The sequence below is a fragment of the Magnolia sinica genome, chromosome 13 (genome assembly GCF_029962835.1).
Source record: "Magnolia sinica isolate HGM2019 chromosome 13, MsV1, whole genome shotgun sequence".
Classification (NCBI taxonomy): Eukaryota; Viridiplantae; Streptophyta; class Magnoliopsida; order Magnoliales; family Magnoliaceae; genus Magnolia; species Magnolia sinica.
In genome coordinates this window covers 35,538,268-35,682,446 of record NC_080585.1, presented here as the reverse complement: position 1 = coordinate 35,682,446, position 144,179 = coordinate 35,538,268, and the positions used below count along the sequence as shown (strand labels likewise).

Genomic DNA, 144,179 nt, shown 5'->3' with positions numbered 1-144,179 from the left:
ATAGTAAGAATTAATACATAAGCCACCTGAGTGGAATTTCTTAAACCTTGTTGGTACCATCAGGTGTCTTATCATCAGGTCGAGTGGATACACTTCTATGATTGATTTAAGACATGTTACCAGGGTCGGGTGAGAAGAGGTCTGACCATTCTGGCATGGGTGAATGTGTGAAATAGGTTCAAGTTGACCCCCTAGTAAGATTAAGGGTAATCGAATATATTACTATTGGGCCGAGTGGAGTTGACCTAAGGATCATGATTGATTTGAGCCCCCATCGTCGAATTTAGGCATGCGAGGCCTACACCATGGTTGATTTGGATATTGGCCTCAGTGATTCTATATGGTAATTATAATTATGTGTTGGATAGTTAACTTTAAAGACGTGACATATATGATTGCATTGTCATTTATTGCATTGCATCATGTTTATTAGCATCATGTGTTATTGCATGTGTATTATTACACTCCGATATTAATAAATTACATGGTATAGCATAGAAACACTGCACACACGAGAGATGTACTTATTGAGTTTTTTAGCTTATATCTTCTTTATTTTAATTTTTTTCATGGTAAAACAGGCAACAAGAATAGCTTCGCATGGATTTTATATTATACACTTTCATACTCTTGAATTATGTAATGTATTTATGTATTCTGAACTTATATATCCCATGTAATTGTAAATGATATATAATGAAATAAAAGTTTTTGAATTGCTTTCTTATCTAATTGAATCATGTTTGAGGGAAATACTATCAACCATCGAAAAAAATTTACCTAAATTTTCTTGGTCATATTCCAAGAACGGAGTCAGGGGTCTGGGCTCTCTTTTTTTAACGTGACACTTTAGCACACTTCACTTTTGTGGATAAGGAATTAAATGACTAATGCTCCATATATTTAAGGTTTTTTTTTTTAATTATCATAAGTATAACCCATTATTAGGTGATACCAAAATATTGCTCCATTAAGATTCATTGTATACGAAACATAAAAAATAAAAAAAAACTCATTGGAAGATCGCATCAACTTTTTATCTGAAATATTTTAGTTGAATGTTGACCTTTGTATTTTTCTTCCTAACTGATAATCTTCAGTAGATAAATTAAAAGGTTAAGATTGTCCTTATTGGGCTTCAATTCAACTATATGACCACACGTGTAGTGGTTGGTCAAGATTTGATCATACGTGTGCATGCGTGTATGTGTCAGGTATGCTAAAGTCGTATGTGACTCAAAACAAATTGAACACCTTGTAACCTTAGGTGTTAAAATAGATTGATTAAGACTGAATCTAAAAAATCGACCATCTACTCAATCATCGATTAATAAGAAATCAGATGATATGCAGGGGGGTTAATTCTTTAGATAAGTTCTTTCTACCTTTGATGCAATGACTTTTTAATCACTACGGTAATAACTTGTTCCATTTATTAACAAAGTAAATATTTAATGAAAAATAAAAAATATAAGGCAAATATTATTTTTTTATTAAACTAGATATAAGTATAGTATAATTGACAAATAAATAAATAAGTAGAAGAGATTACCTAAGATGATTTGTGCGAGCAAAGTGACAATAAATGTCTGATGGTTGAAGTTTGACCAATTGGTAATGGCTTGGAGAAATTGTTAAGGATATAGTGTTGAGATTTTTCTTTTTTTCGTTAAAATAAATAAATGCTTTGAATTTTGAAATTTTCGATTTCCCTCCAAAATATTTTGAAATTTATCTTTGTTCTACGTCACTTAAAATGTAAAATTTTGGGGTTTATAAGCTTCCTTATGTTTACCTTATTTACTTAGAGAAGAGAAGAGAGAGAGGGAGGGGGGGTTAGATTGCATATTCTAGTAAGTATTAGAATACATGCACGCATGCACGGGTATGCATGAGGGCATGGGCATTGAGGCGGTGTGGTTCGAAAGGCATTAGTGGCGTACTTTGTACTTTACATGACCTAATGTGAACTATCGTGAGACAGTGCGAGAGGTGCGAAATGTGAGAGAAATTAACTTACATTAGTTCTTAAAAACAGTTTGTTCTGTCCGTTACGAAAAACGATTAGAAACTGATGTTGGTTAATGTTAACGATCCAAAAATGGCTAGCCATTCAATGATCTAAATGGTCAGATCTTTAATTCAACGGTCAAATTAATGATACACTGGTCTGAAACATCCGGATTAATGAGCCAACATTCGAAAACATTTTCACAATATTCTAATATTTTATGGCTTTAGGTGCAATAGTTTATTCCCTCCATCTATATAAATTGGACCCCTCCAAGTCCAAAGTATAAAAAATCCAATCGACATCCTTTGCCAAAACACAAAATCTTTTTCTTTTTCTTTTAACTAAAACAAGTTAGTAACACATTAAGTACCTAAAATTATTAAGTTTTGAGTTCAAATACTCACTTAGTATGTCAGAAACAGTGATCGTGTTAGCCAAGTTCCTAAGGTGGTCCTTTCATGATTATTGCACACATGACCAAACAAGGCTTTTGTATATTGGAAGCGATTCGTCAACAACTTGCCAATAATCTTTAATATCAGAGGAGATTGGGCGAATCACAATTTAGGGACACATATCTAATACGTTATTCAGCTTGATTTTAATTATTTTTCGGTATTAAAAATCTTAATTTTAGAATTTTTTTCTAATAATTAGGGATTTGAAATCCAACTATGAGATCTTGAACAATAATCTAAATTAATTGACGTGCTGTATTGATACACTAGATAAAAGTGAATGAATTAAACTAAATCTACGCTAAATGATCATGACTTCCTACAACATTACACTGAACAAAAGTGGAGAAACTAAACATAACTAAGCTAAGTTAAAATAATCATTCATATGAAATAAAAAGCTAAGATAGAAAATGTTAAGCTGAATAAGAGATATTGTGTATTTAGACTTGTAACAACTTAGAGTTTTTTATTCTTTGTTATTTTTATCAACTTAATTAGATAGTCAATACATTTGCGTGTGACTTCTTAGATTTCGATATCGTTTGGCTAATATATAAGCGACCTTGGATGAATACATTTCTAATTCAATATGAGGTTAATTAACCATTGAATTACGTATTTATTTATATTTATATTTTTTAATGGCTTATTCTTCCTGCAACACCATTGATAAGTTTTTGTATACTTACTACAACCAAGCGTATCTAGTTATGTGTTACTATGCATCATCGCCTTGGCGTTACATGGGTTATGCATACTTTTTAGAGATACTACATATGTATGTGTTGCTCGTATCTTCTAAACACGTGTCCTCGAAAAACGACCACCTCTAGAGTTTGGATCTCCTTAGGTGTTATAGAATTCCTACCATAGCACGTGTATCTAGCAAAAGTATCCTTAAATCCTTACTATTTTGAATCTTTATTATCTCTACCTAGCCTTGCGAATAGCCTTTCTCATTTTTCCATCTAAGTATGTCAACACATGACGGCATCCTATTTATTAAATATGGTGAGTGTGACATGTTGAGAGTAAGTTGTTAGATTTAAAATACAGAGAGATATATCAAAAAATCAAAAATAATAAACCAGAAATAATAATAGAAGAATATGAAGAGCCGATGCATGTTACTATTGATGTCTTAAAGACAAATTTCTCTCACATGAAGACGATCCTTAATACACTAGGTCTCAACAAATCTGTCCCCAAAATACAACAACACTCATCCGAGATGAATGACTTAGATCCGGTGCACTCTCAATTACAGCCACACGAACTCAAGAATATTAAAATTGATTTGCCTAGAGAAAACACGAAGGAGAAACTAGAGAAATTTTTTTTCCTGATAGATTTGTAATGGAGATAAGATATCTTTATAAAGAAAAATTAGGTGGTCATTAGGCTCGAAGTGCATCTAAGTAGCATAATAAATGCAAGTCGGCTCATGCCTGCTCATTAATTATCAAGAATATATGCAACAATTTTTTTTCCTCGTACATAAGTAAGCCAAAACATATATAGAGAAAACTAAGGGATTGTTTGGATGCTTATAAAATTTTAAGTTGTAAACACATTACACCTGGAAAGAGTTTCAGGAGTAAACAGTTTACATACTATTTTGTTTGACTTTTAAGTGGTAATATATTTACAGGTTAATAGATTATATGTTTGGCTAGCCATTAAAGTGTTTATAATGTATAAAATATGAATTCATACCATAGAGTCGGGGCATAAACCTTCCAAAATCAGCAAATCACATAAGAACTTGATTTTTATTTTTATTTATGGGTTATAAAAGAGCATTAAAACATGCACACATTAAACGGATTTGTTGTCCTTTACCCATCGCAGTGGGCCCCAAATGCAATCTGAAATTTTTTTAATAGTAGACGTCTCATCCTTCTGTTAAAGCATAAAAATATGAAAGAAGATCGGAAGGAAAGAAGATTAAAAGGAAATTGAAGAAGCAACAGATGAAAGAAAAGTGTTATATTCAAGTGTTGCGTGAATCGCGCAGCAGATGAATAAGTTGCACGGGTCGCATAATAAATAAGTTCTGCGGATCGCGCAACCCGTGTTTCTGTTGTGCGGACGGTGCATTCAATCCTTTCCATTACACTGGTTGCGCAACCAATATTAGAGACAGTTTATTCTAGATGATCAGATCTGACGCAAAGTGGGTCCCATGGCACAAATATTGAGGGTTCGCACATGTGAAGGCCTATAAATACTTCATTCTCCTCTCATTTGAGAGAGAAAAGAATTTTGGAAGAGTTGAAGAGCTTTAAAGGAAGATTGAAGGTGAGGAGAAGTCAAATATTGGTTGCGCGGGTCGCGCAATCAACAAATGGGTTGTGCGGGTCGCGTAACCAGACTATTACATGGCCAGTTGCGAAGTAGGCCAAAATGCTGCCAAAATTATCCGGTCCGATCTTTGTTGCTCCAGTATCTCCTTTTGCACAAAACACAAGCTCGAAAAGGGACAAAATCGAATGATCAAATCAGCACAACATTCCTCCTAAGGAAATGACTGAAGCAAATGTCGAAATGCTGCCGAATTCGAGATTTGACGTTTTGAACTTTGTTAATTTCAATTTATATGTTTCAAATGATCTATTTTAGAATCAAGGGATATTAAAGGATGTAAATAAACTTAGTATGAATAAAACAATGATTGTTCATATACTCTCTTTATTAAAGTTCGAATAAGATAACTTCCCTCAAATCAAATGCATTTGTTTCTTGTTCGAAACACCTTCCCTCATTTGGTCCATTTGATAATAGACGAACTATTTTTTTAGAGCCATAAGAGAGCATCAAGGGAAGCACATGATGGATAGATTATATGACCATACACAATATGGTGGCCCTCACATATGATGAGTGCATATCAACAATTGTGTTCCAGTAAAGACCTTACCTGTGATATGAAAGTTATAATCTATCGCACTGCAATGCACAATGCCTTGCATAACCACGACAACGACACGCATGTGCGAGGTTGCTCCCATCTCATATCATTGTTTTCCAATACAAATTATTAATGATAGGTTTTAATATAAATGCTTATTTTTCTTAACAACTTTTCAATGTGGGACAAAATTAAACCCAATTAAGGCAAGTTGGTTGACAAAGACAAATTTATTTATTTTTTATTTTTACAACCACGATTGTGTGAAGATGATTTTGGGAATAATCGATATAGTGGGCTGCAACTGACTAGTGGCTTGAGATTACATAAATAAATGGCCCCCACCCGTTAGAATTACCACTTGTAGTATGTAAAGACAGGCTTAGCCGGATCATCTAATTCCTCCACGATTGCTCAATCTTCTTTTTAGTTTTTCTCTACCATCCATTTTTTTACTATGAATTCTCATTTACGTCCATTTGCAGATTGATTGTGTGACGTAGGATGAAGCCCTACTCAACATCAATTGCACAATCGATACAAAGTTAATGTCCTTTTGGAGACATCGATTGTGCAACCGACTTAGAGCTGGACCTGACTTTCCCATAACCCCAGCCTCGTAGGATGAAACAACTCTGAGGGGCCTAACAAGATGTCCACCAGAAATCTACCCCCTTCATCAGTTTCCCCAACTAACATTGGGACATGAGACAACAAAATGCAAATTTTGTTGTACCCTATTTTTTGCCATTATAGGGAAAGTCAATAGGAGGGTGACATACAACATTGCATAAAGAAATATAAGGTGGATGAAAAGATATTCAAGATACTTGGAACACTTTTGTAGAATTATAGTTGGCGTAAAATCTAGTTTCACACGTCAGTGGATGGTCGATGAAATGATGTGGTCGAGTTATTTAAAAAGTCTACGAAGCAAAGAGAGAAACAAGATCAAGCAGTTTAAAATATAAAAAGCGATGGAAAGGAAAAAAGTTTGGCCAACATAAGAAGAACAATCACAAAAGGAAAGTGTAGCAAAAAAAAAATGATTTAGAGAGACTTTTTGACTACTGTAACCATTGTAGTAATGAAATAATGATTTGAAAAAACAACATGCAACAAAAACTCTATAAATAGTAGAGGAATCCAATATTCAATATCAAAAAACAACTAATTAAACCAAACAAATATATCAATTTACTTTATCTCAGCTTATCCTAAGAGTAGTGATAATCAAGTAGCGACAATTCTTAATTATATTCTTTAGTTGTAATTCAAATCTACGCTTATATATTAGGATTTATTCTTTATCCAATGCAGTTTTTTCAAGAGAAGTATTTTTGCAGTAACTCTTATTAACTGATTGTGAGTTTTTACTTTTGTTTAATTACATTAGTATTATGAAAATCTTTTCTTATGGAAGGTACACAACAACTCATCTTCGAATGATGAACTTCACTTTTTGATAATTACATAATTATTATAAAATCTTGCAAGTGGCTAGGATTGATTTTCTCAAAATTTAGTCATATATATTTATACGGGACATATGCACTTGGGTTTAGGGGTGTACATTGAGTCAAATCGAGTCGAGTTGGCCTCAGCTCGACTTAGCTCGGCCACTAGCTGACCTTAGCTCGAACTCGGCTTAGCTCGGTCCTCGAGCCTGATTGGCCAGCTCGGCTCGGTTCGGTCAGCAGCTCGAGCCAGTTCGAGTTGAGTTCTCCTGTGCAACATTTTCACAAACACCTAGACTGCACCTTCAAAATCCCATTATATGTAAAATAGCAGAAATAGTTTTATAGGTATTTTATCAAACACCTCCTGAGCAACATAAAAACTAAAAAAAATAGGTATTTGTTTCATGTACATACATTCCTGGCCACCAGCCACACTTCGTTGAGTCATTTCATTAAACACTTAGTGAGCAACATTAATATCAAAGTAACCGAGTCATCGAACTGGATCGATCCGAGTTCGATTCAAGCTGGGTTCAATCTAAGTCGAGTCGAGCTGGGCCAGCTCGAACTCGACTCAAAGTTATTTTCAAACTTAAAAAATCAGCTCAACTCGGCTGGAACTCAGCTTCGAACCGAGTCAGATCAAGCTTTTTCTAATCGAGTCAAGCAAGCTAACCGAGGTTTAGCTTGGCTCATGTACACCTCCACTTAGATCCAAGTTAACCAGTTTAGATTGAGCCACTTTATAGATTTTGACATGTCTGGCTCACATTATACGTGATGTAAAATAAACCGGCCATCCTGGAGGTCTATAACTCAAGTGAAAGCATGACAGGAATAGTGGGATGGAAAATGTCCACCGTTGAAACCTCCTCAGGGCCTACGTCACATGTTTATAAGCCATCAAAATTGTTCATTAGGTACTTCCCACTTGGATGAGCCACAAAAACAAATACTAGCACGCTTCGAAACTTGTGTAGCCCCACGAAGATTTCAATGGTGTGCGTTCAATTTTCACCGTTCCCTGTGACATTTCCCACTTGAGTTTTGATGTACATAACTTTAGGACATGTCTTTCTGTTTCTCTGACTCTTTTATCTAGGAATAACTGGTTCAACGCTGCAGCTATCAGTCATTTCGACAGAGTTTTTAGATACTTACACTAAGGAAATATTAAAATCGAAAGATATATTTCTTTATGCATATAAGCTGATTATTCTACCAAAAATGTTTAATCGAGAAAAAATATATTTTTAAAAATCAAGTGGGGGATTGTTGCAAAAAATTGATTTTTAAATATATACTAAATATATTAAATAATATATATATATATTATTATATATATTTAGAGTATATATATATATATTTAGAGTATATATATATATATATATATATATATATATATATAAAGTTTGAAAAAACATATTTTTTTAGGTTTTGGCAATAGTCCGACATTGGAAAAGGAGGAGAAGAAAAAGTGGTTTATATGAGAGTGGTGGAGTATTATAATACTTACCCACATGGTCCAAAGGAGAATGGAACTTGCGTGTTGCACTGGAACACCCGCGCGCTCGGGCTCGAGCACGGGCTTGGTGCGAGGGCGTGGGCATGTGAGACAGTGTGGTTGTAGAGGCGCTAGTGGCGCACTTTGCACTTCACACGTGCGCATTGTGTCGCAGAGGGTCACTCCCTTCGCGAACCGGAGCGAGACGGATGCGAGTCGCGGTGCGACTGACTGGCTAAGTTGGATAGTTGGCTGAAGGGAAGACTAAATGACTGAATGAGAGTCCTCTATTATATATAGAGTGAATAAAAAGTGTTGTTGCAGTAGAAACTATAACAGCTGTGCTATTAGTGCAGAGACCAGCTGTAACTGCTGCATGGCTAGCCCAACAGCTAGAAAACAACTAGCTGCTGTTTTACAACAGTCACATGCAGCAGTGATTATGGTTCATGCACAACAGTAAGAAAACAGCTATAAAACGAATAGTTTTCCAATAGCCAGAAATGGCTTAATGAGAGTTATTTACCTGGACGATAACCCCCCAACCACTACAGCCTATATAAACTGGGTTTGGATGGGTTTTTAGACCATCTCAAGACACTCCAGTGATACCAATACGAATCATAGCATCTCCTCTCCTACGGACCAAAAATCAGCAACATAGCAAGGTTGATCAAAACCATTGCTTGAAGAACAGACCAGCGGTGTGGTCGAGTATAGTTCAATTGAACTAGTAACCGAAGAATAGACCAATGCAGTGATCTAAATTATAAAACACAAACTTCTCTTCTTTTTTTCTTTATGGGATTTTTCTTTTACTGTATTTTTGCCAGACTGTGTAATAGAGTTCTAGTAGTGGGCCTTCGTGTTTGCTGAACGCAGACCCACATCAGGCTCGTCATATCCTAGAAGCTGTTTGCCTGTAACTTATCAGCATATTCAATTAACTTGAGTAGGGGCAAATAACGCTTTACGGACAGCGTTTCAGACGTGCTCCAGCCTGTCCTTATTTCAAATTAATTTGCATTTTATTGGATTCCATGTTTTACCAAAAAATATTATTCGGTAAAATTTCAACACCTTCGTGAAGTGGGAAGGCAGAGGGGCTGGCCAACCAGATCAACAGTTCTGATTGCGTTAAAAGCTCGCCGCGTGTACGGAGAACATGCTGGAGACGTCGCGAGCTTCCCTCTCTCAATGCCATCGCGAGCCTCCGCCATATAAATTGACAGAAAAAAATACACCGACTCTGACGAACTATGATATCCATGCGCATGCGGATAGTCAGATGCTCACATCACTCATATGTGCCCAGATCTAAACCGTTAAACATGTTGGTTACACAGTAAATTGTAATAACAAATCATACGGTCAAAATAATAATAAATAATCCAAATATATGAATTAAAAAAATGAGATAGTCAGAGTAATGATCATCATACCAACATGGTTTTAGATATATTTCCCATCTACCGTGGATCACACGATTTGGACGGTTAGGATTAAGTTTCTATCCCTAATAAGAGGACAGAGACGATGTGCATTCGTACGAATCGCCATACTCTACCCGCGTACGAAATAACTCGAGGTATTAAAGAGAGAGGGGAGGGATCTCTTATTGTCTCTCTGGGATTTTGGGGGAAGGGAAGGGAAAAGGAAAAGAAAAGAAGAAAAAAATCTTCTGAATAGATCGGAGGGAGATCGATCGGACGGTTGTAATCGAGAGAGAATGGACGTGGAGGGAAGGGGCGGGTGGTGCTGTCCGCCCATGGATCTGTTTCGGTCGGAGCCGATGCAACTGGTGCAGCTGATCATCCCCATCGAATCCGCCCATCAGACCATTTCTTACCTTGGAGACCTTGGCCTCATCCAATTCAAAGATGTGAGTTTCCAATCCCTTCTTGAAACTTCGATTAATGGTTATTATTATTATTTTTTGCTGTAATTCTTCGCAATGCTGCTGATGATGAGAGGAACTGTATCTTGCTTGTGATGATGGCCCACTGCATTAGGTTTTCATTTTTGGACTAGAGGGTTCCCATGGTTCAGTGATCCAGACCGTTGGTTTGTTGGGATGCTGTCTTTGGAGCATAAGCCTAAGGTCTATTTGATATGAAACTCTTCATATCTTTCAATTTGTGGCTTGTGAGTGGGGGGTCGAGAATGGAAATGCTACAATGGTCCACATTCTACTGAAAATTGGTCTATGATTGGTGGCTGTGATGTTCCAATCTAAGTTTTTGTTTGGGGCATGGTTCATCCACGTGTGGTTGCAAGCAATGTTTTAAATATTGATGATATCAAGTGATATATCCCACGATATATCTTGTATCCTACCTGTGTGAAACGAAACACACAGGTAGTGCTGATATATCCCACATGTTTGATCCAGTGAGCATTTTCAATTTCCGATCTCTCTCTTTTTTTTTTTTTTTTGTTGAAATTATGTTAACTAAGTGTCAAATGGTTATAAATCCATTGGTTCTTCATGTTTTGCATGAAAAATTATGCAGACATTGATTTTGATATCCATTTGTTCTTCATGTTCTCCATGTTTTTTCAAAATTTTCCTTCAACCAGCTATCAATTGAGACTAATTTCAAAGTATTTAGTAGTATTTGATGAAATGATCATCACATACACTCTAATTTTGAAATTTGAGTGTAGGTGGTCTGATTTGGGAAAAAATTGGGGAAATTTGAAAATTCCCCAATTTCTCCCAAATTTCTTGCAATGTTGCACTCCAAACATGAAATCAAGCATGTATGAGGGCTGATCTACTGATTTGTCAAGTCCTTGTCAATTTTTGGAAAATTAAAAACATTTTTTAATTAAAAATTATTAAAGTATTAATCTTTTTTTTTTTTTTGAAATTTTCTGTCAACCAGCTATCAATTGAGACTAATTTCAAAGACTTATGAGTGTTTGTTGAAATGATCATCACATACACTCTATATGTCATGCATTCAATTCGAATATAATTGCATTAGTTCAGTCAAATAATGCATAGCTTAGGACCTTATGCAAAGGAAACCTATTATGTGCACTTCGTTTTTGAGATGTTATGATTTAAACGTGTGTATTAAGGTCTTTTTTAACAATCCCTAAAGTTTCATTGAAAAATTTAATCATTTTCCCAATGTTTTTCCATGTTTCCCAAAAAGTGCGATAAATTACCCAATACAAACGATATATCCCATGCGATAACTAATATGTATCTGTATCCCAAGGATGCGATACGTAACACGATACCGATATTTTGAACACTGGTTGCAAGGGACCAATGGTCTTGATCATGAAACTATGGGGTCTACCTATAGAAATTGAGAACCCAATCTTATGGTGCTTGGTCCTATGTCGCGCATCAAATTATTCCCCTTTGATTGGGAGGGGTTATCAATTTCGGTTCGTTTTTATCAGATCGTAGTTTTTTGTTCTTTTTTTTTTTTTTTTTTTTTTTTTCTGTCATTGGTCACTTCCACATGTGTCATCAATGTTTAATTTCCTGACTGGTTCAATGCTTGAGCTTTCGGTTCTTTGCTTGATATATATATATTTTTTTTGATAGAATATTGAAATTTTATTAGAAGAAGAACACCCGACTTTCTGTTTCAGGCCTATGGCAATGGCTAGCAATTGGTGAATACTAGAGATGGTTTTGACAAACCATCTTTGAAAAAGAATCATCTATACAAGTAGCATCTCTAGGAACGATGCAATACGCCATGCCTCGGCCACAGCTATGATCTCGTTTACAGTAAGCATCTCTTCCAAGGAGCCTTGCATTATGTGGATGCCCATGAAATAGAGCCATGCATATCCCCTTCCACTAGGAGCTGACCATGGAAAGAATCCTGTACCAGCTTAATGCCCCTATGAATAGCTTCCAGCTCACAGCACGATTAGGGTCTCTGTCACCATTCAGCCCTGAGGAAGCCCATCGAAACGTCCCGTGCTCATCATGGACTACCCTGCCAAAACCCAATTGCCCTGGATTGCTGATCGAACAACCATCAACATTCAACTTCCACTAGCTTGCCAGTGGGGGCTGCTAGAGAGATCTGACCTCGACCTCTTGCCTATATCTGGAATCTAGAGAGGTCCAAAGCAGAAGTTTCTCTAATTCTTTTTGTTGTTAGACCCCAGGCCACCAACTTAGCATTTGGATTCTTCACTTGTTTCCTATATGCTCTAGGAGTACCTTTTCTAGATTCATACTTTCTGTTCCCTGTCTCACTCTATCAATTTTTCTAAGTTAGTTCCTACAATTTTGGCATTTGAACCGTTTTGAGATGAGATAGTCATTATTTCGTTCTGAATTCTAGTGAAAATTGATGCCAACAACAATTTGATGAGGGGAGGATGATTCAGAATGAAAACTATAGTGATTTTATCCTCTCTAACAGCATTGTATGATGGAGATCAAGGGAATGACTCACTTGATCATGCCGTTTGTTAATGAGATGGGAAGGCATTTTTTAATGGTGATGTCTTTCTCTACTGTGGCCATTAAAATAGCAGATGTTAAGTACATGACTCCCATGATCTTGCTGTTGGTCATGATAGCAAAAGGAAGATACCAGTATGGAAGAAGTAGAAATGGCTTGGTAATAGAGATGATGATGGTGGTGAAAAACATGAAGTTGCTGGCTTTTTAGCTATGGCTTGTGGTGATTGTTTTAAGAAGACGGTACTACTTGCAGACCCAATTCAATGATTATTATGAACTTCTACTGCGAGAGTCATGATGCTCATGTTTGAGTATGTATGTCCACTCCTACATTTGGATTTTCTGCTTAATATGGTCTTGTTTGTTTTGTCATCATCCTTATTGTTTTGGTTAGTGTTCTATAGATTCTTATGCAACATTGAGATTGTTTATTGGTTGTGATTTTTCAGTCTAGGACTCTTTTGAGTTATGAGTATTTGTGAGTCTTTTGATTTCTGGCATGTAATGGTTATGTGACTTCTGGAATCTAAGTTATGAGTTATTGACATATGAGAACATAGCTGTTGGATTTTGGCTATTTATATAATTAGTGCATATTATATTATTAGTATTATGTGAAATGTGAGTGAACTTCTGAGTTTTTAAATCTTGCTTGACAAGCAAATGTCATATTAGCTTCATCATTATGACTCTTTACTTTATTCCATTTTATGCATTGTTTTTATGGGAACTAATTAGTTTCACCTTATCTGATGTACTATTTCTTCCAGTTGAATTCAGATAAGAGCCCCTTCCAACGGACATATGCTAATCAGGTAGCTTTGTGTTCCCACCTTATTGTTTGTTGAGTGGATGCATCACCATCATTATCAACTTTGTATGTTTGTACCATTGAATAATTTTTACATTACCATTTTGTTCCCTATTCTTCCTGATATTCTTTTGATATTGCTTTTTACTGGCCTAGGGACAACTGTCTCTTGGGATTGAGGTAAATTCCAAGTGAATGTCCTTGGTGGTATTACTATTATTATGTTTACTACTACTACTACATCCCTGTAGCTTTTCCTTTAGAAGGTTATAACTTTTAATGCATGATTCTGATTAAGGTGAAATTGACTGCCTACTTCAATTCATAGATTCCGGTCAAGAGTGCATGAAATTTAAGAATTCAAGTGCATGGTTCCCATAACTATTAAAAAAGAGAATGGTTTTACAATGGAAGATGGATTGTTTTTACTCAAAATGCAGTAATAATTCCGAGGAAACTTGATGATCCATGTGAAACTGGCACTTTCCTTGATGACCCAAGATGGTACCTTTTCAGTTTTTGATTTTTGGTTCACATCTCCTTCATGCACTTCTAAATTTCTATTCCATCCTCAATCTTCCTGAAGATATTGTGTTCAGATGGCCCTTGCAATCTGCTTCTCTGTCACTGTGATGTTTTCCAACACTATTTATTTTTCCATTTTCTTCATCAAAACTCCACAAGAACCAAACCTTAGCAACACATTGATGTTTCCTCACCAATCTAGAAAGAGGAGCATACTCAAAGTGAGCTTGATCAATGACTTAGACATTGACCTAGTTTCAATTTGGATTCCAAAGGGTTTTGGGTAATCCACTTGCCTGCAGCATCATCTCAACCTGTTTTTCACCATGGCGGTTGAATATTTTACCAGTCTGACTCTGTTGTATGGTTTACTCCCTTTATCTTTTCAGTATTAGCCATTCGCATGTTATCGGATGGTTATCCCTGCATCTAGCTAGTTTTAACATGCTTTTTTCATATGAGTGCCGACAATTTATGCATGGTGGTCTCATGTCCTCAGATGCCTCAACTTGAAAGTTGGTATAACAAACATAAGCAGATATTGCAATCTTGTGGCTAGTCATCAGTAATAACTTGTGAAGTATGGTCTTCATCCTTCAGTATATAGTTCCCAACTTATGTATTTCTATGCAGATTAAAAGAAGTGGAGAGATGGCACGTAAGCTTCGGTTCTTTAGGGAGCAAATGGTCAAGGCAGGTTTGCCACCTTCATCAATGCCTGTCACACGGACTGATATTGATCTGGATGATTTGGAGGTATGCTCAATTGCTCATAGCTGATAACTAGGCTTATGAAAAAACAATACATTTTGTTGATATTGAGTATTTAATATCTTTTTTTGAATGTTCCTGCATTTGACAAAGGTAAAACTCGGAGAACTTGAAGCTGAGCTGATAGAAATTAATGCAAACAGTGAGAAATTACAACGTGCTTATAGTGAGCTTTTGGAATACAAGCTTGTTTTACAGAAGGTATGCATCTCTACTCTTAATAGACACGAATATAATTGCACATAATATATGTGCATATCTCGACATCTCTTACAAATGGGTAAGCATTGTTCAAAAAAAGAAGAAGAAGAAGAAGAAGAAAAGGGTAAGTGTTGTTTGTCTGGCTGTCACTGTGTTCTGGCACTCCCAGCATTTTATTAAAATTTTGCCTGTTCTTTTGTTAATTGCTGGACTAGACACTTGGTTCATTTTGTTATAATTCTCATTAGTGAGAACTAATCACATTCTTCCATGTTAAAAAAACTAGCACGATGTGATAATATTAATGTGATGGCATTGGTTTTTATCTTCCATATGATTAGTTGAATGGGCTGGTTTCATTTCCCTCACGGCTTTGCCTATCATATATAGGGACTGTTTGGATACAACCAAGGTATTCCATATTAGGTAATGGTAGCTGCAATGGCCACCGTCATCACCGTTATGATACGGGCCGTGACAACTGTTGTGAATATATATATATATATATATATATATATATATATATATATATATATATATATTGAAAAAAAGAACTATTTCAGTGCAGTAACAGATCATTACAGGGCCTCCTGTCATAGGACCATTATGAGTCAATTTTTTCTTAACGGCTGTTGTGACCCTGTAATGCTAAATGGTTACCACCATTATCATTACACATACAGCCGCTATGTAACTGTTTTGGAATACCATGGATACAACAAATTTTTATTTATTATTATTATTATTATTATTATTATTATTATTTTTTGGGTTATGGTTAGTGTTTTCGGTATTGATAATGTTGGCTGATATTTTTGGTATTGCACCTTGGCGATACGAAATCCTTGAGAAGTACCCCTACTTATTGTCGATGATATATCGACAGAGATGGGGGTCATTTTGAGAGAGAGAGAGAGAGAGAGAGAGAGAGAGAGAGAGAGAGAGAGAGACACCTCACTAAGAAGAAAAAGGTTGTTGCATCAATACTCTTCTTCTGCTCCACTCTCTTTGGCTTTTATAACTCATACAACTATAGCTTGCAACCTAGTCTAAAGGTTCTGGTGACGTGTTATTCATCCATTGTATTTAAAAGGTGGGCCCCACCGTGGTTTTTTATGGGTCCCCCTCATGGGTTAGGTCCTTAGCTGAATCCCCCCTCGTGGGCCCCACATCACATGGGTTCTGCCCAGTATTCGAAATATCGATACTATCGGCCGATATTATCGTTATCGCACCCCTGCGAGACGATATACTCGCAATAACCCCCGGAAGATACCAAAAAACCCAAAATCCAGATATCGGCCAATATATCGTCGATATCGCATGATATTTCGACGATATTGCGCGATTTCCTCAAAAAAAAAATCAAAAAAAAAAAAATGAAACTATCATTATCCGAAAAAATCGAAAAAAAAAAACAAGAAACTGGATTTCGGTACCTGTACAAGAGATTGACATCATCGAAACCTTCCATTTGGTGGGCCATTCTAATCGAAGCTTCTTTCGTAGGCTAGTGCAAGCAAAATCTTCGATTTGGGAGAGAAATCTGTCAAAATCTGAAGAAATCTGGGTATTTGGGCGACATCGGGGGAAATCCTTGTCGAAATCTGGAGAATCTTCGCCGGAATCCGAAGATTTGGGAGATATTTGGGGCCGGAACCCTCTCTGCTTAGAAAAAAAAGGGTGTCTGGCCCTTTTTTTGGAATAGAGTGGTGTACCGCACACCACCGACTGGTGTACCGCACACCACCGGCTGGTGTGTTGACGTCGTCATTGATTTCTGTGGGTCCCATCATGAGATATGTGTTATATCCAAACCGTTTGTCCATTTGGCGACCTCGTCGTAAGGCTTGAGCAAAAAAATAAGACGGATACAAAGATCAAGTGGACCACACTGAAAACAGCAGTGGAAGATTAAAGGTCTACCGTTGAAACCCTTTTGGGGTCACAAAAGTTTTGGATCGATATGATATTTGTTTTTCCTCATCCAGATTTGTGTGACCTAATGAATGGATTGGATGAAAAATAAACGTTATGGTGGGCCCTACAAATGTTTTAACGGTGAGAATCAGTCCCCACTGCTATTTGTGGTGTGGTCCACTTGAGCATTGGATATTACTCATTTGATCTAAAATGATCTCTCCAGATGCATGAACGGTATAGATATAATAAATACATTACAGTGGGGCCCATTTAACTTTGAACTGTTCAGACAACTTGAGCGGGAGGAGCGTCTGCGACGGACGCGGATTTCCTGCGAAAGCGCATTAATTTCCTGCGCTGGGAACCCAGGTGGGGCCCATTGTGATGTTTGTGAGAAATCCTATTCGTCCATCCCTTTTGTGAGTTTATTTTAGGACAAGATGCCAAAAATGAACCGTTTCCAAAGCTCAAGTGGGCCAAAAACGTAATTGAATGTCCACAGTTGAAATATTCATGGGCTGTGAAAGTTTTGAATCATGCTAATATTTGTGATTTCAGTTCATCCCTGTAGGAATGAAGTTATTAACGGTATGGATGGCATGTAAACATCACTGTCGAACCCAGGTAGGTTTCAACGGTAGGAACTTCCCCAACCACATTTTCCTTTAGCACGGCCCACTTGAGCTTTATGTACGGTTCATTTTTGGCATATTGTCCTGAAATGAACTCACAAAACTGATGCAAGGGGAGGATTTCTCACAAACATCACAGTGGGCCCCATCTGGGTTCCCAGCGCATGAACTCCCTGCTAAAGGCTTTTGCAGGAAATCCGCGTCCGTCTGGGGTGGGAACGACGTAGTGAGTAAACTCCGTGGGGCCACTATAATTCATGTATTTTATCCGCTCCGTCCATCCATTTTACCACATAATTTTATGATTTTAGCCCAAAAAGTGAAGCATATCCAAAGTTCAAGTGGCCCACTAATGGTCAATCACCATTGTTTCCTATGATATGGTCTACCTGGTTATTGGATCTGCTTAATTTTTTACATAATGTCCTAAAATGATATAGAAAAACAGATAGATGGGGTGGATACTGGATATAGTTGTCTTAGTTCGATCGGATAACGCAGAGCTTAGGATCCTCTACAAAGGAAACCTATTATTTGCCATTCTTTTTTGAGATTTTATGATTTAAAAGTGTGTATGGAGGTCTTTTTTAATAATCCCTGAAGTTTCATTAAAAAATTCAACTATTTTCTCAATGTTTCCCCATGTTTCCCAAAAAGTGCGATAAATTATGCGATACAAACGATAAATCCCATGAGATAACCGATACGTATCTGTATCCCAAGGGTGCGATACATTGCGCGATACCGATATTTCGAACACTGGTTCTGCCTCACACGAGGCACCCACATCACATGGGTTCTGCCTCACACGAGGCACCCACATCACATGGGTGGGCACGTTACATGGGTTTTGCCTCACACGAGCCACCCACAAACCCCACTTAAGCCCGGTGTCTCACACGAGAATGCACTGCATTAATTACCCCCAGTGAGGAGTCTCGAACATAAACCTCTTGCTCTGTTATCACTTTGATGCAAGGCAACTAACCACTTGCTCTAAAAGCTCGAACTGATAGAGCATGGTGAATCAATCCCTTTATTTCATAGCCCAAGCCCCACATCCCATGGGTTAGGTCTTTGGCCGAACAACTCTCGTGGGCCCTAATCACATGGGTTCCACCCAGCGTTCGAAGTATCGATATCGCTACAAGTTTTGCTGGCTAGAGATACGGAAACAATATGGATATTGTCGATAATATCGCTGATAACTGGAAATGCGGGGAAACATTGGAAAAATGGTGGAATTTTCAGCGAAACTTCATGAGATGTTAAAATGTACATATTTGCATATTTAAAAATAAAAAGTTGCAAAAAGAATACATACATAACAAGTTTCTATTTAACGGGGCCTTAAAAGCATGTGTTGTTGTAAGAAATCAGTCCAACCATCCTATCCAGCCTATTTAACCATCCAACCTTTCATCCAAACATCCATCGATATTGCAAAATATCAACAACACATGATATTTCACCAAGAAATCATCAATAATTGGAAAGGAAACAAAAGATTGTGGTCTTAATATCGCGCATGTTGCGATATCGATAATATCGAGATATTATTAATATTATCTATGGTAAATTGAACACTACATACAACCATGTGCCCATAAAAAAAAAAAAATTTTGAAATAATTTTTTTGAACAAACGAATTTATAATGATATCAATATATTGGCGTTATTATTGAAATATCGTCGATACACTTATGATACAAGCATTACTGAGAATTTACATAGTCGAAAATATCACAATGTGCCTGGCAGATTGTCTTGGTGCCTGGACAAACATGGCAAATCCACAGTCAAGTCTCTTTACAGCCTCCTGTCTGTTAATTTCCCTCATCCTACTGGTCTAATGCGGTACCATGGCTGGTATTACTCTGTCCCTCCCAAAATTGCGGTCTTCGGCTGGTTGGTTGGAAATCAAAGGGTCCTCATTGTCGATAATATGAGGAAACAGGGTGTGTATATAACCAACATTTGCGTTTGCTGCATGGCCAATTGATGCAGGACATGAAATTTAAGTATGAGATGCAAGAATTTAGGCTTAGATCATACCAATTCAGAAGCAGTTACACAAATTCCACATCCCACATGACAATCCAAATCATTCAATTAAAAAGGGGAATCTATGTGGGTCCAGGCCGACATAGGCTAGGACTGAACCAATAAAAATTATAAACTAAACGATGTCAAAGGGAAATAGAAATCAACCACACATGCATAAAAATCAGTCCGTAATCCAAGAGATTCCCCAATTTCAATTCAAGGAAACCTAGGATGAAAAAAGTGACAAATAAATTAGGGCTAATGCAAACTAAAACTAGGGTTTTTGAAATATGAATGAAAAGAGGAACACCGGACTCGGAGAAAGCTCCTACGTGCAGATGGTGACCCGGGGCTGACGCACGCGCGTGGGTGGGCTGGACGCACGTGTGATAGAAGCCCGCCTCCCCAAAGTGACACCTAGGCCTTGGTCGGCTAGGGGAGACCTCCAATCCTTCCAAGTTTGACGACGATCCGATGTAAGGTCAAAGCGTAGTTCTCCGCCAAAGTTTCAGCCTTCCTACAGGTCCAGATGTTGTTTCAGCCCTCCTACAGGTCCAGATGTTGGAAACTGGCTGTAGGGGGATGAATAGCTGTAGAAGCTGGAAAATTCAAAGAAATAATGATGATAGAAGATGAGAGATATGAATGGAAGAGGGTAGGGGCGGATGGGGATAGATGTGGCTTCGCACCACGGTAGTTAGCCCTTCGAAGAAGGGAGGGCTTTGCACCCACTTTTGAATTCTTCCACAACTCACGAAGAGCAGAAAAATAAAGCAGGAATTTTTATTAAACTTGAATGAATCAAAAGAACTACAAGGGGTGCCTATTTATAGGGAAAATCCTATACCCCAAAACTCGCACCATATGAAAACCTATTACTTGGCGGTGAAGTAAACTAAAATAAAAATCAAACAAAGAAATCCAAAGCGTTCACGATGTTCTAAATAATAACAATAAACAAAACCTAAAAGACGACATCAATTTGACGAGTGGGCCATGATCATGAGATCCTATGATCGGCTTTTCTTGACTATCGGGTCCACTCTTTTGAACAAAAACTTCGTCTTCTAGCTAGAAGGCCCTCTCTGGACGTCGTCGTTGAGCCAGATCGATGGTGGGGCCCTCCTGCGTACGTACGTGCGTAGGGGGGTGGTGTGCGTGCGCGTGTGCGCATGATGTCCCCATCAATTCTCTCCGGCTGCGAAGATTTCGCCACTGGCGAAATAAAACTCCTGAACCGATCCAGGATGTTAGGATCAAGTCTTTGAAGCTCTTCCCCAGTGAGCCAAGTGCTGTTTGAAGCTGGGCGTGACTTCCATTTAACCAGGTACTTATGAAACCCGCCGTCCGACGTTGAAACTATCTGATGGTCCAGGATATCCTCTATTTCCTCTCTGGGTGTGTGAAGGCTAGGTATGAGAGGTAGAGGCTGAGAAGAAAGGTCAGGAAGAGTAGGTATAGGAGGTAGAGGCTGGGAAAATGGATCAGGAATGGTAGGTATGCGAGGTAGAGGCTGGGAAAATGGGCCGGGACGGGTAGGTATGGGACGTAGAGGCTGGAAAAATGGGTCGGGAATGGTAGGTATGGGAGGTAGAAGCTGAGAAAATGGGTCGGGACGGGTAGGTATAGGACCAAGGTGTCCCGTATCGGTATCGGTTGGCGTAACGGTGTCCTCCAAAACTGATACGGATACGGGGGCGTAACGGCCCGTAACGGCGCAAATTTTTTTTTTTTGCTAAAAAAAATATGAAAAAATATGAATTAAATCCAGAATATTCTAAGCATTCCAAATATGCATTCATTTATAAATTGGAACATGTTTATGGTGGTGTAACAGTCCACTCTTTGGTGAGAAGTTGTATCGGACTGTCTGATGAATTTATGAACCAGATAACCTGAATTTGACTACAAAATTCATATATTTAATTTTCTAACTATCTACTATCAATGATAGATATATTAGAATGAATGTAAAATGAAAATATCTTACATTAGGTGTTTGCAATTATTTTTGAGGAATTTCTCGAACATACCTGTGGTCCTGTGCAGTGTGGTGCACGTGACTGTGATAGTGTAATTCCTGTCTATGACCTGTCATCCTCAAGTCAAGAATATTAAAAAAAATAATTAGTAGTGTCTGATATACTCCCCTGCAACTTGATTAAGGATTACTTGATTGGTTGTCAGGGGAGCTATTTTAAATACAAGTTCGGCAGTGTCAAGTGTGTACTCGCGATTGCAATAATCTGTTGTGAGCTGTCTGCTGCAAATACTTACCTTAATACAAATATATACTCACAATCACAAGTCACCACCAAAATGAAAATCTGCTTTTTTGTAGTTGCTCGACCTCCACATCATCGTCATCGTCACCATCAGGCTGAGGCTGTCCAATAGGTGTAGGTGCTACATATCCATAATATCCAGTGCCAGAAGGAAATATTAGATCAACGAAACTAGAGGATGACTGATCCTGACTAGGCAACGACTCTGACCCGGAGTAAGGATATCCACCAGTGCCCGTCGAATAGCCATACTGGTGCCCATACTCAGGCTGTTGAGAATCTTGAGATTGAGAGTACGTCTGCTGTGATGAGTAACTTGAATTTGGATCTGGATATCTATAATCATATGGATATTGATCGGGAGGGCTACTCCAACATGAATGTGATGGAACAGGCTCAGTATAACCATCATAATTCAATTCACCATAAGAATATCCATCATAATAACCAAGACCATGAGCCTGCTGATGTTCCGAACCTCTCGGACCTGGTGCACTACTAGATGTACCCACCTCCTGCTGGCTGTATCATGACTCGGTACACTCATAAGTCCGACCTCGTGTACCACCTCGTCACTGTTCATCGACATCGTGATCTGTAGACGGCTGTATAGGGCACTGAGCAACACCAGAAGTGCCAGCACCAGGGGCAGGGGGTCATCGTCTTCATTCGACACGGTCACGTTACCACTGCTCATACTCTTTTGTTGATCTTGAGCCGTATCTGTACGTGGCATAAACGCTGCCCCTCTTACTGGGTCCAACACATCTGCACGACTCTCTTGTTGGCCTCTGCGTATTTCTGGGTCATCAATTTTCAATTCTTCACTATCCTCTTCAATTTGTTTTTCCCTTGTTTCCAACCAAGGTAGAAGTGGGTTATCCTCATCAAAAATATTATCCAAGTTTATTGGACAGTAGTCTCCGTCATCAACAGCTTTAATGCTCCTATGATGTCGTCGCATTCTTAGTTTTATATTGTAGTGCATGAAGACAAGTCTATCTAATGTTCTAGTCTGTAATTTATTCCTATTCTTTGAATGAATGAGCGCAAAACAACTCCAATTCCTTTCGCAGCTAGAGGAAGATGTTGTCTGGCTCAAAACTTTTACTGTAATTTTTTGGAGAGCCTTCGTACTCTCTCCAAAATTAATCCACCATTCGGCCGGTTGCAATCTAGATACTGTATGCTGTGCAAGAGCATTCCAAAGCTACCAAGGCGATTTCCAAATGTATCGAATTCATTTAATGCCTTTATTTGCAGATCTAAGTCAGGCTCTAATCTCTTTATCACATTTTTTAGCCCGACACGAACTTCATCATCCGCAACAAATGATTGGGCATATCTATACCTAGGATTTAGGTAGTAACCTGCTGCATGAAGATCGTGATGGAGTTGTTTTGTCCATCTCTTGTCGATCATCTTCCAATAAGTCTGCCAACTTCTACAATCACGTTGAATTGCAAACTTTGCCTTATCCATGGCATCATATAGGAAGCCCATGGTAGGTGCTTCATCGGATTCAACAAGACGGAGTACCCTCATTAGTAGCTCCATCACCTTTAGGATCGCCTTGACCTTCTTCCAATATTTGTTGTCCCATATGGTGTTCGCAACTTCGACCGGTGTTCCTGATGTCTTCTTCCCATGTTTTGTGTTGAGCCATTCTCGGGAAGCGAACATCTCACTCAACTCTTCCCTATGCTGGAATAAACTCTCTAATGCTATAAAGTTTGTTGCGAATCTAGTCGCCGCAGGCCTCAACAACTCTCGTCCTTTCGTGAACTTTCTCATTATTGCAACTACTTGATTATGGTTGTAAATAAACGTCGTCACTTCCCTTGCCCTTTCGACCATTTCCTTAACATTCTTCTTCTTCCCAATATCTTCCAATATAAGATCAATACAATGGGCAGCACATGGTGACCAAAAAAGATGTTTTCTCTTATCCATCAACATATGCCCTGCAAGCTTATATGTTGCTTCATTATTTGTCACAATCTGCACTATATTCTCCTCTCCAATCTCGTCCACAACTTTATCCATTAGTCCATTAATATAAGTAGAATTTTTGTTGCCTCTGAGGCATCAATTGACTTGTGGTATATAGTTCCTAAGTGGCAGTATACCATGAAGTTGATCATGCTGCGTTTGGTTGGGCCAGTCCAACCATCACACATGATTGTGCATCCTCTGGCTTGCCATACAGGTTTAAAGGTAGTCACGTATGCTTTCACATCTGCATACTCTGCATCTGTCCATTTCCCCCTAATCTCCTTAGCCGTGGGAGCTTTTATTCCTTCACCTGCTTCTGCTGCTGCATCAATTACCACCTGCCAATATGGAGAATTGGCCGCGTTAGGAGGTATGTTGGCATGTATAAATAACTTTGCTGCTGCTCTACCTAATTTCTCAACGGAAGGTCTACTCCACATTTGTTTTATCTTCTTTTGTTTAGTTGATTCTTTCCTAAATAAGATTGGATCAATAGAGGGTCTCTTAGGCTCATTTACTTCTTCATCCAAACGTATAGGGGCATCATGTGAAGATGTCTGTCGTCGGCTCCCAAACATACGTCGTAACCCACCAAACCTACCCCCACCCCCACCTGCAGAAGCAGTTGCACTTCCAGTTGCACTCCCACTCCCACTCACACTGCCCCCCTTGTATCACGCACTGACCCATGCGTGCCAAACACGCGGCGACGTTCTTCCTCTTCACGAGCTAGACGCAAGCTCTCTCTCCTAGTTATAGTAAGTTCTCGATCTGAATCTTCGTCAGAATCAATAATATCTTCATCACGAATGCCTATATATTCAGGACTAAACACTTCCTGTCGAGCTGCATCCAAAATATCATCTTTCTTCTTTTGTACAGCAGCACGTTTACCCTTCGACTCATCCAGACTAGCTTGCATTAAAAGCATTATTTCTTTCGGTACTCTACTACATGGCACAACTTGACCCTTTCGATGTGCCAAATGTTGTTTGAGACGGGTAATTCCACCAGTCACTAGTCTATCACAATACTTGCACTTCATTTGATGCCTAGTACTACCAACCCTCTCACAATGTTGCCATCCAATATCATCACTTACTTGTTGTTGGCCAGACCCAGACATTTCTTTAGGTTTAGGTAGACACTAGATAATTAGATATGAGTATGAGTGTATGACCTATGTTAATAAAGATGATTTTATATTCTAACTAAACCCTAAGAAGCTCCAAGGCAAAACCTGTCCAATATAAGCAAGTAAAAACATAAAGTCACTAATTCGAAAATAGAACAAAATTATAAAATGACACCCCAAATCTGTAAAATACACATTAACATGTTCTACTATGATTAACACATCACATGGCATGATTAAAACAGTAAAACAATCATTAAAAAATTATTTTTTAAATTTTAAAAAAAAGGGCCATAATTAATGCGTAAATAGAAAAAAATATTAAAAAAATTATAAAATGGCACCCCAAATCTGTAAAATGCACATTAACATATTCTACTATGATTAGCACATCATATGACATGATTAAAACAGCAATACAACCATTAAAAATTGATTTTTCGAATTTTAAAAAAAAGGGGCAAAATTCATGCGTAAATAGAAAAAAATATTTAAAAAATATAAAATGGCACCCAAAATCTGTAACATGCACATTAACATGTTCTACTATGATTAACACATCATATGGAATGATTAAAACAGCAAAACAATCATTAAAAATTGATTTTTTGAATTTTAAAAAAAAGGCGCAAAATTCATGCGTAAATAGAAAAAAATATTTAAAAAATATAAAATGGCACCCCAAATCTGTAAAATGCACATTAACGTGTTCTACTATGATTAACACATCATATGGCATGATTAAAACAGCAAAACAATCATTAAAAATTGATTTTTCGAATTTAAAAAAAAAGGGGCAAAATTCATGCGTAAATAGAAAAAAATATTTAAAAAATATAAAATGGCACCCCAAATCTGTAAAATGCACATTAACATGTTCTAATATGATTAACACATCATATGGCATGATTAAAACAACAAAACAACCATTAAAAATTGATTTTTCAAATTTAAAAAAAAGGGTCAAAATTCATGCGTAAATAGAAAAAAATATTAAATGGCACCCCAAATCTGTAAAATGCATATTAACATGTTCTACTATGATTAACACATCATATGAGATGATTAAAGCAGCAAAACATATTAAAAAAAGTATAAATACCTATTTTTGACAAATTTATGAAAAATGGCCCACCAAGCTTTGATTCAACAAAATCCGCAATATAATGTGTTTTTTCCTCAAATATCTAGCCAAGGTTGGTCGAAATTAGTAGTAGAAGGAGTGAGAAATAATTTGGAAGCAAGAAGTTAAAAAAAAAAAATCGAAAACGGAGCTTAAAATGCAAAAAAAAAAAAATGACCGTTTTATGACCGTTACGGCTGACCGTTACGGGCAGTAACGGCCGTTACGCCCGTATCGGGCCCGTATCGGCCGATACGGCCGATACGTAACCGATTTGGCATACCTTGTATAGGACGTAGAGGCTGAGAAAATGGGTTGGGAATGGTAGGTATGAGAGGTAGAGATTGGGAAGATGGGTTGGGAGGGGCCATGGATCAAGGGATAAATATGGGGAATCAGGATGGGTGGGCGAAGGGCCGGACAAAGTATCAGTGGTCTCCTGAAAAGTAACTAGATCTTCCACATTGAATGTGGAACTAATTCCCATGGAAGGTGGAAGATTCAACTCATACACATTGAGACCGTTTCGTTTTATAATTTTGAAGGGTCCAACGTTATGCGCGTGTAACTTACAAACGACCTCTGGAGGATACTGCTCGGGCCTAATACGAACCATCACAGAGTCCCAATATTGAATTCTTTGAAATGTTTATGCTGGTCTGCAGAAAATTTGTAATGTTCATTACTAGTAGTGATCTTCTGCCTGATTTCTTGATGCCATGAATGAATGTGATGCGCAAAAGGCTCTGCAGGCTCTGACGGCCTATGGGATTGTGCCATAAGGACACGATCAATAGGTTTTTTAGGTTTATAACTAGTAACGACTTCATACGGACTGAGACCTGTAAACCTATTGACAGAACTATTAAACGCAAACTCGGCTGTAGGTATAATGGTGTCCCATGTTCTGGTGTGCTCTATATCCCTCATAGGGGGAGACTCATCCAGTAGATCATCAGGAAAGACATCATGAAACTCATCCACTACCGGAATGGCCTTAGTAGGTAACTCTACATTAGCCTCTGGTGCACTCTCTCTAGCCACGAGGCCGCACATGTTGTACCTCTCAAAATAATGGTCTTGATGTCCCTCATGGGGTGGGGGTACGGGTGCACGCCCATGACTAATTCCTTGGTCACCTCCATTCATTAGTTTATCCTCCTGGCCACCTACCTGAGATTGGCCATCTTCTCTAATGGTAGAGTTTGTTTTGAGGGAGACCTCTATTTGGTCAAGGCGTTGATCTATGTCTTGTTCCAAGCGCTTACCCCAAGATTCGATTTGCTGGGACAACTTGTTTAGTGACTCTAGCAGTTGTTCTATGTTTAGTGTAGGGTGCTAGCAAAAACCATGACTTGTACGTGTGGGCGTACAACTTGCTAACTCCACCTAAGGACTTTCTACGACGACTGTATGAGACTAAATGATCCTGTGAGATTCTATATGAGGGGACTATGCAATGTTACTCTAGCAATATAGTTAATAAAATAAGGGACTATGGACTCCTAAAAGCTACGTGTGATGGACTAGATGCATGACGGAGTAAAACAAACTAACCCTAAACAAATAATGTATTCCCCTATAAGAACCCTAAGCTTTGATACCAAATTTGATGCAGGACATGAAATTTAAGTATGAGATGCAAGAATTTAGGCTTAGATCATACCAATTCAAAAGCAGTTACACAAATTCCACATCCCACATGACAATCCAAATCATTCAATTAAAAAGGGGAATCTATGCGGGTTTAAGCCGACACAGGCTAAGACTGGACCAATAAAAATTATAAACTAAACGATGTCAAAGGGAAATAGAAATCAACCACACATGCATAAAAATCAGTCCTTAATCCAAGGGATTCCCCAATTTCAATTCAAGGAACCCTAGGGGTGAAAAAAAGGGACAAATAAATTAGGGCTAATGCAAACTAAAACTAGGGTTTATGAAATATGAATGAAAAGAGGAAAACCAGAGGAAAACCTGACTCAGAGAAAGCTGCTGCGTGCAGATGGTAACCCGGGGCTCATGCACGTGCGCGGGTGGGCTGGACGCACGTGTGATGGAAGCCCGCCTCCCTAAAGTGACACCTAAGCCTTGGTCAGCCAAGAGACACCTCCAATCCTTCCAAGTTTGACGACGATCCGACGTAAGGTCGAGGCGTAGTACTCCGCCAAAGTTTCAGCCCTCCTACAGGTCCAGATGTTGCAAACTAGCTGTAGGGGGATGAATAGTTGCAAAAGCTGGGAAATTCAAAGCAATAATGGTGATAGAAGATGGGAGATATGGATGGAAGAGGCTAGGGGCGGATGTGGATAGATGTGGCTTCGCACCACGGTAGTTAGCCCTTCGAAGAAGGGAGGACTTCGCACCCACTTTTGAATTCTTCCACAACTCACGAAGAGAGTAGAAAAATAAGCAGGGATTTTTATTAAACTTGAATAAATCAAAAGAACTACAAGGGGTGTGCCTATTTATAGGGAAAATCCTATACCCCAAAACTCGCACCATGTGAAAACCTATTACTTGGCGATGAAGTAAACTAAAATAAAAACCAAACAAAGAAATCCAAAGCGTTCACGATGTTCTAAATAATAACAATAAACAAAACTTAAAATATGACATCAATCCGACGAGTGGGCCATGATCATGAGATCCCATGATGGACTTTTTTTGACTATTGGGCCCACCCTTTTGAACCACCAATGAAGAGACAGTAAATAATCTCTTCATTCACTATCCTTTCATTCACAAGATTTGGACGGTCTTCTTTCACCGCTTCGATGTGCCTTGTTGCTTTCCAAGCTTAACCGACAGTCTCCTCTTCTTATGGCATGGGGTTAGATGTGGGAAACATAGGACTCCTCTCTGGCGGATGGCTCTTCTCGCGGTTTGGTGGGTTGTTTGGGTTGAAAGGAATGATTGGTGCTTTAACGACAAAGCCAATTCAGCGGACCTCATGGTGTTTAGGGCGATTCATTATGTGGTCGAATGGGCTACCTATTCGTCTAAGCCTATAGATTGTAATTTTGATTTTGTAGCTGCTTAGCAGTTTTGCTATCTCAGCAGAGCTGCGCTCTCTTCCTTTGTTGTTTCTCCCTTTTTTCCTCTTAATAATATTCTCTGTGTTAATTCTCAAAAAAAAAAAAAAAAAAAAGTTTCACGTTGAAATGGATAGTTTAGGATTTGTATGACATCAAGTTTCTATAGTTTTTTATTTTTTTTATTTTAAATATATATTTTCAATTTCCATTCCAAAAAAAGAAAAAGCAAGTTTCTATAAATTTTTTTGTTTAAATATTTTCAATTTCCATTGAGAGAGAGAGAGAGAGAGGGGGGTGGGGGTGGTTGGGGTTGGTGGAGAATGAAATAGATATTTTTTTTAAGGATTTGTATGACATCAGTTTTCTATAATTTTTTTTTTTTGGGTTTAAATATTTTCAATTTCCATTCCAAAAAAGAACTATAGTTTTCTTCATTTAAATATTTTCAGTTTCCATTCTGAGAGTGTTCTAGCTATCTTTTGACCTTTTAATCCTGAAACTTTGTACCATATTGGGTTTGGCTGTATTTTATTCCTTCACTGGATGTGATTGGATATTATTCTGACTTCATTGCAGGCTGGGGAGTTTTTCCACTCAGCTCAAAGTAGTGCCACTGCACAGCAGAGAGAAATTGAATCACGTACCGTTGGTGAAAGATCCATTGACAGTCCTTTGTTGTTGGAACAAGTACAATTTTGTACCCACTGATCCAGTTTCTCAGTATCAAATGTTACCCTTTTCTCTCTCTTCCCTTGGAATAATACTTTTAGAATTTGTCACTGCACAGGAAATGTTGACAGAGCCATCAAAGCAAGTTAAGCTGGGGTTTGTCAGTGGCCTAGTGCCCAAAGAAAAGTCAATGGCATTTGAAAGGATCCTTTTCCGTGCTACAAGGGGTAACATGTTTCTCAAGCAAGCAGTGGTTGAAGATCCTGTCACCGATCCAGTTTCAGGAGAAAAGGTTATTAATACAATTTATTACTTGAAAAAGTTGTAAAGCTTGCGACATATTCTTTATGAATAAATTTGAGTTAGTGCTCACTATTCAAAATGGCTATCATAATACTGTTTGTGTTCGTTTATTTTCTCATGCTTTTCTTGTAATTTATGAAAAATGCAAATTCCAAAAATTTCACACGTCTTATTTTCTTAGATGAGCTGGTGGAAACAGTGTAGGGTGTGTGTGTGATCCAATGTTCAATCCCTTGCAGTGTTTAACACGCCCCCCCCCCCCCCCCCCCCCAAAAGAAAAAATAAAAATAAAAAATCTTATTTACTGGTCTTAATCAATCGGTATTTTTATTCCACAATGACCACTCCTATCCTTCTTTATTGTCTACTGCATTTTGCAATTAATAGTACCAAATGCTGGGGACATGCTAATTGTGGAAATTAGTGCTCTTATAATTACTAAAAATTATAAAAAAGGGGGAACTGCACTGCTGCCACACATGGTATTGCCAAAGAGAATATAGTTCTCCTAGAATTTCAGTTCTCATCAATGTCAAGAAAGTTTTGAATAGAGGGTAATACAGTTCCATTGTTCAATGATAGACATTTATTATTTTCTATCATTCTCGTCTAGTGTTATTCTCCTTGAAATATAATAACATTGACATCATGGTCTGTAACATTTTAAAGGCCAAACCGAACATGATTGTGAAAGATGTTACATTACAAGATCATGATCAATCATTTGGGTTTGATCTATGGCATATTTTAAGTTACTGGTTTCCCTTAGTTGTAATAACCGAGTGCTTTGTTTGAATCCTCAATCATGGATTGTGAATACTATTAATTTTCTAAATAGCATCTTTATCAGTGGCGGGAACACATTCATCTTTCATTTCTAGCCTCCTATTTCTTATTTATGTGCTTTATTTTTCACTCGTAATATCCATTTTCAGGTTGAGAAAAATGTGTTTGTCGTCTTCTATTCTGGAGAAAGAGCTAAAGCCAAAATTTTAAAGATATGTGAAGCCTTCGGAGCAAATCGTTACCCATTTTCAGATGACCTGAGTAAACAGATGCAGATGATAGAAGAGGTATGCATTATGATTATGGCATACAAATGCAGATGATAGAAGAGGTGTGCATTATGATTTTGGCATACTTGATTCTATTCCTTGAAATAACATTACTCCTATCTGAAGTTCCAACCATGATTGTTTCAGCTCCTTTGTTCTGTTTAAATATTCAACTCTGTTGATTATTTGGGTTGGCCTTTTGATTGCTATTAATGATCAAGTTTATAGTTTGGAATCACTTCACTGCTTCAGTCTCTGTCCTTTGGAAATCCTAACACTGCATTTACTTTTTTTTTTGTCACTGTCTATTCAAATTGTTTTTAGAATATTCTGGTTGTTATCCTGTCTCTTCTTTTTCTGCCTTTGCAATAGAAATGCCTTTTTGTTGAAAAATGTTGACTGTAGAGAAATTAGATATACTTTTTAATTTTTTGTGGAGATACTTAGACCTCACCATGAAATGCAATAAATATGCTTGCTAGTTTGAGCACAGATGCTGTATGAGCTAGTTCTGGCCGTTGTATACGTCATTACCATTCTATGTATCTCTTTTCTCTCCACAGTTATGGAGGGTTTTTCATGCTTCTTGACTCTTGCTATTATGAGCATTTCTCAGGACCACAGCATATCCTGGGAAAGTTACAATGAACTTGGCCTCAGGCAATTGGCATCAAATTGATGCTATTACTTCCTTGCTAAATACATTGTTTATCAAAGCAAATTAAATTGGCTCGTGTAATATTTTATATTTCTCATTACTGTTATTTTGAGACATTAATTAGCAATTGTTATTTTGAGATATTAATTAGCAGTATCTTCAAATAGTTCCCAAATAAAAGATTTTTAATTAAACTCGTAAATTCATTGGCAAAGTTTACCTAGAAGTATGCATAAATAACTTGGTTATTGCTTAATAAGCTCTCAAGTCCAACCCGTTGGATCATAATTAACTGTCCACTCAGCAAAAAACTTCCAACATTTCATGTGCGTGCGGTATCCAACCTGTCCAATAGGTTCACCCAATCATTGGGAATTGCTTGTGCAAAAATCAGCCTCATCCACTCATTAGGTGCGCCACACCCTCAAACTCTGCGGACTCGACCTCAGATAAGGCTAAATGTTTAATCTTAGAATGGGCGGTCATTGTTCCTCTTTTGAAGGATTATGATGTCAGTTTTCTTGTAGCATAGTGTTGTTTGCCCTCTCAGCAGATGTCCTCTGTCTTCCCTTTACTTTTCTCTTCCTTTTATAATATTTGTCACCTTTCAAAAAAAAAAAAAAGAAACAATGTTTAGCCAATAGCAATTGATAAATAATAAAATACAAGTGTGTGTGGATGAGGCTGATTTTTGCACCAGGAGATCCTCTTGGCGGGCACAACCTATAGGAAAGATTGGATGTCATGCGAACATAATAGTTTGAAGTTATTCGCTGGTTGGACCATAAATTATGGTCCAACTGGTTAGACTTGAAACCTTCTCTTGTTTAATTAAAGATGTTGAACTGTAACAAATTTCCTTGGGTTAGCATTGATTTTTCACTTGACTCATTTCAACTTGTTGGCATCCCTGATGCAATATTGACTTGGTCTGGTACTGAAGTATCTAGATGCCAATATTGGGCTCTGTCCCATAATGTACCATGTCTTCAAGCTTGATGTAAAATGTGAATTTCTAGTTTTTGTGTTCAAGTTAAGCTTTTGTAGCTTTATATATATATATATATATATATAAAAAAAAAAAATTCTAAATCTGAGTCCTGGAACTCCCCTCCTTTTGGTACTTAACATGGTCATCTCCATTTAGCAGTTGTCTGTTAATTTGTAGACACTTGTTTGAAAGAGAGATTTCTCCTGCAGTTGATGGATATCTGTTTACAATACATGCCTGTATGATTTAATCTCAACCCTTGATTAATTTCAATTTTCAGGTTTCTGGAAGATTGGCAGAGCTGAAGACTACTATAGATGTTGGGCTGTTGCACAGAAACAATTTGTTAAATACGATTTGTTACCAGTTTGAACAGTGGAACCTCTTGGTCAGTTTATTTATATAATTCACAAAATCTTGCACAGTTTCTCGGGGAGAAAGCTCTTCCCTGTCACCTAAAATTTGTAAAAGGGGCACATTTTTTTTTTCTGTTGCCATTTGCACCTTCTAGGCGACACTATGGATTGGAGTTATTTAGTTGAAAATCTTTTTCAGTCAGTTTATATATATGTTTAAATTGTCCAGGTCAAGAAGGAAAAATCTGTTTACCACACTTTAAACATGCTTAGCATTGATGTGACGAAAAAGTGTCTCGTTGCAGAAGGGTGGAGCCCTGTGTTCGCGTCAAATCAGGTAACCTGTTTCACTCATTTTTCTTAGATGCATTTTTATCTGTTCTCTTGTCCAACCCCCCCCCCCCCCCCCCAATAGTTTCAATCTCACATTAATCCACAATCAGTATATTACTTTTTGCCCTGATGCTTATTGTAAAAGTCTTTTAATTTGCGCAGATTAAGGTTGCACTACAGCGGGCAGCCTTTGACAGCAACTCCCAAGTTGGAGCCATATTTCAGGTTCTGCATGCAAGGGAATCACCGCCTACATATTTCCGGACAAACAAATTTACTACTGCTTTCCAAGAAATTGTTGATGCATATGGGTGAGTTTATCTTTCGGATCTATTCGGAAACATTAATTATGTTGGAAATGTTTATTTAAGTTCATACCAATCAGAAAGACATTGTCCATGAGTAACATATTTATTGTAATAGGTCTTTCCCCGGGCATCTGATGTTTATTCAATGTTTGGGTGTCATTCGTATTATCATGTTGCGGATCTTGGTTCTTTGTTTGAATAAAACAATTGATCCTCAGCTGAAGGGAAGGTTTTCTTGGTTATCTTATTATTATTATTATTATTATTATTATTATTATTATTATTATTATTATTATTTATCTTTGTGATTGTGTGGAAGATGCATCAGGTTCTTGTATTTGCACAATGTGGACTACTCTAACATGCATATGTTCACTTTCTGTAATGATATCACCATATTCACAGATACAGCTAGAAACCTGTCTTTGGAGGGCTTTAACTACTGCTTTCAAGGCAATTGGCTGGCATTGTTGTTTTGCAGAACTCAGCCTTGGCTGGCATTGTTGTTTTGCAGAACTCAGCCATGCATGTACACTATACCCACATTGATTTCTTTTTCCACTGATGCATGCATCGATGTTCCACTCCACAAGTAATCTCATATATGTGCATCATGTGTAGTGTAGGAGGTCATCTCTATTTAAGTTTTGAACTGGAGTTACGTTCGTGCAATGGTTCATAACTTGTTGGATTATGATTTGGCATGGAAGATAATTTCATCCTATCTTATACAAACGCTGGCCTCATGTCACGATTTCTTCTGATTGCAGGGTGGCTAAGTATCAAGAAGCAAATCCTGGTGTATACACAATCGTCACATTTCCATTTTTGTTTGCCGTAATGTTTGGTGATTGGGGTCATGGTTTGTGCTTGTTATTTGCAACATTATACTTTATCATCAGAGAAAAGAAACTTTCCAGTCAGGTGAGTGTGACGCAACTTCTTGCTATATGTTTCAACAGGCCCAATGATTTGTAAAATCCAAAATGCTCACACTCCATCGATGCTGTTTCTAATGTCAAGATTTAGGGTTATAACTTCTATTATATGACTATTCATGTGATTTAGGCCCAATGATTTGTAAAATCCAAAATGCTCACACTCCATCGATGCTGTTTCTAATGTCAAGATTTAGGGTTATAACTTCTATTATATGACTATTCATGTGCTTTTTTTTAAAGGGTCTGAACACTCGTATGGTGTTTTACTTTTAAAATCCTTAAACGTTCCTGGTAATGTTATTCTATTTGACATTGTTAGGGTGCAGTTTTGAATTTTATGTCTTTTCCTTATACCTTCCTGGTAATGTTATTCTATTTGACATTGTTGGGGTGCGGTTTTGAATTTTATGTCTTTATCCTGCTTCTACAGTTGCTGTTGTTTTTCTATTTATCATGCTTTCTTATGGTGCTTTGAGTACAGAGTTTGGAAGAGCAGATACCTAACTTTCGGGGGCACTTAATCACATTGATAAATGCAGATATGTCAAACATGCTAAGTTTAGTTCTATTTCAGTACCCTGCAGTTTCCTCAATTGGCTGGATAAAATCTGAAGGGCTTCCTTTTGGAGATGGGCCAAATGAAAACACAAATTCCATCTCATAGAGTGGAGTGAGATGTGTAAACTGGAAAGCATATGCAGGATGGGGATCAGATCAGTAAAAATTATAAATACGGTGCTCCATGGGAAATGGTTGTAGATGTTCAGGGTGGAGGCTGATAGTTCTTGGGAAAAAAGTTGCCAAATATGGTGAGGGAATGTTGGCCGTTGGTTTTCTAAGGCTTCATCTTAGTTTCCACGATTGGCTGGAAAAAAAAAAATAAAATCTTAAGAGACCCTTCTTTTTCTGTCTTCAATGGGAGCTTCAACTTCTTTAATGGGAGAATGGAAGAGGAATGGCTAAAAACAAAAACCCCAAGCGAGTGAATAGAAAGAGAAAATGGGGAATAGGCTCTTTCTTTTAAACCTCCCCCCCCCCCCCCCACCTTTTTGTCTCTAAAAATGATGAGATTTCCCGTAGTCAGATTCAGTTGAGTTTTTTTTTTTTTGAAGATAATCTGACTTGTTTTGACTCAATGAGTTAACTGGGGTTTGAGTAGACTCTGGGAAACCAGACCAAGTTGCAGACTGACCTGGTTTTCTCAACCTAGTGACTAGGTCAGTAACTGGGCAAGGTCGACTCTGCTGAGTCCTGGTTTTATGGTTTTAGATATCAATGTACTCTTTTCATTGTTATGAACTTACTTGAACTTGAAATTCTTTCATAATCTATATGTGCAAGATTGGCATTGCACTTTCTATACTTCACTTTTTGTCCCTGACGCATGAGATGAAGATTATTTATTTTATATCATTTTAGCTATTTATGTAGCTAAAATGACGAGATTTCCCGTAGTCAGACTCAGTTGATTTTTTTTTTTTTTCAAAAGATAATCTGAGTTGTTTTGACTCAGTGAGTTAACCGGGGTTTGAGTAGACTCTGGGAAACCAGGCCAAGTTGCAGACTGACCTGGTTTTCTCAACCTAGTGACTAGGTCAGTAACCGGGCCAGGTCGACTCTGCTGAGTCCCGGTTTTATGGTTTTAGATATCAATGTACTCTTTTCATTGTTATGAACTTGAAATTCTTTCGTAATCTATGTGAGAGAGATTGTCATTGCACTTTCTATACTTCACTTTTTGTCCCTGACACATGAGATGAAGATTATTTATTTTATATCATTTTAGCTATTTATGTAGCTAAAATGATGAGATTTCCCGTTGTCAGGCTCAGTTGAGTTTTTTTTTTTTTTTATGAAGATAATCTGACTTGTTTTGACTCAGTGAGTTAACTGGGGTTTGAGTAGACTCTGGGAAACCAGGCCAAGTTGCAGACTGACCTCGTTGTCTCAACCTAGTGACTAGGTCAGTAACTGGGCCAGGTCAACTCTGCTGAGTCCCGGTTTTATGGTTTTAGATATCAATGTACTCTTTTCATTGTTATGAACTTAAATGAACTTGAAATTCTTTCGTAATCTATATAAGCGAGATTGTCATTGCACTTTCTATACTTTTTGTCCCTGACACATGAGATGAAGATTATTTATTTTATATCATTTAAGCTATTTATGTAGCTTCTTCAGAATACATCAATCGTATTGAATCATTTAGAGCAAAATACGCTCTGTAATTTAGAAAAACTGTCTTTGCAAGTCACCGAATATTATTTAGCTTAGAGAAAATATTTCTTGTTTGCATCTGATATGATTACGCATGCTTATGGGTTATAGTGTTCCATCACAGCTTTGAAATAATTTTCCTCTGTTTCCCTAATGATGGATGCCCTTGGAGAAATGTTCGCACTGTCTTAAGCTGATATAGTGTGCTTTTATAGGTTATTTTGTTGACAAATATTCAAAATTCATGCAGCAGAACAGAAATACAGAATTCACAACATTTGACTAACCAAGGTGTTCCATAATGGTAACGGTGGCCATAAAAGCCACCGTGTTACTGTTACAATACCATTATGGCCTGTTTTTTTTAATGGAAAAAAAATCTGTTTGAGACCGTTACGGGCCTGTATGGGTCATTTTTTCTGTTAAGGCCCTTTAACAACTACCATTTTAAAAAAAATGTATTTGTAATCTATTTATTTTTTAGTCTGTCTATTTTTAAGCAACTCTGTATTTCCTTCATCTTTTGCATGGGATATGAAGTTGCTATGTTGCACACAATTCATGTTTCATGAATTATATTCCTATGAGCTTGGATGTTGCTTCTGATATCTTCTCGAGTTTTTGGAGAGTTCTAACTCATTGCTGTCTACTTATTTTGAGAACAGAAACTTGGAGACATCACCGAGATGACATTTGGTGGTCGCTATGTCATTATGATGATGGCATTGTTCTCAATATACACTGGGTTGATCTATAATGAGTTCTTTTCAGTCCCTTTCAATCTTTTTGGCCCTTCTGCCTATGAATGCCGTGATGCTTCTTGCAGGTATTTAATAAGCTCCTTAGAGTGGCATCAGAACATAAGTTATGCCATGGCTGATTAATATTTTATATTCTGGACCTTTTTTGTTTCAGTGAATCTACTACAGTGGGCTTAATTAAGGTGCGCCGTACTTACCCATTTGGTGTGGATTCGAATTGGCATGGCAGCCGCAGTGAGTTGCCATTCCTGAACTCATTGAAGATGAAGATGTCGATTCTTCTTGGGGTAGCCCAAATGAATCTCGGCATTGTGCTGAGCTTTTTCAATGCCATGTTCTTCAAAAGTAACCTGAACATTTGGTGAGTTCAATTGCTGAGTTGGATACAACCAATGCCATCTCAACCGATGCCTCTTTCCCCAAATTATTAGTTCAATCCTCTTTTCCTGAATTTTACAAGGAGTTGATGTTGTTTACTCTGTTAAGCCTGCTTTTACATTACGCACTTGCTGCCAGGGAGCTTCCTCAAGTTATTGATTTCTGTGAAATGATGTCTGGATTGATCTCTTGAGTTACAATGCCTCCAATGCATTGGGGATTCAGCTTCTTTCCAATCTTTTTTATAGCTATTGAGTGCTTCTAATTCATTTGTCTATCTATTTACACAGACACAGGCACAGGCACATGCATACGCCATACCCTTTGATCTGGTTTTACTCGTTATTATTGTTGATTATGGATCATATGTTTTACACAGGTTCCAGTTTGTTCCCCAGATAATATTCTTAAATAGCCTTTTTGGGTACCTTTCCCTTCTAATTATTGTGAAGTGGTGCACTGGTTCAAAAGCTGATCTCTACCATGTAATGATATATATGTTCCTAAGCCCCACGGATGATCTAGGTGAAAACCAACTTTTTGTTGGGCAGAAACAAGTTCAGGTGAATCTAGCTTTTGTTTATTTGTTATAATTTCTATGTAAATTAATAGGAAAGGCAATTGACTCATGTTCTCTTCTCATCAATCACCAGCTTGTGTTACTGTTACTGGCTTTTGTCAGTGTCCCATGGATGCTGTTACCAAAGCCTTTTCTCTTGAAGAAGCAACACCAAGAAGTATGCTTGTGATTTCTAGCTGAAATGCTTGCTGAAATTTCACCAACCTTTTTTCTACACAGTTTTTTAATTTACTTTTGTTGCTTCAGAGGCATCAAGGACAAACTTACGCCATGCTTCAAGGCACTGATGATTTATTTGAAACGGAGCATGATCATGGTTCTCATGACCACGAGGAGTTTGAGTTCAGCGAAGTTTTTGTACACCAACTCATTCATACCATAGAGTTTGTCCTTGGAGCAGTCTCCAACACAGCCTCTTACCTTAGGTTGTGGGCTCTCAGGTATGTATTCACTGCATCGCTAACGTCTGAGTTATCTTCTTAATGTTATAGCCCTTGTGGGCTCTTAGGTACGTGTTCACTAAATGGCTACAGTCCAAGTTATGTTCTTAATGTTAGTCATTGGGGTGGCATCCATGAATCAAAGGAAGAAAAATGACATGATTTTCGTGGCAAGCAACCGTCCTAGTTTGATTGGGTATGGTGCCATGTGCTAACATAGGGAGCATTCACCTCACATATGGACAGTTGGTGCTTTAACTTGCATGTATCCGTGGTGGACATGTTTTGTACCAAATATTAACAAATATGAAATTTGAGAACTATTGATTTATGTAGTAGTTGTGTGAGTTTAAAAAAAGAAAGACGAAGAAGTGTGCCTAAAAAGAAAGAAGACTTCCACAATCCACATTCATTGGAAAGAGCAGCAAAAGATTTGTGTTTTTTTCATAGATCTAACCTTTTATCCCTTGATATCAACTGTATAATGTTTTTTCTTTATTATCTCTCTTTTAGATTTTCTTTTTGGTTGGCTCCCTATAGCTATGGTTAACATGTGTATAGTTTATGAAATCTATAAAGTATGAGTTCAAGAGTGGCTGGCTTATGGAGCATTCTAACAAAGTATAACACTTAAGTGTATATTTTTAGATTTCATATAAATTATTGGAAACTAAAATTATAAACTAGGGAAATGCTCCAGTGCTCTGAGATGCACTGTAAGTTATGTTGCTCCTAGTTGCGTCTGTTCAGTTGGACAGTCCTATTGATTGATCTGAACTGTCCATTTGAGTCCAAAACACGTTTCATGGGCTACCATGCAAACATATACTAATCTGATTATCCAATCCATCCTTTATTTAGCCTTAGTTTCTGTAGCCATAATTTCTCAAACCATGGATGGGATGGTTACGACTGCATAACAAAAGTGATTCTTTAGAATCATAAGCAATCCATGATGGTCCTACCGAATAGATGGATCAAATTGTCAATTGGAACTATTTGTGTAAACAATCTTGAGCATCTGTATTTATTTATTTATATATATATATAGAGAGAGAGAGAGAGAGAGATCAGTATTAGGAAGATCTATGGATTGGACTGTCTGCCAATGCAACTAGGTGCCCATCCCTCCCTTCCTCTCTCTCTACAGTATTAGGAAAGATCTATGGATTGGACTATGTGTGCCAATGCAACTAGGTGCTCATCCCTCCCTCCCTCGTGTTTGAACATGTGCTTGTGTACATATGTTACCATCAAACTTTTTCCTTATCACGGAATTTGATTGTTTTTTTTTTTTTTCCCAGCCTTGCTCATTCGGAGTTGTCGACTGTGTTCTATGAGAAGGTTCTGCTTCTTGCTTGGGGGTAAGTGTTAGGCCATTTCAGTTAAAATGTGCTCCTACAAGGAATGTGACTGATATTAGAAATGGTATTTCTAATTCACAGGTTCAATAATGTTCTGATCCTGATCGTTGGCATCATTGTATTTATTTGCGCAACTGTGGGCGTGTTGCTCGTGATGGAAACATTGAGTGCCTTTCTGCATGCCTTGCGTCTTCATTGGGTGGAGTTTCAGAACAAGTTCTATGAGGGAGACGGATACAAATTCTACCCATTTTCGTTTGCACTGCTAGGGGAGGAGGATGATTGATGGGATCTACGGTGTAGATCTCTCACATGGGCATTCTCCACAATTTATTTTCCCAAAACAGGGGTTGCTTTTAGGCAAGACACTCAGATAAAAAGAAAGGCCTTTCAGTGTGCGTGTGCACATGCAAAACCCTTGCCGCTTCCCTGCTGTTGTTTCTCATGGAATAAAGGATAAACGAAGGTTTGGTGCCCTTGCTGTGTTATATCATTAGTTGTATTGGTCTCAGCATATTCATGTTTTGCTCCGTTGCTGTTATTAGTACAGGCATGAGTTGTAGAATGTATGATCATGGATATTGACAATTCCTACTCATTCTTTCCTATTTTTAATCGCTGGCATTGTATCCTTTTAAAGTTATTAAATCGAAGGGCTAAGGTGCATGTATGTTTTGAGAATGAGCTTGGTGCAGAAGAAATCTCACTTAGTTTTGTGTGAGAGAATAATTGATATGCCATATGTGGAGGGAGGTGGCAGTTTGCAAGTGGTGCAAATGCCCTATTAGCCGGGTTGCAGAAATCCCTAGTAACCGTTGACGTTTCTCAATGAAAGTGTGCCTGCAGTGAAAAGGGTATCATTTCATTGATGAGAATCTCTGATGATTTGAGGGCTCTCTCCACATATGGGTAGTATGTAACACTTAGATATGCTTGCATTCAGAACTGAAGGGTATGGTTATCTACTGTGGCCATCCAAGCTAGAGAAGTCACTGCAAGTTTATCATCATCCAAAAATTGCGTTTGCTCAAGAGTGTGTATTTGCTAAATTTAAGCAATTTGATATTTTTCATATGAACTGTCTATTTAAATGCCCATCTAAATTCATATAGTTGTTGGTCTATTGTCCATCTAAATTAGGGCTGAAAGTTGGGTTGGTGCTCAACCCTAGCCCAACCCAAAGGTTCCTATACCTCAACCCTAACCCAACCTAAGGTTCCTATTCCCCAACCCTAACCCAACCCAACCCAACCCAACCCAACCTTGGTTGGAATTTCTCAACCCAAGTCCAACCCAAGTGGGCTCGGTCTGGCAAATTACATGCTAATATTTTCGTTATTACATTAGTCTATAATATTTCAATGCACTTCTTATTTTTTGTACCTATGATTTTATTAACTATATATGTAGTTATTTATGGTAAAGAACTTTATTTTTTCTAAACAAACAAGCTAAAATATAGGACTATTCCTTTAAAAGTCGTGTTATGTAGTATGCAATCTATTTGAGAGAGAAATCTCGCATATCTTGTTAGCTTGAGTCATCGGAAATGGCATGGACCAATGAGACTTGACGGCACCGGAATTTCCTATGCCTTCAACAAAGACGATCCATACTCAATTATCATTTATAACTTATATATTGATCAGGTTCGGGTTGGGCCGGGCAGCCCAAGACCTCAACCCAAGCTTGACCCACCTTCATCAGGTTGGTGTTTAAACTAGGTACATCCTGCCTGAGCCCAACCCAATGTTGGGTCGGTCATGGGTTGGTTGGGTTGAACCTGCCCGACTTTCAGCCCTAATCTAAATGTATGGCTCACGATTTCAATGGTTTCGAGATGTGAATGTGTTCCTGCTTAATAACCATCACCCATTGGGCTGTCAATGGGTTCTGGGACCCATGGGTAATCCATGGGGCGGACCCAATTGTAAGACCGATTTGATATATATATATATATATATATATATATATATATATATATATATAATTATTTTATTATTTGGACAAATTAATAAATCTAGTCTGGCCTAGTCTGGGCGTATTCTTTCAGTAGTGCTGTTATATATACTAGGGGTTTGGCATGCTCACATGGAGAGGAATTCCGGTGAGAATCTGCTCTACAGCTTGGGGGAGAGAGAGAGTTGCTAGGCTAGAGGGCTTTTGCCGGTGATGTCTGAACCGTCAATCAACACCAGCCACATTATTAAGTTTGTAAAATGCCTTCTAACTTCATATGTCATGTCCTTAAAATAGTGAGGTAAGCTATAAATGTGAAACCCCCACTGATATTATTCTAGCAATGGAACGCATTAGGAGAGCCTGTTACACCAAGCACGTGTGAAAGTTTCACACGTCATTTATCAGCTGGGACCAACCATGTAGATGCTCTTATTAGACCCAGGTCTTCAAAAAGGAGCCCAGTTTGCCAAGGGTACAGATAGTATGGAACCCGACCCAAAACCGAAAGGTTTACCCTTTCCTAAAAATGGGTTAGGCTGTACCTTAGGGTCTGACCACGACCACCATGTGTCCACGCACCCACCCCAGTAGGTGCATCCCTAACAGGTGGGTGTCATGGGTTTGATTACAATACACTTGCACCAGCGCACGTGTGGCTTAGTTGGAACACACAAGACCCAGGACGTAGTCGCCATGCACATAGGACCCACCCAACGCTATGCACTTATTGCATGCCTGCATCCTGTGGGACGGACCCATAACGTCCAACGGTCTTGATTGCCGATTTATGGATTATATGATTTTCGGTCTCTCTTAAGTTGCGTGTGCGACTATGCATGTGTTTTTTAAAAATTTTTTGGTTATTCCCACGTGCAACGCATGGGCTTTTTTTCAATGACTTTTGCTGGTTTTACTACCCAGTGCACGCATGGCATGAATGTAAATCAATCCAAACCATCCAAATTATGAGCCGAAATTCGGACATGGGTTAACCCAAAAACCAGATCCTAGTCATTTTAACAGTTCAAATTCAGGAGGCAAATGTCTGTTAATTGGAAAATTGGAACCGTCGAATCAGCGAGGGCTTAAAGCTAGGACCATCATCTCGACGGTTCGGATTGAGATACATGAATGGTATAACGTGATGTGTACACACGGATGCTATGGTACGATTCTTCAGAAAGTATATGTCAGCCAAGTTGTTTGTGCAGGTTTACTAGCCTCATACACACCCACACGTACCAAATGCCGACCTTGTAAATAGGTGGGACATCTGATCAGTGCATTAGATATCCTTCAGCGAAGATGAACACAATACAATCATCAGATGGCCACATATACGTGAAATGATTGAACCGTTCAAAAGTTCATGCACCTGTGTGGCCTTCCTGATGAATGGACCGTCTTGATTTTTGCTCGTGTTCATAGTATTGATGGGAACCACCTTATGAACTGCTCGTGAAGTTCACCTTACGGATTTTTTGGATCATTGAACCGTTGCCCTAAACATCCATACGGTTAAGATTAAAATAGAAAACATAACAACGGTCTGAAAAAAAAAATGTCAATATCATATATACATTGAATCTTCCAATCTAGAGTAACTTTCGTATATATGACATCGAGAGTGAGATCCGTCATATTGACGGTTTCGATCACTGAAACAAAGGCCACAGTTGTAGAAACTGAGAAATGTACTGTACCACCGTAAATTCCTCGTATTTTCAGATAGACGGTTACGAAAAAAAAAACCAACGGTCCACATTAAAAAAAAAGGTCCTAATATACGTCATGAAATCTTTCAAACTGGGGAGCTGTTTGGGCCGCCCACGGTGGGACTCAAAAGTAACCAGTCTAAATTATATGAACGAGCGGATTAGGTCGTACATATAATTTTTGTGGTCCATTAATGGTCGATCTCACTAAAATGACATGGAAAAACGGATGGACGGTGTGGATTCAGAAAATATACATCAAGGTGGGCCCCACAGTAAGGACCGCACTGTCTTGGGTGGGTCCTGGGTCTCACCTAATCCGCACCGAACCGTCATGGGTGAGTTAGATCTATTACATTGGTGGACATTTATTGGACGGTTATTAATGAAAACAAGTATCCATGAATCAAAGGTTAGGATTGCTCCAAGCCTCCAACTATTTGGTTGTAAGTTATTGAAAGTGGCTACCACAATTTAGGTCTTGTAACTGAGTTAAAATATGCCACGTGTAACATTTCAAGATGCCTGCGTATGAAGCATAATACGCATCTGGAGTATCAAATAATCTCAGAACTGTTGACGGAAAAACCGGGAATCCGCCATCCAAGGTGGGGTCCACCAGATATACAATCTGGAACATCCATCCGAGGGCCAGACTTGTAGAAATGCAACGGTCGAGGATACGGGTAATATATATCCTCGGCCCGAGGATCATATAATTCATGGTCCAATGAAATGGATGGCTGGTATGAGCTGGAAGCGTGTAAGGATGCCCCGTCCTCCCAGCTTATGAAAAGCCATCTCTTTCGCTCTCTCTCTTCTTTCTCTCTCTCTCTCTCTCTCTCTCTGACTCTCTCTCTCTCTCTCTGAGAAAACGGCGATGCAAGCGGTTTTCTATCATCGTCATCATCATGGCATGACATTGCCGTCGATTTCCATTCCATTCTCTGTGTTTTTGCAATTCAACGGCAAAAACGAATCAAGGAAGAAGAGAATCGTGGGAAACAGATCTGTCCGTGCATCATCATCATCATCATCAAGTGCGTCTCCATGGCATGATTGGTGGAAACCCGAAACGCCGGCCCCTTGCCTCAGCGATGTCCTTTGGCCGTCCGCAGGTGCGAAAATTCCTCCCCCCCAACGGTACTCGCGTGATTGAGATGGAGAAGTGGCCTCTCCCCACACGTGTGGGATATACGGACATGCCCTGTTCCAGCAATCTGGCTGCACTGCTCATCAGATGGGCCAAACGTGTCTGTTGAATTTGGACCGTCCATTTTCCTTGTAGTAGAACGGTCCATCTGAACTGATAAATGGGGTGGATAGCTCACACGTGTGCCAGAAGCTGAGGCGAGTCCCCTGACATCTCAGTCGCGCGAGTACGAATAATTTCTTTGTTAGATGATGCCTAGTTTCATGTTTTAGGAAACGAATTGGCTACTCCCCTGCCACCAGCCAATGGCTGGTATTGGCTGGTGGTCGGTGCTACGTGGGACCCACCATGATGTATGTGTTTCATCCATGCTGTCCATCTATTTTTCTAGATCATTTTATGGTATGAGACCAAAAACGAGGTATATCCCAATCTCAAGTGGACCACATTACAGGAAACAGTGTTGAATGAACGTCGACCATTAAAAGTTTTGTATGAAGGTGATCTTTGTTTTTTCTGTATGACCTAATCAACAGATTGGATGTCAAATAAACAGTACAGTAGGCCTTAGGAGGATTTTAATGGTGGATATCCAATCACTATTGTTTTCCTGTGGTGTGGTCCATCTGAGATTTATATCCCTCTCATTTTTGGGATTATGCCTAAATTGATCTTTAAAATGGATGAACAGAAGGGATGAAACGCATACAGCCCACAGAGCACCGACCACCAGCCCAGTGGCTGGTGGCACATGTTTTACTGCGGGAAATTACACACGTGGCATACAAGTAATTCAAACTAAACTGTCCAAGCTGTGGGTCCCAGTTCAGATACACGATGAACTAAAATATAAGCTCGCATGATAATCGAACTGTCATCGGATCAGCGGACATGCATTGGACGGTCAAACTGAAAGATATCCAGCGGTCCTATTTCAACAAGCAAGTGTTAACGAATCAAAGGTTGGGATTGCTCAATCAATCTGATTCTGGAAGTATGACTTAGAAACCGTGGATTCAACAACTTAGTGAGTTTAATTTGAGTTATTGCATACCAATTATACAATTTCCTAGTGGCTGCCTATCAAGCGTCATCCTCTGGCAGAGTATCAAATATCATTCCCAAATGGGAAATTGGCTACTCCCCCTGCCACCATCCACTGGCCTGATGGTCGGTGCACTGTGGGCCCCACCATGATGTATGTGTTTCATCCATTCCGTTCATCAATTTTTACAGATAATTTTGTGACTCGATACAAACGAGAGGGATATAAATCTCAGGTAGACCACACCACAGGAAAACAAGAGCGATTGGATATCCACCATTAAAATCCTCCGAAGGCGCAGTGTACTGTTTATTTGACATCCAATCTGTTGATTAGGTAATACAGACCCGGATGAAGTGAAAATACAAAGATCGGCTTGATCCAAAATTTTTATGGCCCCCAAAAAGTTTTTAATGGTCGACGTTCATTCAAAACTGTTTCCTGTAATGTGGTACACTCGAGATTGGTATATATCTCCTTTTTGGTCTTATACCATAAAATGATCTATAAAAATAGATGAAAGGCATGGATGAAACACATATATCATGGTGGGTCCCACAGAGCACCGACCACCAGCCATTGGCTGGTGGCCAGGGGGGAGTAGCCAATCCGTTTACCAAATACGCCATCCTAGGCTTTTGGACGGTATACTTCTGTTTTTAATTGATAATTTGGGTTCATGCAATGGTAAATCCTGATCGTTGGTCTAGTGCTCACCACCATGGATGGCCCATGCCCAAAAAAGATCTCGTGAATACGACCATCGTACCCTTTCATTTTTTGTTTCTATAATAAATGCTTAAGAAGAGAAATATTACATACGTTCAATTCAGAGAACGAGTTTCCTATAACCCACCCTTTAATTTAGGGGTACACAAGCCGAACCGAACCGAGTCAAGCTTGGCCCAGCTCAACTCAGCTGGGCCATTACGCTACCTTAGCTCGTACTTGGTTCGACTCGGTGCTTTATTAGCCAGTCGACTCAGCTCGGTAGCAGCTCGGGCCAGCTTAAATTGAATTCGAGCATAGGGTAAACTTGATCTTTCAAGCTGTTGAAGTTTTTAATATATAATATAATATTATACTTACAAAATATTTATATTAAGTGAACCCAATTTGAGTCAAATCATTTCGAACCGAATCAAGTTCTAATCAAGTTCTGAGCTGCTCTAAGCCTTGTCAAGTATAGTTCAGCTCGAACTCGGCTTGAAATATTTTCAAGCTCAAAAACTCAATTCGATTCTTAGTTTGGGCCCGAAGCCAATTTCAAGCCAATTTGAGTCAAGACAAACATCAGCCTCGTACAAAACTTCATTTGCCCCAAGAAAGTTTCAATGATGGACGTTCAATTCTCCACTGTTTCTTGTGGACAGCCCAATTACTACTGAATCTACCTGATTTTAATTAAGACGCCCTAACCTGAGCTGGCACAACTGATACACGGAGTGGGTACATCACGGTGGGCCCCACAGAGATGAGGGTTTATGAAAGTCCACATATACTCGGTCAAAGGAGATGGAGACTACTGGGGCATCCAGTTTCTCCTTCGCCCCACTATGGTGGGCCATGATGGGAAAATCTTCTCTGTAAAAAAATCCTAACCATTCAAGACATGCATAAATAAAAACGATTGTGAAGGGGCATAAGGCGATGGCCTACATTAACTAGAAAGGCCCGGTATTAGTGGCAAGGCTCTGCTAATTCCAGACTTTTGGGCTGTGGTCTATGAATAGTTAATACGGGGGCATTTTCATAAGGGTTCAAGTGGGGTGGCATGTGAGATGCAAGGGCACACTCGGGGTGGGCAGCATTATGAAGCGGTACCTATGTGTTGTGGGGCACACGAGGGGGTTCGGCTGAGGTCCTAACTCATGTGATGTAGGCCTGAGCTATGAGATTATGGATTGATTGACCATGCTTTATCAGTTCAAGCTTTTAAAGCAACTGATTAATTATCCTGCATCAGTAGTAAGCCCCAATAGATAAATATCTGGATTGGTGAATGAGAGCTATGCATGTACAAACTGAAAACCCAAAGGCGAGTGTGCATGTATCTTCAGCTTCAGGTAGGAGTCGAAATGGGCTTTATCTCAAAATCCGGGTTCAAACAAGTCCTAGTTCCTGGATCTTATAGGGATGCAACTAGGCTTGCCATTGGTAGGGTGGGCCAACGGACCAGCCAACCTGGCCTGCTTGAATGACGGGTTAGATCGAGTTTATAGTGCTTGGGTCGGGCTCTGGCTGACTTTATATGGACCGAACTACCCATGTTCTACCATCACGCCACTCACTAGCAATGCATCATACCTTGCGTAAGGTTTTAGGACCGGAATAATCTACACCGTCCACCAGGTTCTCCTCCTGATGTTAGGCCTGGGAAAAACAATCAGCCCGATCCACAAAAGCCGGTGGTCCACATTACAGGGAACAATGGGAAGGAGATGAAAACAATAGATTTGTGCTGGGCCCATCATGTTTTGCATAAGCTATCCATTCCGTTCATCAGATGCGTCTTACAAGGATGAAGGATCAGGCTGATTTTCTATCTCTAGGGTGATCGTGAGGAGAATCACCTGATGGACGGATTCGATGTTGCACGCACAAGTTGTGTGGGCTGGGCAGGTCCACCGTACTTTGGTCCAGCACATGAGCTAAGGACGTAATAATTGCGGTCCAGTTCGGTTCATGAGCACGTGGGACCTAGGGGTGCACACGGTTCGGTTCGGTCCAGTTCTGAGGTGAATTTGGAATCATACCATTCCTAATGGTTCTAGGAAAATTAAAATTAGAACCAGACCGTTTGCACCCTAGAACCGAATCAATACCAGACCATAAAAACTGGTTCGGTTGTATGGGCTGGCCTGACAGCAACAGCGTCAACTGTATATATATATATATATATATATATATATATATATATATATATATATATATATATTTAATAATTTAGCCTATGTCCATTTGTATTGTGATCCATTTGATGAATGATTCAGATATCATGTTATGATCCATCCCATGAGAGGGATGAGAATGGAGGCCGGGGCGGTGTGAGGTGCTTGACATATTAGTTATATATATATATATATATATATATATATATAGACACACACGCACACACTTTTTATGTTTAATTTTTTTCAAATATTTATTGACCAGATGGTTCCGTTCCAAGTTTGGTTCTGCTGTCTGGTTTACGGTCCAATTCGGTTCTACATAAATCTAAATTGAGAATTGAATTGAACTAACCCGTTCTGGAACTAGAACCCGTGCACTTCAAAACCGGATCAAACTGTGCAGTTTGGTTGGTTCTAGTTCGGTTTACCAGTTCTACCTGTTCCATGTGCACCCCTAGTGGGACCTGAACCGGTTCCACACTGACTCCGCCGAGTGGGACCAACTAAATCTCGAGTCTTTCACTCAACGATCCCAACCGAGCCATTCGAGTGTTTTAACCATGTTAGTGAGCTGAAGGAACGGATGTGATCTGATCTGAGCCCACCATCCAAAATTCAACTCACAAGTGAAGGTGCTGGTGCAGGGGCATTCGCAGCGATGGCTATAATGGGGAGGGTGGACCAGATGCTAGCTCCAAAAGGTCTGTCCATGACAATAGCTCCCTTTGGCGCCGTATCCGCCGTACTATTTGCTGCACCTACCTCCCCCGGTGCTCGGGTATGTACTATACTTCCTACTGGAGTTGGTTTTGCTTATGCATGTGTGCCCTAATTGTGCCGCATCCAGGATGGTCCGATGATCTGAACCGTCCATGATCTGGGTGTTAGTTTGAATTGCCTATGGTCTAATAACCGCTCTGGATAGATGATCCTGACCATTGATTGTGGAGTTGAATACGAACCATTGAAACGTATCATTTTAATGGTCCACATTCAGCTACCCGATATCATGGTGGTAGTTTCTTACTGTGGGCCGTCTACGTAATCGATCAGATACTGGGATCATCTTTGCATGTGGGCCCTAGTGGGGCTTTGCTAGGCGCACACGCGTGTGCAATAAAGCTCATGTACACTCTACACACGTGCCAGCATGACACACATGTGCCATATCCAATCCATTCATCGAGGTGGTCCGACCTTGTACATCTAGGGGTGTACATGAATCGAATCGAGTCAAGCTTGGCATAATTCGACTCGGCTCGGCCACTAGCTGACCCTAGTTCGAGCTTGGCTCGGCTCGGTCCTCAAGCCTGACTTGCGAACTCGGCTCAGTTCGGTTCGGTCAGCCACTTGGGCCAGTTTGAGCCGAGTTCGTCTATACATCATTTTCACAAATATATGGATTACATTTTCAAATTCTCACTGTATGTAAAACACCCGCAAAGGTTTTACAAGTATTTCATCAAATACCTTGTTGGCAATATCAAAATCAAGAAAAAATGATATTTGTTTTATATACATACCTTCCTTACCACCAGCCGTTGAGTCATTTAATCAAACACTTGGGGAGCAACATCAATATCAAAGTAACTGAGTCACTGAACTGGTTCGATCTGAGTTTGGTTCAAGTTGGGTTTGATCCGAGTTGAGTTGAGCTCGGGCAAGCTCTAACTCGGTTTGAAATTTTTTCGACCTCAAAAAATCAGCTTGAACTTAGTTTCGAACTGAGCCGATTCGAGCTTTTTCGAGTCGAGTTGAGCGAGCTAACCGGGCTAGCTCGGTTCGTGTACAGCCCTACGTACGTCTTTTCTCAAGAAATAAATCTAGCCCACATGGCAGTCTTTCAGAGCCATACATTTATTTTGCTAACTGTGGGCCACTTGGCAAGTTGATCAATCTGATTCTTAGATAGAGCATCAATATAATGGTGCCATTCTGATGGATGGATTCAGAATGGATTTGATATCGGACCTATCGTGCTATGCTGGTGGTGGGGCTCACTGCTACAATTTTAAGTGGTCAACAGGCCACTAAAACTCTCCTCTTTTTACAGGATGAGCCTACAATATATAAATTCACTTCCAGTAAGTTTCAGTCTCATCTATGTAGGGCTGTCAATGGGCACCGGATGCATGGATGCTAGAAGGTTCCAACTCTATTTTAACGGGTCTGGGCCCAATTTGTTGGACCCGTTAAGAAATTGGGTTGAGTCTGGGTCTCAACTTTAGGACCCGTTAAATTTGGGTCTTGCCGGGTTTAGGTCAGACCCATCATCTTGGACCGTTAAAATCAGTTTAGGTTGGATCAAGTTTGGTCTTGGCTGGGTCCAGTTCTGGTCAATGGTAATATTACATATAGTAAGTATGGTTTCCTAAACCACAAATGAAGAGAGACCATTTGAACACTGCACGTTTCGTATTGATATACGTTGCTTGGTGGCTATCAAATGGATGATTAAAATAAGATGAAAATGGTCCAAATTCAACAAGAGAAATTGGACGGCTACGAACATCCCATGGGTATGGATTCTGGGCGGGCTATGCTGTATAGGAAATAAGGCCCAAGATTTCGATGGCCCTGATCTTGATCTTTATACAAAGTATATGAAACACCAACATAATCTTGATCTTTATACAAAGTAGTCTAGTTTAGTAGTTTGACGGACAACTTAAGATTGTAGTTGGCAGTAGAGTTGGGCAATGGACGACTCGACTCGCCTGACTCGTTCAGACTTGACTTGACCCGAATTGAGAGGGTGAGTCGGTCCGAACTAAGTAGGCTTCGCCCAATCCGAATTCGAACCGAGTCAAGTTTGAGTTACCCAGTAACTTGACTCGACTCGATCCGAAACCGGCTCAACTTGGATTCGGTTATAGATAATAAAAAAAAACTCTAATTTTTAAGTATCTCTAACCCTATACACTGCACCCGACCCGACCCCAAACCGATCCCAAAATATCTCTCTCTCTCTCTCTCTCTCTCTCATCCTCCTCTTTCAAGCCCGGCAACCACCCACCACCATCACCACCCTCACCTCTCTCTCTCTCTCTCTCTCTCTCTCTCTCTCTCTCTCTCTCTCTCTCTCCATTTACTCCCTCCCTCCTCTTCCAAACCTAGTAGCAACCCACCACCATCACCACCCTCCTCCTCCTCCTCCTCTCTCTCTCTCTCTCCTTCTAAACCTAGTAGCCACCCACCACCATCACCACCCTCCTCTCTCTTTCTCTCCTCTCCACTCTCTCCCTCCTTCCCTCCCTCATCTCTCGATACAAATCGGTGCCAACTCGAACCGACTTGGTACTTTTGATCGGGTCGGACAAGGTCCGAATTAGTTCAGGCCAGACTCGGACTCAGATCGGTTCAAGCATGCTGGACTCGGTACTGAGTCGAGTCGAGTTTGGGTCAGGCCTATTTCAAAATTGGATCGAGTCGGGTTAACCCTAACTTGGTTTGACTCGACTCGATGCCCAGCTCTAGTTCGCAAGCATGTGGACCTTAAATGGGGCCACCGCTTGGTGATCAAAACCATTCATTTGGTGAATCTTATTACGGGTGGGGCAAAATTGAAAATTTTATGAATTGGATGTATTGTTGTTCAATCCGAACACGTGGCCACACGTGTTACGAATGACTTAAATTTGGTCAAACGTGTGTAAGTAGAAATAGTGTCAGCCGTGACAAAGTCATACTCGACTTTGAAAAAGACGAGCTTAATAGTCCTAGAAGAAGGGGAATAAGACTATGGTAAATAAAAAATTAACTTACTAAAATAATAAATAAATCAGAAATCTCAATAGTATTAGTATTGAAAAATTGATTCAAACTTAGTTCATAGGACAACCTTCACCAAAAACAAAGTTTTAGGTATGACAACCTTATTTCACGAACGTTTGTAAGGATTAAGATCTCAAACAAAGCAAGAGATAATAAAGATATCTATTACAAACATTCACCACATTTGCATAAATAAAATTACAACCATTCACTACATATGTAAAAAGTAAACATTCACCACAACACTAATAATTATAGTGGTTCGGTGTATACACCAACTGTTCTCAAATAACTACACCTACTCCACTCCTAATAATCGCAATCCACATGATATTGGCTTTCACTAAAAATAAGATTTTCACAGTGTAAGACCCGTATTATAGTTCGTACCATTCCGTAGATTTCCACGATCATCCCTATCGAATTTCGGTAACCCGCGACCTGCAACCGGCATTTGCCCACAACCCTGAATCACACGCTGTCAACCCGAGTCGACTCAATCCGAGACTTGTACCCTAGCGACCGCGTCGTCACCACGGTTCCAACGCCGCGTCTCATGCACCAAGGCGATACCCAAGCCAGAAGATGTGGGTCCGCGTTCTGTTCGAGGAAAAACACCGAGCATTTACAATTTCGAGGGAATCTCTACCCAACATATCCCATCAATCCTATTAATGGTCAAGTACAAGTCAAGTACACACATCACTCAACCCATTACTCAACACATCACTCAACCCATCATAACACATACCTCTTTTACACAAGCAACCCCAAAAGTCAACAAATCTCTTACACAACCCATCTCTCTCTCTCTCTCTCTCTCTCTCTCTCTCTCTCTCCCATTCATCACTCCATCACCCATCCCTCTCTCTTATTCTCCCTTCTCTTCCAAGCAACCCAAAGAAAAAAAATCCCATGTCCAAGCTCTTCAAACCTCCATGAGAGAGTTTTGTGTGTGGCCCACTTCCTACCCTCTCATCTCCCATCTCAACCCTCAAAACTTCATCATCTTCCGTTGAGATCGAAGCCAAGGAGTTTAGCGTTCCACCGGACCAAGAAGATCTACAGTGGGTGACCTTAGATCTACGTTTTTAATTTTTATTTTTGTGATTTAAGGGCCCACATATGGTGGGACCCATCTTGATGTATGCATTGTATCCAAGAGGGGCCCATAGTGGCGGGGTCCTCCCATCTCCACCGTTTCTCTCTCTCTCTCTCTCTCCCCCTTTTTGTGATGGAATGTGGCCCACCTGAACCAAACCATTCGATCATGAGGCCCACTTACTGCTGGATTTCGGCAGGCCCTGGATGAAGGGAATCATAAACATCAGCTTGATTTGTGGACCCCACGCGATGTACGTGTGAAATCCACACTGTCCAGGCCTTGAGGCCGTGTGATGTATGTGTTTTACCCACGCTGGTCATCAGTCGTGGGGCCCACATTATTTATGTGTGAGGCCCAAATCGTCCATCCGCTGCCGTCTCACATAGCAAGCTCTGTGTGTCCGATCATGAGGTACGTGTTGTACCAGACCGTCCATCCAGCAGCACGTGGAAGCTGTCCTGATGGCAACAGGTCTGTGGGTCCCACGCATGATGTATGTAAATCCTCACCATTGGTCCATCTGGTGGGGCCCACTGCTGATATCCAGACCGTCCATCTAGACGTCCAGGGCCTGGACGCTGTACTTTAGACGATTAAAGTCTTTAGGCCAAAAAAATAAAATAAAATAAAATATATATAATATAATATATGCTATATACATAGGTGTATATGTGATGGGCCCAAGTGGGACCCACCTTGTGATGAAACGGATTGGCTGGCATGCGCTGACAGCAGCTACATTATTGCTGTCATGACGTCAGCAGGTTCTGTGGGGCCCTGCCATGTTGTATGTGTTTCATCCACACTGTCCACATGTTTGGACAGTGCTGGACAATGTCTGGATGGTATTGTCCAATGTTTGGACGGTGCAGATTTACCTGGAAAATGTTTGGATGGTGCTGATTTACGTAGACATTGTTTGGATGGTGCTGATGTACCTGGAAAATGTTTGGATAGTGCTGATCATCATTAATAGGTCATGTGCCCCATGGAATGATGGTGTACAGTGATACACATGTTACACCTACAACTATTGAAATTATTTTGGCATGGTCCAAGCTCACTTGAGGCCCATTGGTGCGGCCCATCCATGGCCCAGCATGATGTATTTTTGGCCCATGTGCGGGGCCCACCTGTTTATATTGTTAGGCTCGTGTTGCGTGGCCCATGTGATGTATTCGAGGCCCAGATATGTGGCCCATTTGATGCATATGGGGCCCAAGCAGTGCGGCCCACTTATTGTATATGAGGCCCACGTATGAGGCCCATGGTGATGCATTTACGGCCCATTTGATGAGGCCCATTGCGATAGGTTGGAGGCCCATGGGACGAGGCCCATCGTGATGTATCCGAGGCCCATGGGCATAACCCATTGAGATGTATCTGAGGCCCATGGGCGAGACCCAATAAGATGTATTCAAGGCTCATGGGCGAGGCCCATTGTGATGTATTCGAAGTCCGTGGGCATGGCCCATTGTGATACATTCGAGGCCCTTGTATGAAGCCCAATATGATGTATGTGATGCTCATGAGTGAGGCCCAATGTGATGTAGGTGTGGCCGTTAGTTGTATATGAATCCCTTATGTGGGCCACTCCTTGGGTGCAATGTTGGTTAGATGTCCACATTGATGGGCAATGATGGTTAGATGTCCTCATTGTGACATTCCCTTAGGCCTTGTTAGGCCCATTCGCATCATTCTCTAAGTGAGTTGACCCTAGTTATTGGGCCCCATTTACATGCTCCATCTATTCTCATTGGGTTATCCCAAGATGTTGGGCCCTCATTGGTTGTTAGTGGGATTACTTCTTTTATTTTTGGAGTCCATCTATGACTTATTTGGGCCCCCTAAGACATCTAGCGGGCCATGCAATAGTATGGTGAAGGAACCCTTTCCGGATCCCTAGGATTGTGGGTAGGCCACTTAGGCCAAACCTTGATGTAAGGGGGGATACATGATCATCATAATATGCTTAGTATAGCTCTATGATCCATGCCCATACGCATCATATGTATGCTTGATTTGAGGAGTGATTGATCATAGTATATGCCATTGGGCAGATTATTATGGTACTCCCTGATAGGGGGAGTTGCCCACATGAGAGCACGATACGCGCAGGATTGCTGCATGACTGGATAGTGTGATTCATGCATTTCACATTGTGTGACATGATTACTGTACGCCCTAGTGACATCAGGGCCGTAGCTTCTACATGTGTATCGTGGTTGGCAGGATTGGACACTGGAAATCTTGTTCTATATGGGATGCTATAGATGTCCCTGTGTCAAATTTCCTAAACCCTTATGGTATCAGGAGGTTGCTCCAACGTCTAGACCGAGTGGATGCATGAGCGCCGAGTGTCGATTACTAGAAGGGCGCGCTTTTCATTGTGTCGTGGTTGGTTAGAAGGGGGTGTGGCCTTACCCGCTTGAGAGGAGGGGGCAAAGCTAGGCTGAGTTTGACTAGCTCGAGGAATGAGTCCGCTATCGACGAGCCAAGCCAGATATTGGCAGACAGATAGTGAGGTCTCTTCCACTCATCTTATTGTGCGCGATAGGGTGACAATCTAGTTTGGAGTGCACTAGACCACGGTGATATTCCAAAGTTGAGCTGTATTGATATGTGGACTCAAATGAGGATTCGTATGCTCGAGTTGCATCTCGCATCGCATGGCCTTGGTATGACCGACATCATTCATGGCTTGCATCGCATAGCCTTAGTACGGCCAATAGTATTCATGTATTCATCAGCATATTCTACATTACTCTGATATTGCATAATTATATTACTATATTGCTCACACACTTTCACCTACCTCCAAGCTTTCCGTAAGCTTATGCACGACCATTGCGTGCAGGTGACGTTGGATCGCAGCAGCGCTGAGGCAGGAGTGCATAGCAGATCATCTTGGAGCTTTTGTCTATCATCATTGTATTTTCCTTTATGCGCACTGTACTTATAATTTTTTGATCATAGTGGAAATGTGATGGAGTTTTCGGTTGTTGTTTGTAGGTTATGCCTTTGGTTATGCTTATTACGAATCGAACTGATGTTGAAAATCCTCCTTGCAGGATCCTAGGATCGGAATCTGGTAAATGGGTGCCAGGAGCCGAGAATGGGGTACCACGGAGGCTGTCGGCCTCGGATTCGGCGATCGAGAATTTTATGAGCCCGGTTTTCGAGTTTGGGGCATGACATCATAGGGTCACCTTAAAACCTGATACGGTTGTGATTTTAAAGGATTATCATAAATAAAAACCCCACACTAAGATTTTCTGGTTATCTTAGAAAAACCAACAAATGAGATTTTCTGGCTATCTCATAAAAAACCAAGTATAGAAAATAAAATGATACTTATCTTCACTGAAGAAGAAGCTGTAGTCGTAGATCACTTTTCTTGAATGACGAATGTTCGATGTTCAGTCCAATAGAAAAGGTCTAAGATTCTAATTGATTTTAATTAGTTTTAAACCCAAAGGTTACTTGCATTAATTCCATCAAATCTCAATAAGAGTAAACATTTTTTTTTGATAAATTAGAATGACAGAGTTTTGAGATAAAAGAATTAATGAAAAAGCTATAAAATAAAATTATTTATACCACTTGATAGCTTGACAATAAATGAGGCTTCTCTCTCTCTCTTGAGTCAGGGCTTTGATAGGCTTAAGTTGTATTTTCGTATTAAGAAAGAACCTCAATTTATAGTCACAAAATCTGTTCCTTCGATTGGTCGAAGCAACTGATTCAGTTCCAACAAATTTTCAAATTCGAGCGGAATAAGTTCCAACAAATCTTAGACTGGTCGAAGAGCCTGTTCGACTGGTCGAGCAAGCTGAATCCGATTAGATTATAGTTCCTGTTCTTCGAAACGAGGAACTTTCGACTAGTCAAAGGGGGTCCTTCCACTGGTCGAGGACTCCACTCGATTAGTCGAAGATGCAATGGAAATTCTGTTATACTATAGCTGTTCCTTGGACTTGTCGATGAATTTCTTAGACTGGTTGAAGTAGAATTTTGACAAGTCAAAATTCAATTAATTATAAGTTGAAAAACCCAAATTAAATATCTTTTGAAAGCCACTAAATCTAAGGTCTTTCTAGGGTTTAAATTACCTATATGGACTGAACTTTGTAGAAACTTGAAGTTTTCAAAGGAGCTTGATCTTCTATTTAAAAGATTCATTAGTAGGAGTTGAACTTGCACTTGGAGTTTGATCTTCCATTAACATTTTTAGTAGAACTTGAACTTGAACCTGAAGCTTGATCTTGCAATCGGAGCTTGATCTTCTACTAGCAATTTTAGTAGAACTTGAACTTGAAGGTGAACTTTCCATCTTGATCCACGTGACTTGAACTTTAGCTTGACTTCAATTTGAACATAAGCTAGACTTTAACTTGAACATGAGCTTGTCTTTAACTTGAAGAAGACTATGCTAAGTTGTTTTGATAAGACGAAATTTAACAAACCAGGTGTAACATGTGCATTAAACATAATAGCACTTACAATCTCTGTAATGTTTAGGATGGTCCATGCCCTTAGGCCCAGTTAATCTCATTCTTGCTCTCTGATACCAACTGTAACATCCCGAATTTTCATTCCCCCTTAAATTGTGCTTTCCCTGTTTCCTATTTTAAAACATACAACATTTCAAACAAAGCATTCCTAGCATTTATAATTTATATCAAATTCATGCATTCATTCAAATCTTCTCCCCCCTTTTTGTCACAAGTTGACAAAGAAAGAAGGATGTTAACATGTAAATATGCAGAAGAAACAAAGCATTAAGTCAAGATAGGATGAAGGAAAGATCATCCAAACAAAGTGAAAGTAGCAAGTCATCAAGGAAAATAAATATAAAGTTATACAGCCCCATAAAAAAAAACAAGAAAGAAAATGAACTCAGTCAGATCATGAGGAGGAAGGAGCATGCATAGAAGGATCCATCTGATGCAAACTCCTCGCAATACGGTGGAAGTACTTCTTGTACTTCATAGATGATTTTTTTAGTTTGTGCCAAGTTATCTTATGAAACCTGTAATGCCGTGACCTTCTCTTCCAGAGATGGAAGATTGTCATCAACCTATGAAGGTTGAAAATCTAGATCATCTGGATCATCTGGCTCATCAAGTTCAACAAAGATATCATCCATAGATGTGTCTTCTGGTGGTGCAGGTACTTCCTCTTCTTCCTCGTCTCGCTGGCCCGGAAGATATTTCAGATTCATCTTGTGAATATTAGCGTTATTAAATGGTAATACTAACTTGGGTGTCTCAGATGTAGGAATGGGAACATTACAATGTAAGGCAATACAAGTCATAAGATACGTAAAGGGAATAGAACCATGACCAGGATGAAGATGAAACTGTATTATGATATAAAAAATTAGAGAAGAAAGACATACTTGTACCCTAGAAATAATAGTGTACAATAGTAGCCATGAAGGGAGTAAGTTCTGACTTATTTCCTGATCGAGGATACACATTGGATGTGAAGATATGGTGAAGAACTCGAAATCAATGCAGCATTTGATTGGCACGCACAACATTACCCGAATGCCATTCCGCATTAAATCGACACATATTATGTGTAACCACTAGCCGTTCTGTATGGGACATTCTATCTGTTAGATTGTCAAGAGGAATTCCATCCTCTGCAATAGCAATCCCAGTTAAGGTTGAGATTAGATAGCAGTCTACAGTGAAGTTCCCTTTCACAAATTTAATTATAAAGGTAAGATTTTTTTTTTTGGACACTTCACAAATTGATGCATACATGCATTGCGCAATGGAATGGTAAGCTTTGCCGTCCCAAGCCAAAATGTCTCCCCAACCAACATTAGAAAGTAAAGGAACAAGATTGAAAGGAGTAATGTGAGCAACATTTACACTCGCTCAATAATAATATTTTTTGAGCCGAAATCCCCAATTTGGTCCACATTTTCTTCGCAACACCTTAGGGTTCTCACATTGGATGAAGTTGGCCTAGATGATGAACTACCACAAGTTTTTCGTGTAGTCGCACGTTTAGTACGATGCTCCATATAATATTTGATTAAGAAATAATTAATGAGAGAAGTGTGATTGTGGATATAGCAGATTTTTCACAAATCTCACACCAAAGAGGGTTTAGAATCAACAATAAACCCCAAATGCTAGATTAGCTAGCAATGAAGTACTTAAATCTTGAAAGAAATAGGAAAACAATCACTTACAAGCAAGATTTGGAGATGAGTTCGACGAATGGGCCATCGACGAGTCGAAGAAGAAGATGAAAATGAAAGAAAAAGTGATGTTTCACCTTTTTGAAGAGAAAACCCGCGGTCCTCGACCGGTCGAGCAGCGTACTTGACCCGTCGAGCGTTCGATTGGTCGAGTACATGCACGACTCGTCGAAGAACTGATTTTTAAAAAAAAAATAATTTTGACATTATATTATTAGTATTATATGCATTTAATTAATTATAAACAATAAACAAACAAATGCATAAACACTTAATTAATAACACACAAACCAATATCATTCTTTAAATTTGAAAATCTATTCCTGTCGAGCGGTTTGGTCAAAATGTCAGCAAGTTAATTTTCAGTTTGACTATATTCAAGCAAAATACTTTTATCTTCAACAAGTTCTTGAATATAATGGTATCTAATATCAAAATGTTTTTTTACGAGAATGTTGGATTAAAAATTTTGAAATGTTAATTACACTTGAATTATCGCAGTAGAATGTTATTGTATCTTGCGCAATGCCATAATCGGCTAATTTTCTTTTCATCGAAATGAGTTGAGTGCAGGCATTACCGGCTGTTATATTCAGCTTCAGCTGTAGAGAGTGATACAGAGTTTTGTTTCTTACTGAGCTATGAAACTAAACAGTTTCCTATATAAAAACATCCACCGCTGGTAGATTTTTTATCGTCGATATTTCTAGCCCAGTCTACATCAATATATCTGGCAATTTGAACAAATGTATCATGTGGATATCAAATTCATAAATTAGCTGAACTTGCGACATATCTGATTATCTACTTAACAACAATTAGGTGAGATTTTTTAGGATTGGATTGATAACGGGCACATATTTTAACACTAAATGCAATATTCAGGTCTACTAGCAGTTAAGTATAAGAAACTACCAATTATACTTTGATATAAGCGAGAGTCTACACTTTTACCTGATTTATCTTTTGAGAGTTTAAGAGTTGAACTCATTGGAGTATCAAACTTATTTTTATTCTTAAATCCAAACCTTTTTACAAGATTTAAAGTGTATTTGGTTTGTGAAATGAATATATCATCTTCATGTTACTGAACTTGTAATCCAAGAAAGTAGTTAAGCTCACCACCCATACTTATTTCAAACTTAGATTTTATCAGATCTACAAACTCAATAGGTAAGTTAGAGCATGTAGATCCATAAATTATATTGTCAACATAGATTTATACTATCAGTATACGATCGTTATATTTTTTTGATGAATAAGGTTTTATCAACGCTACCTATATTGAAGTTATAACTAAGTAAAAATTTAGTCAATTTTTCATACCATGATCTGGGAGCTTGTTTCAAACCATAAAGTACATTCTTAAGACAATATACATGATTTGGAGATTTGATGTCCTCAAAACCCTTAGGTTGTTCAACATATATCCTCTTCATCTAAATCACCATTTAAAAATGCACTTTTAACATCCATTTGATATAATTTGAATTTCATATAAGATGCAATCAAAATAAATAAACTTATGGATTCAAGGCGAGCAACTGGTGCAAAGGTTTTATCGTAATCAATACATTCTATTCGCATATACCCTTATACAACCAGTCCAGCCTTATTTATGATAATATTACCTAATTCATCAGTTTTATTTTTAAAAATCCATTTGGTTACAATTATATATTTATCAGAAGGTCTAGGAACCAAGTACCAAACATTATTTCTGACGAATTGATTTAACTCTTCTTGCATAGCCAATATCCAACTTTCATCAGTAAGTGCTTCATTTATATTAGCCGGTTCAATTCGGGAAGTGAAACAGATGTAATTATAAATATTTTCTAATTGTTTTCTAGTCTATATACAAGTGCTAGGGTTACCAAGCATTAGATCAGTTGGATGGTCTTTGACTAATTTAGTTCAGTATCAACTGATTTTGATGAAGAGTCAAGTTTATCAATAATGTTGACTTCATCATCATCTTGACTTGGTGTGGGTGTGATTAGGTAATTGTCAATTACAACATTAATAGATTTCTGAATTACTCATGTTCTTTTGTTAAGAACACGATATGGTTGACTATTCAGAGCATAACTCAAGAATATTCCCTCATCACTCTTGGCTTCAAACTTTCTCAAAATTTTTCGGTCATGTAAAATGAAATATTTATTTCTAAAAGTTCGAAACGAGTTGACTGTTGGCTTCTTATTGAACCATAACTCATAGGCTATTTTATCTTTTGCTTTTATAACATACATACGATTTAAAATGTAGCACGCACTATTAACAGCTTCAGCTCATAAGTTTTTTGGTAAGTTCATGCTATTTAGCATAACATTTGCCATTTCCTATAACACCCTATTCTTTCTTTCAGCAACCCCATTTTGTGGAGGTGTTTTAGGAGCAGAGAACTCATGTGATATACCATAGTCTGTACAATACTTCTTAAAATTGTTATTTTCAAACTTAGTATTACGATCATTTTTTATTATGATCACATGTGCTTCTTTTTCAGTCTGAATTTGTTTTATAATTCTTTTGATTTCATCGAAAGTCTCTGATTTTCCTCTCAAGAAAGCTACCCATGTATATCCGGTAAAATCATCAACAATAATCAGAAAATATTTCTTTCCATCTTTAGTCTCCGTTCTCGTTGGTTCAACCAAATCCATATGGAGCTATTCAAGAGGTTTGGTTGTGGCTAAGGAGTTTACTTTCTTATGACTATTCCTGATTTACTTGTCAATCTAACATACACCACAAATGTTTTTTGTCTTTTTCAATTTGAGTAAGCCACGAATATAATATCTTTTGCTCAATCTATAAAGATCTCTAAAGTTAACATGTCCAAGACGTTTATGCCATAGTTCTATTTTATATGTTTGAACCATGTAACATGAAAAACTAGAAGAGCATGACTCATTAATAATATAGCAATTCTCAGAAGTCCTACGACCATTTAATATCATACTTCCCTTCTCATTCGTAATCTCACATCCGTGATTTGTAAATTTTACACTGTATTTGTTATCGCAGATTTTAGAAATACTTAAGAGATTATGCTTAAGACCTTCAACATACAAAACATTCTCAAATGGAGGAAAATTAGAGAGTTGAATAATACCTTGGCATATAATTCTGCAGTTGCTTCCATCACCAAAAGTAATTGATCCGTCGTTTACTTTCTTAAAGTTGGTGAATAGTTCTTTGTTACCTGTCATATGTCTTGAACATCTACTATCTAGGTACCATTTTAAATGGCTGGTGGCTTTGAAGGTTGTATGGGCAACAAGACATGTAACCTTTGGAATCCATTTCATTATGGTTGTTTAGGAGTTCCATTAGTTTTTCTTTATTTCAGGAATGTTGAAATTTCTCTATTTTCTATTAACTCCGATTCCATCCGAGTTGGATTTTATAAGCTCTTTGAGTAAGTCCACTATTTTTTTAAGCTAAAAGAGGTTTGTTATATCTTTGATTTCTATATGATGGCATTAATATTAGTCTTAGAAACTTGTAAAGATTTTCGATTTTTGAAATCATTTTGACCATAGTTTCTCAAATTCTTACCTTTTGAGTTTGAGGATTCTCCTTTTACAAATATTGGAGATGAGTTCTTGTTTTTCAGATAATTATCTTTGATATAGCCTAGACCTGATTTGTCACCACATTTTCTGGATGAGGTTAATAGTTTTTCTAGTTTTAGGTCTCCATGGGCATATTTCCAAGTATCCTTAGAACTTAAAAAAGAAGAAACTTCGAGTTTTAGATTCTCATTTTCAATTCTGAGTTTTTCTAACTCTGACGTTTTGAAATTTAAGTCTAATTTTATTTTTTCAAACCAATCTGAAAGATGAAATTTTTCTAAAATATTGTTTTCAAGTTCTTCTATTAATTTAAGATATTTTTCTCTTTAAATTTTTAGTTTGAGAGCAATTTTACAACTTTCCCTGTATAAGGCATTGTAGGCGTCTTGAAGATCATCTTCATTCTCATTTTCAGGGTCACTCCTGAGATTTTCATAATCAGATAAGTTACAGCTATCTGAGGAGGTGACTCTAGCTATAGTCATTAGGGCTTTTACATCATTTGTATTTTCTTGTTCTGATTCATCAGACTCAGAAGAACTTTCAGAGCCGGATGTTTCATCCCAAGTAGCTATCATGCCCTTTCTTTTTGACTTTTCCCCTTTTGGACATTTATTCGCCAAGTGCCCATATTCATGGTAGTTGAAACATTGACAGTCCTTTACAGATTTTCAAGATTTATTTTTTCCTTTTCTTTTGTCAGATGGTTTTTGAAAATCTGATCTTTTCTTGTTTTTGAAAATTCTGAAAAATTTCTTAGCAAGTAAAGTCATATCATCTTCTGTGTCTTCAGCATGAGAATTAATACATTAATTATCTTTTGAAATAGATTTAGACGATTTAAGAGAAATGGACTTACCTTTAAGAGCTTTAAAATTTAACTCATACGTTTGGAGAGAACCAACTAACTCCTCAACCTTCATATAATCAGTATATCTTAATTCCTGAATGACAGTTACTTTAGTATTGAATCTCTCATGAAGAGATTGCAGTATTTTAGCACAAACTTTTTTTTTCTGGGATTCCATCTCCTAGACCCCACGTGGAATTTACTAATGTCATTTCGTTTCGTATAGAAGTGTATAAAAGTTTCATTTTCTTAAATTCAAATTTCCTCAAATCTAGTAGTGAGGATCTAAACTTTTGATTTCTTGACTATAGAAGTTCCTTCGTGTGTTATTTCAAGAATATCTTAGGCTTGTTTGGTTGTATCACATGAAATAATTCTCTTAAATTCATCGGGTGATTAGAGCACAAGTTATGACAATTAAGGCCTTAGCATTTGCACCGCTTTCGCTTTTTTGAAGTGTAGTCCATAAATAAAATGCAGTTTCTTTATAGATTTAATTCCATCACTACCTAGAACTTCAAACATAGGAGGTTACAAGTTATGACAATTAAGGCCTTAGCATTTGCCTGCTTTTGCTTTTTTGAGGTGTAGTCCATAAATAAAATGTAGTTTCTTTTATAAATTTAGTTCCATCACCGCCTAGAACTTAGTCAGAGGAGGTTTCCATTTGGTTACAATGGCTTGTAATGCCCCGTGTTTTCGAGACCCGAGTATATGACCCATTTCCCAAAACCCGAGTGTTAACCTTGAAAATTCAGTGTAAATTTGAACCGCTTATCATTAATCGGAGTTAACAAATGAAGCTAGAATAAACCATACATTGAATAAAAACATTCGATCATCACCAAATTTCCAAATGTGACACCCATACTTCAAGACCCGAGTATATGACTCGTTTCCCAAAAACTCGAGTGTTAATCTTAAAGGATGCTCAAATTCACGTATTTTTTTCCTTTTCAGAGTAAGCAAATGAGCGTAGAATGGACAAGTAAGCTAAAATGGAAGTTTCAATTTTCATTTATAATATACAAGTGGTTACCCATAATGACTTATACAAACCAATGTCCTCATCCTCACGAATACAAAATGAAATAATATTACATGTGAAATAAGATAAACTGCAACAATCTTGAACTGTGAAATCCTATAGCAACCCTTAGCAAATAGAATCATGCACCCTTGTCAACCATAGCCTGCTCCTCACCAATATACGGGGTCACCTGCTCTACCTGTATGGTTGTATATTTGATGGATGAGTGGCCAGCTCAGTGTGAATTCCCTTCAAGATTACACACCGCCGCATTAGGTAAGCATAGTTATAAAACAACAAGGCAATCAAAATAATACATGATGCAATCTTTTTAAATGCATGGATGCATGAATGCACATCGGCCTGGGGATGCACATCCAGCCGGACTTGGGCTCGTCACCCATGCAAATCATCGACCTGGGAAAATCATCCAGTCGGACAGGGGTCGATAGTCGGTGGTCTGGGAGCTAGTGAAATGATACCCTAAAGATCCTAAGGGCACGTGCTACAGCATCCAGAATTACCCACCCGTCATCGCCAACATGCTATGGATGCATGATTAGCCAAACCGTTATCAGTCCAGTTACAATCAGCCAATTTAGGTAAGCTCAAGGTCATTATGGGGAGCTCAGAGCCCAACATAGGTCGACAGCTCGGGCATAGTGTCCCATACCACCATCCCCGGCTCATGAGACTACCACCTTAGGATATTTAATGGAAAACCGTCGACTAGTGATCAATCTTATTATAACATATGGGGCTTGCCATCGCATGGTTGCACAGTATAAAAACATCAAGCCCATATAAGGAAAATACCAGGACAAGGACACATACGGCGATATCAAAGCAAGACAAATATCAAAATAAGCCACATAGGGTGAGTATCAAAATCATGCGATAAAAGACCATCCTTGAAAACCGTTGGACACAACAACCCTGGATGGTAGGCCCACATTACTGGTTAATTTAAACCAACATTCAGTAACCACTAAGTCGAAGGTCCATTACTATCACAACCAGTCGGGTTACATCCCAAGTATGGGTGTACACATATAGGTGGGGGTTTCCCACTGGTGTACCAATTCAAGTTCCATAAGCAATCCACAAATAATCCATGAACAATCATATAAGATGAACATTAAGCAGGCAATATAGCAATTCAATTTCCACCAGCTAACACATGTGATTGTAAGAGAGAGAGATATCAAATATAAATTTATATAAAAACTATAACTTAAGTTAATGAGAAGATGGAAAGCTCAAGGGGAAGAATCATCACCTTATTCATCGACTCGCCTTCTAATGTTATTAGGAAGTGCGCACCGCCTTAGACTTGGGTCCTAGAGTTATAATTTACATTTGTCAGGTATTCCCACGACTTAGATTAACAGATATATCACAGTGAAGTCCCGTGGATGGTGCAGATATGTAACACATCACGAGGTGGCAGTTTGGATAAATCATGTATAGCAGGGTGGAGTCCACATGTATGGCACGTAGAAGTTTTAGAAGGTAGTTTGATATCTCGGCCATCTCTGACCAATCATAGGGTGTATCTAACAGATGGTTTAGATGGCACTGATGCTACCCCTGATAGTACACACATTCCATGTTAGCCTTCAAAACCTCAAGTGCTGAAGTGAGATATCTCCGCACAACCTACCAGTGGGGCTATGGATCTGGGTGCTCACATCTGGCGCTGGATGTCCATAGATGGATGATCCGGCGACGTCCATTGATGGACGGCCAAGGATCCATGGTTCTTGAAGGACAGAGTGGATGTATAATACACACATTAGGGTGGGTCCTATGTAAGTGGGGCCCACTTCTAGCTGGACTGGGTGGCGTGGATAAGGTACGTGCGACGTGGTGGCCCACGCACCACAGTCCAAGGATGGACGTTTGTGCATACATACATAACAGCGCTCCCCTGCCTTACCGTTTATCCTACCTGGACGGTTGAGATACCACATATACCTCATGGGCATGACCCACCAGGGATATGACTCGGCCTCTTGGATGGTGTGGATGCACCATACGCCCATGACAAATGGGGCCTGCAGTCCGAACAGTTGAGAGGCATTACATACCTTAAGATGGCATCCATGTGAAATCCACCGTCCAGAAGAAAACAGATGGACGGCTGGGTGAGTTTATGTGTAAGTGGTCCCTACCACAACACGTGCTATACAATACTTCCTAATTATTTATTATATCACTTTATTTTTTTATTTTCATCATATGCATTTATATATATACATTTTATTATTATTATTCTTTTTTTGAATGTGTAGGGCAGCCCAGCTCAGAACGTCTTTTGATGGACGGTCCCGGGCACATCGTTTTTAGATGGGCGGCCTGGATACAATCACGTCATCAAGGTGGGGCCACATACATGGCCCACTAACTGTGGTAGGGTGAGGCCCACCTGCTGACGCGGGGTGCGACCCATCTGTGTTTGTGCAGGGCCCACCTGCATTTGGTGAAGCCCATATGCAGTCTTCCTTGGTTTTCGACGTGCACAGCACCCTGCAGTGTGCTGGCTGATGTTAAACAGCCCCTGTTGCAGCAGTTTTGGAGGCCACTTTCCGGCCCTGATTTTAGCTCAAACGAGGCTCTCGTCTGGGTCGTTTTTCGACCTGCATCGGCGCCTAGTAGTAGCATGGTGGCAAGCGTTACCCTCAGCCCAAGGACGGTCTGAGCAGGGACGTTTTTGCCCTGACTCTTGGGTCGTTTTCAGCCTGATTTTGAGGTGTGCAGCAGCTCGACAGGGCCTGACTTATAAGCTGTCTTAGAACCCAATTTTAGCTACTATCTGGGGCCATTTACACGCTACTGCTTGGTCCCAGAACAGGGCCATACTCAGGCCGGTTTTGGCCTTGAAATAGTGCTTGGACGCAAGCCATCTCTTTCTTCAAACAGAGCCTGTTCTCGGTTCTATGCATGGTTCTGTTAGTGGTTATTTTCAACTATGATCCGGGTCCCGTCTGGCGGTTTGTTTGAGGTGCGGGTGGGGCATGGCGGAGCTTAGTTTATATTCATTTTAGAGCCTCAAAATAGAAAGAAAGTTTTACCTGTTTCAGTCGGCTCCGACCCGAGCTCGGGTTGACACGCACATACCCATCTCTTTTCCTTTTTCCCCACTTTTCTTTCTTCTTCATCACTCAAGTGGTGTGGCCGTGGGCTCACACTGACTCGGCTCGGTCCATTTCTCACGGACTGAGTCGGGACAGTGAGTGCTAGGCTCACCTTCCTTCTTCCTGCTTTTTCTCTCTCTGTTCTCTCTATTTCCTTCCTTCCTCATCTCTCTATCTGTGTGAGATTTGAGAGGGCTGGACCTCCCCATTTATAGGCAGGGAGAGGGACTTTCAATGGCTGGGATTGCTTGGGATTGAATGTCCGAGATTGAGGGTGAGGAGCGCACGCGGATCGTGCCAGCTGGAGTGGACAGTTCCATTTTCGGTATTTTTGCGTTTTTGGGCTTTTTTGCGCTGGTTCTCGTGTGCCCACACATGCCTAAAATCCAGTTCTGTTAGTTGGGTTTTGGTCAGCTCTACCTCCTTGATCAAATGGATGGTTTGGATCATTGATATGGCCCCTAATGGTGGGCCATTTCTTAATCAAACGGGGGAGGAAAAAAAACACAACGAGCCGTGTTTTAAATGATAGCGCAGCGGGAGAATTCCCATTTTCCGGAAATCGGGTCAGAGTCTGGTCTGACCACGCATGCCACTCGGTGTGCTGTTGGTGCACACGCACCGTGTGCACACTCTAAATCTAGAGGTGGAGTCCATCGACTCCTTGCCAAATCTACTTCATCCATGGAGTTCTAGAAGCTCCACCAATGGACCCTGGCCGTTGATCAGACTGATCTAAGGTCTAGGTGGGCCATACGGGTCGATTCCTATCTTTAACGGTGGATTCTCGTTGATCTAATGGTCAGATTGTTCTGAAATTGAACGTCAATGGCTAAAATAGTCTACGGAACCATTTAACTAGATTTTAATGGTCGAGTTATGAGTTAAATGGCCTAATATATATTTAATGTTTCTTTTCAAAATAGGTGGGGTCCACCTGTGATGATCTTTCGGAAGATCTACTCCATTCACCGTCTTTGGCACGCCGTGATAACCCATGGTCCGAAATTTGAAGTAGATCCAAACTTTAGGTGGGCCGCACGATCTGATAATGCATTAAATGGTATTTACCGTGAAATCCCATGCACGTAGAAATTTGAATGAATTGAGATATTTTTCGAGAAGTCCACTTTACTACTTGTAGTTGTACGATCCGCTCTGTTCATTATGTTTAACATGCCCTGCTAGGATTAAGGTCCAAAAATGGGGCAGATTTGTTGATCGGGTGGGCCGCACGGTATGTTTTAGCTTCAACGGTAGTATGTAATGAAATTCATGAATATTTACGATTCATTTCTCAACCAGCTTCCGACGTCCATTACGTTGAAGTGCGCCGCCCGAATTTCTTGAATTTTGGCAAGCATTCTTCATTTTTTGTGCTCTTTCTCTTGGTCTAGTTTGGGCCCCGATCTCCCAAGGATGTCTAAGATGCTCCTTTAGTAGCTTACACACTCCGTAATTCAAAATAACATTTGTACACCTCCGATTGCCAAGTTACCAGGTAGTTGGGACTTAAACCCGAAGATCTTCACAATGACCCATTCATCCTAATATTCAGATGGTCCATTTGGCGGATCCAAACCTGATGGACGGTCAGGTGACTTGTTAAAAATAAGGAAGCTTTATGGTTAGCACTCTAACCATGCATATGGGTGGATGTATGGTCAGTTTTGTGAACAGGTAAACACAAAGTGGGTTTCCGGAGTGATTAGGAGTAAGACTTATATAACGTTAGATTCGAGTGACTTTCTTATACATGAAAGTTTCTCAGATTCTGATTCTAATAGTAGGCTAAGCATTTTCATATGGTGTAAATAAGATGGACGGATCAGAATCTTGATCTGATAAGTGTACGAACGGATGTAGAGGTCAAGTAGTTGATTTACTGTGATCTAAGGCCTGAAATTCGACGTGTACGGTTAATTTTTGGTAATTAGGCATGGTATAAAATTTTGCATTAAACGGATAGTGAAAACCACGTGATCTAGAATCAAGTGGCCTAGGCAATGGCGTTTTCGTAATTATTACTGATATGAGAGTTTTGTGAAATCTAATGGCTCCACATGGTTTTAGGCGTGCTTCTAAGCAATTCTTAGAAAAGAATGTATATCTAAATTGTTATGGATAGAGAGTTATTTGTCAATTCCTTTAAAGGAAGACACGTACATTAGATCTCATGACAGAGAGTCTTACCTTGAAGTCTACGGTCAGATGGCTTGATCTATGAAAGAAGATCATTCCCAATGGTTCAATTTTTGTTGGGGAATGGATGTAGAGTTAAGATAGCTAAGTTGGTGTTGTACACATGTACGTATCAAGTTAAACTTCATGGTAACACTCGAGGACTTTCAATACTCGGGTATTGAAAAGTTCGGGGTGTTACATGTGACGTCCATACGGGACTTATACAATCCCAAATACAAAGTTCATTAATTAAAAAAGGAATCCATCAACTAGTGGTGGAGCTCAATATGGGTCGTAGGGACCCCGTCTAGCTCCTCAGCTACCCAATCTGCTCTAGCAACCTAGTGAACAGCATCGGCTCACCCTATACCTGCATCAACTGTTACGGTTTGATAGCGTCAATGGCTATCATAGTGAGAAGCACCCTCTAAGATTGCGCACTCATCATTCATAAACCAACTTAAATAGCAATATATGAGAAGGGGTATTTTAAACAACGCAATTCAAGAATCATGATCATGCATTCAGAGCTAATCTAGTTAACGCAATTTCAACATTGAGGGAATGTAATAAAAACCGCAATGTGAAGGGACGTGTCCAGATAGTCAAACAGTCAATCTTACGACCTCCATACAATGACTAGAAAATTAAGCTTTAAACCTCTACTTCACCCGAAAATTAAATTGAATGTGAACACCGCAAGATGGCTAGGAAATCGCTAAGTGAACACCCGATCCACCCGAAAATCATGGTACGACTAAACACCGCAAGGTAAAGAGAGAACAACATACCGACGTCTACTTCACCCGAAAATCATATCCTACGTGAACACCACAAGATGGCTACAAAATTACTAAGTGAACACCTGCTCCACCCAGAAATCATGGTACGACTGAACACCGCAAGATGAAGAGACAAACAACACACAAACTCTAGACCATCCGAAAATCATATCGTACGTGAACACCGCAAGATGGCTAGGAAACCACTAAGCGAACACTTGCTCCACCCAGAAATTATGGTATGACTGAACACCACAAGATGGTTAGGAAATCAACCAGACATGCGAATATAACCATCAAACCACAAAATGGCACCAATGAGCCATCAAAGCCATGAAGAGTAAATAAACGATCCAAGCCACATAGGGTGAGCATGCGATACAAGCCATGTAAGGCAAGGTGTGTGATCAAGCCCGTAATAGTCAAATAGGGCCCCGCGAGATGGTAAGTCTTTAACATGTTATATTCAATCCATAAGATAATCACAAACAACCACATTTGGTTAATTAGCAACCTCTACAACATGTGGCAACCGAATCATTCATGTTACTAGCATTAAAGAGACACAACATTCATTCATTACATGAGCCAATCATGCACCATATTAGCATATTTATGAAATGAAATAAGTAAACTAAATAATTTAGAGTTACTAGCTACGTAGAATTAAAGCATCATTTATGTCTAGGTTAGTGAATTTAAGTGGGAAGCTCAAAGGGTGAGTCCTCACCTTGTGAATGAATCACTTGCACTCAATCTAGTGTAGAGTCGTGGCGAGACACAACTAGAGAGCCGACTCAACCAGTTGGCAGTTCAGCCTTGGTATGACCCCGATTCAGACCCAAAGATTTAACCTCCTAAGCTGGATGAAACAACCACAACTCAGAGAATTTGGCAATCATCGAGTCAAATTTGTAATCCTAACTTGCGATGCACCAAGCGTGCTAGCTTAGGGGTCCAACTACCTAACTTTGTAGTGGTACCTATGGTTGAGCTGATACAGCTCCCATTTAAACATTCCTGGTGCTGGGCGCAGGGCCAGGTACCGCGTCAACTCGGCATGACTCAGCAACTCTAACTCTCTCTCCCTTCTCTTTCTCTCCCTTCTCTTCTCTCTATCTGCCCCTATTTTCTCCTCTCCTGGTGGAATGTCTAGCAATGGGTCTGGACAACCCAAATCTGGACCGGGTCCAAGCCCCAACTCAAACTCAGACTCAGCTCGAACTCAGCAGCGAGTCAGGGTGCTACTCACACCCACATTCTCTCTCTCGTTTCTCCCTCTGTTTTCACTCTCAGTCACTCTATATGGACTTCCACAAGTTCCGGACTCGGGCAGAGTTTGACCTGACTTGGCAACACTCGAACCGACTTGGTTCAGCGAGTCAATGACCAGATTGGGTGCAAATCAACGAGCATTGATGAGTTTCATCCCACAAAATCTACGAATCTTCCTCATACACCTGGGATGGCTCTTGGATCTGACTACAGGGGTTTAATGTCGAACCAGAGACCACCCTATGAGTGTTTCAGATCTGAGATTCGAACTCCAATACGATCTCACAGGAACCACTTAAACATGGAAGATAAGTAAGATGTTAATGGCGGATTTGGGATCCTAACCTTTTTCTTCGATCGGAAGTTTCTGGACAGTGAGGATTTCTCCCAGGAAGCTTGAGGATGTGAAGGATCGAAGCTTCAACGAGTTTTTCTCAATGGGTTCGGAAATAGGAATTTTCGAGTCATTTTCTGTTGCCGCTGCAGAGAAAGGAGAAGTTGCGCTCGACCGTCAGTTTCTAAGGCTTCTTTGCAAAGGAAATGAATATGAATGGATGGCTACGATTGATTGGAAGAGAAACCAGCAGAGAAAGAGGTGAAAAATCCACTCGTTTAAATCCACGAGCGACCGATCCATGTGAATTGGATCTAACGGCTGCGACTTCTCCGTTTGGACGGCTGAGATGAACGGAGAGCTCTTCACACGGATTCGTCCAGCTGTGAGGGAGAGTCTCTCTGTTTTTGGAATGGAAAGAAACACACGTTTTGGCTCCTCCATCATGTGAACGGTTTGGATCTTCAAATGGTATGCTGATGGTGGGCCACAACTCGCTGAGAACGGATTCTGTCTGTCCGTCTGTCTGCTTTGGTGGATGTAAATTCGAAAAGAAAGGGAGGAAATCCCTTCCTCCTTTGTATTTCACGAGTCAGACCCGGTTTGACCGGTCTCCCCAATCCAGTGCACCTCGGGTGCGTTCCAACCGTGCATACCCACCTTCGTGTGGGGTCCACCATGAAGATTTCAGTAAATCCACTTCGTTAATTTGTTTTTTCAGCCCCTATTAGGTCCTATACCAAAGAACAAGGCAGATCGAAGTCTTAGGGGGGCCATATCAACTGAATTATGGCCATTAAGTGCCAACCACCATCAATTTACGATGATCTGAGGTCCACTTTCGTGATCAGAACCATCCACCTAACTAGTGAGCCGATTAATGCCACTGCCTATTTTAAATTGATGTCATGTTACATGGATGAGCCACATAACGTTTGTTTTTTTTATAGTTTTATTATGGATATCTATCGGTTTGGACGATCAGGTTGCCTCTAGATCTGATATTCGTGCTTCTTATGGATTCCTAGTCAGATTTAAAGGGATTGTTAAGTGTTGATTAGTTAGCTTGCATGGTTTAGGCATGGTTTGATCATTAGGCTGTCAATGATCAAATGAATGGTGGATCTTATGATCTGGAGTTCAACGTTGACAATAGATAATTTTATTTTAGACTTGATCAATATCGATCCAAAGGGTTTTAGGGGTCCAAGGACTATCCACCTAGTGATTTACAGCTAGATTTAAGGGCTAATTCTTATAGTTTAGTCATGTATCATTTGCACTCCATTTATAAGGTTGATTATTAGATGGATTCGAATGGTCAGATCATCTTTAGATTTGATATTCACGTTCCACATGGATTCCTAGTTAATTCTATAGGGAACTTAATGGTGATTTAAGGGTTAATTAGTCAGCTTGTACGTTTTAAGTGTGATTCATCCTCTAGGTTATTAAGGATGCAACGAATGGTGGATGGTGTGACTTAGGATATCAGATATGTGGCACGTGATGTAATTTTAGAATGGCGTGATGACTCATCTTGAGAATTTAACAGCTGGATAGGTTGGCCTATGGATGAAGATCACCATTAACGGTTGGATTTAGGCCAGAGTGTGTGAATGTTCACATAAATCGGGATTGCATCTATACCTAGTCAAATTATCATGGTAACACCCGAGTACAGGAAAGTATGGGGTGTTACATGCGAAGCCAAAGCTAGGCCCAAAGTTGGGTTGGGTTCATCAGGCCAGGCAAGCTACCTGGCCCATCCTATCCTTAAATCAGAGGTGTTAAAATTTTATTTTATTTTTCTAAGATGGTTTACTCAAATGCATCCCAAGCTCAATGCAAACACTGGTCGTTGGGTATGGGTTTTTATCAATGACCCAAACTGCTTACTTGATGGGGCTCCTTGGGATGGGCAATGCCTCAAAAAACTCTCGGAATGAAAATTTTGTCCTTTAATTATGCAGAGGTTATAGTGATAGGCTATGGTGATCATTCATGTCCAAATCAAAAGAGCCCCAGTACCAAATGGTTGAAATAATCCGATTGAAAGCTATTGCTGTCTATCATAGATTGAGAAATCTTAATAGCACTAGTATTGAAAAATTGATTTAAACTTAGTTCGTATGACAACCTTTACCAAAAACAAAGTTTTAGGTAGGACAATCTTATTTCACGAACATTTATAAGGATCAAGATATCAAACCAAGCAAGAGATAATAAAAATATCTATTACAAACATTCACCACATTTGCATAAATAAAATTACAATCATTCTCCACATATGCAAAAAGTAATCATTCACCACAACACAAAGAATTATAGTGGTTTGGTGTGTACACCAACTGTTCTCAAACAGCCACACCTACTCCACTCTCAATAATCACAATCCACGTGATATTGGCTTCTACTAAAAATAAGGTTTTTACAGGGTCACCTTAAAACCTGATACATTTGTAATTTTAAAGGGCTATCACAAGCAAAAACCTCACACTGAGATTTTGTGGCTATCTTAGAAAAACCAACAAATGAGATTTTCTGGCTATCTCATAAAAAACTAAATAAAAAGTAAATGATACCTATCTTCACCAAAGAAGAAGTTGTAGCCATAGATTGCTTTTCTTGAATGACGAATGTTTGATGTTCAGTCCAGTAGAAAAGGTCTAGTGTTCTAATTGATTTTAATTAGTTTTAAACCTAAAGGGTACTTACATTAATTCCCTCAAATCTCAATAAGAGTAAACACTCTTTTTGATAAATCAGAATGACAGAATTTTGAGATAAATGAATTAATAAAAAAGCTATAAAAAGATTATAAATACCACTTAATAGCTTGACAATAAATAAGGCTTCTCTCTCTCTCTCTCTTTCTCTCTCTCTTGAATGAGGGCCTTAATAGGCTTAAGTTGTATTTTCGGATTGAGAAAGAACTTCTATTTATAGTCACAAAATCTGTTCCTTCGATTGGTCTAAGGCAGTCTTCGACTAGTCAAAGCACCAAATTCAGTTCCAAAAAATTTTCAAATTCGAGCGGGATATGTTCCAACAATTCTTCAACTAGTCAAAGAGTCTGTTCGACTGGTCAAGGGTGACCTTCGACTGGTCAAATAGTCTGTACGACTGGTCGACCAGGCTGAATCCGAATAGATATTAGTTGGTGGACTTCGAGTCGAGGAACCTTCGATTGGTCGAAGGGGGTCCTTCGACTAATCGAGGACTCTAATCGACTAGTCGAAGATGTAACAGAAATTCTGTTATACTTCAGTTGTTACTTAGACTAGTCAATGAATATCTTAGACTCGTCGAAGCAAAAGTTAGACATGACAAAATTCAGTCAATTATAAGTATAAAAACTCAAATTAAATATGTTTTGAAAGAACCTAAATCTAAGGTCTTTCTAGGTTTTAAATTACTTGTATGGACTAAACTTCGTAGAAACTTGAAGTTCTCAAAGGAGCTTGATCTTATACTTAGAAGATTCATCAGTAGGAGTTGAACTTGCACTTAGAGCTTGATCTTCTACTAGCATTTTTAATAGAACTTGAACTTGAAGCTGAAGCATGATCTTGCACTTGGAGCTTGATCTTCTACTAGCATTTTTAGTAGAACTTAAACTTGAAGGTGAACTTTCCATCTTAATCCACGTGACTTGAACTTTAGCTTGACTTTAAATTAAACATAAGCTAGACTTTAACTTGAACATGAGCTTGTCTTTAACTTGAAGACAATTATGCTAAGTTGTTTTGACAAAACAAAATTTGACAAACCAAGTGTAACATGTGCGTTAAACATAATAGCACTTAAAATCTCCCCCTTTGTCAAATTGTTAAGCCAAGTTAGGGTCAGACCTGTGAAAGTTGATCTAACTGTTTAGCCACTAATTATTATTGTGATTAGAAAATTTTAGAAAAGGAAAGTCAGCCCTTCAAAATGTTTTTTTTTTTTTGGCCTTGATCTAGGGACTTTTCTTTCAGTAGTGATAACTTTTCAACTTTCTAAGAAAATTAATGATGGACTAGATTAAAAATAAGACTAGATTGCCAATTTTATTGGTTTAAATATAAAACTAGTATAATTAGCAGATAAAAAAGAAATTATGCAGAGAAGAAGATAAATACCTATGGTTGCTTGTACTAGCAAAATGATTGTAAAATACCAGATGGCCATGAGATGGTCATGGTGTGAGGTTGACATGATGTGACTAGTGATTTGCCAAGTAAGGGTTCAGTGATCGGGATCCCACGATGGTGGTTGTGGATATTTAACTTACTCCTGGAGTGTACTGTAGTGATGGCATTGGACAATATCGGATCTAATCTAAAGATTTTAGACTTAATGCAGCATGGTTGAGCAGAAGTGGAATATTTAAGCTAATAAGCTAAATTAAGGATAAGTAGCATTGCACTGTAAAAATTGATTGTGTATGGCGAGGGCGTTTGTAGACACTCCACCTCAAGTTGATAAGCTGATTAAGATTGAACCGATGGATGGTCAACCAAAAATCCAATCCTAAACCCTACCATAGAGGCCTAAACCCTAAGAGCCATAATCCAAGTTTTAAGCTTGACTCGACTCAAGCCAGTCAACTCAATCGATCTAGTCCTAAATCCTAGAGCCTTTTGTTAACTTGGTGAGTCCACTTGACGAGTTGACTAACCAAGTCAACTCACTGACTCAACTCATCCGATCAGCCTACCTAGTTCATCAACCTAGTCGACTCACCTACCTAAGCCCAGCCCAAGAACTAGGTATGAACCAAGGTCAAAACCAAGCCCAATCAAAGTACGGTACAAAATAACAATAAAGCATCCTTCAAAACGGAGCCTCCACATGAGTGGGGGAGGTAGCTTGCCAAGACACGGGATCCTATGTGGCACTAACGAGGAGCCGCCGGCCCCATTGCACACCTCCTCTTGGGGTAGGCACCCTTCAAGCCTGTGGAATCTTCCTTTTATAGAACAAAGTGTGTGGCCAATGTGTAATTACTCTGATGCTCCTTTTCGAACCCACATTTACCCTTTTACCACTCAATCCAAGCTATGAGATGTTGCCATATGGAAATCTCAAATCCAAATCATTAATACCATTTTCAACCCTAGGATCACATAAAATTATCCTCTCCTATTTCAAAGCATCCAGTAATCATCCAAGAATCCTCATCCATTTAGAAGTCTCTTCATCCCTTATTCCTTTAGTCATCTAGCCATCCTGTCACTCCATCAAGGAGAGTGAGAGAAAGAAAGTCCAACCTTAGTCTAGCCAAGCCTATCTAAAATCTAAGCCTCCTAATCCACTTACTCTTGATCTAAGCCACTTGATCTAGCCTTGCGATACCACCATCCATCCAACCATTCAATTGTCAATCAACTTTGTCTAATTCCGAGCATTAACATTATGCAACATTCATTCCTTCCTCAACCACTCCGCTCATCAAAATACATTATCATTACATTGCATTACTTCACTTCTTACACCTAATTAACTTTCGCATATGCTCTATGACTCCCCGATATAATCGGATCTTGCCCATCAGAAACCTTGTCAATTAACCTACGAATGAGCAGTGCATGCACATACGCATCATTGTTCCATATATATATCATTCAACACTCGTCGATATCGTTGCATTCAATAGATTTCATCATTTGTGTGTGAGAACTAATTCAATCCCCTTAGAAATTAGTCAGATCTTGTGAAGTAGAGATCGAATGTTCATACAAGTAGATTGGGTGCCTAACATATTCCCTCTCTATAACTGTGATCCCTTACTCAGAATCTTTGAACACAAACTATATAATCATTTTAGGGTAGAAAACCCGTAATCTTTGGAATCCATTCAAGGCAAGTTGATTGTAGAGATGAATTAATTGGTTAATGGCGACTCTGGTCAAACATAAGATCCCTTTCAAACCCCACTGTGATAAAAGCTCTCAAAAGAGGCAACCCGTGAAAAAGCCGTGAGTCGATTCCGTTCACAATCCAATGTCTATAGCATCGAGCTTTTTTTCGAATGCTACTTTTATAGGCTTTTTAATAATCAATGGTCATGCGTATGATTCAGCATCATGAGAGATTTGGGTAATTACCCTTATAAATCTCTTTAATTCTCCACATAAGCATAATTAATTGTGTTAGACCACATGTGCAGGAGATCACATACGTCTCTTGCTATTTCAGTTGTACTTAGAAGATTCAGTGGGGTCTCCACAGTACTAGACTTTTACATAGAAAACTTTGCTTGAGTCCTCATGTCACTAGTCTTTTGCATATGAGAGAGTTGCTTTTAGTGGTATTTGCTTCGTAGAGAGTTACTTTTAATTAAAACTTTAATATTAAATGCTCTCATATGTACATATTTCTAACTCATTCAGTTGAAGTTCATTTACACTAAATATGGCATGACTGCCACATAGTATCTTTTGAACCATTTCATCTGCCCATTATCAACTAGTGTATAAGCAGAATGCTCTTGGCATTAAAATAACAAGTAACTTGCATGTGGAGTAAACTATTTATATTTATATTTATTTATTTCTAAGTATTTGTTTGCATGCTATGGTGGGATGCACGTGATCCTACAAGCACCCTCAATATATTATGATCGCCTTTAAAAAAGCCCAAAGAACCTTGTGCTTTGAACATGTCAACTTGTAGTGAACCTAATTACAAGTCCGATGGGCCAAAGGTTAGTAAAATGTACACGTTTGACTGATTTTCTTTTAGTTGGACTTTTGAACCATCTATTTGTTGGATCCGGTCACAGATTATTTATGATTATGAATAATCACTTTTATCATGTTTTCCTAGCCATGCTATCGATGACTTGGAAAGCAAGTCACTGTAAAACGAAGTCCAACTTAGACTTAGATCGGACTGATGTGATTTTCACATAGTAACCCGTGAGAAATATGTGGTGGACCTAATGGACGATTTGAATCGACAGTCCAAGTTTCCAATGCAACCAGGAGCACTGTAACGTGTTGTTTTCTGAAAAAGAAGAAAGAAAAAGAAAAAGAAGAGGTGGTCTCTAGTCCAACTGATTGGACTATCAGTTATGGTACACCTAGATGATAACTACCAAATACCAGGTGCAAAATCAGCTACATCCACTCATTTAGTGGACCATGCTTATATTTTTCTATTTATCAAATGGCTAGAAATTATTTCTTATGGAGTGGTCCACCAGATGAGTGGACAGGGCTGATTTTTGACTAGGTGATATTTATATCGGGCCAACTTATTGGAAGGGTTGGATGTCGCAAGGATGAGTTTGGATCTACTACTTGCTACAATTAGAAAACTTGGGTCCATCCATTTGACCAGATTGTTTTGAGGGGACATGAGCCCAAAAATGAGGGAGATCCAAAGATCAAGTGGACCACACCACAAAGAGTTGTGAGGACATTAATGCCCACCGTTGAAACCTTCCTATACCCACTATGATGTTTATTTGCCATTCAAAATGTTCATAAGGTCTCACAGGGAAGGACACACAGGCCTAGATGAAGGTTTAAAACAAATATTAGCTTGATCCAAAATCTACATGCCCCCAAGAAGTTTTCAACGGTAGGTGTCCAATTCCCATTGCTTGACGTGGTGTGGTCCACTTCTGCCAAGAAGTTTTCAATGATAGGCATCCAATTCTCATTGCTTTCTGTGGTGTGGTCCACTTATGCTTTGTATCTACTTCAATTTTGTGATCATCCTCTAAAATGATCTTGATAAATGGATGGATGGTGTGGATATAACACATACCACCAAAATCGGTGGCGTGTGGCACACCACGTAATGTGCTTCCACCTTGTGGTGAAAGGAAAACATAGAAAAATACTTAATAGATGCAAATATCAGTTTGGTTGCAGTGCAGTGCATCTAATCTATGAACGGTGGTGATGCAGAAGTACAACATGTTTGTGGCACAGATTGGTTGTGCATTTATTGGGGTTCTGGCTTTCTTCATTTTCGGACCCGGCTGGCTCTCTCGTAGCACGGCTCTCGCAGCATCAATCGCATTCATGATCTACACGCGCTCCACTCATCCTCCAGGTAATTTTATACTCACTCTCTTGTACTCACTGCATGACACACGCGTGCGGATCTAGAGCACTCGTGGAATGAGCCACACTTTCGTACGTGTTGAACATAGACCATTGGTTGTCTTTCATCTAACCATCCATACAAGTGTGGCTCATCTAATGAGCAGACAACGCTGATTTCTACTCTACACATGTTCAAAGTGGGAGCCATATGTTGATGGCCCGTGTGCTTAGATGGCCTTTTTAATTTTTACTCGCATGAGCTGCATACCACTTCTCATGGGAACAGGATAAGGTTAGGTCCGGTCTCTGCCAGCCAGAGACAGTCCGTGATAATACGGAATTTAATTGGGCTGCAGATTGTTGTTGGAAATAATTTAGGGCCTGTTTGGCCGGGCGAATCCCGTCGGATTAGGAGGGATGGGATGGATTTTAAGGTAATGATGGTGGTGTCAGGGTATTGGTTTAAGATCCAGGGGATTGCTATATCCCGGGACAAGTTCACTGGATCTGTTTGGCACGCCGGGCATATCTCGGGATTTTACCTTCCAATCCGTCCAACTAAGGGATGGGATCAATTTTAAGGTAATGATGGTGATGTCAGTGGATTGTTTTAAGATCCGTGGGATTACTTATGTCCCACACAAATTCACTGGGTCTGTTTGGCTCGTCATGCATATCCTGGGATATTGTGATCCCATCCCTCCTAATACCATGGGATCGGTCCGGCCAAACAGGCCCTTAAGCACTCAGCGGAACAACTTTTAAATATATTTTATAGTATCATGTCTAACATGGCCTTTCGATCGACCAATTGGGAACATGGTAACAGCAATATATACCTGTTATAATATGGTACTTTCAGACTGCATTATAATGGCCACTGGAGGCCAATACACCACATTATAAGGGGATTTTTCGGGCACACGATGCCATTATTTGTAGATGGCTAAGATCTTTCAATCAGCATGATTTTCAGGCAATTCTCCATCCACAAAGATGCCTGTCATTTGGATGGTCATGCGTACACAGCATGTAAGGCATGTTTGGATGGTGGCAAAAGGATAGAAAGAGATTAAAAAGATAATAGATGACTTTTCCATGGTGGTGGGATGTTTCGTTATAGTAAAGAAATATTGAATTTTAAAAAGTCATCATTGGCCAAACACTTAAATTCATACCCACAGGATATGTTGATAACCAATAACTTTATTATATTTTCACTTCCCATCTAAACAAGCCCTTAAAATGAAATTAATGAATATTCAGTCTCATAGAAATTTAGATAATCAACGTTGGAAAATTGTTACAGCTTTGATTTATTTTCTTTTCCTACTATCAAAGCATGCGCTTAAGATAAATGAGCCACCGCCATGGTCAAAATGGAAGTGAAAACTATTTGTAAGTGCATCTAATCCGCCGTGGCAAAGGACACTGATTTTGTATCATTTGATGGCTTGATGAGATGCAGCTGCAAGCTTGCCATTACTGTTCATTGATGGAGCGAAGCTCCACCACTTGCATCTTTGGTACGCGTTGTTCCCAGGCGCCACTGGCTGCATTCTTCTCTGCTTAATTGTAAGTGTTCTAGTACCCAATAATGTTATTTAGATGACTGCAATGGGGATCTTGTGGTGGGCCACTACATGGATGGACAAGATGAAATGTGGTGGCCATGCGACCTGAAATTGGGATTGTTAGCCACGTTATCTATCCATGTAGTGGTCCATCATATCAATAACCCCAAGCGTCGCATATGATCCAGACCGTTGATCTGTTGGGTGTAGAAGTGGATGGAATTGAAAAATTACTAACCACCCATCTTTAGCCTTCTCAAGTTGAACGGTGGACCGTTGTCATGTTTCACTTCTGGACCGTCTATCCACAGACCACAAATAGAAGCTGTTGGAATGTTCTCTCTAGGAGATCTCTAGGGCAAGCAAGGTCCATGATCCTAGTCGACTAATCGTCTAGATCACTTTACCTTGGGACCCACATACAGATACTGAGAACCCAGATCTTCGGCTCCAGGATCATATGATTCCTGGTAAATGTGACTGATACATACATTCCTGTGATGCACTCAGCAAGAGATTGTGGCATACATGAAGGAGAACTACAAGTTTTGATGGGATGTGATGTGATGCACCGTACTTTCGTTTGTGTGGAGGGCGTTGTTGAATTTCCTACGTAAATGAAGGGCTATGGTTATCCATAGTGTCTCTGTAAGTGGGCCATTCCCAGGGTAATCGGTCGTTGTAAAATCTCTGCCGTTTCTGTCTTCTGCATGAAAATAGATGGGTGATTCAATGCTCTCAAACCATTAGAAATTATAATGCTTATTGGATTGTCCAATCATGGATCCGGACCGTCCAATAGGTCAAAGATGTATTTAATGGGCCACCAGGCAAAAATCACATGGATCAGATGATGGTTAAATATTTCCTGATAAAAATAATGCTTTAGAATCATAAGCAATCCGTGATGGGCCCTAACAAATAAGTGGGTCGAACTGTTGATTGGACGTTGTTTAAAAAAAAAAAAAAACAATCATAACGGTTCTTTCATATGTGATTGGTTGGACGGTTAGAAGTGTTCTGATTTTTGCATGGTAGCCGTTGAATAGTGTGCTGGAGCTAATGGACAGTCCTGATTTGTCACTTTAATTGTCCAAGTAGGGGAACTGTAACTCAAAATGCTCTGAAAGCCACCCAATAGATGATCTTGTATGTACGAAATCCATAGTATTTCTATATGTGTAGCGTACTTGATTTATGAACCGGCATCAATTTTTTGGCCCTATGATCTGGATTGTGGGTCCCACTTGATATGCGACTAGGATTTGTCCTGCACAAATTTGTTTCCTTTTCTAGAAATGTTTGAATGGCAATACTTATAGAAGTTGAGTTCTTCCCTATTTGGTACTTAATCCGCTCTTTGTTTATCAATCCATATCAATGGTGGATTAACCATGCCCTATAAATCCCTTACATAAATAATTTCATTTGGTACCCAAAAATGCCAATCTACCAAGGATGGTGGTTTCAGGCTGTTTTTTAAACCACGTTCCTTTTAGAGTTTTTTGAAAACAAAGTTTCTAGGCTGCCTATGTGGCGGCCCTCTCCATACCTTAATCTAATTGGGCACTGATACATGAAAGCTAAAGGGAGACATCAGATGGGCAAGCTATGATGTGATCGTTATTTAATGTGTTTGAAATTTTCATGGGCTTGTGAAAGTAGAATTCATAATTAGCAAGTGTACCTGAAGATGCTTTGAAGGCATCACCTTGGTTTTCAATACAAACTAAGAGAAATTTAATATCATGGTTTTCGATATTGTGGGACAAAATCACTTCACAAGAAAACAAAACAAAAACATGGTCTTTTCTTTTTTCCTTTTTAAACTTGAATTTGTAAACAATTCCCAACAATTTAAAAATAAATAAAAATAAAGAAAATAGGTTGGCAAATAAGTGAAACGAAGTGCATACATAACAGTATTTAAAGACTCGAACATTACTCGGTTTGTGACTGAGAGTCTTGAACTAATCCCCTTTAAAAAAACAACCTTGATATTTCACATATAAAACAATTTCAAATAACTCAAAATTCTCAAAAACCTAGCAAATTATGGTCATATGCTATATACCAATTTCGTGAATGTTTTAAAGAATGTTTCAATTTTTATAAGAAGCAGTCTCACTTGCCTTGCACAAAACCTTACGATCTAGCCTCCCAAAATAAATTAGAATTATGGAATAATAATGCAATGAACTAAATCAAAACATAAACCACACCACACAAGGGATTTTTACATGAAAAACCCTCAAAGAGGTAAAAACCACGGGACCTCGTCGAGATCAATAATCTACTATAAAGCAGAACGTTACAACCAATCACAAGCACACACCGTTTGGATCAAACCTTCTTCACTCACGTAGGAGTTGATAAACAATAAGAGAAACAAAGAAAACAGAGAGATCTCACCGATAACGAGGACGTAGAAGTGCTAAGATATGGTAAATCACCTCTATGAGCATAGCTTCCCTTCCAGAAACTTCCTCTCTCTCTCTCTCTCTCTCTCTCTCTCTCTCACACACACACACACACACACACACCTTTGATAACCCTAAGCCCTTTAACAAAACCTTGCAAAGCTTTAGGAAACCCTAGAATACCTTGGAATCCACCCCAATCCCGCATACACCCCTTTATATAAGAATAGAAAGAAGTAGAATCCAAATAGGAAACAAAATCCGTAGAATCTGTGTTTCCGCAATCGCATCTGCGTAACTCTTCGATGATATCAAAGGTCTCTCGATGACAGACTTCGATATCATCGATGGTCCTTCGATGATATCGAAACAGGACCAAAAGTGCATACATAACAGTATTTAAAGACTCGAACATTACTCGGTTTGTGACTGAGAGTCTTGAACTAATCCCCTTTAAAAAAACAACCTTGATATTTCACATATAAAACAATTTCAAATAACTCAAAATTCTCAAAAACCTAGCAAATTATGGTCATATGCTATATACCAATTTCGTGAATGTTTTAAAGAATGTTTCAATTTTTATAAGAAGCAGTCTCACTTCTATACTCATATAAGTGAATCTATCAATAATGTATTTGTAACTATATATTCCACTATATCACAATTATTTGTTAAGGACATTGTTCAACCTTTCCTCACTACAGGTCATAACAATGTTACACTGTAGGAATGGAGTACTAAATTATAAGTTTGTAGTGCTTGTTTACATCCATTTTTGGCATCCTAACGTGGACCAATGAAGGGCCACCAGGTGTCAATACTAAGGGGTTAGTACTGGAAAAAATTGTACTCAAACCCAAGATTATTTTTAGTTGATTTTCCTTTGAAATTACACATTCCTTTATTAATGCAGAGACATAAACCCATATGCATGCCTGTAGGAGAACAAATTAACAGATGCCACATGACCACAATTAAATGTGCCAATTAATGAGAGTGTACTTAACACATCTATAAAAGACCTGCTAAGAGAATGTATCTGATGTAGAGCAGGTCGCGGATAGTTTCATGGGCAAGATGGATCGGAAAAGGCCCAGTCAACCACAGAAGTAATCTGGATTGTCAGACCTTAAATTGGGCGTATCTTGCAATCTAGAATGAATTATTAGGCATAAAATATATGATCTTGGGGTAGAACGAGCTACTTTAGCCACCTAACCCCGTTACACCAGGTTATGCTAGCCAGATTTGCGAAATACCATTAGATCGACAGTCATTTCCCTATTTTAATTCTGTTTTTAATATAAATAGTAAGTTTTAGTTTAATTATAACTCTTCATCCGTTGGGCTTTAGGAGTTGAACCCAATGCAAGAAGTGCTTAGGACACTTACTATTGTTGGCTGAAAACCTTGCACACTAGTAGACATCTTATATAAAATTCAAAATTGATTAATGAATGAAATAAACGAGTTCACAACCCTTTAAATAGGGATATTAAGCAATGGGAGAAACCACAATCAAACTACAACTAAAATTCCTAGAATTCGCAACTTACTATAAATAGTAAACTTACTATTCATAGACAATCGTGATGTCTACTAGTGCGCAAGGTTTTCGGCTAAAAATAGTATCTTATTTGGCTTCACCAAGCTATTCTCTTAATTATTCTAAGCACTTCTCACGTTGGGCGCAACCCCTAAAGCCCAACGGATGAAGAGTTATAATGAAACTAAAACATACTATTTATAGTAAAAACAGAATTAAAATAGGGAAACGATCACCGACTTAGTGGTATTTCACAAATTCGGCTTGCGTAACCTGACAGAGCGGGGTTGGGTGGCTAAAGTAGCTCGTACTACCCTAAAATCATATATTTTACGCTCGATAACTCATTCTCGGTCGGTCATATTTGTGCCTAAAAATATTTTCTCCTAATTTTCTTTATGTATTATGAATTCCATTACCATCATATGTATAAAAGATCCACTGAGAGAACAAATCCTACCACGGATATGGCTATGATAAACTCAATGAGACCATCTCTTGCAATCCTTCTAAAATGGGAGACTTTTTCAGAGACATCTGGAAGGTTTGCGATGATCACGAAGATTCTAAATATCTAAATATTAGACTGATATCCAAGCAGATTGGTCGCAACACAGACCCAAATTATGAGAGGGTAGACACCAACACATCGGGTCACTGGCCGTACATCAATTGGAATTAAAAGAATGGAAGCGCTTGATCTAGTGGGTTAGGTCTCACCAATTCTACGATAAGAAGGGATTGAGATCGCGGAAAAGAAGACAACACTAGTTAAGTCATTCAAATGCAACGAGGACCTGATTGATTTGAGGTTAGAGATGAATGATAGAGATGGATCAAATCGATCCCAAATTTAGATGTTGTAGGGTTTGGAAGGTCTCTAATATATGAGTATCTATGATCAGTTTGAGGTTAGGGATCAACAATCTCCTAATCAATTTGATTAGTGCGCCAAACGTCTTGTATTGAAGGGATCGACTATGAGAAGAAGATCTGAGAAGCCAACAATTTCAAATCTATTAAAAAAGTTTTTATATTTAGAAAGCATCTCGAATACGCAAAGGATAAAAGATCAACAAGAAAACCCAACTAGGGTTTTACGGCCTCTACAAGCTATAAAACGAGTAATTGAAGAAGAGCACAAGGCCTTATGCCAAACATATCTAGCTACTTTTTTAATTGATTTTTCATAGCCTAGCTTAGTTCTAACATAGTTTATTGTTGCATAACAGCATCCACTACGATATCATAGGAGTAGATTAAATATCTACAACCTTAAATTGTTAGATTGTGATTAATTGAGTTCTGATTTAGCTGATTATTGGTCTATCCGGACCGATCCGATCCGAAAACCCGATCCGAAAGGATTCGGACTGATTCGACCTGACCCGATCCGGAGCTGGGCTATACAGAGAAATCCATCATATATTCATATGCCTCGTCGCTTCAATCCAGAGTTGCCGATAATCCTCTCCTTCGATCTTTTGGGACTCCAGATTTTGGCAATGGCTGTTGGGAAGAGAAGAAAAGAAATGGAGGGAGAACGACTTTGGCCGATCTTTTCTCGGCAGATGCAGCTGATTTTGCTGAATCTGGTAAGTGTAGTTCCGGCGTTGTTCTGACGGATTCCATGGAGAAAACGGCGTGCCGTACGAAGCACGTGCGCACGTGCGCTCATTCGAAGGGGGAGGATTCTCGTCCAGCAAGAAAACTACATCGAGTACGGCTCTCTCTCCCCTCCCTCTCTCTCTCTCTCTCTCTCTCTCTCTCTCTCTCTCTATTTAGCCTGATGAACGGCCTTGATCTTGCACACGGGTGGCACACCGAGTCAAGTGCATGGATTAAAAAGTAAAAACTTTTCGTGCGAGTAGCCTTATGAGTGCACCCACTTACATGAGCAGGATAACAGTCATGCAGTCTACACACGAGGCCCCGTGGCAAATTTTTTCAAGATCTGGTCCATTCATTAGGACGGCTAAAACTTTTACGTTCCCTTGCCAAAAAAAGGCCAATCCTCTCATCACGTTGATTACACTGGAGAACAGATATCCATATTCAACAATGAAGTGTAGTCAACCTGATGAACAAACCAGCTTGATTTCTGGATTGTGAAATACTCATGGCGTTAAACGACTGCTGAACGGACGGGATCTCTTTGAAATATGAAACATGCTCGCTTGTCTTACCGCGAGTACGATTATGTTTATCCTACTCGCACGAGTACCACTAATAGCGTACGCTACCAGCAACTCTTTTTCTTTAAAGTTATTTGTAGTGTTAGGCATGCAGTTCTTTTGGAAATGGTGGTGACCCTTATACATTACACGTGGTGGTACTTTACGTCAATCTGGACCATCCAAATTGTGGTCCCTATCGTGTTTACTCCTTCATCCATATAGTTACACCCATCGAACAATCCTAACCATTTGATTTTGGGCTTGAAATTGTATGGATGGAGAGACTTTAGGTTTTATAACTAGTATTAAACTTACACAATAAGAAAAAGTTTATAACTTAAAACATATTTCGAAAAGGGTCTGAAGTCCCTACTCGACTCCAGCGATGTAGCTTCCAACCCCAAAAGGGGGATTTTCAATTCTCTCAATCTAGACATCTGTTTGAAACAAGATTTTAGGAGTTTGATTGGCCATGTTAGAGGATCCTATGGGTGGTGTTTCAGAGGCATTGGATCAATAACAAAGGAAAACTAAGTATTTCCTCAATCTAATGTCCATGCGGCTGTAGGCCTTCTAATTTGCGACTTTTGCTTGATTTGGAAGAGATTAAAGGTATGTTTATTATTATTAATGTCATTTAGTTATATTTATTTTAATTTTATTGATAAAATGATTGATATATGTTACGGTTTTTTTTTTTTTTCCCCATTTGGTTGCCATTTTTATTTATTTTTTTTCATTTTCTTCCTTATTTGGTTGCTTTTTTTTTTTTTCCTTCATATTTCTCCCTCTGGGGGATGCCGATTTTGTAGAATAAGCTTGTTTGACAAGCATCGGTTGTTTACGGCCACTGTTTTAGTGTTTTACATGGAAATGGCCCACCTGTAGACCTATTTTGTATGAAAATGGCCCCTGATTATAGTCATGTTTTTCTTTTATTCCTTTTTTATATTATTTTAATTAAAAAAATAAAAGTATCATGTAGCTTACACTACACACTATAGAGGGCCGAACGCTACACTATACGCTACACGCTATTTAAAACATTGATAAGATCTTAGTTGTACATCTGGTTGGTAATAAAACGAGTAATTGAAGAAGAGCACAAGGCCTTATGCCAAACATATCTAGCTACTTTTTTAATTGATTTTTCATAGCCTAGCTTAGTTCTAACATAGTTTATTGTTGCATAACAGCATCCACTACGATATCATAGGAGTAGATTAAATATCTACAACCTTAAATTGTTAGATTGTGATTAATTGAGTTCTGATTTAGCTGATTATACCAATCTGGTCACATCCTGCCGACCAATCGCTTCGATCATCTGTTTTGATAGACGAATCATTTATCTATCTCTCGTTTATTTTATTTTCTTGGTTATTTGATATTTTGTCAATTTTAATGGGCCATATATGTAAATATTAATAAAATTGGTATTATTTAGCCTTTTTTATTTATACGTTCATCTTTGTTCATTTGAGAAATATTAAGTTAAAATAGTAATGAAAGAATAAGTCCTTAAGTTTATTGACACAAGGCAAAAAGAATCCATTCGAAAAGGCTAACCCCTACCGTTTCACAAATCACCAAATCATTAATCACAACTGATAGTTGAGATGATAGCTGGATCATTGCATCTGGTATCTAATCAGTCTGACTTAATGTGTGGTATACCAACAGTTCAATCAAACATTGATTTAAGTAGACTTTAGCACACTTGTGCATCATACCCACACATGAAATCCTAATATAGGGCCTTAATCACATGTGTGGCCTCGTGTTTAATTGAATTGACACAATAGTGTTGATATTAAATCACTTAAAACCAACTTGTTGTCATCCATTGAATTTAATTCTTGGGTCTCTAGTCATATAGGTTAAATTTCTATTGCTAGTGATTTAATTTATGTGGGACTTAGCCCTATTTCCTTCAATGCAATAATCACTAACTCTTTGGATAAATCTATGGTAGTGGATCAACTAAATTATCATTGGATCTTACTAAATCATTAATTACAATTACTCTATTTTTGAGTTTGTAGACACCTCACCTAAGTTCCGATGCCACGACTCGCGCGCCGAGGCGATACCCTGGTCGGGAGATGTGGGCCAGCGTTTGGTGCGAGGAAAAAGCCGCGCATTGCAAAACCTGAGAGAATCTCTACGAGATGTCACCTCAATCAATTAATCAATCCATCCCATCATGTCAAGTACACATCACCTTTCACCCTTTCCCAAGTAAGCCCCAAAGTCAAAAAGTTCTTACATAAGCCATACTTCTCTTACACCATTAGCCACAAAAGTCAAAAAGCCTCTTACACCCATCACCACCACATCCATCACTCCATCACCCATCACTCCCTCTCTCTCTCTCTCCCTTTACAAGTCTCTCTCTCATTTTCAAATTCTCCCAAAGCAAGAAAAAAAATTCATACGTATGAGCCTCTCCAACTCTTCCAAGCTACAAGTGTGGCCCACCTTTCCATCCCTAGATCTCCCATCCTAGCCATCTATTTCTCATCTTCCTCTATCAAAGAGAAGCACAAGGAGCTAAGGAAATCAAGGGAGCAAGAAGATCAAGCAGTGGGTGCTTTGATAAGGTAGTTTTAATGTTTTTAAAATGGGTCAAGTGAGGCCAACTGATCAATGGTTGGGATCTCACTTTGAACCTTAAGATATGGCCGATGGCCCACTTGGATCATCATGATCATTCCATGATGGGGCCATTCTCCATGGACCCCATCATGATGTTTATTTTCCTTGCATACTTAGGGTCATCTAGACCGTCTATTTTAGTGGAGAAGGGATCTCCACCGTTGGATTTTGATTTAATGGGCCTATGTGTAATGGGACCCACTTGATGTATGATTTAGTGCAAGGGAGGGCCCATAGTGCCGGGGTCCCTCCATCACGCGGGTCCCACTCTCTATCCCTCTCTCTCCCTCTCTATTTTTTTATGTGTGATGATAATGAGGTTGTGTGGCCCACTTGAATGGACCCCACCACGAGGTATGTATTCTATCCAAACCATCTACAAGTGGGGCCCACTTTGTGTGTATTGTACCCACACCATACCCCATTTGGTGGCCCACCTAAGCAGGGCCCACCTCAATGCTTGTGCCAGACCAAACCGTCCAGCGTCTCTGGACGCTGGACAAAAAGGAAAAATGCAAATATCAGCTTGTTCCCAAGCTTTGGGGTGGCCCACTCATGTAGGCCCCACCTTGATGTATGTCTTCAATCCACGCCGTCCATTCCGTTTCCAACCTCATGTTAGGCATTGAACCGAAAAATGGTGTCAACCCGAGGTCCTGGCGGGCCATACCGCAGCAAATGGTGGTTTTCACCATTGAAACCTTCCCTAATACTTTTATACGACGAAATATGCCCAATATTGGGCTTGTTTTGCTTGTCTGGAGTCATGGAGGGCCATTGGATGGAGTGGATTGCCTAGATGTGGACCCCACCTGTGAAAACCAAGAATAAGCTGAAAAAAAAATAAAAAATAAAATTCATAACACAGCAGCGCTGCTGCTGCTGCCTGCTTGCACACCAGCGCCCGGGCGGACGGGCGGGCGGACAGCACCCACGGCTCTAGTTGTGGGCCCCACCTTGATGTTTATTTATCATCCAATCCGTTCACGAGGTGGGCCACTTCCTTAAGTGGGCCCCCTCCAAATTTCATCCACGTCCAGCGCTCAGGTGGCCCACACCGTAGGAAACAGTGGGATTGAACCTCTACCTTTGAAACCCTTTTTGGGTCCACAGAAGTTTTGGATCAGGGTGAAATTTGTTTTCACCCTTCATCTAGGTCTACTTGACCTTATCAACGGGTTGGATGGAGTATAAACATTATGGTGGGCCCCACATGGAGCCCACAGTGATATATGTGTTTTATTGCCACCGTCCAGGCTCACTGTGATGTTTGCGTTGAGCCCACAGTGGGTGTGTTCATGTGCGTGCGTGTGTGGGTGTGTACGGGTGTGTATATATATTTATATATATAATATTATATTATATATAATATTGTATGTACTATATATATTATATATTATATTATATATAATATACTGGTGGTGGGAGGCCCATCTCAGTTTACTTGTGGCCCATGGTTGAGGCCCACTTTGATTTATATGTAAGGCCCATGGGTCGAGGCCCATTTGATGTATTAGGGGCCCATGGGTTAAGGCCCATTAAGATGTATTGGGACCTATGGGTTGAGGCCCATTTGATGTACATATGGGGCCCATTTGATACACATAAGGCCCATAAGATTAGGCCCATTTGATGCATTCTAAGGCCCACGGGTTATGGCCCATTGCAATGCACATAAGGCCCATTGGTGCGGCCCATTGATGTGGCTCACTTGATGAATATGAGGCCCATATGATACGGCCCATTTGATGTATTGAAGGCCCAATGGGATATACCTAAGGTCCATTGCAATGTGCAATCCCAACATGATTTATGTAATGATGTTTACGACGGGCTATACCTTGGGAGCAATGGCGGTTTGACGTCCCCATTGCAAGTATAGTGTTGGTTAAATGTCCGCATTATGACTTCCCCTAGGGCCCATACGTGTAATGTGTAGGCCGTCTAGGCCCATCTTCGTTATGAACATCATCCATCCCATATAACATGTTTAGTTTCATGATTCATGATCATATGCATCATACGTATGCTTGATATGAGAAATGACTGATCATAGCATATGCCTTGGCGGATTATTTAGGGAGCTCTGTACAGGAGTGTTGCCGACATGAGCGTACGATACGCGCAGGATTTCTGCATGATGGATAGTGTGATTCATGCATTCGCATTGTGTGATATGGTTCTTGTACGCCCTAGCGACATCGTGGCCGTAGCCTCCACGGATGTATCGTGGTTGGCGGGATTGGATACGAAAATCTTTCTACATGGGGTGCTATATATATCTTTGGATGAAAGTCCCTAAACCCTTATGGTACCAAGAGGTTGCTCCAACGTCTAGGCCGAGTGGGTGCTGAGCGCCGAGTGCCGATTACCAAACGGTTGCGTCTCTCAGTGTCGTGGTCGGTTGGAAGGGGGTGCGGCCTTACCCGCCCAAGAGTAAGGGACAATGCTAGGCTGAGTCTGACTAGCTCGAGGAATGAGTCCACTATTGACGAGCCGAGCCCGATATTGGCGGTGGATAGTGAGGTCTTTTCCACTCACCTTATTGCGTGATGGGGCGACACCGGCTTGGAGTGTACTAGACCCGGTGATATTCCAGATTTTGAGATGTATTGATATGTGGACTTAGATGAGGATTTGCATGCTTGAGTTGCATTTCGCATTGCATGGCCTTGGTATGGCCGACATCATTCTTTGCACCGCATGGCCTTGGTACGGCTAATGGTATTTTTGGCATTCATCAGCATGTACCGCATTACTCTGATACTGCATAACCGCATTACCACCTTGAGCATACACTTTCACCACCCTCTAAGCTTTCTATAACATGCACGCCGTTGCGTGCGGTGACGTTGGATCGCGGCAACGCGAGGCTTGAGCATGTAGCATTATTTTGGAGCTTTTGGTCTATCATCATTGTTGTGCATCATACCCACACATGAAATCCTAATATAGGGCCTTAATCACATGTGTGGCCTCGTGTTTAATTGAATTGACACAATAGTGTTGATATTAAATCACTTAAAACCAACTTGTTGTCATCCATTGAATTTAATTCTTGGGTCTCTAGTCATATAGGTTAAATTTCTATTGCTAGTGATTTAATTTATGTGGGACTTAGCCCTATTTCCTTCAATGCAATAATCACTAACTCTTTGGATAAATCTATGGTAGTGGATCAACTAAATTATCATTGGATCTTACTAAATCATTAATTACAATTACTCTATTTTTGAGTTTGTAGACACCTCACCTAAGTCCAAGAAAGACCACTGAAAGAATTAACAGAACTTTGATAAAAGCACTCTTAGGCCACTTGATAACTGTTGAACGTCTAACCAAGCCAAGGGAAAGAATCATCATCTCGTCATGAACCTGGTTACCATATCTGATTACGAGATTCTTGACCCTAAAAACCCGAAGCAAAACCGATAATCTACACCTACTGGGAACCATGTCCACACATTGCTATGATAAAATCGTAACATACACACTCAAAGAGGCAGTAGAAACTGACCAAAAGGTGAAAAGTAGGACTTGAGCACCACTTGGAGCCAGTGTGGGGCTCCGATCAAGTAGTCATAGGCCCCGTAAAGTTGGATTTAACCTAGAAACAAACCATAAAGAAAAAAAAAATCTTCTAAACTCAATAGGGCACGGGGGAACAAAGGTAGTGGATCGTCGGTCTGCAGCATGTTGAACCCCAGAAAGGTTTCAATGGTAGGAATTTCCCTAACCACATTTTCCTTTAGTACGGCTCACCCGAGCTTTGGATATGGTTCGTTCTGGACAAAAAGTCCTAAAATGAACTCACAAAACTGATGGACGGGGAGGATTTCTCACAAACATGACAGTGGGCCCCACATGGGTTCCCAGCACAGGAACTTCCTGCCGAAGGCTTTCGCAGGAAATCCCCGTCCTTTTCTTTCCTACCATTGTTTTGTATCGATGCAAAAGGTGGGGCACACCATGAAAATCATGTAGAATGAAAATTAGGCCGATCCACTCATCATATGGGCCACAGAGTCAAAATCTATTGACAGTTGATGGAATCACTCAGTGTATTGGTGTGGCCCACTCAACGAGTGGATCATGCTAATTTTTATACCAGATGATCAACATAACGTGACTCACCTTTTGCAAGGATCGGATATTTCACAAATGATTGCACCAATACAACCCCTGTGTCTGATCATTTCTCACATACAGTGGATCTGCCCAATGCGAGAGCCACACTGTTAGAGTCTTAAGGTGCCTTGATATACATTGGTCAGCCATCATCTAAAAGCTAAACCTTTAAGACAGGGTTGTTTCATAGCTCCTTATCATTGATTCATATGCTACCTATACAAATTGAAAACCGTTAATTACCTGTACAAACACTTGCCCAGAGCACCGTGCAATTTCTCTTCCTAGAAACAGACTGATGTCCCCACCAAAAATGGCACTATACAATGCTCGGGCCATAGGTCCATGCATCCAAACCGTTGATATGATAGATGTCACCGCCGATGGTCCATGCACAAAAATCCCCAAGATTGGAGAATCTTAACCCTTCATCAAAGACATCAACGGTTCAAACTCAATCAATAAAAGGCTAAACATCACTTGGCTAGGATTTTTCAATCTGGGGTATTTTCAGTACAACAATTATCCAAAAACAACGGCTTAGATCACTGAATCATGAGGTGCGCCTTCACGAACTAAAAACGTGTCTATCTTCAACGTAAGGCAGAGCAACTAAAGACAAAGAAAGCATAACGCACACCATCATCATCCATTCAAACAAATTTCAACGGTGGTGATCAATCAAATCAATCAACGAGCAAGGAAAGCACCATCAACCACCAGGTTGTGTCCACTCACAAATGCAGACTCACCAGTAGCCAAGAACAACACAGCATCAGCAATATGCTCGACTTTCAGTACAACCCCTTGCAATTTTGGTATAGATGAAAACTTCTTCTCCACAGCCTCTGCATCCATTCCAAGCATCCCACACAGTAGTGGCGTGGCCACTGCATACGGCGACACGCAATTCACCCTTATTCCATGTTTGCCGAGCTGGATACTAGCCGATCGAACCAGCCCCAGCACCGCATGCTTCGAGATGGTGTAGTCCGTCCGAACCTCAGTGCCGACCGTGGCCGCTACACTAGCGGTGCAGATTATATTCCCTTTGATCTGCCCTTGGACCATGGCCTGCCCTGCGTACTTGACGCAGGCAACCATCCCCCTTACGTTGACAGCGAATAGACGGTCCATGGCTTCCAAGTCTATATCCAAGATGGTCTGGGTCAGGTTAATCATGCCAGCGTTGCTGAACATGATGTCGAGGCGACCGTAGGTTTGGACTGTGTGTTCCACCATTGATCTGCCCTGGCCTTCATCTGCCACGTCACAGTGCAAGTATATGCACTGATCGGTGCCGATGGATGCAGCCACACGTTTGCGTCGCTCAACGTGAATAGTCTCTCAATTTCCTCATTGGCACATTAATGACGATAGACTGTAAATCCCAACTGTTGATTGAATTAGTCCATGACGTATACGTGGTTTCTAAAAATTCTCCAGAGAAAGTGACCACTGTAGACAAAACTTTTTATCCAGCGGTTTTTACGAAGGAATACAAACTTAAGTTACCAACTTAGACTAGCACGTGCGGACAGCGACTTTTAGGACGAAACTACCCCTTCTTTTCACGGCCAAGACGAGTGCGGACGCTCCCCCAACTGAGAGTTGTACGAACGGCTTAAAAGAGATCAAAGTTACATGGCCCCACAGCTATGTATTTATTATATTCACAACGTTCATCCATATTTCGAGATCATTCCGGAGCATTATCCCAAAAAAAATAAAAAATAAAATCATATCCAAAGATCAACTGGACCACACTACAAAGAGCAGCGGGGAAATTGATTTTCAATGTTAAAAATTTTGTAGGGCCCACCATAACATTTATTTTCCATCCAATCTATTCATAAGGTCACAAAGACCTGGATGAAGAGGAAAAACAAATTTCACAATGATCCAAAACTTCTGTAACCCTAAAAGGGTTTCAATGGTAGACGTTCAATTCCCCACTGCCTTTTACAGTGTAGTCCACTTGATAGTTACTTCTATCTTATTTTTCGTCTCAATCCTTAATATAAGCTCGCCAAATAGATGGACGGTTTGGATATAACACAAACCTCATGATGGGATCCATCATATAAATGGTAGTAATCATGTAGGCCACTTGTACAAAGTGGACGAATCAGGACCTTGTAATTTGTTTGAAAGGGACAAGAGCCTGCATTGGACGTGGATTGGGACCTGAACCGGTTCGACACTTACTCGGCCGAGTGGGACCAACTAAATCTCGAGTCTTTCACTCAACGAGCCCAACCGAGCCACTCGAGTGTTTTAACCATGTTAGTGAGCTGAAGGAACGGATGTGATCTGATCTGACCCCACCATCCAAAATTCAACTCACATGTGAAGGTGCTGGTGCAGGGGCATCCGCAGCGATGGCTATAATAGGAAGGGTGGACCAGATGCTAGCTCCAAAAGGTCTGTCCATGACAATAGCTCCCTTTGGCGCCGTATCCGCCGTACTATTTGCTGCACCTACCTCCCCCGGTGCTCGGGTATGTACCATACTTCCTACTTGAGTTGGTTTTGCTTATGCATGTGTATGGTCCGATGATCTGAACCGTCCATGATCTGGGTGCTAGTTTGAATTGCCAATGGTCTAATAACCGCTCTGGATAGATGATCCTGACCATTGATTGTGGAGTTGAATACGAACCATTGAAATGTATCATTTAATGGTCCACATTCAGCTACCCGATATCATGGTGGTAGTTTCTTACTGTGGGCCGTCTACGTAATCGATCAGATACTGGGATCATCTTTGCATGTGGGCCCTAGTGGGGCTTTGCTAGGCGCACACGCGTGTGCAATAAAGCTCATGTACACTCTACACACATGCCAGCACGACACACATGTGCCATATCCAATCCATGCATCCATCGAGTTGGTCCCACCTTGTACATCTTTTCCCTAAAAAAAAATCTAGCCCACATGACAAGTGGATGGTTAGAAAAAAAATCAGCCAAGTCTTTCAGAGTCGTGCATTTATTATACTAACTGTGGGCCACTTGACAAGTTGATCAACCTGATTCTTGGATAGAGCATCAATATAATGGTGCCATTCTGATGGATGGATTCAGAACGGATTTGATATCGGACCTATCATGACATGCTGGTGGTGGGGCCACTGCTACAATTTTAAGTGGTCAACAGGCCACTAAAACTCTCCTCTTTTTACAGGATAAGTCTACAATATATAAATTCACTTCTAGTAAGTTTCAGTGTCTCATCCATGCAGGGCTGTCAATGGGTACCTGATGCATGGATGTCAGATGGACCCAACTCTTTTTTAACGGGTATAGGCCCAATTTTTTGGACTCGTTAAGTAGGGCTGAATAGGGCTGAAAGTCGGGCGGATTGGGTTGGGTTGGGTCGGGTTGACCCAACCTAAGGTTCCTATACCTCAACTCTAACCCAACCTAACCTAATCTCAGGTTGGGAATTCTCAACCCAAGCCCAACCCAAGCGGGCACGGTTGGGTGTATACGTGTTAATATTTTCGTTATTACATTAGTTTATTATATTTGAATATATGACTTATTTTTTATATTTATGATTTTATTAATTATATATGTGATTATTCATTATAAAGAATTTCATTTTTTTCCTTAAAAAAAAGCTAAAATATAAGACAACTACTCGTTTAAAAGTCATGTAGCATAGCACGCAATGTATTTGGGAGAGAAAAATTCGGCATATCTTGTTAGCTTGAGTCCATGGAAATGACGTGGACAAATGAGACCCGACATCACTAGTGTGCCTTTGACACAAACGATCCACGCTCAATTATAATTTATAAGTAACTAATATATTGATCGGTTCGGGTTGGGTCGAGCAACCCGAGACCTCAACCCAAGCCTAACTCAAGTTTTATCAGATTAGTGTTTGTATAGCCCAAGCTCGAGATCGGACTAATACATCCTGCCCGAGCCTAACCCAATGTCGGGTCGGTCATAGGTCAGTCGGGTTGAACCCGCCCAACTTTCAGCCCTACCGTTAAGAAATTCGGTTAGGTCTCGGTCAGGCCTTTAGGGACCCGTTGAATTCGGGTCTTGTCGGGTTTAGGTCGGACCCATCCATCATCTTGGACCGTTAAAATCAGTTTAGGTTTGATCAAGTTTGGTCTTGGCTGAGTCCAGTCCTGATCAATGGTAATATTACATGTAGTAAGCATGGTTTCTTAAACCACAAATAAAGAGAGACTATTTAAACTTTGTACGTGTCAGATTGATATACGTTACTTGGTGGCTATCTAATGGATGATTAAAATAAGATGAGAATGGCCAAAATTCAACAAGAGAAATTGGATGGCTACGAACATCCCATGGGTATGGATTTTGGGCGGGCTATGCTGTATACGAAGTGAGACCCAAGATTTCGATGACCCTGACTTCTTTCATTTTGCAGCGGATGAGACACCACCAGCTAAAAAATGTGGATGAACCATCAACATAATCTTGGTCTTTATAAAAAGCGGCCTAGTTTAGTAGCTTGATGGACAACTAAAGATTGTAGTTAGCAGTAGAGTTGGGTAATGGACGACTCGACTCGCCTGACTTGACTCGTCCGACTCGTTCAAACTTGACTCGACCCGAACCGAATGGGTGAGTCGGTCCAAACTGAGTAGGCTTCGCCCAATCCGAATTCAAACCAAGTCAAATTCGAGTTATCCAGTAACTCGACCTGACTTGATCCGAAACTGACTCGACTTGGATTTGGGTATATATATAATTAAAAAAACTATAATTTTTAAGTATCTCTAACCCTATACGCCGTACTCACCCAACCCGGCATTGATCCCAAACTCTCTCTTTCCCTCCTTCATCCTCTTCCAAGCCTTGCAACCACCCACCACCATCACCACCCTCATCTCTCTCTCTCTCTCTCTCTCTCTCTCTCTCTCTCTCCCCATTCACTCCCTCCCTCCTTTTCCAAACTCGGTAGCCACCCACCACCTTCACCACCCTCCTCCTCCTCCTCTCTCTCTCTCTCTCTCTCTCTCTCTCTCTCTCTCTCTCTCTCTCTCTCCCCCCCCCCCCCCCATCTCTCAATCCGAATCGGTGCAAACTCGAACGGACTCGGTACTTTTAACCGGGTCAGACTTGGTCTGGATTAGTCCAGGCCAGATCTGGACTCGGATTAGTTCAGGCATGCCGGACTCAGTACTGAGTCGAGCCGAGTTCAGGTCAGGCCTATTTCAAAACCAGATCAAGTTGGGTCAACCCTAACTCGATTTGACTTGACTCGATGCCCAGCTCTAGTTCGTAGGCACGATGATCTTAAATGGGGCCCACACTTGGTGATCAAAACCATTCATCTGGTGAATCTTATTGCGGGTGAGGCCAAACTGAAAATTTTATAAATTGGATGTATTGTTGTTCAATTCGAATACTTGGCCACACGTGTTACAAACGGCTCAAATTTGGTCAAACGTGTGTGAGTTGAAATAGTGTCGGGTGTGACAAAGTCGTACTCGATTTGAATTGATATAATTGTTAAGCCAAATTAGGGTCAGACCTGTGAAAGTTGATCTAACTGTTTAGCCACTAATTATTATTGTGATTAGAAAATTTTAGAAAAGGAAAGTCAGTCCTTCAAAATGTTTTTTTTATATTTTGGCCTTGATCTAGGGACTTTTCTCTCAGTAGTGATAACTTTTCAACTTTCTAAGAAAATTAATGATGGACTAGATTAAAAATAAGACTAGATTGCCAATTTTATTGATTTAAATATAAAACTAGTATAATTAGCAGATAAAAAAGAAATTATGCAGAGAAGAAGATAAATACCTATGGTTGCTTGTACTAGCAAAATGATTGTAAAATACCAGATGGGCATGAGATGGTAATGGTGTGAGGTTGACATGATGTGACTAGTGATTTGCCAAGTAAGGGTTCAGTGATTGGGATCCCACGATGGTGGTTGGAGTGTACTGCAGTGATGGCGTTGGACAATATCGGATCTAATCTAAAGATTTTGGACTTAATGCAGCATGGTTGAGCAAAAGTGGAATATTTAAGCTAATAAGCTAAATTAAGGATAAGTAGCATTGCACTGTAAAAATTGATTGTGAATGGCGAGGGCGTTTGTAGACACTCCACCTCAAGTTGATAAGCTGATTAAGATTGAACCGATGGATGGTCAACCAAAAATCCAATCCTAAACCCTACCATAGAGGCCTAAACCCTAAGAGCCATAATCCAAGTTTTAAGCTTGACTCGACTCAAGCCAGTCAACTCAATCGATCTAGTTCTAAATCCTAGAGCCTTTTGTTAACTTGGTGAGTCCACTTGACGAGTTGACTAACCAAGTCAACTCACTGACTCAACTCATCCGATCAGCCCACCTAGTTCATCAACCTAGTCGACTCACCTACCTAAGCCCAGCCCAAGAACTAGGTATGAACCAAGGTCAAAACCAAGCCCAATCAAAGTACGGTACAAAATAACAATAAAGCATCCTTCAAAACGGAGCCTCCACATGAGTGGGGGAGGTAGCTTGCCAAGACACGGGATCCTATGTGGCACTAACGAGGAGCCGCCGGCCCCATTGCACACCTCCTCTTGGGGTAGGCACCCTTCAAGCCATCCCATAGATTTCAATTGGCTTCATTCGAGACTTGTACCATTGCGACCGCACCGTCGCCATGGTTCCAACGCCGTGTCTTCGCACTGATCCGATACCCTGGCCAAGAGATGTGGGCCGGCGTTTATTTCAAAGAAATGCTGCGCATTTGCAATCCCAAGAGAATCTCTACAATATGTCTCATCAATCCATCACTCAAATCAATCAATCAATCACCTCATGTCAAGTACAAAAGCAACCAATGCTTTCTTTCTCCACAAGTTAAGCAAATCCCAAAGTCAACCAATCTCTTACCTCACCCATCACTCACCTCACATCCATCACCCATCACTCTCTTTCCCTTACAACCCTCTCTCTCTCTCTCTCTCTCCCCTAATATTCACATTTTCCAAGCAAGTAAAATGATGCACGTCCATGGCTTTCCCATGTGAGAAAAGAGTGAGTTGTGTGGCCCACTTCCTCTCCTAAAAACCTTCATCCTAGCCATTCATTTCTCATCTTCCACCATCAAAGTGAGACACAAGGAGATCGGCTTTCCAACGGACCAAGAAGATCGAACGGTGGGTGCTTTATAGGCTAGATTTTCATATTTTTATGATGGGCCAAGTGGGGCCTACCGATTGATGGTATGGATCTTACTTTGGACCCTAGGTGTGGCCGATGACCCACCTTGATTCTCATGATTATTCCATGATGGGGCCATTCTCCATGGACCCCATCATGATGTTTATTTTCCTGGCATAAAAAGGAGTCATCTAGACCTTCCATTTTGGTGAAGAAGGAATCTCCACAGTTGATTTTTGATTTGGTGGGCCCACATGTATTAGGACTCACTTGATGTATGATTGAATGCAAGGGAGGGCTCATAGTGGTGGAGCCCTCCATCACACGTGTCCCTCTATCTTTCTCTCTCTCCCTCTCTTTTCCATTTGTTTTTGTGTGTGATGATATGGCCATATGGCCCACTCGGATGGACCCCATCCTGATGTATGTCTTATCCACACCATCCACCCATTGGTGGCCCACCTGAGCAGGGCCAACCTTAAATATGTGTGCCCCCAAACTGTCCACCATCCAGGGACGCTGGACGTGGACGTGTAGTGAAGTGTGCACTGGCCGTGTAGTGTACTGACGGCCAAGAAAACAAGAATATTAGTTGGATTTTTAAACTCTTTGGGTGGACCGCTCATGCAGCCCCACCTTGATGCATTGATCCAATCCACGCCCGTCCATTCCATTCCTCACTCATTTTAGGCATTGAGCCAAAATGTGAAGCCAATCCGATTCCCGTGTGGGCCATACCACAAATGCTAAGGGGTTGGGCTACCCACGTCATTTCTTACTTTTTGCATGGGAGGTTTGGAGTGAGTTTTCACTCATGGGACTCATGTTAGGGTGGATGGCATGGATTTCTAGGTAATGATGGTGTTGTCAGTGGATTGTCTGGAGATCCATGGGATTGCTATATCCAATCTGTTTGGTGCGCCCGGCCAATCCTGGGATTAAACCTTCTCATCCCTTCCAATCCCTCAAACTAAACACGTCCTAGGCAAATTTGAAAGGATTAGGTTGGATTGGATGGGATTTAAAGATAACGATGGTATTGTCGGTGGATTGTCTTAAGCTCCATGGGATTGAGATTAGATCTCCGACTTTGTTTGGCACACCCGACGGATCCTGGGGTTTACTTCCAATCCTTTCAATACCATCCAATCCCTTTCAATCCGACTGGCCAAATGGGCCCTAGAGGTTTGGGAGTGAGTTTTCACTCATGGGACCCATATTGATGTATTTCTTAAATCCACATTGTCCATTTTCTGGCACATTTTAGCCGTATAGCCCAAAAATCTACTCAATCCAACCATCGGGTGGACCACACCACAACCGATGGTGGTAGTGGGAGCACCCCTCACGTTAACCATGCGGACGTGGGTGGGGGCATCCCAACCATGGACCCCACCTTGATGTATTTATTTAATCCATGTCGTCCACCACCTTCCCCATGTAGTTTTAGGCCATAAGTAGAAAAATGAGACAAATCTTAGTTCTTAGTGGACCGCACCAAGGGAAATAAAGTCCCACTGTTGGAACTTTCTAAACTGGTATGTTTATAAGTGGTGGACCTATCCATCATTCGACTCCTTTAGTCCATAGAGAGCTGGTCGATATAATAGATGGAATGGATTATCCACTAGTGGGCCCCACATAGTAAAATAAAATAAAAATAAAGGAAGAAAGTGAAGAAGAAGAAAAAAAAGAAGTAAGTCCCTGAACGTTACTGTCCAGTGACGGCGAGGGTGGGAGCCTTACTGGACTGCCACCACAAGTGGACCCCACCATGATGAATTTGTTTAATCCACACCGTCCACCATCTCCTCCTTATAATTTTAGGCCATGTGCTAAATTTTGAGGCAAATATGAGTCTCGAGTGGGCCGTACTAAGGGTATTAATGCCCATCTGTTGAAACACTTTAAGGCCCCCTTTGGAGTCCCTTGTCATCCAAACCAGTCCTAGTCAGAGTCTATTTGGCCTCATTCGAGGTGGCTAAGGCGGTGAACAGATTAGATTATTCACTTGGGATGTCCCACCATGGACTGTATTGTGAGGCCCAAGATGGTGTATGTGTTATATATTCACGCTACCCAGCTATCCATTTCCAGTTAATGCAGGGCCGTGGGCCCCATCGAGAGGCAGGCCCAAATCCCAAGTGGACCATATTATATATAGTGGTGATTGAGCGTCCACCATAGGGCCGACTTGAGAGGCCCACCATAATGTGTTATATACCTACTGTTCATCCATTCTTAGGGACATGGGCTACCTTATACAGGCCCACCATGATGCATGTGTTTTATTCCAAGCCGTTCATCCATTTCTCTTTCTTTTGGTTATGGCCCATCCATGAGGCTCACCTTGATGTATTTTGTGGCCATCTGTGAGGCCCACCTTGATGTACTTTGTGGCCCATCTGTTAGGGCCACTTTAATGTATTTTGTGGCCCATTCGAGAGGCCCACTTTGATACACATGTGGCCCATCATGATGTATCTTTGACCCATGATCAGGGCCCACCTGTTGCGTATTTGAAGCTCGTGGGTCGTGGCCCATTGTTGATGTATTTCTAACCCATTTGGCAAGACCCATTGTGATGTGTTTTCGGCTCATATGTTGTGGCCCATTGCGATATATTTTCAGCCCATGTGATGAGGCCCATCTTAATGTATTTGTGGCCCACATGGCTAGGCCCGATGTGGTGTATCCGACCCATTTGGCAAGGCCCATTATGATGTGTTTCTGACTCATATGTTGTGGCCCATTGTGATATATTTCCAGCCCATGTGATGAGGCCCATCTTGATTTATTTGTGGGCCGCATGGCTAGGCTCGATGTGGTGTACATGTGGCTCAATGCGAGGAATGTGCACCTGATGAAATGTGTGATGTCAATATAATGCAGGTAATAATATTTATGGCGGGTCGTGCCTAGGGAACAATGATGGTTTGACGTCCACATTGTAAGTGCCCAATGGGATGTATATAAGGTCCATTACAATGTGTGATTCCACCATAGTTTATGTAATGATGTTTATGACAGGTCATGCCTTGGGAGCGATGATGGTTTGACGTCCATATTGTAAGGATAATGTTGGTTAAATGTCCGCATTGTAACTCTCCCTAGGGCCCATTGATAGGCCATACTTGTTGTGTCTAGGCCTATCTTCGTTGTGAGGATAGTTCATCACCTTGTAACATGCTTAGTATAACTCCATAATTCATGCCCATACGCATCATATGTATGCTTGATATGAGAAGTGACTGATTAAAGCATATGCCATTAGGCAGACTATTTATGGGACTCCTTATGAGACAGAGTGCCCACATTATCGCGCCGTACATGCAGGATTGCTGCATGACTTGATAGTATGACTCATGCATCTCGCATATGTAACTTCATCATTATACGCCCTAGCGACATCAGGGTCGTGGCCTCCACAGGCACATCGTGGATGGCTAAATGGGACACCGAAAATACTTGGTTCTAGCACTGTGGGCACTTAGGATGTCCTTGGGTGAAAATCCCAGAATCTCCGAGGCTAGGAGGTGCCCCAACGTCTAGACCGAGTGGAACATGAGCGCCCGAGTGCCGAATACCAGTAGGCCGCGTCTCCCACTGTGTCGTGGTCGGTTGGGAGGGGATGTGGCCTTATCCGCCCGAGTAAGGGGGCTATAAGCTAGGCTGAGTATGATCAGCTCGTAAATGGGTCCGCTATCGATGAGCCGGGTAGGTATTGACGGACTACTAGTTAGGTAGATAGTGAGGTCTATTCCCCTTGTTGGGCTGTGCAGCAAGGGAGGAGGCAGTCGATGTTGAGTGTAATAGACCCTGGTATTTTTTAGAAAGCAATCGTACTGATATGTGGACATATTGAGCAGGAATTGCATATCCATTCATTCATTCATTCACTATCCACTCGGGCTGGTGGTGCGTAACTATTTGTTACATGTACCTTCGGATGGCCAGGATTTCGGTTGGGCGTACGACTAACCTGAGATCAGGAGTTTACCACATTGAGTCAGACTATCCAAATTTAGGTATGGGACTGGTTTGGATAGAAGTCCCTTGTGGTGGACCCCGTAACCTGCGATACTACGTATTATCATCCCGACTTCACATTCCAGCATGGTCATTTCATTCGCACCGCATATTACATTGCATCTGCAGTACTTAGCATTTTGTGTTACTATGTTTTTACACTTATATAGCTTAGATGAGGTTGATGGTATTCGTTGCTCGTCAGGATTTGCACATTGCATTGCATCCTCGGCATTTGATATTTGACTCTTTATGACTCATTTGCATAGGTGATCTGTGCATACTCTAATATTGTTTGACTCATGATCTTATCGGTATTTTCGCTTATTCGATTATGTATGATTTATGGGCTTTATGGTATACTTGATACTTATCTTGTGCACACACTTTTACCATCTTCTAAGCTTTTGTAAGCTTATGCACGATAGATGCGTGCGGTGGCGTTAGGTCACAGCGACTTTGAGCTTGGAGCGTGCAACCGTCCTCTGGAGCTTTGATTTCGATATATGTATTTTCTTTTCGATTGTATCCAAATGATTATATTAGTGGATATGTGATGATGATGTTGCCTTTATGATTTGGGTATACTTGTGGTTATGCTTCTTATGCTCCATTACAAAAAAATTATCGAAAATCCTCCTTGTAGGATCCAGGTATAAACCAAGGTCAAAACCAAGCCCAATCAAAGTACGGTACAAAATAACAATAAAGCATCCTTCAAAACGGAGCCTCCACATGAGTGGGGGAGATAGCTTGCCAAGACAAGGGATCCTATGTGGCACTAACGAGGAGCCGCTGGCCCCATTGCACACCTCCTCTTGGGGTAGGCACCCTTCAAGCCTGTGGAATCTTCCTTTTATAGAACAAAGTGTGTGGCCAATGTGTAATTACTCTGATGCTCCTTTTTGAACCCACATTTACCCTTTTACCACTCAATCCAAGCTATGAGATGTTCCCATATGGAAATCTCAAATCCAAATCATTAATACCATTTTCAACCCTAGGATCACATAAAATTATAAGAAAATCAAGTTTGGGGGCTACGAATAGCTCATTCCTCTCCTATTTCAAAGCATCCAGTAATCATCCAAGAATCCTCATCCATTTAGAAGTCTCTTCATCCCTTATTCCTTTAGTCATCTAGCCATCCTGTCACTCCATCAAGGAGAGTGAGAGAAAGAAAGTCCAACCTTAGTCTAGCCAAGCCTATCTAGAATCTAAGCCTCCTGATCCACTTACTCCTGATCTAAGCCACTTGATCTAGCCTTGCGATACTACCGTTCATCCAACCATTCAATTGTCAATCAACTTTGTCTAATTCCGAGCATTAACATTATGCAACATTCATTCCTTCCTCAACCACTTCGCTCATCAAAATACATTATCATTACATTGCATTACTTCACTTCTTACACCTAATTAACTTTCGCATATGCTCTATGACTCCCCGATATAATCGGATCTTGCCCATCAGAAACCTTGTCAATTAACCTACGAATGAGCAGTGCATGCACATACGCATCATTGTTCCATATATATATATCATTCAACACTCGTCGATATCGTTGCATTCAATAGATTTCATCATTTGTGTGTGAGAACTAATTCAATCCCCTTAGAAATTAGTCAGATCTTGTGAAGTAGAGATCGAATGTTCATACAAGTAGATTGGGTGCCTAACATATTCCCTCTCTATAACTGTGATCCCTTACTCAGAATCTTTGAACACAAACTATATAATCATTTTAGGGTAGAATACCCTTGGATCCTCTCCCCTAACATTTTTATAGGGTCTAGTTGACTGTAGAGATGAATTAACTGGTTAATGGCAACTTTGGTCAAACATAACATCATTTTCAAACCCCACTGCAATAAAAGCCCTCAAAAGAGGCAACTCATGAAAAAGTCGCGAGTTGATTCCATTCACGATTCAATGTCCATAGCATCAAGCTTTTCTTTGAATGCTACTTTTATAGGCTTTTTAATAATCAATGATTGTGCGTATAATTTAGCATCATGAGAGATTTGGATAATTAGCCTTATAAATCTCTTTGATTCTCCACATAAGCATAATTAATTGTGTTAGACCACGTGTGCAGGAGATCACATATGTCTCTTGCTATTTCGGTTATACTTAGAAGATTCAGTGGGGTCTCCACAGTACTGGACTTTTACAAAGAAAACTTTGCTTGAGTCCTCATGTTACCAGTCTTTTGCATATGAGAGAGTTGCTTTTAGTGGTATTTGCTTCGCAGAGAGTTGCTTTTAATTAAAACTTTAATATTAAATGCTCTCATTTCTACACATTTCTAACTCATTCATTTGAAGTTCATTTACACAAAGTATGGCATGACTGCCACATAGTATCTTCTGAATCGCTTCATCCGCCCATAATCAACTACTGTATAAGCAGAATGGTCTCGGCATTAAAATAACAAGTAACTTGCATGTGGAGTAAACTATTTATATTTATATTTATTTATTTGTTTTTAAGTGTTTGTTTGCATGCTAGGGTGGGAAGCACATGATCCTGCATGCACCCTCAGTATATTATGATCGCATTTAAAAAAGCCGAAAGAATCTTGTGCTTTGAACATGTCAACTTGTAGTGAACCTAATTACAAGTCCGATGGGCCAAAGGTTAGTAACAGGTACACGTTTGACTGATTATCTTATTGTGGGAGTTTTGAACCATCTATTTGTTGGACCCGGTCACATATTATTTATGATTACGAATAATCGCTTTTATCATGTTTTCCTAGCCATGCTACCGACTACTTGGAAAGCAAGTCACTGTAAAACGAAGTCCAACTTAGACTTTGATCGGACTGATGTGATTTTCACATAGTAACCTGTGAGAAATATGTGGTGGACCTAATGGACGATTTGGATCGACAGTCCAAGTTTCCAATGCAACCAGGAGCAATGTAACCTGTTGTTTTCTGAAAAAGGAAAAAGAGAAAGAAAAGGAAGAGGTGGTCTCTAGTCCAACTGGTTGGACTATCAGTTATGGTACTCCTAGATGATTACTACCAAATACCAGGTGCAAAATCAGCTACATCCACTCATTTAGTGGACCATGCTTATATTTTTCTATTTATCAAATGGTTAGAAATTATTTCTTGTGGAGTGGTCCACCAGATAAGTGGACAGGGCTGATTTTTCACTGGGTGGTCTTTATATCAAGCTAACTTATTGGAAGGGTTGGATGTCGTAAGGATGAGTTTTTGGATCTTCTACTGGCCACAATTAGAAAATTTCTATTTGTTGCAATATAAGTGAGCCACATCATTATACACCGTGTCGAATGCCCACCGTTGAAACCTTCCTAGGCCCACCATGATGTTTATTTGCCATTTAACATGTTCATAAGGTGTCGCTGGGAAGGACACACATGCCTAGATGAAGGTTTAAAACAAATATTAGCTTGATCCAAAATCTACGTGGCCCAAGGAAGTTTTCAATGATAGGTGTCCAATTCCCATTGCTTTATGTGGCGTGGTCCACTTGTGCCGAGAAGTTTTCAATGGTAGGCATCCAATTTGCATTGCTTTCTGTGGTGTGGTCCACTTGTGCTTTGGATCAATTTCAATTTTGTGCTCATGCTGTAAAATAATCTTGATAAATGGATGGACAGTGTGGATATAACACATACCACCAAGGTCAGTGGTGTTGGTGGCATGTGGCACACCACGTAATGTGCATCCACCTTGTGGTGAAAGGAAAACCTAGAAAAACACGTAGGCCGTTTATTAACTTTGAAAAATATTACTTAATGCGAAATTGAGAAAATGCTCTAAGCGTTGTTTGTTAACCCTGAATTTGAAAAGCGTTGGTTGATTTTTCATTGATTTTTTGTTCGGCAATAGGGTATGACTGAATGGTGAATACCAAATGCGCTCTATGATTTCTTCTATTAAATAATTTTCTGCTTCTGTTAAGCAATTTTTTCAAATTCAATACTTAATTTTCAAACTCCGGCAATTATTATCAAATAAGTTTTTCGACTTCAAATTTGGACTTCGTGTTCAGATTTTAAAATCAGGCTTCAGATCTCAGATTCCGGCTTTAGACTCTCTCGTAGCACGGCTCTCGCAGCGTCAATAGAGAACTTTCCCTAGCTCATGAATTAGGTGGTCCGTTCTCATCATCTGGGCCACACTTTCGTATTGAACATAGACCATTGGTCGTCCATCTAACCATCTATACAAGTGTGGCTCATCTAAAAAAAGAAAAAGAAAAAAGTGTGGCTCATCTAATGAGCAGACAACGCTGATTTCTACTCCACACATGTTCAAAGTGGGACCCATATGTTGATGGCCCAAATTTCACTCATTTGCTAAGTTGGCACGTGTGCTTGGATGGCCTATTTAATTTTTACTTGCATGAGCTGTATACCACTTCTCATGGGAACATGGATTAGGTACTGTCCTGTCTCGATCTGCCAGGCAGAGACAGTCCGTGGCAATACGTAATTTAATTGGGCTGCAGATTGTTTAGAGGAAATAATTTAAGTACCAGAGCGAACAACTTTTAAATATATTTTACAGCCGCATGTCTAACATGACCTGCCGATCGATCAATGGGAACATGGTAACAGCAATATAGACCTGTTATAAAATGGTACTTAGACTGTATTATAATAGCCATTGGAGGCCAATACACCTCATTATAAGGCATGTTTCGGGCACATGATGCCATTATTTGTAGATGGTTAAGATCTTTCAATCAGCATGATTTTCAGGCAATGCTCCATCCACAGTGAGGCCCGTGATTTGGATGGCTGTGCGTACACAGCATGTAGGGCATGTTTGGATGGTGGCAAAAGAATAGAAAGAGATTGAAAAGAAAATGGATGACTTTTTTCATGGCGGTGGGATGTTTCATAAGATAGTAAAGAAATACTGAATTTTAAAAAGTCATCAAAACACCTTAATCAAATTCATACACACAAGATATGTGATAACCAATAACTTTATTTATTAATTTTTTACTTCCTATCTAAATAAGCCCTTACACTGAAATTCGTGAATATCTATTATTCTCATAGAAATTAGATAATCATTATTGAAAAATTGTTATAGTTTTGATTTATTTTATTTTTTTCCTAGTATCCAAGCATGCGCTTACTATAAATGAGTTGTCACCATGATCAAAATGGATGACTTTTTTCATGACTGTGAGATATTTCATAATATTAAGATAGTAAAGAAATATTGAATTTTAAAAAGTCATCATTGCCCAAACACCTTAATCAAATTCATACCCACAAGATATGTCATGACCAATAACTTTATTAACTTTTCACTTCTCATCTAAACAAGCCCTTAAAATGAAATTCATGAATATCCATTCTCATCATATAAATCTAGATAATCATTATTGGAAATTTGTTACCGTTTTGATTTCTTTTCTTTTCTTTTCCCACCATACAAGCGTGCACTTACAGTAAATGAGTCACCACCATAATCAAAATGGAGGTGAAAAACCGTTTCTAAGTGCATCTAATCCTCCATGGGAAAGGAACTGATTTTGTATCATTTGATGTCTTGATGAGATGCAGCTGCAAGCTTGCCGATATTGTTCATCCATGGAGCGAAGCCCCACCACTTGCATCTTTGGTACGCTTTGTTCCCCAGCGCCACTGGCCGCATTCCTCTCTGCTTAATTGTAAGTGTTCTAGTACTCAATAATGTTCTTTAGATGACTGCAATGGTGATCTGGTGGTGGGCCACTACATGGACGGGCAAGATGAAATGTGGTGGCCATGCGTCCTGCATTGTCCTGAAATTGAGATTGTTAGCCAAGTTACCTATCCATGTAGTGGTCCATCATATCAATAGTCCCAAGCGTCGCATATGTTCCAGACCGTTGATCTTTTAGGTGTAGAAGTGGATGGAATTGAAGAATTGCTAACCACCCATCTTTAGCCTTCTCAAGTTGAATGGTGGACCGTTGTCATGTTTCATTTCCGGACCGTCTATCCACATACTACAAATAAAAGCTTTAGGAATGTTCTATCTAGGAGATCTCTAGGGCAAGGTCCATGATCCCAGCAGACCAATCGTCTGGATCACTTTACCGTGGGACCCACATACAGAAACTGAGAACCCAGATCTTCAGCTCCAGGATCATATGATTCCTAGTAAATGCATGTGACTGGTACATCCATTCCTGTGATGCACTCAGCCAGAGATTGTGACATACACGAAGGAGAACTACGAGTTTTGATGGGATGTGATGCACCGTACTTTCATTTGTGTGGAGGGCGTTGTTGAATTTCCTATGTAAATGAAGGGCTATGGTTATCCATAGTGTCTCTGTAAGTGGGCCATTCCCAGGACAGTTGGTCGTTGTAAAATCTCCGCCGTTTCTTTCTTCCGCATGAAAATAGATGGGTGATTCAATGCTCACAGACAATTAGAAATTATAATGCTTCTTGGATAGTCCAATCGTTGATCCGGACCGTCCAATAGGTCAAAGATGTATTTAATGGGCGACCAGGCAAAAATCACATGGATCAGATGATGGTGTAAGGTTTCCTGATAAAAATGATACTTTAGAATCATCAGCAATCCGTGATGGGCCCTAACATATAGGTGGGTCGAACTGTTGATTGGACATTGTTAAAAAAAAAAAAACAAAAAAAACAAAAAAAAAAAACAATCATAATGGTTCTTTTTATGTGATTGATTGGACGTTTAAAAGTGTTCTGATTTTTGCATGGTAGCCGTTGAATAGTGTGCTGGAGCCAATGGACAGTCCTGATTTGTCAATTTGATTGTCCAAGTAGGGGAACCGTAACTTAAAGTGCTCTGAAGGCCACCCAATAGATGATCTTGTATGTACGAAATCCATAGTATTTCTATATGTGTAGCGCACTTGATTTATGAACCGGCATCAATTTTTTGGCCCTATGATCTGGATGGTGGGCCCCACTTGATATGCGACTAAGATGTGTCTGCACAAATCAATTTGTTTCCTTTTCTAAAAATTTTTGATTGGCAATACTTATAGAAGTTGAGTTCTTCCCTATTTGGTACTTAATCTGTCCTTTGTTTACCAATCCATATCAATGATGGATTAACAATGTACTGTAAATCTCTTACATAAATAATTTCATTTGGTACCAAAAACGCAAATCTAACAAGGATGGTGGTATCAGCCAATTTTTTATACCACGTTCCTTTCAGAGGATTTTGAAAACAATGTTTCTAGCTAGGCTGCCTATGAGGCTGCCCTCTCCGTACCTTTTTCTAAGTGGGCATTGATACATGAAAGCTAAAGGGAGAAATCAGGTGGACAAGATATGATGTGATTATTACTTACTGCGTTTGAAATTTTCATGAGCTTGTGAAAGTAGAATTCATAATTAGCAGTTTATGTGACATCCTCTTGATTTCCAATACAATCTATTGAAAGAGACATTTAATATTATGATTTTCGCATCTCACGAGGAAAGAAAGCAGAAAATAGAAATAAATTCTAATAAATTCGAAATTGATTGATGAATAATTGATAATTCCATAATGTGTGTCCTTACACCATTAATATAGAAAAAAAAAAAAACTAAAATTCGTAATTACCAAAAATAGCAAAATTCTAACTCTAATAAAAATCCTAATTCTAATAAAACTCTTCTAAGGCCTAATTTCTAAAAATAAAAATTGCAAATAAACTTTCTCTAGAAGAGTCCTAGTATAACTAAAATTTATTTCTAAAAGAAAAGAAAATCTAAAACTCTAAAAATATTTAAAAAATCGGAATTACTAAAAATAGTAAAAATTTCCTAAAAATTCGTTTTTGAGCTGAAAGCGCGCCTTTTCTGACGAAACGGACAGATGCGACCCACAAAGTGGGTCGGTTCACCTCGGATGGCCCATTTCAGTAAAGATTGATAGGTTGTGCGCCCCGTAACGATACCCGGATCAAAAGTTATAGTCAATTCACGGTCCATCTTCTTTTGGCTCAACAATGCTAGGAGCAGTTTATGTGACATCCTCTTGATTTCCAATACAATCTATTGAAAGAGACATTTAATATTATGATTTTCGCATCTCTTTTCATGTCTGATGTGTGACAAAATCACTTCATGATAAAACAAAATGAAAACATGGTCTTTTCTTTCTTCTTTTTTTAAATTTAAATTTTTAAACAATTCTCTATAATTTTAAAAATAAAACAAATGATTAAAAAATTAAGTTGACAAATAAGTGAAACAAAGTGTATCAATAAATGTATTTAAAGTTTGAACATTACTTAGCGTAAAATTGATGGCTTGTTATCAGGTTAGCGACTGAGAGTCTCAAACTAGCATATTTTACAAAACAATCTTGATATTTTACATACAAAATATTTTCAGATAATTCAAAATTTTCAAAAAGTTGGTAAATTACGGTCGTATGCTATATATGAGTTTTATGAACATTTTAGAGAATATCTCAATTCCTATAGGAAGCGGCCTTACTTCCACACATAAGTGAGTCCATCAAGAATATACATGTAACTATATGTTCCACTATATCACAATTATAAAATTCATTAGGGACACTGGTTAGCCTTTCTTGTTACAGGTCATAACATTGTCACACCATAGGAATGGATCCCTTAACTATAAGTTCATAGTATTTGTTTACATCTATTTTCAACATCCTAATATGGACTAATAAAGGGCCACCATGTGTCGAAACTAAGGGGGTTAGCACTGGAGGAAATTGTACTCACACTTGGAGAGTATATTTGGCTAATCTTCATTTGTCGTTACACATTCCGTTATTAATGTGGAGGCATAGACCCATATGTATACCTTCAGGAGAACAAATCAATGGATGTCATATGGCCACGATTAAACGTGCCAAATAATGAGGCACTGTACTCAACACATCTATAAAAAACCCGTCGAGAGAACGCATCCTATCTGCATTTTGCTATGATACACCTGGCGAGGTCATCTCTCACAATCTTTTCAAAATGGAAGATCTTTTCAAAAACGTTTAAAGACTTTGTAGCATTTGAGAATGTTTTGAATATCTAAAGATTGGACTGATATCCAAACAAATTTGGCTATTGATTGTTCCCAAATTAGAAGAGATAAATACATCAATTAGATCCGATCTTAATTTCGTACATCAATTGGAATTAAAAGATTAAAAATCTCATCTTCTAATAATTCTCTGCGTGTAGAAAAGTTATTTTTACATTCATTTAATGGATTATAAGGTTTCGAAAGCAATTGCTATCAGTGTGTTTTTAGTGATTAGTTTAATAATAGTAAATATGTATATAAAAAAAGTCAATATCTTCATTTTGTTTATATTTTTTAGCATTGCATTTTGTAACATTACATTTTTATGAAGGGTAGACATAAAGGTGTAAGATTCTCTGAAAAATAAAAATGATACTTTAGAACCATAAAAGCAATTAGATGGGTCAAATCTAATTGCTGATTGAACATTGTTTAAAAAAAAAAATCATAATGGTACATTTATATGTGATTGCTTGGATGGTTAAGCCATGGATGGGCCATCCATAGTATTTCTATTCGCGTAGCATACTTGATTTATGAACCGGCATCGATTTTTGGCCCTGTGATCTTGACGGTGGGTCCCACTTGATATGCGACTCAGATGTGTCCCATACAAATTTGTTTCTTTGCTAAAAATGTTTGAAGGGCAATACTTGTAGAGGCCTGAGTTCTTCCCTATTGGGTACTTTATCTTTTATTGGTTGGCTTGTCAATCCGTATTAATGATGAGATAGATGAACAATGACCAAAAAATCTTGACAATGTAGGTCGTATCAAACGATTTTTCAAACCATATTAAATTTATTTGGGACCCAAAACACCAATCTAATAACTTAGGTTGTATCATACGATTTTTCAAACCATGTCCCTTTCGGAGTTATTTGAAAACAATGTTTCTCCAGAACTATCGTTTTTTCTATTCAGAGGCTTTTATATATACAAAACGGGCCATTGACCTTTTTAGTTTAAGCACAGAAAAAAAAATATTATGGAGAAGCTGCCTATGTGGCTATCCTCTCCTTACCTCTCTCTAGGACACGGATTCCCCGTGAAAGCCTTTCCCAGGAACTTCCAGCGAGGGGAAGGTAGGTGGGGCACACCATGATGCCCTAAACGACTTGGATCACCCAAAAAGCTTTCTCAAATGTTTGGACAGTGCATTTGTAGTTCGTTCTAGCAACCATGAGGGGCTCTGTGGGCCATGGTGATGTATATATTTTATGCGCATCATCCATCCGTGGGGCCCACCATGATGCATATGTTTTATCCACATCGGCCATCCATTTTGAAAGATTGTATTTAGATAATGAGCCCAAAAATGAGACAGATTGAAGGCTTAAGTGGACAACACCACAGCCTAGCTACCGTTGAAAACTTCTTGGGGCTAAAGAAGTTTTGGATCAAGCTGATATTTATTTCCCTTAGTACATGTTTATGTGACCTTGTGAACAGTTTCAATGGCAAATAAACATCACGGTGGGCCCTGGGAAGTTTTCAATAGTAAAAGTTCAATCCCTATTGTTTCCTTTGGTGTGGTCCACTTGAACTTTTGATCCTACTCCTTTTTGAGCTCATACCTTAAAATGATCAGTCAAAATAGATGAACAGCATAGATAAAACAAATACATCACAGTGGACCCCAAAAATCCCCTGATACGACTGTCCGTCTCTAGCTACCTGTTGGGTAGTACCCAATCTGCGCGCGTAATCACAGAAGTGAAATGAAAGGATACAAAAGCCTCACGATACATCCATATCTTTCATGCTACAGCCTTTTCTTTCTTACCATTGTGTTACTTGTAGAATATTTGGATCGATGCAGAAGGTGGGACACACCATAACGATCACATAGAATGAAAATTAGGCCGATCCAGTCCTCAGATGGGCCACAAAGTCAAAATCTATTGGCAGTCGATGGAATCACTCAGTGTATTGGTGTGGCCCATTCAACAAGTAGATCGTATAAATTTTTATACCAGATGATCATCATAACGTGACTCACCTTTTGCAAGGATAGGATATTTCACAAATGATTGCACCGATACAACCCAGTGTCTGATCATTTCGGAGTGTTAAGGTCCCTTCTTATACATTGATACACAATCCTCTGATGGCATTATACAATGCTCAGGCCAGGTTTTCATTTTTTACAAGTGGGGCCATTGGTCCACTCATCCAAACCGTTGATATGATAGATGTCATCGTTGATGGCCCATGCACAAAAATACCCAAGATTGGAAAACTCTTAACCCATCATCAAAGACATCAACGGTTCACATACATCATGTGGCTAGGATTTTTCAATCTGGGGTATTTTCAGTACAACAATCATCAAATAACAACGGCTTGGATCACCGAACCATGAGGTCCACATGCACGAACTAAAAACGGATCTATCTTCAACACAAGGCAGAGCAAAACATAAAGAAACCATCACGTACACCATCATAATCCATTCAAACAAATTTCAACGGTAGTGATCGATCAAATCAATCAACGAGCAAGGAAAGCACCATCAACCACCAGGTTGTGTCCACTCACAAATGCAGACTCACCAGTAGCCAAGAACAACACAGCATCAGCAATATGCTCGACTTTCAGTACAACCCCTTGCAATTTTGGGATGGATGAGAACTTCTTCTCCACAGCCTCTGCATCCATTCCAAGCGTCCCACACAGCAGTGGCGTGGCCACTGCATACGGCGACACGCAATTCACCCTTATTCCATGTCTGCCGAGCTGGATACTAGCCGATCGAACCAGCCCCAGCACCGCATGCTTCGACATGGTGTAGTCCGTCCGAACCTCAGTGCCGACCGTGGCCGCTACACTAGCGGTGCAGATTATATTCCCTTTGATCTGCCCTTGGACCATGGCCCGCCCTGCGTACTTGACGCAGGCAACCATCCCCCTTACGTTGACAGCGAATAGACGGTCCATGGCTTCCAAGTCTATATCCAAGATGGTCTGGGTCAGGTTAATCATGCCAGCGTTGCTGAACATGATGTCGAGGCGACCGTAGGTTTGGACTGTGTGTTCCACCATTGATCTGACCTGGCCTTCATCTGCCACGTCACAGTGCAAGTATATGCACTGATCGGTGCCGATGGATGCAGCCACACGTTTGCCTCGCTCATCTTGGATGTCTGCGATCACCACCGCACGTGCACCTTCAGCTGCAAAGAGCCGTGCAGTGGCCTCACCGATGCCGCTGGCCCCACCTGTGATGATGGCCACTTTCCCATCCAACCTGAGATCATGAGCATGTTAGTACTTAATAGCAATCAATCAGCGAATCTCACACGTGTACAGAATCACATGTGCAACGCTGGCATTTTCCACCGTCCATCTGGTGGGTCACAAGTCATGATCTGGCCTTGAAGATCAGGCCAGTGTAGTAATCAGGTAGACCATAGTGTCGGAAACAAATGGACATACACTGTAGCCCGTCCTGGTTTGGGCCGGTGTATCTAACCAATGGGGTCCACCTGATGGACGGCTTGGATGTTTAGCACGAATGCTGGCATGGCACGTGTGAAGATAAAGTGGGATCGTCAAAACCTCAAACACAAGGGGAATGGCTTCTCTTACCTCTTGCGGGAAATGGCTTCCGACGACATGATTGTTTGCCCGTGTGCTTGTTGGGAGACCGAGAAATAGGGAATGCGAGTTATTTGATACTCTGCAGTGTATGACATTTGAAACTCAGGCGCTCAGAATTTGTATGCGTAGAATTACATTAACTCTTATTAAAACGATCATATTGTGAAAACCACTATATAAGTCAAGTTCCAAAAATATGATTGTTGTTTGTTGCAATATGACTTCTTTTTTTTCCATTTTTTTACCGTCCATTAAATTTCATCGGATCTGATGGTCAATTAATGAAATTAGAATAAATTTTGGCTCATGATGCTTCTAAACTAGGACCCAAACTTTAGACAGCTTAATTTGAATTACATTTTCGGTATGTATGCAATTTTTAAGTGCCTGCGTATCATCTGTCACACTCTGCCAGAGTATCAATGAGGAAAAGAATTCTCAATAATTGTAGCGGGACCATGGTCCTCCTGCATCACAACGTGAATAGTCTCTCAATTTCCACATTGGCACATTAATGACGATGGTACGTAGATCCCAACTGTTGATTGAATCAGTCCACAACATATACATGGTTTCTAAAAATTCTCCAAGTTAGACAATTCTATCCCTTAGATCCATCAAATAAATGGTACAGATTACGTGATCATGGCGGATGGCTGACTGACGCTGCAATTAGTAGTTTGCTACCGGTGCGGGAACGGATTGGCTACTCCCCCTGACACCAGCCCCTGGCCGGTGGTCGGTGCTCTGTGTGCCCCCACCATGATGTATGTGTTTCATCCACTCCGTTCATCCATTTTTATAGATCATTTGATAGTTTTAATCCAAAAATTAGAGGTATATATATCTCAGGTGGACCACAACACATGAAAACAATAGTGGTTAGATATCCATCATTAAAATCCTCTTAAGGCCCCCTGTACTTTTTATTTGACATCCAATATGTTGATTAGGTAATACAGGCCGAGATGAGGGAAAAAACAAAAATCAGCTTGATCCAAAACCTTTATGGCCCCAGAATGTTTTTTAATGGTTGACGCTAATTCAACACTGTTTCCTCCTGTAACGTGGTCCACTTAAGATTGGGATATATCTTATTTTTGGTCTTGTACCGTAAAATGATCTATAAAAATATATTACGTGATCATGTACGCCACTTGTACAAAATGGACGAATCAGGACCTTACAATTTCTTTGAAAAGGACAAGAGCCTGTAGCATTGGACGTGGATTGCCTCAGTGGCCCTCACCTACGGGACGGCACTCTGTAGGATACACCATGATGTATTTCTTTTATCCACTCCGACCATCCACTTTTCCAGGTGATTTTAGGACATGAAACTAAAAATAAGACAAGTAAAAATCTCAAGTGGGCCACAACTTAGGAAGCAGTGGTGATTGAGTGCCCATCGTTAACGAATTTTTAGGGGTCACAAAAGTTTTGGATGAAGCTGATATTTGTGGTTTCCCTTGGTCTGTGTGACCTAATCAACAGGTTTTACAGTGGACCCTTGGAATGTTTTAATGGTGGGTGTTCAATCACCACTGTTTTCTTATAATGCGGTGTAATTAAGATTTGGATTTACCTCGTTTTTGGGTTGTTATATTAAAATTATCTTAAAAAACAAATGGACGGTGTGGATAAAACAAATACATTATGGTGGAGCCCACATAGCACTGTCCAGTAGCCACCTCGGTACTGGCAGCGTTAGAATGCAATCCGTGTCCTCTCGCAATCGCTATCTTTTTGTCAACGGCGGTGCAAGATGCGCTTTCATTTGAATACGCCAACGATCGAATTACGATAGAACCTCTCATCATAGGACACGTGGCAGGTGATGTATTGATCGGGTCCACCCATATACTGGCGCTAGGGTGGGTGACTTAAATTTTCAAAGTAAAATCCATCAAACGATCTTATTCCTCTCATCATAGTACATGTGGCAGGTGATGTATTGGTCCGGTCTACCCATATACTAGTGCTACGATGGGTAAAATCCATCAAACGATCTTATTCTTTTATATGTATCCCATTTTTAATTTGAATGGTAGGTGTTTTTGTTTCTACCGTTGCTTTATTGGGAAAATATCAGACGGTTAGAATTCACTGATAGGTATGATTTTTTAGATATGAACCACCCATCTAAGTTCCTACGTACGGGATGGACCCGATTTGAATGGAAGCTTGATACGTATACTGTAGAGAAATGGAGGTACCATATTCCACTTCTTCCGGATGCACATATCATCTCCCTCTACCAACCGACGCCTGGGTCACCCACCAGTCCGCCACAGTAATATTCGTTTGTCATGACGTCGCCCAAGCTCTATGGGCTACCGTGATGTACGTGTTTTATCCACACCGTTCATCCGTTTTTTCAGGTCATTTCAGGACATGAGGAGATCAAAGCTCAAGTGGGGATTAAACGTCCACCGTTGAAAACTTTCTAGGACCCACCGTGATGTTTAATTTTTCATCCAACCTGTTCATAAGGTCACACGGACCTGGATGAAGGGAATGTAGCCCTCAAGATGTTACCAACGGTAGGCGTTCAATCTCCACTTTTTTTTTTTTTTGGTGTGCAACATATTCTTGGGTTCATGCCTAAGATGAATTGGAAAAACGGATGACAGCATGGATAAAGCACATACATCACGGTGGGCCCCATGGAGACTGGACCACGCCATGCCACGGTGATAACCTCACGCGCGTGCCACAGCCAATCCGCTTCCCCAATCCCTAGCAACCGTCCCAAAGCGGTTTGGGTGAATCTCTAACTGTGGGATCTAGTGTAATGCATGTACCTTGCATCTACACCGTCCATCCATTTTGGAAGATCATTTTAAGACGTGAACCCAAGAACGAAGCATATCCAAGTAGTATGGTGGACCATACCACAGGAAATAATAGTAATTGAATTCCCACCATTAAAAACTTCATGGGCCACAAGAATATCGTCTAATTTCCAACCTGTTGATAAGGTCACAAATACCTGGATGAAGAGCCCGTAAATATCAGTTTGATCCAAAACTTTTGTGGCCCATGAGAAAATTTTAATGGTCAATTTCCACTGTTTCCTATATATTGGTCCACCTGAGATTTAAATCTGCTTCATTTTTGGAATCATGCCTTAAATGATTTTCCAAAATAGATGAACGGCGTGGATATAATAAGGCATATAAATCAAAATGGGCCATCGGTCAGAGATCCCACTCACCTCGGTGGGAACGGGGATCCACGGAAGCGGCGCCCTAACCATACTGAAGCGCCTATCGCGTAACCTCCGCCTACAGGGAGTACCTGCAGCTGAAGCTGTGTGGGTGCCATCGAGATATCCGTGTATAATACATTCTGTTCATCATATTCAAAATCTAATGATAGGATGTGAGACCAAAATTGATGAAGATCCAAATCTTAGGTGGGCCACACCACGGGAAACAGTGGGGATTGGACAAACACCGTTGAAACCCTAGTGATGGCCGCGGAAGTTTTGGTTCAGGATGATATTTGTTTCTTCTGTTCACCCTGGTGGGAATGGCATTATGAACGGTTTGGATGGCATATAAACATCACGGTGGCCACTACGAAGGTTTCAAGGATGGGCAATCAGTCCCAACAGTTTCCTATGCGTGGCCCACTTAGAGTTTTGTATATTTGTCATTTTTAGGATCATGATCTGATGGATAGAATGGATGTCACAGCCACATCTCTCTGGCCCCCACAGAGCTTCCACCTAAGGGTTCCTGGGAAATCCACGTCCACACATACCATTTCAATGCAATTTCAGGAGAGATTTTAAACTTTTGAAGTTTTTCTCTGGAAAAAAATCATACAAAATTTGATCAAGTGGTTAATATTAATTAAAATAGTGTGATGTTTACTTGATAGCCCTTGAAATGTGTGTTAGACCTCATGAACGGTATTGATCAAGGGATCCGACTGTTCAAGTGTCCCACTTTAATTAAGATCACGACAACTTGTGCTGGCCATTGGATGAGTTTTGCTGAGGTCCCCACATTTTGATGACATATGGGGACGCTTAATCGTCAATCTGGACCATCCATTCTTTCATGCAACCAAGGACAAGTAATTAGATGATCTAAACATCCAATCAACATGATGGAAAATGATTAGTAAAGATTGATCAGATAAGTCTAATTATCATCTTGACCCATCTATCCCAAGAATCTAAGTTCGTATTGGTTTGATGATTGGAACTATCCGCATTATTTATGGCCGGTAAAATCGGATGATCGTAACAAATTTGCCTCTTTCTAGGGTTAGGATCATCCAATTCACATGTTCTTGTTCCATGACATGCTTTCAACGGTATTATTTAGTGAACGGTCCTGATTACTGATTGGATGTACCAGGTCTTTCAAAATTTCTCGACCAATCAAAACCAGTACAATGGTTATTACTCTTTTTCATAGTAAGAATTGAGATAAGATAAATCTGGCAATATTTTAAGTATATCTTGACAATATCATTTAATAGATTTTCATGAAATTATTGAAAGATTTTTAAATTCGGACATATTTTTCATGCTACCCACGCGAGGTGTGCTGGTCGGCAGTGGATTGGGTGCGGCACTGCATCACCCGGCACGGTACGGCCCTGACCAGGGGCCCACTTTGATATATGTGTACTATATTCACCACGTCCATCTATTTTTCCAAATCACTTTAGGGCATTATGCGAAACTTGTATCGGATCCAAATCTCAAGTGGAACACACCATAGGAAACGGTGGCGATTGAGCTCTTACCTTAGAAGTTTTCTAGGGTCCACCGTAATGCTTATTTTCCAACCCAACCTGTTGATAAGGTCATATATAATTGGATGAAGGGAAAAAAAAAACCATATTATCCAAAACTTTTGTGGTGACAAGAAGTTTTTAATAGTCAATCACCATTGCTTCCTTAGTGTGGTCCACTTGAGATTTCAATCTGCTTCATTTTTGGTGTCATGCCTCAAAATGACATGGGAAAATGGATGGATAGTATGGATATACTAAAACTAAATCAAGATGGGCCCCATGATCAGTGTAACAGCTACTAACGTGTTACCTGAGTAACACATGATCCGCTCTTGTCAGGCGATCATTGACTGTCACGGATTGGCTACTCCCCCTGCCATGGCCGGTGGTCGGTGCTATGTGGGCCCCACCATGATGTATGTGTTTCATCCATGCTGTGCATCTATTTTTCTAGATCGTTTTAGGGTGTGACACCAAAAACAAAAAAAAGACAGGTGACACATGACAAAAATAACCCATAACACTTAACAACATAAATCCCCGTTTGGCCGGGTAGATTGGAAGGGATTGAATGGTAGTAGGGTGGATGGCATAGATTTCTAGGTGATGATGGCGTTGTCAGTGGATTGTCTTGAGATCCATGGGTTTGCTATATCCCTATCCCTGGATTGCTATATCTACACTGTTCGGCACGCCCGGCCAATCCCATCCCTTCCAATCCTTCGTACCAAACACGTCACAGGCAAGTCAAAACAGATTAGGGTGCATTGGATGGGATTTAAAGGTAATGATGGTGTTGTCAGTGGATTGTCTTAAGATCCATGGGATTGGGATCAGATCACCGACTCTGTTTGGCACGCCTCGCCAATCCCGGGATTTAACTTCCAATCCCTTCCAATACCATCCAGTCCCTTCCAATCCGAACGGCCAAACGGGCCCTAATAAATAACAACGACAATCCGTGATTCATGATAGGATTGACCTATAACATATGACAACAGTGATATATTTCTCATGCCAACAATGACCCATGAAACATGACAATGGTGACCCATTACTCATGGCAGGGGTGACTCTTTGCACATAGCAATGACGAGCAACACAAGACCTACATGAAAACACTAATTCCATGAGTTGAAGGACATTTTTGTTCAACTTGATTCAACGTTCACAAAATCTTATAAATATATAAAAAAATTATATTCATTCATTTTATCATATACATAACATTAAATCATAAAACAATATACATCCCACGAGATTATATAAATATGTACATCCCATGGGTAAAATAAATTATGTAAATTATTTATATTCCTATCTAATTAACTTTTTTTTTTTTCCTAATCAAGATTGAGACATTGGTTGGGTTCCTAGTTCCATTATTTCCTCCACTTCTTCATTAACCTTATTTCTATTAGGCTTGTTAGTGAAAAGAACGCGAGATAATGATGAAGACAACCCTTAATGGTAATTTTTCAGAGAAAAGAACGTTGAATAATGAAACGTAGGAAAATGATCACCCAAATAGCAGAACGCCAGAAAATGGTGTTTAGTCCCATGGAGGAAGCTTTGAAAAAGAAGAGTTGCAAAAAATAAAACTTCAAAAAATATGATGGCCGAAGAGTGGTGGTGAGTACCATTGAGGGAGCTTCGAATGAAGAACGGTTTTGGTTAGTTTCTCTTTAAAAAATCAACAATTAAAAATAAAGAAACTGGGATATTTAAGTCCTTGCAAAATTTAAAAAGTTAACAGAAAGTTAAAAAAATAAGAAATATAAAAGGGCTAAACATGTGATATAGTCAAACTTTGGGCTCATTTTAGTAAAATTCTCATATTTATCAATAGAGTTTATTTTACCTTAGTGAAACATTACTAGAGTTGGGCACAATCAGATCCAATCCAACCCTTACCGAAGGCCAGGATCGGGTTGGATCAAGTTGGTCCACTCAGATCCGACCGTACATCGAATCGAGTTCGGGTCAATGGTCAATTTGGACCGATCCGATCAGGGATTTGATCCGATCCTATCCGCAGAACGTTCATTCAACACTGTTTCCTGTAATGTTGTCCACTTGAGAGTGGGATATACCTCTTTTTTGTTTAATATCATAAAATAATCTAGAAAAATAAATGGATAGCATGGATGAAATAAATACATCATGGCGAGGTCCACCTAGCATCGACCACCAAGGGGAGTAGCCAATCTGTTTCCTCAGTCCTCTCAGCTGGCGCCTAGAGCACTGGTTCTGACTCCTGACACTTTGACAATGTATTAACGTGAGGAAGCGGATCGGTAGGTGTACCATGTACCAGCTGGTGCATTACATCAGCAAGTTCTGTGGTCCCATAATGAGGTCTGTGTTATATCCAAACCCTCCATCGATTTGGCAGGCTCATCTTAAGGCTTGAGCCGAAAAAAAAAAAGACAGATCTAAAGATCATGTGGAACACACTATAAAAAGCAGTGGGGGGTTGAATGTCTAAAATTGAAACTCTTTTAGGGGTCAGAAGTTTCGGATCAATATGAAATTTGTTTTTCCTCTTTATCCATGTATTTGTGACCTTATTAACAGATTGAATGGTTAAAAAAAAAAACATTATGGTGGGCTTTATGAATTTTTTAATAGTAAAAATTATATATTTTTTATTTTTTTAAAATTTTCAAAAAAATAAAAAATAAAACAGAAGACTCGATCCGAACCATACCCAACTCGATCCGACTCGGTTTCCTTGACCGAGTCGGACTTGGTTCGGGTCAGACCAATAGTTCAACAAATCAGATTGAATCAGATGACCCAAACTCGGTACCGAATCGGATTAAGTTCAGGTGAGTTCATTGAAAATTTTGGACTAACTCGAGTTGGACCCAATCGGTTCGACTCAACTCAATTCCCACTTCTATTCAAAAGGAGATCAAACTTACATGGTCCCACAATGATATATTTATTATATCCACACTGTTCATTCAATTTTTAAGATCATTTTAGAGCACTATACAGAAAATGAATCATATACAAAGATCAACTAGACCACATCACAAATAGCAGAGAAAATAATGATTTTCACCATTAGAATTTTCGTAGGGCCCACCATAACGTTTATTTTCCATCCAATATGTTCATAACATCACAAAGACCTGGATGAAAAGGAAAAACAAATTTCATATTGATCCAAAACTTCTGTGAACCCCAAAAGGGTTTCAATGGCAGACGTTCAATAACTCACTGCTTTTTTCAGTGTGGTCCACTTGATCATTAGATCTATTTCGTCTCAATCCTTACGACGAGCTCGCAAAATGGAGGGACGGTTTGGATATAACACATACCTCAAGATGGGACCCACAGAACTTGTTGACATCAATACACCCGCTATATATAGGTGGTGTGTGGTACACCAGCCAATCCACTTCCATCAGAGAGCTCCTTGATACTGACGGAACTAACTTTTGACATTCGGAGTTGAATGAGAGCCGTTTAAAATTTTCTTTTCAAGATTCACCGTCATCCTTTCACCATAATTTCTCAGGGTGACCGTTTAAAAACATGGACGGTTCCGATGGTCGAATCACTCAAGAATGTGGGCCAGCATTCCGCAACTGACTCTGGATGTTGAGTCGTGGAGAGTTCGTTTTGTACCTGTCGTGACTCGGGATTCGTGTAGAGCTGTCAAACAGCTGGGCCAAGGCTATCTCAGATTGCATTATTAATCGTTCGGGCTCGCCTATTCAGAAAATTAGATTTTTTTCAGGCCTATTGATAGCCCAATCCTATCTGTCAACAACCACCGTCCACTGTTTCCTTACTTCCATGAAATAAGCTATTATTCCATAATCACGCTTCATTGATAATCCTAACCACTGATTTTTTGAGTTGAATGTGATCCATTGAAAATCTTCATTAGTGTTCTAAATTCATCAACTGATAGTGATAGGCCCGATCATCCTTTCAGGATACATCACACAACATGAACGGTTTTAATCATAAGACATGTCAACACGTGGGCCCCTACAAGAAGACAAATCATGAGTTGTCACATCGGCAAAATGATGGACGGCGTGGATGTCGCACGCTCAACAAGGAGCTTGGGGGTTGGAGGCGGAAGCGGATTGGCTGGTGTACCACACACCAGCTAGACGTCAGCAAGTTCTGTGGGTACCATCATGAGGTATGTGTTAAATCCAAACCGTCTATCCATTTGGTGAGCTCGTCATAAGGCTTGAGACGAAAAATAAGACAGATTTAATGATCAAGTGGACCACACTACAAGAGGCAGTCAGGGATTGAACGTCTACCATTGAAACCATTTTGGGGGTCACAGAAGTTTTGGATCAATATGAAATTTGTTTTTCTTCTTCATCCAAGTCTTTGTGACCTTATGAATAGATTGGATGGAAAATAAAAGTTACGGTGAAAATCATTATTCCCGCTGCTATTTGTGGTGTGGTCCTGTTAATCTTTGGTTATGATTCAATGTTTGGTTAATGCTCTAAAATGATCTAGAAAAATGGCTGAACGGTGTGGATATAATAAATACATCATTGTGGGAACACATGTCAAAGAAATGGGCCACTCATCATGTGGTGTGGTGGATTGTGAACATGTCGTGTACAAAAAGTCAGAGTAGCATAGTTATCAAGTGAGCGAACACTCAGAACTAGGGCCTATATTTTCTTGAGTAGGTTTGACCTGCTGTTTAGTGGACTAGCAATAATTTATTCCCATGCCAGATGATCAGTGTACCTTATTGATGAATGGTCTTTCCTGACAAGCTTGTCTTATGCTTGGATACTACTCAAAGGCACGTTTAGATTCTATATTTGATTTTTATTTACCATGTACAGTAAATTATTATTATTATTATTTTGAAGTTTGTTTAGATAAGAATTATGGCTGATAGTTTTTGTACTCAGTTCACTTAAATTAGACCACCCATATGATTGAGGGTCTAGATTTGATACATGTGTGAGTAGGATGCACGAGTGTGTCAGAGTTTGCCTCACTTAATGGTTGATTGAATTTGTTATGGGGAAATTTATACAAGGAATGTCGGGGTCAGTCTGAACTACACGAATTAGATAGCGAGGCCTCGGAAGGAGGAGGCAACGTTAGGGGCCAACTAAGTCATGACTCGGGACTATAATCCTGATGGGCCGATCTGAACCCTCATCCTAGTTCGAAGGAGAATGGCTAAGTCAAGTCCTGATCTTCGTTCTCAGCTTTGATCAACAAACTTCGACCTCAGTGATCTATCAACGGGCTTCGACTATTTGTACTCGGCTTCATGATGGTATGATTCGAGGCCAAGCCAGAGCACAAGTATTCTGTATGCCGAGGCAGAGGCCGGGTCAAGGCATGTATGTATTGTGTATAAAGGTCGAGGCCGAGGCCAAACCCAGGCATGGGTGTATCGTGTGCCAAGGCTGGGGACGAGTCCGTGATAGTACTTTGAACGCCAAGTCTAGGGATTGACCTAGATGCAGGCATGACCGACGATCTCGCCCACAGATACGCGCCATTAAGATACGATACGCCGTGCGGTCCAAAGATTACGGACAACATCCCCACGGTCACAATATCTCGTTGATTGAGTGAATCGTGCCGAGATTAACGGACGTGGATATCCAACCTACAGGTACAAATACCAGGGGACCCATTGCTATAGGTATGCGATATCTCGCACCCTCCCTCTACATTCAACTTAGACCCAGATTTCCTAGCCTGACTTAGGCATCGGAGGGTTCCCCGGCCAAGCTAGGGTCTCCTTTGCTCACCCTATTGTGCAGGACCAGGGTTCAATGAAGGTTCGTGGCATTGAGTGGAGGGTGGTCTAGATTTTGACCTCAATGGAATTGTTGGTGTCCCCTTTACTGAGATGGACAAATTAAAAGTTGGGATCAAAGATCTAGAGTTCACTCGACCACAAATATCGCGTTTTATTCAGGCGATTAGTGAAAGGAAATAAGGCTAATCATTTCAAAATTTGGCTTGTGACAATAGATGTGAGCCCACAGACTTAATGACTTGTTCTTTCACTGACACTTTTAAGTTCAAAATAATTTTCAAATAAGCAAAGATACACATTTAAATTAAAGAAGGCAGAAAGTTGTTGATTTCTTTTATATAATGAAATAATGTTCATTATAATCGACAAGTCGTGAGACAACCAAATAAATAAATAAAAGAAAAATAATAAATATATGATACACTTATCAGAACAGACGATCAGAGCGGGTGTAATAAACGAAATTAGAACTTAAATGATCACGATGTACAATTTAAGGTTACAGAAAGATTATCTCTATTCCTAAGGTACTGCAGCGAGAGCCGCTAGGCAGTAACTATAAACTATACTAAGTTATGCTAAAATAAAGGAAAGATAAATTCATGTTTGGTGTAGGGCATCGAGCTCTTCTTTGATTGCTCCTTTTATAGATCGTTGAGGTGGTGAAACATTTGTTAGGGTTTTCTTGTTGCTTCTGGATCCTTCCACTACAAGAAATAGGATTTTTACCGACGAAACTTTTATCGACGAATTTTTTTCGTAGGTAAAAAGGACTTTTACTGAAGAAATTGTAATTTCGAAGGTAAAAGTCCTTTTTACCAATGAAAATTTTCGTCGACAATGACTGTTTTGAATTTTTGAAAAAAAATTCAAAAAATTTACTTTTACCAACAAAATTTAATTTTCGTTGAGGAAAATTATTTTTCCTGACGGACATGAATCATTGGCAAAAATCTAGTACGATGTAATTACCGACGAAATCTATATTTGTCAGTAAAAGTGTTTTTCTTGACCGACATAAACCGTCAGCATAAATCCCGTACAATGTTAATACCGACGACGAAAACTACTTTTGTTAGTATAAGTGTTTTTACCGATGTACATGAAGCGTCAGCACAAATCCGGTACAATGTTATTACCGACACTATATTTTCGTCGGTAAAGGTGTTTTTCCCAATGGACATCAACCATCGGCAAAAATCCAATAATGTTATTACCGATGAAAACCACTTTCGTCGGTAACAGTGATTTTCCCGATGGACATGACGTGTCAGCAAAAATCTAGTAGGATGTTAATACCGACAAACAACATCTTTGTTGGTAAGTGTTTTTCCCGACAGATATAAACCGTTGGTATAAATCCCATACAATGTTATTACTGACAAAAACTAGTTTCATCGGTAAATACTTTTTTCCGACGGACATGAATCGTCTGCACAAATCTAGTAAAATCTTATTACCGACAAAATATAGTTTCGTCGGTAAAGGTGTTTTTTCCGACGGACGTCAGCCGTCTGCAAAAATCCGTTACTGTTGCTACCAATGAATATGAAGTGGTGGTTAGGGTTTTGGCCGACGGACATGAACCGTCGGCAAAAATCTGGTATGATGTTATTCCCAAAGAAAACTATCTTCGTCAGGAAAAGGCTCCTGCCAAAGACCAAAAATTCCCTCCACCGAAAGCATGACACTTTTTCTGACTAATTAAAACTGTGGGGAAATGGTTTCAACCACGAATGTTCACCAACGACATTCTTAGTATTAAAATTTTTCCCGACTGCTGATAACCGTTGCTAATGGTTTTTATCGACGAACCAAAGCCGTCGGTAATAATCCCCTATTTTTCTCTGTGTATATATATATATATATATATATATGAGTGGAAATGTTTTTTTTTTTTTGTTATAATTAAAAAGTAATATTTAAATGATTTGTAATATCACAAGGAAAAGAATATTGAAAAAGTTTTAAAAATTTAATAATGATTGAGAAAAATTTTGAAAACAAATGTCGCTTTGAAGAAAAAAAATCGTTACTTTGAAATTATTGAGAAAAAATTAAAATATGAGAAATTTTTTGAAATTTTGAAAATAAAAATTCAGAATCTGTATTAATTTTTTTTCGAAATAATTTATAATAAAAATGTTATTTTGTTAAAATGTTTTCATAAATATACATTTTATAAAAGACTGTTATTTTTAAATGGAAATTGATATTTATGTTTGAAAAAAAAATTACTAAATTTTAGGCACATCCACTAATTGTGCCTTTAACCGTTTTTGGACAATCTAATCAGTCCAGTTTGAAGAGTAAATAACTTAAGATGTTTAAATCAAATTTCACTAAAATTGTTGATCAATCTTGTATGCCCAATATCTTTTTCATATGTAACCTGATTGGGATGAGTAACTAGTGAAATTGTGTATTGATCAAAAAAATAGAGTGAATGGACCAAACATGTAAAATGGGGCAAATATTTTGGTCAAAATTGTGACCCAACTTTATTAACCTCGTGAGAACCCGTGTTGATGTTAGTAAGTTTTGTGGGCCTGATCAAACATCAACACCGTGAATTTAATGTGTAAGGGGAACAGATTGGCTACTTCCCCTGACGCTAGCCAATGGCTAGTGGTTGGTGCTATGTGGGCCCCACCATGATGTATGTGTTTAATCCATGCCATCCATCTATTTTTAAAGATCATCTTATGGCATGAGACCAAAAATGAGGTATATCCCAATCTAAAACGGACCACATTATAGGAAACAGTGTGGAATGAGCATCAACTATTAAAAACATTTCGGGGGCCATAAAGTTTTGGATCGAGATGATTTTTGATTTTCCCCTTCACCTAGGCATGTATGACCTAGTAAACAGATTGGATGTCAAATAAACAGTACAGTGGCCCTTAGGAGGATTTTAATGATGGATATCCAATCACTATTATTTTCATGTGGTGTGGTCCACCTGAGATGTACATACCTCTTAATAAATCCCTAAAATGATCTTTAAAAATGGATGAATAGAATGGATGAAATTCATACATAATGGTGGGGCCCACAGAGCACCGACCACCAGCCACGGGGCTGGTGTCAAGGGGAGTGACGCCCACCATTAAAAACTAGTATTGGCCACAAAAGTTTTAGATCAAGCCGTTATTTGTGTTTTCCCTTATTTCATGTATTTTTTTTAAACTTTGAATAGGTTGGATTTCAAATAAACATTACAATGGGCCTTAGGACAGTTTCAACGGTGGGAATCACTCTCCCCGCTGTTTTCTGTGGTGGAGTCCACTATAGATTTTTATCTGCCCCATTCTTTGGCTCATGACTTAGAATGATATCTCAAAATGGATGGACGGTGTGGATATAACAAATACATCATAGTGGGGCCCACAAAACTTAGGTGACATAACTTAAGAGTATGGTATTAGGGCGTCCAGAGAGGGACGGCCTAATTCTTGCACCATCTCTCTCGCACCCTCTCCCACCTCTCGCTCTCTATCTCTCGCACCCTCTCCCTCCTCTCTCTCTGTCTCTCTCTTCCTCTCTCTCTGATCTCTCCACCCTACTGCGCGTTGCCGAATGGCCTACCCACGCACGCCCTCTCCACCCTACCATGCATTGCCGGTCGGTTGAAGGCTAGCATTCACAACCGTGAGTATTTCTCTCTCTCTCTCAATCTCTCTCATTAATCTCTCTCAATCTCAATACCGATTTAGGGATTTGGGGATTTAGCAATTTGTGGATTTTAGAGATTTGTGGATTTTAGCTATTTGGGGATTACTTCACATTGTTGAGGTGGTGCATCCAAACAACCCTAAATCACTGGCCCAAAGTCAGGTTCCACAAGCAACACCCTGGGCCCTAAATCACATTGTTATCTCTCTAATAAAAATGCTACTAGTTATATGTGCTGTGTATGGCATTATGTGGATATATGAATAAGAGTGCGGATGGGGAATTCCTATGCATTGATTTTAATATTAGGTAGTTCTGTCATTTCTTGTGAACTGCAATCTTTGAGCTTTTATTTTCCTTTTGTGTCGTCCTTGATGCAGGTTTGTTTTTCCTTTCTCGTAATACATGAAGCTTAAAATTTACCGTGGAAATGTAGGTTCTCATGTCCATTCAGTTGCATTTTTAGTAACTGGTATCATCCATACAAGACCTTCATGGTTGCATTTTTGGTGAAGGATCTAGACCACCTTGGATGAACCATGACCCAACAATTGCACTGATTGAAAGTTTGTAACTCTTTGGTCCATCACCAAGTTATTAATGGTCAATAAAAGTTTTGAACAAGGGTCCAGGAAAAAAGGTTCATGCATGGTTGAATGGTTTGGAACAGGCAGTTGCTGCAAAATTTGACAATTGGCCCGTCCATGAGTTTTTACCTATCAGTTTGTCAACTTCGCGATTGATTGACAGATTCAACAATCTTTTATGGGTTGATAAATGGTAGCGGATACACACTGGATAGATCGTCCTTTATCATGATTGTATATGAAATTGGGTCTTGAATGAAAATCATCAAGCTTCATCTATCGAAACCAACACATGAGGCAGAATTGATTGAAACACTGATGTTCTCTCCTACAACCTTTGGCTCTGGAACATTTTGGAATATGTTCTTGTACATTGATCAAATAATCAAATACTAGTTTATTGTGGGGTCTACTGAGTAGATCAATTTTCCCAAAACTTAGGCCGGTCAACGGTTAGATAGGCTGGACATGTATGGAAACAATGGACAGTCTGAACAACTTTCAAATTTTCCTAAACCATCCCTTGTCTTCACACATGGGTGGCCCACCTTATGGACCAACTGGATTGTTGTGGCATTGCATCTGCAGATTGGGTCCACCTTATGCATGGCACTGATGTCCTACACACGTGTAAAAGATTGCATGTCGGGGTAGCCAACCATTTGAGGTGGTGCATCCAAACAGCCCTAAATCACTGGCCCAAAGTCAGGTTCCACAAGCTTCTACATAGTTAATTGCTTTGATTCTACATTTAGAAATGAGTTGTATTTTGAATTATGTTCATTTAGATTACAAATTTTGATGTAATTGTATATAGATTAGGACAATCAGTTACCCATTTGAGGGTTTTTATGTGGCCAGGCATAGATATAGTGTGCTACTAAGTGCATAAAAATCCTTAAGTTGCCCCAGTTTGGATTTGGGGACCGTGGGGATTTAGGGATTTGGGGATTTAGGGATTTGGGGATTTAGGTTACTTATTTTTCCTTTTTGAAAGTAACCTATCATGCTTGGTAGCGCAGTTTGGTACTATAGTATACGTTTATTTATACAGACATACAGTCTCTGTTTGGTACTGTAGTATCATGCTTGGTAGCTTTGTTAGATGTTGTTTGGTCTCTTACAACATGGACTTGATGTTGGTATATGATGAACAATAACTATGAATGCCTATGATGATTTCATGACATTATTTTCTAATGCTACCATAAATGCATGACAATAGCTCTGAAAGACAATAGACACACGATACTATGAATGCCTGTTTGTGGAGCATTTAGATCTCAAAGAGGGGGTCAAATAGTAATGATTTGTCCAATATTCATATCCCATACTAGGTCAAACCATGTATTCCTGAAACCCATTACAAATAATCCAATCCAATGTTGAGTAAGTGGTAAAGCACACTTCAAGATAAATTCATTAGAAATTTTGAAAGAGGATAAAAGATCCTAAAGAAGAAACAATTTTGAAATTAGATTTGCTAGAGAGGCCGGCAAGCCTTTTTGAAAATGGAGGCTTGCTCACCTCTAGCGTCTCATTCATACATATGGTCATGCTTATGTTCAATTTAAACCATTAATCTCGTGGCCCACCTAACTCAAAAATCACATTAAAGAAATTATCTTAATCATTGTGCTAGTGGCATATGAATGGACTCTTGAGAAAATTTTGAGAAAAGATGGGCATTTGTCATCTTTTAATGAGTATCTACTGCCATGTTGGCAGAATATGTATGAGATCTAATCCGTTCATTAGATACACAGTCTCTTGTTCACCTTTCAAATTAGAAATCACAACGATCCAAAACTCTTGAATGCAATTGTGATTAGTTAGTTTAAGATATTACATTCTAGAGCTTTTCTTTTCCGTAAAAGTTTGGTAGAAATGTTTGTTTACTTAGCATTGTATTTCTGTTCTCAGTATGAAGATAAAATCTGTATATTGTTCCATTGCCTTTTGTTGCCTAAAATGGTCATTGCAAACCTTAATGAGCTTGTATATTACATTTTTTTGTCTTAAATTATTATTGTAATTAGTTACTTTATAATTGTGACTTATAATTGTGATTTGTAAGTTAGATAATTAGTTACCCGTTTGAGGATTTCTATGGGGTTATACATAAATATGGTATATTTTTTGGTGGTATAAAAATTGCTCAAATTGTCCCATTTTGAATAGTTCAAGGTTAGATGGATAGTATGCTTTCATATAATCTATTTAAATGTTCATGCCTGATCCGCGATCCATCTCCTCGTTTCTCTCTAGATCTGTTTCTTCCATTCCGTATCTAATGTCAAATATCTTTACATTGCTTTAGATATTTGGCATCGGAATATAATGTAAGATCAAATTATCTGGAGATACATGGGGAGGTGCTGCCGGATTTTCGGCGTGGACTAACAAATGGGAATATGAAAGTAATATTACATTCTATCCAACCTGACACTCAACGGAATCCAACAGGTTCAATCTTTACTATATTTAATTTTCCTGCTTTTAAGAAAAGAATGTATAATGTTACGATCACCACTGTAGTGGGACCTACCTTTCTTGTCCAGTGGGCCCTATCATGTATTGGGTCATGTCTGAAAATCTATGATGTTGGAAATCTTTGCTGTTTATTTGGATTGTTTCTTGTTGGATGTGGGGTTGTTTGGTGATTTGTCCACTGCATCAGAAAAGTACTTTCATCTCACAGAAGAGATTACTGGGTATAGCCCATCGATGATTGCCCCACCTGATGAATGGTCTAGATCTAGAAAAAGGTGGGCCCGCACTGTATGGTTGCTAGCCAAATGGAAAATGATGTTTTGTTCACGGAGCATCGTCTGATACCTCTCTTTCCATGGATTGATTGCTTTTGCTGAGTTGAATGTGCATGATTCTTTTTCCTTACTCTTTAAAGAAAGAATGCGTCACGTCAGCCTAGAACCCATGAAGTAGGACCCACCTTTTTCACGTCCTAGAAATTATCAATCATGGAAAATATTCGCTGTATTTGTAGATTGCTTCTTGTTGAATGTCAGGTTGCTGGTGGCCTGTCCACTGCAGGCAACTAATCAGAAAGTTTGAGTTCATCCAAATGGAGGAGATCACTGGGCGTTGGCAATTGATGATGGGTCCAACAGATGAACTATCTGGATTTATAAAATGTGGGCTCCAATCGTATATTGTTGGCCAAATGAAAAATATCATCTTAACCGTAAAAGCATAGTATAATGTCTCCTCTTTCCACTGATGATTGCTCATGTAGTGTTGAATGTGTGTGATTCCTTTTTCTTTCATGTTCTTGGATACTTTTTTATGTCAATACATAGCATTTTCACTGGTTGGAATTGGGTCTGGTTTGTAATTCAGGAAATAGATGAAGGTTTGAAAGAGCCAGCAGGAATTGTTTATAAAGATAGGGATTATAATTCAGTAGTTAGTGGGAATTCTTCTCATAATGATTTTGTGATCAAGGACAATGAGAATGCCAAAGAGAGAGGTGGTTTATTGGCTAGAAATGGTTGGTCTTTGTAGTTTTGAAATTTTGCATTGTTGATAATGTATGGTTTTCCCCCCAATGACTTTAATCATTCTGTTTCTTCCAGTTAGTTCGGGAAGAAAGGTACGATCTTGGTAAATTTTGTTACATTGGGATCAGAACAGTTCCTCATTTAGATGCTATTGATTTAGAAGAGAGACTTTTCATTTGATTATTTGAGTTGTTTCTACAGTCCTGAGTAGCTTTTTCTTTTCTTTTTGAAATGACAGAAATTGTTGAAATTTGTGAAAGAGAATTGAATTGATTAAACTAACATGAACAACATGCTTTGATTTCAATAAAAACCGTGCATTTTTATTTGCATTTTACAGTTTTCCCGCCTTTATGCATCCTAGAGAACTCATTTTTTTAATAGAAATTTTGGAGGTATGGAATGACGAGATAGGATTCGTGTCGCCGAAGGCTTTGATGATGATGATGGATTTCCACGCCCCAAAAAATTTGTTAATAAAACATGGGTTACCAAGTCACAGAAATTCAATTCCACTAAACCAGTAACCCCTGTTTTCCTTTTCCCACCTTTTATACCACATTCATTCCCCAAACCATTATAATCAACCTCCTAATACCTCATTAAACCTCTTCAATGATCACCATCTAGCATCCATCTAAAAAAACCTTTTACATCTCCCTTCTTTTAGAGACGAGTTTCATACACGTCAAGGATATGATTCCTTTGAAAGCAGGTAGGAAAGATTGAAACTAGGGGCTCCCAGCTCTCTTCAGTCTGAGTCTAAAGGCCCATGGGCTGGGCACCTGCATGAGACATGACAACGCAGTCTAGCCTGATTGTACTAATTTAAACTTTTGGAATGGGTACTTGATTAATTAGTAGGACCTGGACCAGACCAGTACCTAGATCTAATCTAGGGGGCCAGCCCAAGCTGGGCTTTGACGGCCACCACCAGGCTCATTCAATCCCCTAAAACAAGTATTGTTTTTATGAGAAATCCCTAAAATAAGTATTGTTTCCTGGTAAATATGTGTAGTGGCAGCCTTTATGAGTGTATGAACCTCTTTGATATCTTGTAGCATCACTACAACAAATGGGACTTTTCTCGGCGCTCATAAGCGCCGGTAAAGGTCTACAAAGTGCTGGCGATTCTATTAGCGGCGCTAGTCAAGTGCCGATAAATGGGTATGTCGCTAAAAGTAATAGCGGGGCTAGTTATCTTTTTCCGGCGCTTTTTTGAGCGCCGCAATTGTGGTTTTTCCCCGACGCGAATAAGCGCTGCTAAAAATCACTCAGAGCGCAGGTAAAAGTGGTTTGTGGACACCTTTTCCCACGAAAAAGCGCTGTAATTGTTACACAAGCGCCGGTAAAAGCCTTTGCATGGATTTTAGAGGCCCTAGCATGCCAGTAATTTTTTATTATATATAATTCAATCAAAACCTGTATTTTTTAAATATTTGAAACATAAAAATGATGCAATACAAATAAAACTGAATATTAAACAAAATTTATTACAATAAATGGTCTTGAATATAAATAAATAAATAAAAACAAATCCTCTATATGGTCTACTCCTAGCACGAGTGGCGTCAAAAGGCTGAAGTGATTTGAACTCTGGATTGCCCCACTTGTATGCAACGAGAAGAGTGGATCACCCACCATTAGCCCTTTAAAAACTGCTCTTATGATAGTTAGAACCAGGCTAGTCCTTAGCTGTTCCATGGAAGTTGGTTTTTCGGCTCTTAACGTGCTGATCTGTTGGGTGGAAAGAATGGTATGTGGCAATATTCCTTCATGACTTGAAGAGAGCTCTTTCCGCAGCTCATCAAGCTTCATCTCTAAACCTGATGACATGCTACGCTTGGTAGCTTTTATATTTCCAGTGTTACCATTCTGTCCAATGCATATTTCAAGTTCAATTGTCTTCTTCCCTATCAGATGACAACAAGACATGCATCAATTGCTTCCCACACAACCAATGAATTTGGATTTTCCATTGAATAACCCAACTCGAATCCAAGGACACCAAACTATGATAGAGAACTGTAGTTCAAAACAACCATTTTGCGTATCATGTTAAAGTTGTACTAAACCATGGTGCTCACTTTATGAAGAGAAGGAAAATGTCACACAGCACAATTACAGGTTTAACCATCTCTCAAAAAACTAAAAAGAAAAAACAAACAAATAAATAAAAGATGGGGCTTAATAGAGCATTCCATTATGCGAAAATTTTCTGTCATGACACTTTTTGAGGTTTAATGAAATCGTCAATTTACAAAAATAAATAAATAAATAAATAAATAATGCTGTCATGACCTATATCCATGGAACCTTGCCAGTCACATTAAAAGAAAGATACTAAAAAGACACTAATCCCAAAAATCCATAGCTGGTATACCAAAAGCTTTCATGAACAGAACTTAAAAAAAATAAAATAATAATAATAAATAAATTCTGTTTATGAGGGCCTGATTTCTTACCCAAGAACATGGCAGCCTCCATCATAAATAGCTTGGGAGATCAAACCCATCAATCCCACACTCCCTCCCCCATAAACCAAATCTATCCTTCTCTTCACTTGAAACGCCACACTCAAAGAAACAATTTAAAAAAAAAAAATCCATAAAATCTCATTAAAAAAATACAACAAAAACATACCACATCAATCAGCTCTCTTTTACACAATTCAAACAATAAAAAGAAAAAAAGCTTCATAAATCAAAACATGAGAACGAAATGCATGCCTCACCAAGTGAAGCTCTCATGTAGGCATACACATCTAGCATTTGCTTGATAATCACCTATGTCATTTCTGATAATTTTGGAAAGGTTTCAAAGGTTGATATGTTAGAATTAGCATTCTATTGATGTTGGATACACTTAAGTGACAGGAGATGAGATGAGACAAACCTGGTTTGAATCATCTAACAAAACCTTCTCAAAAACTCCAAAGGGCAGGGCAACTGATGTTGGAATTCCTATCGAGGAAGGCTACTTTTCCTTTTAGATATGAAAGTTTATCTGAATACCATCCCTAATTTTCCATATGCACATAGATTAACTCCAAAATGCCATACCGATGAAAGAAATAAAGAAGTGGAAGGGAAAACAGAACTTCAAAAAACCATTCCATATATTTTACAAGACTAACCATTTAACTGGTGAATTTATGAGCTAGTATAGCATATCTACCTGCTTTCTGATCAGAGTTAGGGACGGTGAAGATCCATTTTCTTTCAAATTTGTTGAGCTTGCATCAGAGAGTTCACTTTCCTCAATCTCAGTATTGTTAAGACAAATGGATAAGGATCCGTTCTATATTCATGTAGCTGATAGAAGTAGCATGAACACAAAATTACACAGAAAAAATAGTAAAATACAATTTGTCAAATTAGACCGTAAGCTCATTTTATGAGGAAAATATAGGCTTATCTTGTAAATCATGAGATATATTGTCATAATCACATAATTCACAAATTCAAGGGATATATTTACCTGTAAAGTATTTCTGCAGATGTAGCTTTCAGGCATAACAACTTTGGCAAGATGTGATGGTTGATATATGTGGCATACAAGTAACTCAAATTAATCTGTCAGCACCAACTTAGATGCATCATAATCCAAAAATTACCTTGAATTGATTACCAAACTAGCCAATTGGTGGACAAGTATCAAATGGTTAAAATTGAAAAATAAAAATAAAAAAATCCAACTGTTCAACAAATAAGTTTCCACAAATTAAGGTTAAGATTGTTGAACCAATCTGATTTTCAAATTATAACCTGTATCTACAGTGGACCCCAAAATTTGAATGGCATAATGAGATAATGCACATCGTGTATACAGATCTTTATCTCTAAGTGCCTGTGCATCATGCATCAAACTCTACCAAAGTATGAACTAACTTCCCATGGCCCAAACTGGGATGAATATTTTTGAAGATGTGCTCTTCTTTATTATGTTTATCAAAGATGTGCTCTTCTTTATTATGATTATAAGAGAATGCTATCTTACAGACATTTGAAGAATCTCACTTCCATAAAGCAGGATATCCCCAAAGATTATTATTGTAACTGTCAGTGACATGTCTATTGTAGGGAACAATTTAACTAAGCTTTGGTTTCACCACTATCTGCATCTACCACACATGGCATGCACATACAAACATCCAATCATACTAACTGGGGTTCCAATGATGTAGAATACCTTAATGCTTAATACTGATGGGGCTCCTATCCTTACAAATGGTGGCCCATCAAATGAATGGCTAAAGATAATCAGCCAGTGTCCCACAGAACTGACAAAACAAGTGCCTGTAAACTGGTTTGAGTGAAGAATAATGACATATGAATAAGAGCATAGTAAGTCAAAGACAGAGATTAAAATTGGGACCTTAACATTCCTAATCTTCAAATCCATAATGAATAAGAGCATAGTAAGTCAAAGGCATCTTGCCATATCAAGAACAAAAATTATGCCATATCAGAACTGAAATGAATATGAAAATGGTAAGGTGAAATAATGAACCTTCATCTTATTGGATACGTCCTCATAGTAATGAACTTTCATAGAGGAAGACCTTCTCATACTCCTTTACATGATACCTTAAGTAGCTATCTACTTTTGTAATGTGCATAAGCTTGTTTGGTTCAGCTTTACCAAGTCTCTCGATGTAGACCGGTCTTCCTTCTTTAACAACTCCATGGTATCCCTGAATGTAATAATGCAAAACTTCTTCCAATGCTACATACTCAAAGTCCTTCAGATTAATATATGGTTACAGTGTCAGAAATGGAAAACTTGAAATCTCTATATTCTGGAAATAATTTGAGAAAGAAAAAATATATTGAATCATTCCAATACAACAGTAGCTCCGAGCACCTTCAGCTTCTCAATGATAGGGATTGTGAAACAGAAGAGTAAAAAGGCTACAAAAATGAAAAAACCCGAGATATTGAGCTTCTATTTTAAGGATCATGATGCAGAAGATCCAAAATTGTCCCCACAATTATTTACAGATTGAGATCCAAATAGAAAAACAAGAATAGAGGAAATCACAAAAGCTAATAAAGAAAATAGGTGCTACTTTCAGAGATCACAAAATGCAGTGAACTTTCATGGGCAGTCTCATCCCCACTACATTTCCATTGAAATGGGGAAGAAAAGCACAATGCCTGAAGAAAGTTTATGTTTACACATTGAGGTATGAGAAAAAAAAACAACTGATTCTTATAACAGCTTTGTTAGCATGCCACCAATCTGAGCAGGAAAATATGACTATGTCTTTCTGAAAGAAGAATAAGAAGAACACCATATTTTACCCAAATAATCCTCAGAAAAAATTAAAGGCAGCTAATTTCAGAAGAATTTTAAATCAAAGCATCTGACAAAAAAAATTGATTTACACAGATCCAACCTAATCAAAATCCAACCAAAAAAAAAAAACAGAGAGAATCCTCGTGAATTTACCAAACACCCACCAAATCATCCTGCAATTTTGTTGGGATCTTGCTGAGGTTGAGCTTCCTATTTACAAGCAAATATTAGAAATGTGTTTATAGTATAGTTTGTGATAGGAAGCTATATCCGTTGAAATAGGAAGAGACTAGGAAAGGGAAGTCTAGACAGTTCCTGTTTGGATGGAAATTTAGTTAGAAATGCAGAGAATTGGTAAAAGGGTTGAGAAAGTGAAGCAGAGATTTGTGGAGAGAATCTTATTTTATTCAGTTAGATTTTCATGAATTATGGTTAACAAACAAGAGTAGTTTGTAAATTTCAGAATCTAAGGTAGTCCTTTTTAATCACTACGTATGCA

The 144,179-nt window shown here is 39.5% G+C and overlaps 5 protein-coding genes across 14 annotated transcripts; 2 read left to right on the top strand and 3 right to left on the bottom strand.

Annotated features, from left to right (window-relative positions):
- Positions 1–10,038: 10,038 nt before the first annotated feature.
- LOC131223570 (V-type proton ATPase subunit a3-like) lies at positions 10,039–41,324 on the top strand. The gene is made up of 18 exons (XM_058219008.1): positions 10,039–10,232; positions 13,571–13,615; positions 14,770–14,892; positions 15,001–15,108; positions 29,866–29,976; positions 30,077–30,250; positions 31,197–31,334; positions 33,246–33,353; positions 33,551–33,658; positions 33,817–33,965; positions 34,733–34,886; positions 37,786–37,946; positions 38,036–38,242; positions 38,639–38,822; positions 38,913–38,996; positions 39,086–39,279; positions 40,584–40,643; positions 40,725–41,324. Exons 1-18 carry the CDS (start codon positions 10,080–10,082, stop codon positions 40,927–40,929), a joined length of 2,466 nt encoding a protein of 821 aa, XP_058074991.1. The 5' UTR covers positions 10,039–10,079; the 3' UTR covers positions 40,930–41,324.
- Positions 41,325–45,157: 3,833 nt separating this feature from the next.
- LOC131223569 (uncharacterized) lies at positions 45,158–113,990 on the top strand. Of its 2 annotated transcripts, XR_009160550.1 has the most exons (6): positions 45,158–45,438; positions 50,057–50,190; positions 81,592–81,739; positions 83,201–83,307; positions 83,817–83,958; positions 113,720–113,990. XR_009160550.1 is itself a non-coding variant. In XM_058219007.1 (5 exons), the coding sequence occupies exons 1-5, from the start codon at positions 45,201–45,203 to the stop codon at positions 83,856–83,858; spliced, it is 669 nt and encodes a 222-aa protein (XP_058074990.1). In that variant the 5' UTR covers positions 45,158–45,200; the 3' UTR covers positions 83,859–84,508. The 2 variants fall into 2 exon arrangements, 1 of the variants encoding a protein (XP_058074990.1); XM_058219007.1 differs by lacking the exon at positions 113,720–113,990 and having other exon boundaries at positions 83,817–84,508.
- Positions 96,856–98,750, bottom strand: LOC131224227 (short-chain dehydrogenase reductase 3b-like). Its single transcript, XM_058219763.1, has 2 exons — positions 98,586–98,750; positions 96,856–97,582 (listed from the first exon to the last, which is right to left on the bottom strand). The coding sequence occupies exons 1-2, from the start codon at positions 98,748–98,750 to the stop codon at positions 96,929–96,931; spliced, it is 819 nt and encodes a 272-aa protein (XP_058075746.1). The 3' UTR covers positions 96,856–96,928.
- Positions 113,991–118,902: 4,912 nt separating the features above from the next.
- On the bottom strand, positions 118,903–120,261 carry LOC131223568 (short-chain dehydrogenase reductase 3b-like). The gene is made up of 2 exons (XM_058219006.1): positions 120,039–120,261; positions 118,903–119,697 (listed from the first exon to the last, which is right to left on the bottom strand). The coding sequence occupies exons 1-2, from the start codon at positions 120,143–120,145 to the stop codon at positions 118,941–118,943; spliced, it is 864 nt and encodes a 287-aa protein (XP_058074989.1). The 5' UTR covers positions 120,146–120,261; the 3' UTR covers positions 118,903–118,940.
- A 19,502-nt stretch (positions 120,262–139,763) lies between these two features.
- On the bottom strand, positions 139,764–143,531 carry LOC131223566 (uncharacterized). Of its 9 annotated transcripts, none has more exons than XR_009160544.1 (5): positions 142,892–143,512; positions 141,860–141,954; positions 141,557–141,693; positions 140,845–141,398; positions 139,764–140,404 (listed from the first exon to the last, which is right to left on the bottom strand). XR_009160544.1 is itself a non-coding variant. In XM_058219005.1 (2 exons), exons 1-2 carry the CDS (start codon positions 140,867–140,869, stop codon positions 139,859–139,861), a joined length of 459 nt encoding a protein of 152 aa, XP_058074988.1. In that variant the 5' UTR covers positions 140,870–141,150; the 3' UTR covers positions 139,764–139,858. The 9 variants fall into 9 exon arrangements, 1 of the variants encoding a protein (XP_058074988.1); XR_009160546.1 differs by lacking the exon at positions 142,892–143,512 and adding an exon at positions 140,467–140,527 and having other exon boundaries at positions 139,764–140,292; positions 141,860–142,885; XR_009160545.1 differs by lacking the exon at positions 142,892–143,512 and adding an exon at positions 142,571–142,885.
- Between the last annotated feature and the right edge of the window lie 648 nt (positions 143,532–144,179).

Excerpts from the sequence above, each read along its gene's own strand:
- LOC131223568 (XM_058219006.1), bottom strand. The coding sequence starts at position 120,145 with ATGTCATACACTGCAGAGTATCAAATAACTCGCATTCCCTATTTCTCG. Across the intron at positions 119,698-120,038 it reads GAAGCCATTTCCCGCAAGAG|GTTGGATGGGAAAGTGGCCA; the intron begins GTAAGAGAAGCC and ends TCATGATCTCAG.
- LOC131223569 (XM_058219007.1), top strand. The coding sequence starts at position 45,201 with ATGCAAGCGGTTTTCTATCATCGTCATCATCATGGCATGACATTGCCG. Across the intron at positions 81,740-83,200 it reads GCGCTCCACTCATCCTCCAG|CTGCAAGCTTGCCATTACTG; the intron begins GTAATTTTATAC and ends GATGAGATGCAG. Across the intron at positions 83,308-83,816 it reads GCATTCTTCTCTGCTTAATT|CAAGAGATTGTGGCATACAT; the intron begins GTAAGTGTTCTA and ends TGATGCACTCAG.
- LOC131223566 (XM_058219005.1), bottom strand. The coding sequence starts at position 140,869 with ATGATGGAGGCTGCCATGTTCTTGG. Across the intron at positions 140,293-140,844 it reads GGAGGCTGCCATGTTCTTGG|GGAAGAAGACAATTGAACTT; the intron begins GTAAGAAATCAG and ends GTCATCTGATAG.
- LOC131224227 (XM_058219763.1), bottom strand. The coding sequence starts at position 98,750 with ATGGTACATACCCGAGCACCGGGGGAGGTAGGTGCAGCAAATAGTACG. Across the intron at positions 97,583-98,585 it reads CTGCACCAGCACCTTCACAT|ACTATTCACGTTGAGCGACG; the intron begins GTGAGTTGAATT and ends GGAAATTGAGAG.
- LOC131223570 (XM_058219008.1), top strand. The coding sequence starts at position 10,080 with ATGGACGTGGAGGGAAGGGGCGGGTGGTGCTGTCCGCCCATGGATCTG. Across the intron at positions 29,977-30,076 it reads GTCCTTTGTTGTTGGAACAA|GAAATGTTGACAGAGCCATC; the intron begins GTACAATTTTGT and ends GTCACTGCACAG. Across the intron at positions 31,335-33,245 it reads AGATGCAGATGATAGAAGAG|GTTTCTGGAAGATTGGCAGA; the intron begins GTATGCATTATG and ends TTCAATTTTCAG.